The sequence below is a fragment of the Astatotilapia calliptera genome, chromosome 13 (genome assembly GCF_900246225.1).
Source record: "Astatotilapia calliptera chromosome 13, fAstCal1.2, whole genome shotgun sequence".
Taxonomy (NCBI): Eukaryota; Metazoa; Chordata; class Actinopteri; order Cichliformes; family Cichlidae; genus Astatotilapia; species Astatotilapia calliptera.
Window position 1 is genome coordinate 5,124,976 of NC_039314.1, and position 144,179 is coordinate 5,269,154.

The 144,179-nt window shown below is 40.0% G+C and overlaps 2 protein-coding genes across 3 annotated transcripts; both read left to right on the top strand.

The window, feature by feature from the left end:
• Window positions 1–9,613: 9,613 nt before the first annotated feature.
• On the top strand, window positions 9,614–11,156 carry LOC113035267 (uncharacterized). The gene is made up of 4 exons (XM_026190722.1): window positions 9,614–9,666; window positions 9,856–9,963; window positions 10,082–10,289; window positions 10,479–11,156. Exons 1-4 carry the CDS (start codon window positions 9,626–9,628, stop codon window positions 10,941–10,943), a joined length of 822 nt encoding a protein of 273 aa, XP_026046507.1. The 5' UTR covers window positions 9,614–9,625; the 3' UTR covers window positions 10,944–11,156.
• A 28,803-nt stretch (window positions 11,157–39,959) lies between these two features.
• On the top strand, window positions 39,960–113,760 carry LOC113034802 (gamma-aminobutyric acid receptor subunit pi). Of its 2 annotated transcripts, XM_026189856.1 has the most exons (11): window positions 39,960–40,307; window positions 40,908–41,006; window positions 53,405–53,494; window positions 86,344–86,456; window positions 92,563–92,630; window positions 96,440–96,657; window positions 98,722–98,804; window positions 106,413–106,550; window positions 106,683–106,835; window positions 108,245–108,435; window positions 108,647–113,760. In XM_026189856.1, exons 3-11 carry the CDS (start codon window positions 53,442–53,444, stop codon window positions 109,010–109,012), a joined length of 1,383 nt encoding a protein of 460 aa, XP_026045641.1. In that variant the 5' UTR covers window positions 39,960–40,307; window positions 40,908–41,006; window positions 53,405–53,441; the 3' UTR covers window positions 109,013–113,760. The 2 variants fall into 2 exon arrangements, with proteins under 2 accessions (XP_026045641.1, XP_026045640.1); XM_026189855.1 differs by lacking the exon at window positions 40,908–41,006.
• The last annotated feature ends 30,419 nt before the right edge of the window (window positions 113,761–144,179 follow it).

The following is a 144,179-nucleotide window of genomic DNA, read 5'->3' on the forward strand; positions in this document are numbered from 1 at the left end:
AACCGTCTGAGCTCCGGTTGCCTAGGTAAATGTGCTGTAATTTGTCAATCAACTGTATCGTGTGTTCCCACTGGTACAGTGAGGGAAATATTCAATCGCCTGGTGAATTTGTAAGTTTGCTCACTTGGAAATGAGAAAGAAAGAAATGAACTCAAATTTTTATGGTAGTTTCACTTTAATGGAGAGAGACAGCCAGAACACTGAAGGTGCTACCAGCATGATAATGACCTGAAACACACTTCCAAGGCAACAAAGGAGCCCATTAAGGTCATGGAGTGGCCGAGCCAGTCTCCAGACCTCAGTCCCATAGAAAATCTGTGGATGAAGCTTTGAGTTGTTCAGCAGTAGCCAGGAAACCTAAAGGATTTAGAGTTTCTGTCCGTGGAGTGGGCTAAAATCCCTCCTGAGATGTGTGCGAACCTGGTGACCAACTACAGGAAACATCTTACTCCTGTGTTTGCCAGTAAGGGTTTCTCCACCAAGTCTTAAGCCATGTTTTGCTTGGGCAACACATGTTTCACTCAATGACATGCAAATCAATGTATAACTTTTATTTAATGTGTTTTTTTCTGGATTTTTCTGGTTGATATTCTGTCTCTCTCCAAAATAAAACACAATTTCTTTGTAAGTGAGCAAACTTTCAAATTCAGCAGGGGATCAAATAATTATTCCCCCCACTGCAGTTGTTTCGGTGGTTGAGAATGATGATAACTCGGGACTCGGTCACTTTGCGCTACCAGCTGTTATTTCACGTCGTTGCTGAATGCCTTGTACTTTCGAGCCTCTGGTGGCCACGGCGCTGTGAATTCTTTCATGTGTGGACACACCTTAAAGGTGCAAATGTTATTTTAAAGGCCCATTTGGTTTACATTCTGTCTGTAACTACCTATGATTATTAAAATTCAATGTCATGTAGCAGCTGTGCGCACATTAACGTGATTTTTCCTTAACCTAAATATTCAGTAGTTGCTGTGCACAGATACTGCTGAACGAGTTCTCTGAAAAAAAATAAATAAATAAAAAATAGAATATGTGAACATGGGAACATGTTTAGGATCTGGGAAAAAAACGTCGATCAAATACAATATTTCCACTTAGACAACTGACATCCATCCTCAGAAGTGAATGACAGTTGTTTGGGTTGTGCTTCTGTTTCGCCAAAGAGACAGGGCTGTCAAACCTGAACAATATGTGCTCACACAGTGGTGAAGCAAATGTCATTGTGCCCCAGTCATGAATTTATAACTGTGGCGTCTTTTCCAGCTTAATAGTTGCTTTGGTCACTTTTGAGCGAAACTCCAGGTTTTCAGACTCTATATTTATACTCAGTTTCCCAAAAAATCTGTGTTAATAAGATAACTGGCAACAGCAGAGCTAATGTTTACGAGGCGGTGATGTTTATTTGTCACAGGTAAGTGGGCTCTGTTTGGACTGAACACAAACCTCTGACACTGACTAAATCTAACTGTGACTAGCAGACATATGCTTTTCCCCCAAAAAATACTGATCTGTGTCAGTTTGGCTCTACAGTGGTTGTAGGACTCTGAGAACCAGCGAGCAGGTGGCTGTATTTGTACGAACTCTGTGTGTGGGTGATAGGGGAGAGTTATTATTTCTCAGTGTCCGCTGGCATTTTGCCGCCTTTTATTTTTTTCTCCCCTCCTCTGGCTCTGCTGTGTGTTCCTCCTGGTGGTAGGGACTACAGTCCTGCTTGCCAAATGGCCTAGACTGCCTGTGTAATTCTGTAGGCAATCTGCACTTATGGGCATGACACACATTCACATATGTACACCAACTAGGCTGATGGAAAAACTGGGTTTGCAGTGTAGTTTATTGTTCTGATCCAGCAGAGGATCTATTTATCTGACAATTTGTCTTTTTTTCCCTACCACCAATTATATGGGACATGTGCTGGATAGAGCTGGTCCAACTCCATAAAGTTCAGACATTTAAGGTGACAGGGTGGCTGTGGCTACAATGTAGCTTGCCATCACCAGTGTGTGAATGTGTGTGTGAATGGGTGGATGACTGGATATGTAAAGCGCTTTGGGGTCCTTAGGGACTAGTAAAACGCTATATAAATACAGGCCATTTACCATTTAAGGCCTACACTGAGCTGCACCAGGTTGTTTAGGATCAGTAATACAGGCTGTCATGTCTTTTACCGGGCACACAAAAATAAAGGAAAATGAGAAATACGTTGAAGCTTTAGCATTTGCAACAAATTGGAGCTGCAGTGGCTGAAAGAATGGAAAGAGGATAAGAGTTTTCGTTTTATTCCCCTTTGTAGTCATCTGCAATCAGTTTAAACAAAGAGGATGACGATAAACTCTGTGACAAAGGATGATGTTGATCTGTATAGGCTGTGAGACTAGGACATTGTTGTGTCGCCAGCTTTTTCAAAGTCACAGGCAAACATTCATGCTTGTGAGAAAAAAAAAATACAGTGAAAGGCAAATCTTTCTGGAAATTGCCAGATCTCCATATCCTATTTTTCTTTATCAAGTCTATTTTTTTCTGCATCTGTGACAGATTTCTAACTTGCTGGTACAGCAGGGTTGCAAACTGTCACGCTTCTGGCACGTGACACACACTTTCACCTTCAGTCTCACGCGCTCATGCTGCCCAAACAGATCTCCCGCCAAATAAAAGGAGCTTCAAAGCCCTTCCTTTATGAAACAAACAGTTATGCTAAATTATTTGTTTTTCAAACATAGAATTCATTAGAATGATTAGACCTTTCTTTGACTGGTCCATGACAGCTGGGATAGGCTCCAGCCATCCTGATACCCTGACAATAAATATCTCATAAATATCCAAAGGACACAGTTTAGATGCTTAGGGGCCAGAGGTACAGAAACAAGCAAGCACATCTGTCTCTGAGCTTAATATTGAGGATCTCCAACGATAAAGTCACTCTAGGAGTTGAAAATTGTATATAATATCTCTCCAAATCACAAGAAAAATTGCCTCAAGGCACTTTACATGTATGTTGTAAGGTAAAGACCCTACAATAATACAGAGGAAACCCCGACAATTACATGACCCCCATGAGCAAACACTTGGCAACAGTGGGAAGAAAAAACTCCCTTTTAACAGGAAGTAACCTCTGGCAGAACCAGACTCAGGGAAGGGCAGCTTCTACCGCGAATAATTAGAGGTGAGGTAGACAGCACGAGTGAGGCATTCTGGAAGAAAGCCAGAGATTAAGAGACGGTGGTCCAAAATCTAATGATTCTTTTTTGGATTTGTAATTCCATCAATATTGGCAAGAGCCACACACCACAGGCTGAAATGTAGCATCAAACCATGAAAGAGATTCCACTGTGTTTTAGAGCTGTAGACCCTTACTGTTTTACTTTTATGTGCTTTTGTGACAGACCTTTAGCAACAAAGTGCCAATTTGAAACGGATTCTTTCTTAAGTTATCTGTTCTGTGTAAATACAAGGCTGGTTAATGCCTGAAAAAGCAACCAATGGAGAACTATTGCTCAAAATCACATACAATTACAAGAAAGACCGTTTTACTGAAAGCTCAAGCCAGTTTACCCAAATTATTAAACTATCCACTCTCTCAATTAAAAGGAAAGAAAGATTTGACATGAAAATGGGCAGTTCTACTACTTTCAGCAGCTTAAATCCTTGGATTGCCTACATCTCAAACCTATATTCTGTTACATGCCAATTTTTCTAAGAATAGAAAAGTTGGAAATCCAGTCAGAGATGGCAGAGAGTGGATGGTGGAGTAGAGACTTTATGCCTTGTAAACTAGTTTGTTGTGAGGGAGGTGTAAGCTGTCCAAGTTGTTAAGCAGCTTTATCCAATTTCACAGCTCACCTCAACATTTGAAATTCCACTCAGGCCTCTGTTTGTCTCATGTCTTGTTGGGGCTGTGGATAGTAATGGAGGTTTAAACGAACCTCAATGCTTTGCTGCCAAGTGATTCTCTGCTTTTTCGGCAGATTCCCAGTAGCCCCGTGTTATCCTAATGCCTTCCCACAAAGCCTGAGAATGACAGCAGGAGAGGGAGGAATTTAGCTGTTGTGTTTATGGCCCTGTCATGAATGCAACTGTAACTGGCTAGCTGTTTAGTTGCTAAAAAGGTGGAAAACAATATAGTATGTTAGCCACCTTGCTAACTATAGTTTCCTAGTGTTGAAACTGACCAATGGAAGCCCTGTCACCTCACACCACACAAAAGATTGAAATAAAAAAGTAGAAAAGCTTTTGTATCATTATTTTTGGAGTGATAGCTGTAAACACATACTTTGAAAATTAGTAAAAAAAAATGTAACTAGTTTTATGTTATATTAAACATTTTCGGGCCACTTCATACATTGTCCAAAATAAACCCCCCAACATATCATATTGTTTTAAAAGTGCTTTAATCTTTTATTGTGCCACAACAACTAGGTCAGGGGTCGGCAACTTGCGGCTCCGGAGCCGCATGCGGCTCTTTAGTCCTTATAGTGCGGCTCCGCGTGGTTTGGGAAAATAAATTAGAAGTATTTAGCTGAAGTGTATTTTATTTATGTTAGTTCTTTTTTAACTTGTAGTTCTAAATTGTAAGATTATTGTAATATTGAAATATAAAAATAAAATTATATTCTATTATTTTTTCATCACTCAAAATAAGCGTCACTCTCGCGGAAGCCAAAACGCCATGCATTTATCAAGACTTTCAACCCCAGGTAGGCCAATTATGGATCTTCGGATCGACATTATGTCAGCAGCTGTTCTCCACCGTGAACTATGTTAAAAACAAACACCGCTCACGCCTCACAGATGACAGCTTACAGTCCTGCGTAAAGATGAAAGTGACTTTGTACAGCCCCGATTTGCAGACGCTGTGCGCAGAGGTTCAGGAGCAGAAGTCCTATTGTAAACATACCACCGCAGACCCGACGATGTTTGCACGAACATGCTTTTCATCATTTCTTTATCGACCACTTTTCACACATGGCTGTACACATACAGCCAGCTGTAGCTTTTCAGCTCACAGCCCGACAACACAACAGCATAGATCGCACAGACGTTAAGGCGCGAGGCGTGATTGCGGGTCCCGCTCAGGTGCGTCCGCCTTCCCTGCAGCTGCGCTGCAGACCACGCCCCGCCACACACATTAACCAGGTAAAATACATATTTAGGCAGAATTTTGCAAATATCTATTTTTCATCTTTTAGCAGCATAGTGCTTGTTTTCCAATTATTTTTTAAAAGTCAGGTCAAGGCTCCAAAAGCCCAAAGGTGATATAAGGTTGGTGGCTCACAACAGTTTTTGTTTGCTACATGGATCATTTTAGTTCAGCTGGGTGTCTTTCCTTTTGTTATATTTCTTTAAGAGTTCAAAATGTGTTAATTACATAAATAAAATGTAATTTTCTCTGTAGCACTTCATGGATTTCATAAGCAACACACTTTAGTTGTTCACACAAAGAATAAAGGTAAAAAACAATATATACAGTGTTATCTTCGTTTTAGATGTCAAAAAGTATTTGCGGCTCCCAGTGTTTTCTTTTGCGTGGAAACCGGGTCCAAATGGCTCTTTGGGTGTTAAAGGTTGCTGACCCCTGAACTAGGTGTTAGAAAATCATATGTTTTACCCATCCTAACTCCCAGTTTATAGAAGCAGTGCGTCACTGGTATTACACAGAGCCATCGATCACCTAAAAATTGGTGTCTTTTCTTTATTGCAATCGGAATGCTGTTTACAATTGGCACACACACCTTATTGGGTATCACTTTACAATAAGGCTCCCCTTATAGATGCTAATAAATAGTTTATAGCTATATTATTAATTAATCTGTAAATGCTTTATAAACCATTATTAATGGTTTATTATGCATTAGTTAAGGGTGAGAAAGAGGAAAAAAACTGACCGGTTTCTTGCCAAATAGTGAGCCAAATGTGTTCACCTATATATTTCATCTAGAGTTGCTATATTAAACATTTCAGACTAAGTTACTATCCTGTAAGCACAATCAGCATTTGTAAACATATTTTTTATCATATAAAATTGTACTTCAGAAATGCATTATAAATATCCATCGTGGTTCAAGAGTTGGGAGTTCACCTTGTAATCGGAAGGTTGCCTGTTCGAGCCCCGGCTTGGGCAGTCTCGGTCGTTGTGTCCTTGGGCAAGACACTTCACCCGTTGCCTACTGGTGGTGGTCAGAGGGCCCGGTGGCGCCAGTGTTCGGCAGCCTCGCCTCTGTCAGTGCGCCCCAGGGTGGCTGTGGCTACAATGTAGCTTGCCATCACCAGTGTGTGAATGGGTGGATGACTGGATATATAAAGCGCTTTGGGGTCCTTAGGGACTAGTAAAGTGCTATATAAATACAGGCCGTTTACCGTTTACCGTATCCACAACTATCAATCGGAGCTTTGTTGTAAAGTGTAAAGCATAAAACCATTTATTAATGAATAATAAATATTTATAAATGCCAAATGGGAGCCTTATTGTAAAGTGTAAAGCATAAAACCATTTATTAATGAATAATAAATATTTATAAATGCCAAATGGGAGCCTTATTGTAAAGTGTAAAGCATGACACCATTTATTTATGACTAATAAACATTTATAAATGCCAAATGGGAGCCTTATTGTAAAGTGTAAAGCATAACACCATTTATTAATGACTACTAAACATTATAAATGACAAAAGATAGCTTTGTCGTAAAGTTTAAAACATGTCAACATTTATTAAGTACTAATAAACATTTATAAATGCCAAATGGGAGCCTTATTGTAAAGTGTAAAGCATAACACCATTTATTAATCACTAATAAACATTTATAATTGCCAAAAGTGAGTCTTAAATGTATAATGTCACCATTTATAACACTTAGACCTAAATTACAATCAGTGCTTGAAATAACATTTAACTACTGTCAAAAATGGCAATGTATTGTAAGAGTAACACATGTAACATTAAATGTGTTTTTTAAAACACCAAACAGTCACCCACTCCAAAAAAAGTTCATGCCAGACTGGTTCAAACTGGAAATATTTTTTGTATGTCCTTAAATAAGCGTCCCAGTGGTCCATCAGGGTGTCGCGCTCCAGTTTCTGCTTAAGAAAAGTCAGTTTCTCTCGCTCCTTGTTAAGAAGGGCAGTTGCAGTAGGGGCAGGATTAGAAGAAGAATCTAAAGAACAAACAATTATTAAATTACAATACTAAAATAATTTATAATCTAAACTTGGGAAACTCAAATAAAATATTGATTAAAAACAGTTACAACTTGAATTTATAAAAAGCCACTTTGTAAAAATTATGTTATATACACACAGCAAATCCAGCATGTCCAAATTAACACTGTCGGATTTGATTTCAACACTATTAAAGTGTCTATATAGGTCCACACCAGAGAGTGTTAATTTAACTCTTTTTGGAGAGTTGGTACGTTAACTCTGATTTAGTGTTAAACACCAAATCTGTCTGGAGTTGATAATTTAACACTTGGTGTTAAGAGTTTATATATTAACTCTCAAAGAGTATTTTAGTTTAACTACGTAAGAGTTATCTTCTAATTCATTCTAAAAAGCAGGAATTTTACTGTTCTGAACTTCTAGAAATTTCTTTTGGAAATAAACATTTACTAAAAAGATGCAATGGTTTTTGAAAAACATTTATTCTGAACTGTGCACCACAATTTCAAAACATTTTCTGAAAGATGTAACAGTATACATGTTCTCACTTTCATTAGAATTTTGTTTATCAAAAGGTCTGACATGGTAAATGCAAATAACAGCATTCTCATCACTTATTTCTTTAATACAATATGCATGTCCTTCATTCATCCCTTTGTGGAACTTCAACGCACTTCTGCTCTCCCCCATATTCCATCTTCACAAGCATATCCTGTGCGGAGATTGAATAAAAATTAGTTGACACTAATTAATGGCACAAATAATCCAGTAAACAATTGCAGCACAGTAAAAAAAAAAAAAAAAAGGAATCCTCTTTGAGCCATTACTTGTGTAAAGTATTTTCCCAAAAGACAACGACACAGGCAACAGGTAATACTGAACTAAATGTAAAACCTCAACCTTTTTCATTTTTACCTAAACCGTGTGCACAAAACTCTGGAGGGATCTATGCTAACGTAGAATCCAGTCAGGACGTCAGCTACTGCTGTTTGCTCGTTTTTTTTATGGGCAATAATTTTCAGGCTTCAAGTAGCACCATTATACCAACATTTCACATTCTAGACATTGTTTTAGGTGTGTTTGACCAAAAGTTTGACTGAAAATTCACATGCAAGCTTTTTTCAAGGCTGTGGTATTTGCCCGCTAACAATACCTTTCAGCTAGCTAAAACAGAATATTATGCTATCAGCGAGCAACATGGCTAATGCCTTTCACACAGCTTTGTCTCAACTCCAAAGAGCCACAGAAGTAAAAGCTCATAATAATAATTGAAACAATCTTTGAAAAAATGACTTACCAAGCATGGCAAACAATTCAAATATGTAGAGCAAAATGTTCTGAAACGGCTTCACTTCAGCTTCGATTGGAGCCGTGCTGGGGGCGGAGTCTGTGAATTTACTCTATTGGTGTCATAGCCCGTCTAGGAGTTCAGAGTTAAGAGGTCAGGAGTTAATGTTTCCATTGTAACACCTCCAGATTTGACAGAGAAACACTCATTTTTAACACTCGATTTTAACTACTATCATTTTACACCTCAGAGTTACATTAAAAGAATGTGACTCTGCTTAGAGTAAAATTAACTCTACTTTTGCAAGAAGACTATTAACACCAAAACATTTAACACTTTTGAATTTGCTGTGCACATGTGGTGGTTCAGGCATTTCTAAAACAAGGCAAATAATTCTTATGTGTACTGCCTTACCAGGGTGTTTAATATAAATTTAATGATGCACATAAACAAAATTAAAAATATACAACTAAGTGATATCAATCGTTTGGAATAACCAATAGTAATAGAGCTATTCACATGTTATGTGATGTTAGTTAGCCACTGTAGCTAGCAGCCAAATGGCTCGGTAGCTAGCTAGCTAGCATTATACTCACCTTCATGTCTAACTGCTGACGTCGTTGGCTTAGTGCAATCTAGATCATCCAGTCTCTGCTTTTTGTATCTCTTCGAACGTGTGCTAACTGTGTAAGTCGCAGACGCACACAAATTTTTATCTTCTGCTCCATCCATGGCGCAGGAACTTGAACGAGCGCCTTCAGTGTGTCTTTTCGTGCCCCTTTGGCTTGACCTTCCAGAGCGCTCCACTGCCTGTCGCGCTCTGAATCCAGCGTGAATCCAGCGGGTTAGATCTACATAACAAAGTCGGAGATACATTATAACAGGTGAGACAATCCTCTTTTTTGCGTGGGACTATTTTTGATTATAGGGCTTGTTTTATATAGCATGTGAAGTTCTTTAACTCTGAACCGATTTGCACTAGACTCCCATAGAGTATTTTACGGTGTTTCGAGGTGATAATAAAATTAATTACTCATTTTTTTTCCACCAGAATGTCTCTGGGAATGAGATTGCGCACCAGAATAGAAGGAAAACAAACTAAATATAAGGCACTAAGGCACATTAAATGGCTGCAGAAGAAACACCTGCTAAAAAAGAAGCTTAGATGTCCTGTTTGTCACCATAAGATGAGAATGATTTCCGTGGTGAAGAAAGACCAATATATGTGGTATGTATAATGCATGATAATGTAGTGCATGTAGTAAATATAACAAAATATTTCGGTTATCAATGCAAGAGGGAGCATTAACCTCTTTTCATTATTATTTTCTTCATACTTAATGTTGTGATTATCTTTTCAATTAATGCTCTTGTTTAAGGGTCCATTTCTTTACTTAACTCATTGATATGTTCTCAGGTGCTGCAAAAGAGCAAGTCATAGGAAAGTTTCCAGAACAATTAGAACTAGCTCCCTCTTTGAGAAATCAAAAACATCTCTTTTCAGTTGGATGAAGTTCATTTACAGGTATATGTAGATGTAGACATTAATAGCAATGCACCTTTCATAATTGAACACCAATACGAGACTTGTGAAATAAAATTAGGGCCTCAGTAAGTAATAATTGCCTCAATTTCTATCACAGATTTTCACAAGGGCTCAGGCTCAGACAAATAGATATGATCGATGATGAAGTGGCTGGCAGCTCCAGAACACTAAGTAGCATGGCAAGACACATTCGACATGTTTGTATACGTGCAATTAAAAGACACAGAATAAACAATGGACACCGTCTTGGTGGTGACAGAGAATTTGTGGTTATAGATGAAAGCTGTCTCCGTCATCAGCGAAAGGTTGGTAAACTCTCAGACAGGTTTGTTAGAATCAATGCAGATCTGAATGTGTCCTCTAAACATGGAAACCTTTACCATAAGTAAAAAAAATTAGTAGAAGCAACCATCTTTTTGAATGTTTCTTTGTAGATATTTAATTTTATTCTTTTTAATTTTAATTCTGTTTAATTTTATTCTTTTTGTTTTCAGTATGCACGTGGACGCTTTGGAAATGCATGGAAAAGGAAGAAATGGGTATTTGGAATGATGGGAATTAAAGACAAAAGGCGAAGGCTCGTGTTAAAACTTGTTGAAAAACGATCAAGGCGCCACCTTGTTCCTCTGATCAGACAGCATGTTAAGTTGGGTAGTGCCATTATCAGTGATGAGTGGAGAGCCTGCAAGAATGTTTTGACAAACATAGGGTACAGACATTACACTGTAAATCACAGCAGGTGGTTTGTAGATCCTCAATCTGGCAGTCATACACAGCATATGGAAAGGGCTTGGATGGCCATCAAAGGACATGTCCGTAGACTAAGAGGAAATCGCACTGAGAAGTTGCTGGAGGAACACCTGATGGTTCTTGAGTGGTCATCTTGGCTTGGTTCGCGACACCCTGATGGACCACTGGGACGCTTATTTAAGGACATACAAAAAATATTTCCAGTTTGAACCAGTCTGGCATGAACTTTTTTTGGAGTGGGTGACTGTTTGGTGTTTTAAAAAACACATTTAATGTTACATGTGTTACTCTTACAATACATTGCCATTTTTGACAGTAGTTAAATGTTATTTCAAGCACTGATTGTAATTTAGGTCTAAGTGTTATAAATGGTGACATTATACATTTAAGACTCACTTTTGGCAATTATAAATGTTTATTAGTGATTAATAAATGGTGTTATGCTTTACACTTTACAATAAGGCTCCCATTTGGCATTTATAAATGTTTATTAGTCCTTAATAAATGTTGACATGTTTTAAACTTTACGACAAAGCTATCTTTTGTCATTTATAATGTTTAGTAGTCATTAATAAATGGTGTCATGCTTTACACTTTACAATAAGGCTCCCATTTGGCATTTATAAATGTTTATTAGTCCTTAATAAATGTTGACATGTTTTAAACTTTACGACAAAGCTATCGTTTGTCATTTATAATGTTTAGTAGTCATTAATAAATGGTGTCATGCTTTACACTTTACAATAAGGCTCCCATTTGGCATTTATAAATATTTATTATTCATTAATAAATGGTTTTATGCTTTACACTTTACAACAAGGCTCCCATCTGGTATTTATAAATATTTATTATTCATTAATAAATGGTTTTATGCTTTACACTTTACAACAAAGCTCCGATTGATAGTTGTGGATATTTATAATGCATTTCTGAAGTACAATTTTATATGATAAAAAATATGTTTACAAATGCTGATTGTGCTTACAGGATAGTAACTTAGTCTGAAATGTTTAATATAGCAACTCTAGATGAAATATATAGGTGAACACATTTGGCTCACTATTTGGCAAGAAACCGGTCAGTTTTTTTCCTCTTTCTCACCCTTAACTAATGCATAATAAACCATTAATAATGGTTTATAAAGCATTTACAGATTAATTAATAATATAGCTATAAACTATTTATTAGCATCTATAAGGGGAGCCTTATTGTAAAGTGATACCCAATAAGGTGTGTGTGCCAATTGTAAACAGCATTCCGATTGCAATAAAGAAAAGACACCAATTTTTAGGTGATCGATGGCTCTGTGTAATACCAGTGACGCACTGCTTCTATAAACTGGGAGTTAGGATGGGTAAAACATATGATTTTCTAACACCTAGTTCAGGGGTCAGCAACCTTTAACACCCAAAGAGCCATTTGGACCCGGTTTCCACGCAAAAGAAAACACTGGGAGCCGCAAATACTTTTTGACATCTAAAACGAAGATAACACTGTATATATTGTTTTTTACCTTTATTCTTTGTGTGAACAACTAAAGTGTGTTGCTTATGAAATCCATGAAGTGCTACAGAGAAAATTACATTTTATTTATGTAATTAACACATTTTGAACTCTTAAAGAAATATAACAAAAGGAAAGACACCCAGCTGAACTAAAATGATCCATGTAGCAAACAAAAACTGTTGTGAGCCACCAACCTTATATCACCTTTGGGCTTTTGGAGCCTTGACCTGACTTTTAAAAAATAATTGGAAAACAAGCACTATGCTGCTAAAAGATGAAAAATAGATATTTGCAAAATTCTGCCTAAATATGTATTTTACCTGGTTAATGTGTGTGGCGGGGCGTGGTCTGCAGCGCAGCTGCAGGGAAGGCGGACGCACCTGAGCGGGACCCGCAATCACGCCTCGCGCCTTAACGTCTGTGCGATCTATGCTGTTGTGTTGTCGGGCTGTGAGCTGAAAAGCTACAGCTGGCTGTATGTGTACAGCCATGTGTGAAAAGTGGTCGATAAAGAAATGATGAAAAGCATGTTCGTGCAAACATCGTCGGGTCTGCGGTGGTATGTTTACAATAGGACTTCTGCTCCTGAACCTCTGCGCACAGCGTCTGCAAATCGGGGCTGTACAAAGTCACTTTCATCTTTACGCAGGACTGTAAGCTGTCATCTGTGAGGCGTGAGCGGTGTTTGTTTTTAACATAGTTCACGGTGGAGAACAGCTGCTGACATAATGTCGATCCGAAGATCCATAATTGGCCTACCTGGGGTTGAAAGTCTTGATAAATGCATGGCGTTTTGGCTTCCGCGAGAGTGACACTTATTTTGAGTGATGAAAAAATAATAGAATATAATTTTATTTTTATATTTCAATATTACAATAATCTTACAATTTAGAACTACAAGTTAAAAAAGAACTAACATAAATAAAATACACTTCAGCTAAATACTTCTAATTTATTTTCCCAAACCACGCGGAGCCGCACTATAAGGACTAAAGAGCCGCATGCGGCTCCGGAGCCGCAAGTTGCCGACCCCTGACCTAGTTGTTGTGGCACAATAAAAGATTAAAGCACTTTTAAAACAATATGATATGTTGGGGGGTTTATTTTGGACAATGTATGAAGTGGCCCGAAAATGTTTAATATAACATAAAACTAGTTACATTTTTTTTTACTAATTTTCAAAGTATGTGTTTACAGCTATCACTCCAAAAATAATGATACAAAAGCTTTTCTACTTTTTTATTTCAATCTTTTGTGTGGTGTGAGGTGACAGGGCTTCCATTGGTCAGTTTCAACACTAGGAAACTATAGTTAGCAAGGTGGCTAACATACTATATTGTTTTCCACCTTTTTAGCAACTAAACAGCTAGCCAGTTACAGTTGCATTCATGACAGGGCCATAAACACAACATAACATGACAAAAGCATTTCTCTTGAGCATTAAGTAAGAGTTCATACCCAAGCCTAACTCTAATTTAGCTATTGCTTTTGGTCTGCACTCTAAATTCTGTTGGATACCAATAGGTATCTTGAAGCCTCCACTTGCATGAGGCAGATGTAACTGCAACACTCTGAAAGGTGATACCAATACCAAATGCTCTCCACTACCGGATATAATACAAAATGCTATAGAAAACCTAAAAACCTGTTTGGTAGCTCAATTTATGTTCACATCTTATCAAAGACATCCAAATGGCACAACACTGGTAACCCCCAACCCCCCCAAAACACTGCAGAAATCCCATAGGTGAAGTGTTATCCAGTGTTTTACAGGTATGCAAACAAACCAGGGGAAGCAGGTGAAGACAGAACCCAGATTTTTACTAGACAATGAGACAACAAGACAACTGATGCACAGTGAAGTGCGGCTATAAATCCTGAGGGAGTTGATTAGGAAGTGCATGCATTGGAGCAGAGAGGCAGGTCAGGTGATAAACTAGCAGGAAACAGGGCAACTGGGAGCTTTTTTCATGTGGAAAACGAGACAAGAAGTTGAAATGAATGACACGAACAAAAACTGAGACACCAAAGCTGTTGTTTCTCTATCAAAACTCATGCAGGTACAAAGAGATTCAGATGGTTCTTTGTCGTCAGCTGCTGCACCCCTATTAATCAAGTCCAGGCAACTGTTTCGGAGCAGATTGTTCAGGGAGTTGCCAGTTTTTCCGCTATCATGGATGTTCATGATCTGAGAAGTAATCAGTCTTTCTGTTTGACGTGCTCTGTATCCCAATGCCACTTTCAAAGTGAAGTTATCCGATTTCACAGACAAGTTACCATACTTGACAGCGCCAATAAACACTGTATTTTGCAATATTGTAGTTGCTGTACTCTGTGACCTGAAGATATATTTGCAGAGAGATATATAATAAGTTGCCCTGGGTCTACCCCAAATTTTATTAGTGAAGCTCCTCACAGCTCTCAGTGAGTCTTCATTTCAAACATGTTTAGATTTATGCCAACAGCTTCCTGTTTGTCTAAGTAATTCATGTTTAATTGATGCTGACAACCCAAAACATTTATTAATCATCATTCAGAAAAGAAGAACAAATACGATACCTTCTGTGTACAAACAGCCAAACTTTGTTCAGTTATTTTCAGATTTCTCAGATTTCTTGACCTACTTAAAAAAAAAAAGATGCAAGAGGGAGAAATAATATAATTGGCTGCATAAAAGTGGGTCACCGATTGAGCTTTGAAGAGTCATTTTATGGTGTTTTTGAGTCGTGGCGTGCCTTTAACGTGAACTTTCCCGATGTTCTCCTGCTCAATCTTTGGCTTTGATTAGGCCTTGTTTTTAAAAGGAGTAAGCGTTTAGTGCATTTCATGGTGCTGAAGAAAGAAGAAGTGGACTCCCAGCAGGAGGGATGCGTGTTACCAGAGGAACATTGCGAGGATATGGTGTTACTCTCTTCAATGTGGGGAAACTCATTAGTCGCATAATTTGCCAACATGTACAGATGAAAAAATTATGCAGTGCTGCGGTAGTCTAAACTAAATCTGTCCTCTCCTCCCACAGGAAGGATTTGTCTGCTAACAGCTGCACCAGTTAGATGAGGCTGAGAGACATTTGACTCGGCACCATTTGTCGCCTGCTCATGATATTCCCCTTCCCTTCTAATGACTAGTCTTTTGTCATCTCTCTGGTCATGTAAGCTGTTATATATGGTCTTTTGCATTTATAACACCACTGCAGCTAAATCTGACTGTGGTTCTTCTTCTTCTTCTTTTTTGTGGCGTTACAGAAAAAACAGCTGCTGTGTCCTGCGGCAGAGTTTGTACTGAGAGATTATACAGTGCGCCTCTCTGGCACTTGACAGGGCTTTGTAGTCTCCCACACATTTCTGGATAATATGGCAGACTTGCTAATCTGACATGGTGTACACCCCTGTCACCTGATCACTGGCAGAATCCTGATATTAAAAAGACAGCATCCCAATGTGAGCGAGACAGACGGTGAAAGAGAGACACAATGCATTTGAGGAGGGAAGAAAAAAAATGGAATGAATTCCCAGACAGATGGTGCATGCATGATAGATGAGCAATACAAGGCAATACATTTTACACTTGGTGCAGGCTTAAACAGACTTAAATCTGCCCATTGCAATGAACTGATAACGTGAGTAACAAGCTCTTATAAACTTCACATACAGTAAATAACAGACTCCTCAAAATGCAGCAATATTCTACTTATAGGTTCCAGGCTCGAGGAGAATATGTGTGTAGATAGGAGCAGTACGCGACATTTATTTTTGATTTGTTTTGACAAACACTGAAACAGTACAATCTCCTATAGAAGACAATCATATGTCTGATTATGTGCTGAAAATTCACAGTAGAGATGTTTTTTTTCCTCAGACATACTTTTGTGTTACATTCAATACATCTTCAATCTCTTCTCATTCATCGTTAAAAAAAACTAAAGTCTGGGAGGTCGAGACCTACTACAGCCGGGAGGAACACCGCTTTCCCGGCACATCGTGCCTCGACCTCCCGGTCGGCTTCGAGCTGGCGGCTTCCGAAGAATGAGGCTAAAACCTTTGCGAGATCTCGCAAAACTTTTGCGAGATCCCGAGTTTGTTTTGCGAAATCTCACAAAAGTCCGTCTTAATTTTTTTCTTCTCCCATGTCCCCTGCGGGGCTCCGTACTGTTCCACTTGAACAACGTATTGTTGTTGCAGTTAGCAATTAGCCTATAGCCTATCGTTCACTCAAAAGGCGCGATGGGTGCTTTGACTTAAGAAAATTTTCGACTTACAAAAGACCCTCAGGAACGAATTAATTTCGTAAGTCGGGGTTCCACTGTATTTGGAGAAAAAATCCATTCATTCCCCGATATTGTTTTTTTCCTTTCAGACACATGAAACATCAGGAGATTTTCCTTAGTAGTTATGTGACCTTACTAAGAAACTATTACAATGCAGTTTAAAAATAATTTTGTTACATTGTCACAAGTTGTGGATTACTCGTTTACGCTCTGCCACACTCTGTTGTTGTGTTTGAGGTGTTCCAAGTACGTTGCTAACAGGAAAGCTGCAGTGTGTCCTGGGGTGGACAAACTATGGAACATAAACACTCGAATCATTGTTTCTCCCATTTCGTCTTTACTTGCAATAAAAATAAATAAATTTAAGAGCCTTTTTAAATGCTGATAAGATATCTTGGCATATAGCCGATATATCGGGTTTCATTAGCAATTCTTTGGACCTATAGCCAAAGCTACGGTATACTATGTTCTGATTTTGGATTTGGAATTTAATGTATATAAAGGCTAATTCTACTCACTTATACATTATCCTGTTTTGAATGTAGAAAATTGTTTTTTGTTGTAAAATCTAATATTCATGCAACAAAGTATAGTAACTTAGCAGCTAGTGTGAATTTGCTTAGGTAGCAGGTTGTATAAACAGACACTATGGGTTTAGCACAGGTATAAATATCTGCTAATCAGAGTTAACATGAACTGAAATATCATTAAGATAATTTAATGGGTTAACTTAAAGGGTGAATTAATACCTAAATTCGACCTGTCTATAGACCTGTTGATCATACTACAGTGCAAACATGCTTATATCTGCCCTAAATCTGTGCATTTTATTCCTTTAGTCTATAGAGCTGGCTATCTTCTGGAGCCAGTCTTAAGTGGCAATGCATTTCTTTTCAGCTCCAGAAGTTGCTCTCTGTTTCTCTGTCTATACTAACGACTGTGACTATGCTAACTGGCATAATAAGGATGGTGGCTAGGGTTTTAAGGAAGGCCAGAGCAGTCCCTAATGCTATGTCTTAAATGTAACATTGCTATGTCTTGTCTTTATAGTGCCAGAGTTGAGAGGAATACCTTATCTCTAATTCACAACAGCAAAACTATGTTGGTTTACTACACCTGCACATCATTTATAACAATAAAAATATAGGTGTGGTGCTGGTATCCTTAAAAACCAGCACCACAGCCTGAGCTATAATTATCATGGCCATAACTACAGCCGAAATCCCCTCATAATCACTGCTACAGCCACAGCCATTGCTTTCTAACCATACCCACAGCTGTTATAATCGTAGGCAGGGCAACGGCCAGCTGAACACAGAGCAGGAATCTAACTAGTCCCTGCCAGTCATCTTATTCGATTAGCCCTAATGATGCAGACTGAGCTTTATAGCATAGAGAGCCAAAGCAAATGCTATACCCACAGCAGCTGTAGCACCTTCTGGAAATATGGATCAAAGGGAATGCAGAAAGTGTTATCACATAACTCAAAAGTAGTCAGACAAAAAAGCACAATCACCATACACTCTAGTGTTCTGATTCAACTTGCCCCTAATCATGTTCAGAACCCATTCACTGGAACACTATATGCCCTTTTGAATTGAGGTGAAAATGTACAGCATGTCTTTTGAAGCACAAAGTACTGTACTTGATACACTGACACTACATAGCTATAGTAAGCTATTTTGTAAATCTGCCTATGATTACGATTATATGTGTGGTGGGCATTATGCATAATGTGTATAATAATCCATAGGTCAGAGTAAGGGCATGTACTGCTTCATCCTCCTTTAGAATCCAAATAGTTACAGATTTTTTCCCCTTTTGTATGCTCTTTGGTTCATTAAAAACTGTGAAGTGGTGTACTGAATGCAGAATATTTCTACATCTCAGTAAACAGCTGACACCAAGCCATACACTGTGTATGGAAATGCAGTTAGAGAGCTGTTTCAGAATTCGAACTCAGCAACTAGAATTAAATATCTGAGCGACCCAGGATCCCTGAGCAGTTATGAATTATATTATTAGTATTATTATATGTATTTTGGTGTTGCTTCCCTTCTCTGTGCTTGTGTGTGTGTATATATATGTGTGTGTGGCTGAGCACCTGTTTATAGGCGGCGTCAGGCCTGGAGGGTGTGGTCCTGCAAGGGGACTGGCCACACCCGAAGCCACACACCTGCTGCTGATCAGGCCTCGTCGGGGGAGCTACTTAAGAGAGTCTTGGAGCTCCCACCGACGCGGGATCATTCCATGAGACTCCACGTTAGTCTTCCGCTTAGTTAAAGTCTGAGTGTATGCCTACTGGAATTAAGTGTCTTGACGGCTGCCTCTGTCATTTTCCCCTCAGGGGGAGCGTGGAACATCGGAGGGCAGCAGGCACGGGGTGTGTGTGCACACACGAGAGTGGAGAACACGGAGCACGGACTTTTTGGGAAGACACGACACGGGAGTCACGGGAGAGCACGGGGATTTACTGTTATTGTTTCCATCACTGTAAATAAACGCACTGTTTATACACAGAGTACCGCGCCTGGGTCCTCCTTCCCCACTCCTTCCACGGTGTGCCATGCCGCACCGTGACAATAATTATGATTCAGGGTTCTCAAGTAGCCCTCTCATCTTAGCCATGGTAGGAGAATTTCTTTACATACTCTTCTCAACAAGACCTGCAAAAACTTTTATCCATCCAAAATATTAGAAGTTTTAATTAAAGCAAATGTATTAAAACAAACAGTGGTTTGGTTTATGACATAATACACACAAAACCTAATGACTCATAACATCAGCAACATTTTATGTTTTATGCTAATTAGCAAATGCTAGTTTGCTAACACGCTCAACCGAGGTTGTGTATTTTGTTATGGTTGGGACATGTCAGGACAGGATGTGATATTTTGGAATCCTATAAAATAAGCTACCGGCATGGCTATGACTTTGAGTTTGATTAAAGCATAACTTGCAGTTTGTGCCACTCATGGAGTCATGGAAAACTCTGAAAGACTCCAAATATCTTTTCTGTTAAATTGCATACACCTTCATAGAACAGTCTGTTGGAGTAATAAGTTTAAGTGAACTTAAATAAGGTTAATGTCATGATCCTGGGTCCTTTTGACCCAGCGTTTTGTGTTTTCTCTTCGCGATTTTGGTTCTGTTCTCTAATTGGTGTTTATCCTGTTCCCCCCCCCCCCCGTGTGTTCCTGTTTTATTGTGAAGGTCTGCGTCTTATGTGAGTGTTTTCAGTTTGCCTCCCTGGTCTCGTCATGTTAATCACTCCCAGCTGTGTCTCCCACCTGTGTGTAATCTCCCTGTGTTCTCTGAGTGTATTTAAGTTGTATTTTCTGTCTTGGTAATCGCTGGTTCGTCTGTGTTGTTTCCCCTCGCTCTCCCTGTATGTATTTCTCCGGACCTCCCTGCATCCTCATTCTGGTTTGTCCAACCCGTTCTCACTCCCAAAGCATAACATTTTACGCTAGGTGACAAATCGTCACCATATTACGTTTTTGGCTACCCACCACGTTCCTAAATGACGACCTCGGAAAAAGAGGAAATATGAGAACCGTCTGGACTGAACCTACACATGTTCGCTCTTTTTCTTCAAATCGCTTAGAAACACGCTATTTAACATCATTAAAGTCCTGGAATAAGGTTATGGTCAGGGCTAGGGATAAGGTTAGGTTTAGGGCTGGAATACAGGGCTGGAACGTCTATTACCGCGGGAGCGTCATTGCACTGGATTCCAGCCATAACCCGCCTCGTACCATAAGAACGCCGAAGGTCTCCTTTCGCGTTCCTCAGGAACGCCGCGGGACGTGACAAAACGTCGACATGTTACGCCTCGGGAGTGAGAACGCTCTGGTTTGTCTTATTAGTTTACCCAGTTTAGGTTTCCGGTTTCATGTTTTGTCGCCACCGCTGTTTGTACTCACACCCCTGTAAATAAACACTCATCTGCACCAGAGCTGCCGCATTTTGGGTCCTATTTCATATTCCACACGGCTTGCCCCGGCAAACCGTGACAGTACGAACCAGCCACCATGGACCCAGCGGCAGTGAATCCGTCCGAGGAGCTCCAGGACGACTTTGCGTACAATGTGGAGATTCTCCTCGGGCTATGGCTGGAGAACCCTCCAGAGGAGCTTCATCGTGCCGTGGAAAGTCGGCTACAACGGCTCTTTTCTGGCCTGCCATGGCTTCTGCAGTCGCTTCCTCCGACCATGCAGGCTTTTCTCCGGCTCACACCGCACCTTCTCTCAGCCACTCCTGCCTCGCTGCCCGACTCGCCGGATGTGATCTTGCCCGGCCCGTCGGAGCCGTCTGCGGGGAGGAAACGCCGATCGCGCCGCAAGCGCGCCACCCCACAGCCGGACGTTCGGGCTTCTAAATCGCCGGCTGTGGTGAGTGAGGACTCTTTTTCATTTTCGGACTGCATGACTGTTCATTCAGGGGCTGCGTTTTGTGTGGCGGATGTCAACGCGAGCTGCTTATCGCCTGTGCAGCTACCGTCAGCTCGGTTAGCTCCCCCGCAGCCACTCTCAGCTCGGTTAGCTCCCCCGCAGCCACTCTCAGCTCGGTTTGCTCCCCCGCAGCCACTCTCAGCTCGGTTAGCTCCCCCGCAGCCACTCTCAGGTCGGTTAGCTCCCCCGCAGCCAGTGCTCCTCTCAGCTCAGTCTCCAGTGCCTCCTTCAGTTCAGTCTCCAGTGTCCCCTTCAGTTCAGTCTCCAGTGTCCCCTTCAGTTCAGTCTCCAGTGTCCCCTTCAGTTCAGTCTCCAGTGCCACCCTCAGTTCAGTCTCCAGTGCCACCCTCAGTTCAGTCTCCAGTGCCACCCTCAGTTCAGTCTCCAGTGCCGCCTGTAGCGCAGGCCCCAGTAGCTCCAGTGCCGCCTGTAGCGCAGGCCCCAGTAGCTCCAGTATCACCGGTTTCACTCATTCACTCCATGCAGGGAGAAAGTCTAATTTCACCTCAAGGTGCTTTTCATGGTTCAGCCGCCATTGGCACAGTTTGCCGCTCCAGGGCTTCCCCAGAGGCTAGGTCTCAGTCCCCGGCTGATTCTGGACCCCTGAAGTTTATGCAGCCACCTGAGAACTGCACCATGTCAGCGTTGCCTGGGCAGAGCCAGTGCTCAGTGCATCGCCAGTTGCCTTCGTGTTTGCCAGAGGACTCCATGACTGCTGGCTTAGTGGTGACTTCTGCTGGAGGGTCCGTAGGACCGCTCCGGCCTTCGTCTCCTGTCTCCGCTGGAGGGTCCGAGGGACCGCTCCGGCCTTCGTCTCCTGCCTCCGCTGGAGGGTCCGAGGGGCCCGTTCAGCCCGTGCAGCCGCCTGCTGTAGCTCCATCATCATCCTCGCCTGGCCCAGCCTCCGTGTCTTCAGCCTCGCCTGGCCCAGCCTCCGTGTCTTCAGCCTCGCCTGGCCCGGCCTCCGTGTCTTCAGCCTCGCCTGGCCCGGCCTCAGAGCCTTCAGCCTCGCCTGGTCCGGCCTCAGAGCCTTCAGCCTCGCCTGGTCCGGCCTCTGCCTGTGCTTCGCCTGGTCCGGCCTCTGCCTGTGCTTCGCCTGGTCCGGCTTCAGCCTGTGCTTCGGCTAGTCCGGCCTCTGCAGCCTCGCCTGGTCCGGATCGCTATCGCCTGAGTCGCCGCCGTTGCCTTCCGCGCGGTCGGCCCCCTGAACTGCTCCGTCGTCTCCCTCGTCGCCGCCGTTGCCTTCCGCACGGCCGGCCCCCGGACCCTCTTCGCCTGAGTGGCCGCCGTTGCCTTCTGCACGGCCGGCCCCCGGACCCTCTTCGCCTGAGTGGCCGCCGTTGCCTTCCGCACGGCCGGCCCCCGGACCGCCATCGCCTGAGTGGCCGCCGTTGCCTTCCGCACGGCCGGCCCCCGGACCGCCATCGCCTGAGTGGCCGCCGTTGCCTTCCGCACGGCCGGCCCCCGGACCGCCATCGCCTGAGTGGCCGCCGTTGCCTTCCGCACGGCCGGCCCCCCGAACTGTGTCCACGTCGCCGCCGTTGCCGTCCGCACGGTCGGCCCCCTGAACTGTTTTGGACTCAGAATCAGAATCAGAAACTTTATTGTCATTGTCATGAGAACAACGAAATTAAGAATGGTCATCATCCCTAGCAATATCAAAATATAAATAAAACAATAAAATTCAATATGTCAATATGTCTTTTATGATGTTTTGGGCCTTTTTAAAACAGTGGGCGTTGTGTAGAAGTTCCAGTGTGGGGAGAGGGCAGCCAGTGATCTTTTGGGCGGTGTTAATGATCCCTTGGAGTGCTTTCCTCTGAGCCCCTGTGCAGCTAGTGTACCAGATGCATATGCAGTAAGTTAGAACACTCTCAATGGTGGCTCTGTAGAAGGACACCAGCAGTCTCTGTGTGATGTTATTCCTCCTGAGAATTCTCAGGAAGTACAGTCTCTGTTGGGCCTTTTTCAGCAGCTCGGAGGTGTTCACACTCCAGGAAAGGTTCTCCTCTATATTGACTCCCAGGAAGCGGAAGCTTGCCACCCTTTCTACACAGTCCCCATTTATGAATAGTGGTTGGATCTCTGCCTTTTTCCTTCTGAAGTCTATTATGAGTTCTTTGGTTTTTGAAGTGTTGAGGAGGAGGTTATTGGCCTTACACCATGACGTCAGCTGCTCCACCTCGTCTCTGTACGTAGACTCGTCTCCCTTGGAAATGAGCCCCACCACTGTGGTGTCATCTGCAAATTTCACAAAGATGTTGCTGTGGTGGCGAGGAGTGCAGTCATGTGTGTAGAGAGAGTAGAGCAGTGGACTGAGCACACAGCCCTGGGGTGAGCCAGTGCTGAAACTCAGGGCTGAGGATGTGTGATGGCCAACTCTGACTCCTGTGCTGTCGGCCCCCTGAACTCTTCTGTTTTGGACTCTGTTTTTTCCTGTGTTCTGGTGTGCTTCGTTTCTTTTGGTTTTGGACTCGTTTTTTGTTTTTGTCTTTTGGCCTTCTGGTGCTCCGGTTTTGTTTTGCTTCGAGCCCTCCTTCCTGGGCCCCCGCCGCCCGCCCTGGTCGGGTTGTTTTCTGTTTTTTCTGGCTGTTTTGTTTCTTGTTGGGCTGTCTGGGGCCAGCCTTTGTGGGGGGGGGGGGGGGGTAGGTGGGGTAGGTACTGTCATGATCCTGGGTCCTTTTGACCCAGCGTTTTGTGTTTTCTCTTCGCGATTTTGGTTCTGTTCTCTAATTGGTGTTTACCCTGTCCCCCCCCCCCCCGTGTGTTCCTGTTTTATTGTGAAGGTCTGCGTCTTTAAGTGAGTGTTTTCAGTTTGCCTCCCTGGTCTCGTCATGTTAATCACTCCCAGCTGTGTCTCCCACCTGTGTGTAATCTCCCTGTGTTCTCTGAGTGTATTTAAGTTGTATTTTCTGTCTTGGTAATCGCTGGTTCGTCTGTGTTGTTTCCCCTCGCTCTCCCTGTATGTATTTCTCCGGACCTCCCTGCATCCTCATTCTGGTTTGTCTTATTAGTTTACCCAGTTTAGGTTTCCGGTTTCATGTTTTGTCGCCACCGCTGTTTGTACTCACACCCCTGTAAATAAACACTCATCTGCACCAGAGCTGCCGCATTTTGGGTCCTATTTCATATTCCACACGGCTTGCCCCGGCAAACCGTGACAGTTAATGTTAGTTAATTGTAATGTAATCGTATTTTAATTGCATTTGTACTAGGCAAACAACCAATTTAGCTCTTAAAATTGGGCATGAGCTGCATCACCAAAAAACAAAGAGGAAATGAGACTATTAATTGTTAGGAACAGTGATCTACTCAAGCTCACAACTTTGGTCCTTTTCCTTTTTGTATTATAGGAAAATATCCTACAAAGGCAATATCTGGCATATTTGGAACACTTAGAAAAAGAAGATTTTCTGTCCCTCAAAGTTGGTGTAGACATGAAAACTTTTATCTTTATAACAAAGTTAAGTTTCTTTCTTTCTTAAATCTAAATTTAGCTTCGAGAAATTAAACCATGACGGAGTTAAATTTATCATCTTTTTAATTGGATGTGTCATCTCCAACAGGCAGGAAAAGTGGAGGATCCATTAAGTGGGCTGCAATACAAAAGAGTCATTGATTCATTTGTCTTCCTTCATCACTTTGAAGACCCTTTGTTCGTTTACTTGAAAAGGTCAACAGATATTATTTTAATACTGTATTCTAATACAGCTTAGCTAATCACAGTCACTACCTGTAAAATTCTACTGAAATGTTCATGCCTGTCAGTAACCAAGCGCTATTAATTTGAATGGTTTTGTCTCCTTAAATCTCGTGATTAAATAGTGTCTTTCATAGTATGTGAAGCTTTTGGCAGTGCTTGTTATACTTGCTGTATAATTATCAGCAAAGTCACAAAGATGCACTCAACAAAGAGTCTTGTCCCCTCATTCCATAAACATGTGGGGTATTAATCACACTTCACAGACATGTAAACAATTACTTTTTTGAAAGGCTTCCCGACCCTTTTTGGCTTTAAATCTCTACACATACGCAGAGAAGCACACATGCACAGAGACCATGCTACATTATTAAAGCTATAGGCTCTACTATGAGACTTTAATTGTTCACATTTGCTTTGAGCATATTTATACTCTCTCAAACTATTTTGGGCAACTTTGAACATTTTTAGCCACTTTGAAAAGCAGCTTCAAATGCATGGTGCAAAAACTCTTAGACTTTGTCTGGTGTGCTTTGGAGAAGGAATCCATGCTGTGGGTCTCGAGGTTATTAGATATTTATTAGCGGTGCACTATGCAAAGCTCAATGAGCAGGGGCGGACTGAAATAATAACTCAAGCTGGGAATACTCTATCTAAGGCCACCCTATTCGTGCAAACCAACCAGCTCTGAATTCTGTAGGCTAAACCTTTGTGTTGATGTGAAGGGTACAAGAGCTGTTCAGCGATCTGGTGTCTAGTTAAAACAATTCAATTTTATTTATACAGTGGCAAATCACAACAACAGTCGCCTCAAGGCTCTTTATATTGTAAGATTGACCCTACAATAATCCATACAGAGAAAAACCCAACAATCATATGACCCCATATGAGCAAGCGCTTTGGCGACAGTGGGAAAAACTCCCCTTTAACAGGAAGAAACCTCCAGCAGAACCAAGCTCAGGGAGGGGCGGCCATCTGCTTTAAACAGCTGGGGTGAAAGAAGGAAGACAGGATAAAAGACATGCTGTGACATAACACATAACACACAAACATAACACATTAACCTGCTTGAATGATCAATTTAAAAGTTATGCTATGGCTATTGGTGGAATGGCCAAGTGGTACAAGGAATGGGAAAGTGATAAAGACCAAAAAAAGCAGGGAAGACACATAAATAAATTAATTATACACACATAAAGAAAACGAACAGATATTGAGTTATAAAGGGTTAAATTTGTGTTTGTTTTGACTGACATGCATGCATGTTGCAAGGGTGTGTGTTTGTTTTTAAATTCACTGCCCATATTCTCTTTTTTTGTTTTTTTCCTTTTGGACAGGACAGTAGTCTAGACAGGAAAGGGGAGAGGGAGATAGTAATATATGGCCCAGGGCAAACTCAGACCTGGGCATCTGCAGTATCCTGTCAGCATATGGTTTGTCTGCTCAACCAGTGAGCTACAACAATGTCAGCCAAGAGAGTTTCTCTTTTTAATTGTCTCCCTCTCCTCACCACCTTTCCTTCCATTTCATTGGCTGTCTCATCTCTCTGGCTGTCTCATCTCTCTGGCTATCTGCGCCTGTCAATAAGTCTCATTTCACTTATTTTTAAACATGCACATGTACATTCTGAAATGTATTACTGTAGTCGATTTACTATATTTGGCATGCTTGTATCCCAAATGTATGGGATTATCTGCATTGGGAGACTTTTCTATGGTTTTTTGGCTGTCCCTTCCCTCCTTTTCTCTCCCTGATGTGGTTGTGTTGACAGCATAGTGACAGAGACAGAATGATGGATCCTCCCTTATGGTGACACTTTATGCAAAACCGTGTCCTAATTACAGCCATAAAAATGTAGAGCAGAAATTCCCCCAACACAGTTGAAGCAGACTGTGGAGAGGTGTGTAAATAATTCGGGTTTAGCTGCAACATCCATCATCAGCCATCACTCAAGGATTAACCAGTCGTCCATTATGCCCAGATCCTTTCATTCTGTTTGTGCCAATACTATTGCATTCTGTAATTCCCTCAGTGTCTCAGCCATCTATTTATTTCCTTTAGTGGCTTACTGCTATTAAGACTGTCTCACAGCACTCTGGACAGCTCACCTGTCTATCACAGCACCAGTTCAGACAGACGTGCACTCATACTTGTGTCACCTCTCAGCTGTGGGACAAATTTGTTTTTATAACTTTGGAACTCTTGTTATCCAGAATATGTTTATAATGACTACAAGTGACAGTTTGGGAATAATGTGAAGATTTATAAAGTAAGAACACTTTCTTAGTTATTTGCATTTATAGCACTAGATTGGCTACAATGGCCAATTTAAGTCACCAATCATACCAAACAAACTACAAGGAGCTTGAACCTTTTTTATGAGTTCATAAATGGCCAATTTTAGATTGTTGGTCATATTCCAGCACTGACCACAAGGCGCAAAAGAACAATAACCATTTATGGTGCAATTTATAAGATGTAGTGTAAGGCAGAGAATTTATAGAGTCAAATTTTGAATTATGGCTTTTGCTGGATAATTACTGCTTCCTCTGAATAAAGGTGGATGTGGAATTGGCACCAGGGGTGGTGAAATCATGTACTGAATGTCATCTACGTCTGACAGCACTTTTCCAAAAGACTCTCACTGCGAGGCACTCAGGCAAGTGATGTAAAAGCCTCACAAAATTCAAATTGACCATTTAGAATAAGGCCTTGTTTTTAAAAAAAGCACACACGCCTGCACCCGATTTATGATAAAATTTCAAAGTTGCCTCACTCGGAAATGTATAACCATCCATGTGCTTCGAGATGTTCACTGTGTCATAAAAAATATTATCTTGTTTTTAAATATTTTTAAGCAAACTAATGATGTGACTGTTTTTCATTATTTTGGTTGAGAAATTGTTCACAAGATTGATTGATGAGAGGTGTAGGACATGGCCCGCCCTTAATGTATGAGGTGTATTGAGGTGGATGGAGATTCGAGTATATTGAACAGGTGTTAATTACACCTCTACATGACCTTAGGCTGAATATTTCAACAAGCAAGAGTACATTACTCCATAATGCAATTCAAAACAATAACTTTTATTAGTCCTAAAACTTTCTGGGTGGCTGATGTTGACATGGTTGCTTTCTGTTGAGGTTGTGGCTTCTGTTTTTCTACAACATTTAAGCTGCCAAAACAAATCTCAGCACACCAGAGTCCTGTTTTTCTGACCCGATCTGAACTTTTTTCATTTTTCAAAAACACAATGTGCAGCCGAGATGTATGTGTGTTTGTGGCTGACCCTGTAGCTGACCACTGGTTAAACATGTCTCTCGGTGCCCCCTTACTGTTTATCTTACAGAAAACCAGTATGCCTGCAAGAAAATTTCCTGCTGTATGTGCCAGAAACCCATCAGAAAAGTTGTGCCCCCCTCCTCCCCCAGTCCCCTCCTAAGAGAATAGAAATGCACCGAACTTTTCTGTGCCAACTAACTGTGAGGTCTTTGCTTCCATGTATTCAATTCAGCCGCAACGTTCAGTCACTAAGAATAGAGTTATTTACACTTAAGCCCTGGACAGGCTTTGTTAGGCTGAAATATTTATTTTCAGCTGGAGAAATGTTTGACTTCCTTACAGATGCAGAATGAGATGACTGGAGGTTTTTTTTGTTTTTTTTCTTTAATATATTTTTATTGTTTGGCAGCTTATTATTTACTTGCTGGGGCTTTAACTTCAAGTTGAGTAGCTGGAGGCATGTGGTTGACTTGCAGCCTGTCTGAATAATGTATGCACCTGTGAGCCTGTGGTCCTGGAATCTTTGTTTCCTGTAGTCTTTCAATTTTTAAAGAAAAAACTGGCCTAGAGAGAGAAAGTGTGTGCGTGTGTGAGAGAGAGAGAAAGAGAAAAACATGCTAAGTAAATATACAAAGAGGTGGAAAACAGTTCCAGTCTGTCACACAGATGTTACCGAGGTGCGCACTGGCCCCGTGGAGCTGGCGGTGGCTCTTACTGCAGCAATGCTGCGATGCTCTTTGCTAATGGTGTTTGGAGTGTCTGAACAAACTCTGGGCTGTTTAAGATCAGAGCGAGGTTTTAAAGCATCTTCACATCCTCTTTATCGAAATCCCCGTAGACATCAGAATATTCTGAATGTTGCCATGGCAACGAAACATATCCTACATCGACCGACAGTAAATTGTACTTTTGCCTTGGTTTATTATAGTATTTAATTGTCCTGTTTGTCAAGTAAAAGACGCACACTGGCAGTAATATTGTTCCAGTAAACAGTTTGATTTCACCGTGAGCTCATTGTGCTTCATTTATTGGTGTATAAACAGCAGTTTTTTCATGTTTTTGATGTGATATTGAGAAAATTACCAAATTATGTTGTTTTTACTTCTGCTGACAGAAACATTAACCACCAACACAACAGAGTACTTCAGTGGTAAATGTAAAGGTAAATGTATTGGCTCTTGAGATATGAGATTTTCAAATGTGCAAACTATGACTGTGCTTGAACTGTCCACTCATTAATTTCCCTAATCCACAGTAGTGTTTACTCACTAGAGTACACTTACTAGGGCAGCGGTCCCCAACTCCCGGGCCTCGGACCGGTACCGGTCCGTGAGTCGTTTGGTACCGGGCCGCGAGAGTTGAGGCTCAGGTGTGAAATGTCTGGTTTTCAGGGTTTTTATCGGTTTTCAGCGTTATTTTGTTATCGTTGTTATCGTTTACTCGGTTTTCCTGGGTCTTTTCACGTGTGTTATGAATAAATTTTCTTTTTTTCGGTACCGGTACTAGTTTTATTTTGTTGTATTTATCCGCGACACCTTAAAGGTCGATGAAAATATTGTTGGGCATGAACCGGTCCGTGGCGCAAAAAAGGTTGGGGACCGCTGTACTAGGGAATACAGACAGCTATTCATACCACTCAGTCACTCCATGGACGTGCTGCTTCTACCGACTTATCTGTTGGATATTCCTAATTATCTCTGTGAATGTGCATTTGCGCCACATTTCAAGCTGTAGACATCGAACCGCGTCTATTTTTGGGTAAGTGAGATGGATCTGTCCACAACATTTAAATTAAATATTAGAACACAAAGCGTGGTTTACTGTATTTACAACATGAAGTACTGTGTGGAACTCCTGAGCCACTCCTCATTGTTTTTTTATTCTGTCATGAAAGTGGGAAATAGGTGCAGCAGTTTATGTTTATGTTTATGTTTATGTATGTTTTAACATACAAACAGTGTGTAAGGCAAAAACACAGTTTGTACAATTGATGAGCTTTAAAGTCAATATTTGACCATCTTTATTCTTCATGAGCCTGGACTCATATAGGCAAGCTTTCTTGTGATTTCTTGAAGTCATCTTCAGGAATAATTCTCCAGGTCGAAGCTTTTCTTGGGATTTTATCTGCCAGTTGCTCCATTCACTGTCAGGATGATCTCACACTGTTTCAACAATGTTGAGATCCAACTTTGGGGAGGCCAATCAATGACCGATAGTGTTTCACTAGGCAAATATTCATTTACTGTGTTACAGGTGTGTTTGGGATCATTACCAGACTGGAAAATAAAGCCCTTAGCAAAATCTTTAAGGTCTCCAACATCACTAGCTCAAATACCTAAATCATGACAGAGCCTCCACTGTGTTTTGCAAAAGGCTGTAGAAACTTACTGTTATACCTCCTCTGTACATACTGAACATTGATCGATCGCTCTATAAGACCTGCTGCCACTAATTTTAGTCCAGTTATTGTGTCATTTTGTACCAGTTTCCCATCTTTAAGAGTGACAGTCAACCTTCCAGTGAGACCATTTCTGATCAGACTCCAATAAACAGTAAAAGGATCAACTGAAGGGATAAATTTCTCAGGTCCTGTCTCAAGTCTTCACTTCATTTTCCCCCTTTTCTTAAGGTCATGACTTTCCATTACTGTTGATTTGCTATAGATATTTTTTCAGGATTGCATTTTTTTGTCCTCAGCCAGTTTCCTCAATTTTTATAGAGACACACTCCACAACATGTCGGGATATGCCAAGTTTTTGAATCATGGCCCTTTAACAACCACCTTGTTGGTGTAAAATACTTATTTTATTCCTGTCAAGCTTTGTTCTTTGAGATGTTACGTATATTCAACTAGCGGGAACAAATGGCAGGCTGCTCTTAACAACTGTATCTACCTAGAAAAGATCCGCAGTACGCCCCTCTAAGTTCCCCCTTCTGCTCAGTCAGAAGAGGAGATCAGCTCTATGGTGGTGAAACATCTGAGGAGCATCTCACCCGGTAATCTGAGTAGGTAAGAAAATCATATTAGCTCTTTTTTGTCTGACAACAAAAAGACAGGATGTAACGCAGGATGGCTGATGGATCTAATCTTCTGTACATTAATTTATGTTATGTGATGTAGTCCATGATACAGGTGAGATTTTGAATGGTTACAAAACATACTGTTGGTGAATGATTGCACTTTACACAGCACAGTGCATGAACACTGATCGTAGTTCAGTACCTGGGTAAAGATGCAAATTTTCTTTGTTGCCAAGAGTAAGATGAGAAAATTGATATCACTCTTATTTCTGTATGCTAAGTATAGAACTCAAGCCAAGAGGCAGTTGGCCTAGTTTGGCTTGAGGAGACCATCAGCAAGGGGAACACTTCCAAATTTAAAAATACACCCGACCTCTCTAAATCTACCAAGAAACTAAATGTGCAGAAAGGAAAAAATGTAACGCTTAAACCTCTGTGATGAGAAGTGACTGTGAATCCTGCTCTATCAACCTACGTGTCTTTTGGCTGTTGAAAGATATTCTCCTTGTCTTGTGTAGCCCAGCTAGAAAAAAAGAGCAGTGGAAAGTAGTTTTTTTTTCGTGTATAATGTAAACAATTTAGTCATTTCTTTTTTTCTTTTATGTTTAAAGGAAGATGTGGACATATAAGATTTTCTGTTGTCATTTAACTTGGCCAATCAGCAATGAGCTCCCAGTGACCCTTGCTGTTGACCTTGATCACATGATTTCCTGTGTTGCCATTTTGTTCCTGTTCATACAATGGCATGTGCCAGAGAAACTAATGTTCCCGAAGTCGAATCGCTAGGAGTTAAAAGAAAGTTTGCTGCAGTTGTTTTTGGTTGTTCGGAGTTTCACCCTGTCAACGGTCAGGTTTTTTTGTTATCTGGTAAAAGGATGACTCGACAGACGGACCCAGTCTGAAGCAAGCCCCATCGAGGAGCAGTGATTCCCAGTTCCAGTTAACTGGATGGTGAGCCAACCCAAAATTGAATAGGATTTGCCAAGGTTTTATTGAAGCCAAAGTTTCGTTCCCATTGAAGCTTCAGATACCTGCAGGACTACGAACTTTCTTCCTTCATCGGAGTGTGGTAGGACAAACATTAAACAAACTGAACGGGCCCCAACGAGCCATCAGTTACCAGACATTATCCACTCATACAATTGACTCAGAGAAAGCTGTATGCGCGCACTTTTATTTAGTTTGTTATTTTGGGGGAAATATTTTGTATTTTATTTTATTGCTTTCATTACATTGTTGCAGCAGCTGTGTGTCAAATATAACAAATTTGTGAACAGTCTATTGTGGTGTGGTCTCTCCTTATTGGTGTTTATACCTTGGGCTCCTGCCAATCCTAGATCTTCTGATACTGGCTAGTGGGAGTTCGGTCATTCTTAATGATAATTCGTAAGTTTGGTTACACTTGGATATAAGGGGACAAATAAAAAAGAAGGTGACACATTCTGACACTTGGTCAGTACATATGTTTCAGGTAGAGGTTAGTGCTATCTTATCAGCTTAGGCCTTGGGTTTTTCCCTTTTCCCTGAAGATCTAAAGCTTCACTCTGCAGGAGTGAGAGTATCTGGTGGTGATGTTATACAGTGGGGAGCATTCTGATGGCATAATGAATGAAACTGAACCTGATGGGAATGATCTCTTCCAAGGTAACATTATTAACATAATATCAAATGAGGGAGTATATTGGGTTCTGTTTAAGTGCCACAGACAACATTAAAGTGAAAAACAGAGTGTAAAGTGTAATTACTTTAGAAAACAGTAAAAACATATGATGTTGGCCATTTTCATGATGGTTGTCTACAAAGGCAAGATTTATTTATTAATTTTTCAAATAAACCAGACTTGCCTTTTTGAATGGTCTTAGTGTAAAGTCATCCTTGTTTGACCATTGTGGTAATCGTCTTTAGAAGACTGAAACTACTCTTTCCCCCTTCTTTTAAATAATAAAGTATTTTCAAACAGGTGTTTGGGGTGTAGTAGGACAGGTAAAGCTCTTTTAAGTCACATTTCTGGGATGGACCCCTTACCCTCCTCACTGGCTACCGAAGTCTGACCTTGGCCCTCCAAAATCCTGTTCAGAATTTAGAGTGGGTTGTTATTGGATTCAGAGGGTTGATGGTTGGATTCCCAGATTATATATGCCTAAGGAGACTTTGTGTTATGACAAAGTCTCCTTAGGCAAGATAGTAATCCCTAAGAACCCGCTGATGTATGCATGCATGAGCTTTAAAAATGTATCTGTGAATGCAGCTTGCAGTGTATCAAAGTGCTTTAAGTGCAAGGCGAGGATCAAAAAGTGCAGTCTGCAAAATTGCAGTCCATTTACCATAGACTAAGCTAGGAGCGGGTAGACTACAGAAAACATAAATGTAATAAAGTTAGTTACATAAATCAGCCGGCATAACAAATTGAATCTGTGCAAAGATCTGGTTGGAGCGATGGTAAACGTCTCTCTGTGTTAACTTGTTAAAAAATAAGCGGTTAAAAATTGATGACAGGGTGTTCCAGCCTGAGAGAGCACAGAATTCATTAAATTATTTGACTCTCAATGGAGGAATGTTACATTGAATGCTAACATGTCTGAACATAGTTGTATGCATCCAATTGCTATAAAAGGGGGATAGCCAAAAGCATTAAAAATCAGGAGTAAAACCTCTGCAACTGGTCCAGTGGTTAAAATTCTGCAGCGAAACAGTGGTGAAGATGTGAAGATAAAACACTGAAATTTTGAAAATCAAATGGCAAATCTTTTGAAGGAATTTGTTCAGACTGACAAACATGCAAATCCTGGCAGCTGCTGCACTATTTCTCCAGTAGAGATCCAGACATATGGCTTCTCAATCAAAAATAAAGTCATTTTGGTGGCAATGTGGGAGCCAAGTCTTTAACATTTTATCATTAATTTTTCTTTAAATTGTCACCTTTTTTTTATCTCACGTATTCAATCTGTGCAAAAATGATAAAGTTCACCTTAAAGGGGATTTTTTAAAATTATCTCTAGCACTTTAATTACGAACACCACTTTATTAATTTGCACAGAACTTCCTGCACAGTGTCTCCCAGGTTTCCTGGCACTCTTGCTGTGAATGACAAGATTCTGGGAAGTCATTGCAGCGGCTGTTGTTTGCCAAGAAACACTTACAGCAGGTTACTCCCCTGCCTTTAGTATTTATGCTAAGCTATGCTTCATCACCCCCTGGCTCTATCTGTGTTCTAGCACAGACATGAAAGTGCTTCTGATCTCCTCATCTAACTCTTGGCATGGAAGCGACTAAATGTTGAGCTATTTCTTAAATGGAACTCTGCAGAATTTGGCCACGGATCGGATTCCTTTTGGCATCTGAAAGCAAACATTTCAAGAGAACTCGGGTGCTGCTGGTTTGCGGCGAACAGACGGCACAAAACGGCAGCATTGTTAATCGGATTTGATGTGGAGTAGGTCGTAGTTTACTGTAAGCTTAGAAGGCTGATGTGAGAAAAATGAGATGTGGTTAGGACATGGAAGATGTTGTCCATTTATTTTCAATGCCCTCATAACTGGCGTGACCACCAGAGAAGACCATAATCCTCCACTGGAATTACATTTGCTCTGGCATGTCAGCAGTTCCAAAATCTCTTATCCAGAAGGACAAGTCGCCCACTCCACTACTTGCAAGACCTTGTGACTTTTTTTTAAAACTTACTTTGGTAAAGTAGTTCTAGTTTACAACAGTTTGGAGCACAGAAAAACACACTGAAGGTGTGAGTACTCAAAGTGGGATGGTCTCCAGTGGACGAAAATGACTCATGGAGGCACATTTGAGTACAGTAATTCAACATGATAGCACTGTAGGTGTAATGTTCGCCTCTCTCTCTTTTTTTTTGTCTTTTTGTTTACCACAGTCTGCACAGTGTTAAATATTGTTCACATTTTTCTATTATCACACACTGATGGATTTTATAGTTTTGACAGTTTAGGTTTGAAGATAAAATCCAGTCCATCAAATGAACAAACTGTCAGGCTGACAGATGATGCACCCTCGAGGCTATTTTGACAGGAAATTGGATAAAAATGAATGTTACTTTTAAAAGATAAAAGAGAGACTGTTTCTTTTTCCCTTTCCACTCTACATCGATGCATCTATTAGTAGCAAACCCTTACATTTGATTCTTGCCGAGTCTGAATGTGCCTGGATTTGCTTTCTGCCTGATAAGCAATGCCAAGCTTTTCCTGGCTATGTGTGGGCACACGTCTGCAAGTAAAACAAAGGCAGAGGAAGAAATAGAGGGAAAGACAAAGATAGGCAGCGGGTTTGAGCTAGGGATCAAATGGCAAAAATATTTACAGAGAGGAGTGAGCGATAAAGGATGTCACAGGGAAGGGGAAGAAAGTGGGAGAAAGTGTTGTGGGAACCAATTATGGATGGTGTGCTTCTACCTGCTCTAACAACATTTAAATGTGCTGCGTCTTTGAATAACTTTTACAGAAGCATTCTCCTTCTTCACACCCTGTTTAAAGTTCCTTTCTTGAAAGAAATAAAAAAAAAGGAACAAATATAACACTTGGTGCACATAGTTTTAATGACCCAAGATCCCTTCTAGCTATACAAAACAAATGACAGGCAGGCTAATATTACTTAGCCACAAATTGACACAGTTTTTTTTTTCAAAGCCATAATTAATTTCTCTGCTAATGACGCATCATTGCAACAAGCACATTTTGAGTTATTCATTAACCTAGAAATGCTGTTTTATGACAGAACATCACACACGGGGGGTCTTCGCAGAGCCAGCGTCAGGAAACAGGGCACACGAAAACAATTTAATATGAGCACACCAGACGAATGAAAAGGATGGAAACCTCAGGTGGAATGACAAGACCGTCTCGCTCCCTCCGACATCTGTTCCTGTGAAAGGAAAGCAGGGACGCCACTAACACTTTACCCCAGATACCACAGTCCCCCCTGGCAAACAGCATCTGTCTAATGAGGGTGTGCGGTAGCTCCTGTGAAGCCAGACATAACAGCGCTTTGATAGTATGAGCTTTCTTCAAGAACCCGCTGCGTAATGAGTGTAAAAGCTCGTATGATAAAAATGAAAGGCACTGGATGAGGAGCTGTCCAATAATCCCAGTCTACTAATATGCATCAGGATGCATCATGTCTTGTAAAATTTATAGCAGTGTGAGAGAGAACATCTTCACTGCATGCTTCCTGTCAGCATTCCTTGACTCCCACCCATGTGCAAGGCCCCAATGGGCAACCAATGAATGGGATACTGTTAGGGTTTCATTATGTGGTTTACAATATGTGTGTGATTGACAGCTGAAGTCAAAATGTGGTCTTAGTCCTGTAGGAAAAAACCCCAATATTGTACAACTGTAAAATAAGTATATCACAGGGGAAACTCCCGCCCTCTAAAGCGGGCAGAAAAGCCCATGGGCCGACCCAAACGTCACTCTAATCAAATACAAGAGAAGGTAATGCTGCCCAGAAGCATTAGACCCCTTACAGCCGACTTTCTACACAGCACCCAATTTTCAGAGGTTCAAAAGTAACTGGACAAAGTAACATACGTTTGAATAAAGATTTTTAATACTTGGATGAAAATCCACACGGCATTTCCACAGAATCATGTCTCGTGTTTCAAAGCTCTGTAATGAAGAATTTGTTATTGCTACATTTATGTGATTTATGCTTTTGTTCAGTGTAATTCAACACTGTAACCTTTGGAGCTTTAATACCTGTTGTAAAGAAATGTTTATCTTTAAGTTCTTAAGTATTAAGAATATATCAATTTAGAATTACAAATTGCTTTAATGTTAGAGAAATTGTTGCCATATAGATATGTTTCTTCACCTGTCAAAGACAAAGGGTAGGTCTCACGGCTGAATACATGGGACTTGCTCTGCAAAGCCTACACTCCTGAGACTCCTGTGCAATAAATTGTGAATGAGATGTTTCTAAGGTTTTCTACCAAAAAGCATCTCCCTACTGGGAATATCAAGGTCACCTTACAACTGATTGAAACTTTTTTTTTAAATAGATAAAATGTTTAAACATTGAGCTTATACTTAATAAAATGTTGCACAATGCATGCTTAAAACCCAGCGACAAATTACAGTGTTTACTGGTATGGTGGTTGAAAACAACATGAATGCCAAGATAAAGAGACTGCTGTCAACCACCATGCTTTTGGAGGGAAAACAAAACTCATGCATATCAGATGTACAAAGTGCATACAGTATATCAGATGTGCATGTACCATAGCTTGTAATGCACTCATTATGAATAATTACAGAGCTAAACCTTTCAGAGGTCAAGACCACTGGCCAAATACATCATTTGAGGGCGCATAACTAATCTGGTCTTTCCCAGTGACCCAGGTCAACTGATGGAACTCGGCACACATAAATCATGCATAAAGCAGGCACATGGCCATATAACCCTGGGTAAAATTGCTTTGTTGAAAGCAGCAGCAGCAGCAGCAGCAGCAGATGAAAGAGGGCTCAGGTGGACATGGTTAAATACCTGGGCAGGATTCAAATGTGACAGGGAGATATATGATGGGACTCATCACAAGCGAGCCTGTCATTGGAGGAAGAGGTTGTGAGATGCATGGCCTTTAAGTTCTCACGTGTCACCTGCTCTTCACATGAATAAAGAATGCAACAGGGGGAGGGTCCCAGGTGGAACTCCAAGGATGTTCAGAAGATATTAGGGATGTAACACACTGCAAGGACAGTGAGACCTGGTGGGTGGTAATGATTCCTGAACAGTGTGAAAACCAGAGCAGAGAAAGCAAAGAAAAGTGTGAGATTTGTCTCGTTAATTAGTCATGTAATTGTTTTGCAGACTGGTGGGATGAATGGAGGGGTTGATGATCACTACCTGGAGATTTACAGTCAAAGACTAGAGAAATTGATAGAGGATGGCAGGATGGGTGACACATGATAAAGTACTGGGTGAAATCTGAAAAAGACTTCAGAATTAAATAGCATAAGGCACCAAGTTGCACCAATTTAACCTTTATATTTTGTTAAGCTTTGCCCAGCAACATGAAAATAAATAAAAAGTGAAAAAGGCTTGTTAAATTGTTCATTTCTTTTTACATTTTCCCTTCTTGTGGATTTAACTTTTTTAAGATTTAAGATTTAAAATTTTCCTTGTGATTTCTTTTTGAACTGCGCCTCTTTGAAATACCTCAAAATGATGGTTAAGTGGTTTAATAAAAAAAAAAAAAGTCTTCTTTTGGATTGTCTGTGTCGGTTCTCCGTCATCCAGCTCACTGTAGACTTCAGAGCTTGAAATAAAGAAGGCAACTGAACTTCTTTAGGTTAGTGAAGATGTTTCACTTCTCAAAGTTTCTTCATATCTAAAAACAACAGGTGGACAGTCCCAGGTATTTAACACATCAGCCTCCAAAGGGTTATCCCCTTTTTGGAGGTTGTCCTGAGGGTCACTGATCTAATATTAATCATGTAAGTCATCACATGAGCCAAGATGTGAAAAAAGGCGTGGGTCATTTGCATGTTTGGCTCCTCTGCTTTGCTAACTGCAAGCTTATAAAGCCAATAGACAAGTGTATTACACAAATTATTTTTACTTGCCAGCAGTGGTGACTCTACATGCAAAACAAACTAGCAAACCAAAAAACCTATGCTTGTATACACATCTATGAGAAAACAGCTTTCACGATCCTTGCTCTATGACTTTAGCAAATGCTTTGCTGATATTTTTACGGCCTCAGTTGCTTGTTTGAAGTTGTGTTGAATACAACATGAATTTCATATTTGAACGTACGATAATGGAGGTTAACCAGGTGTGTCCCTTTGTTTCACTATCAGATGTGCTCCATGTTCCTGACTTCTGGTTCACAGTGACACTTTCCCATTAACTTCCTGAATAGACTTCCTGTTCTATCTAAGTGGTTAAAAATATAGGGTTTTTTTTTCAGTGCATGCCAATATCGAGTAAATATAGAGCAGAACAAGTCTGCATTGTTTCATGTGTAGGTGCTGTCCATGGTACTGATTCAGTTGTCTCGGTGTTACTGTATTAAGACCTTGGACTGTTTGTGTTTAACAGTGAGGTGAGTGGTGTTAGTGACATCCATTAGAAGAATACACGCTATAAAAAACAACATTTTTTTGTAGTGTTTAAACATAAAAATGTAATTATTCAAAATGAATCCACTGTTGAGTCAAAAGTACCCCCTATACCACTACCAAAACAATTGAATAAATACATGAATGTATCATGTTGTCTAGTTAGAGATCAGTCTCCCTGGAGGTGGAAGCCAACGATACAGCCACAGATGGAAGGGATTCACCGTCCTGCTTTTGCTTCAGCTGAATGGCTGTTTGCCAACAGAGGGGCTTAACCCTCTAACGCTTTGATGGTGGTCTTTTTCCTACTGCTATGGCACGCTGCTCTACCAAACACTGGCCGAAGTTCAACAGTAATGGCGCACATGTGGGCTAAAATCGGATCAGTTGCTGCCTGACTGACCACCCCTCACTCCCCTTGGGGTGTTGTGGATGGAAGTGCTCCTGGGACACCCACGCTAAGCAAAGAGTTGCAGCCTGCGGGGTGGTTTTCCAGCTCCATCCATCAGAGGCCAACACCTTGGGACAACCTCCTCCATCTTCACTTGCAGCCTGCCAGCCTTCCATCCTAAATTCCGACAAGAGCTCATTTCCTTTGCCAGAAGCTGATTAGAAATAGTAACGGCTGCACATGCTGCTGAAGCGCTTAACACACACTGACACTGTTATTGTCGCACGATTTCCTCAAAGTGCCACAACAGAAATAGAACTATATCTGAAATTGTGCATACAGTGTGCCAGTTCCATTTTTGGGCTATGATCTTTTTTCAACGATCTATAAATGCCTGGAGTTAATCTTGTGTCACGTCATAGCAAAAAAGCAAAACAAACAAACAAAAACCCCCACAAAGCATTCAGTGTTTTAGTTGAGCCATACAATATCGCCTCCCCTTCATACACTACATGAAGGGCAACGCACAGCCGACAGCATCACGACAGGTCTTCTGGGATTCATCTTGGGCATCTTTGGAGACTCCAAATCAGCTGCGAGTTCTTGGCGTGCGTCATTGCGCAGCAGCGCGTCCAGCCCATAGTTGGGAATCCGCTGACAGAGCACTACCAGTTGTTTGTGCGGGCATATGTACGCGCGGATCAGCAGGTGTTGTCTTTAAAAAAAAAAAGAAAAGAAAAGAAAGAAATCTGGATGGAAGTCGCTGTTACAGCAACGCCAGTCTGAGGGGAAACTCGACCATTGCGGACCCTTATTCCCAGGATGCGCGGACATGCGTGAAATGCTCGCGGCCATCGGCAGGTGCAGGTAAAGTTCGAGCTGAACAATTTTTGTGTTTCTTTTCCTTAAAATGTTGTGGTTTAAAAAAAAAAATCTTTGTCTCGCCTGCATTTCGGGTGACGTCTCTTGTTTCGTTCCGTGCGTTTTTTCCCCTCACCAGCGCACCTCTGAATGGAGCGCGCCGAATAAAAGGCAGGCTGAGCACCAAAGTATGCTGACGATTTAAACTTTGATGTGCCGAGCGACCTCTTTACGCTCAGATGATATCTTAAACTATAAAGAAATTTCATCGATTCCACGCTTATCTCCAACAATGTTAGTTAACAGCCAAAAATATGGGCTGCCTGTGTATTTGTGTGTGACTGTGTGTGTGCGCGCGTCTATATTCGTGCGCCTCTGGGCGTGTGTGCGTCTCCTTCCTAAATTCTGGCGCTTTAAATTAATTCCGTCTGTATGCGCTCCTGGTGCACCAGTGCGCAAAGGATTCTCTTCCTTGATGTGGATGAGGGTTGAGAGGTTAACAAGTTTTTGTTTAACCACACGAACCTCTTAATCGTTCATTGATTTTTTTTGTTTGTTTATTTACCCCCCTCCCCCCTTTAATTGTGTTCTGTTTTTTATTAATAGAACAAACTGTAATCAAGCTCAACAGCCAAATGAGTTGAAGTTATCACAGTGACAAGAAGGTGAAGGGCCAGAAACATGAATGAATAACAGACACCTCAGGTAATGTAACTGTGTCCTTAAATAAAGAGAGAGATGCTGGTAAATAGAAATGGTAAGAATTTATCAGCCACAGTGTACATCCATATCCCGGACGCACATTAGACACATCTTATCGAAAGGGGTGTCTAATTTGGCCAGTCCTTAGCCAACAGCCTTCTGTTAGACAGAAACACTTAAGCTGTCAAGTCAAAAAAAAAAAAAGAAAAAGAAAAAAGCTTCCAGCAATGATATGATTCCACTGCGATAAAAACTGTAATTAAAATCATGCTAATGCTCCATGAAGCCTTATGGTGAGTTTCCTCGAGTCCGCCTCTTAATTTCTCAAACTATATTTACCACAGTGATAATGCCTGTAATCAGAGGAACAAGCACAGATTGTACGGCACACTTAATTGGTATTTTTATTTATTTATTTTATTTTCTTTGTCTATAAACTGCCAGCTGCCTTTTAGATTCAGCACTCACGTTGAAGGCCGGCCATCACAGCAAGGCAGGGAAGGGAATGAGAGAGGAATGAGATTTACATAAACAGACTTGTGTAGAGATAATGGAAAGGCTCTCTGTTATCAACAAAACTCCAGAGCAGTGAAGTGGTATTTTCATTCCCTCTCAGATGGACAACTTGGATGATTTTTTTTTAAACTGCAGTCTCAAAACAGCAGTTTGAAGTGCTGGAGCTGATGTGCCTTATTGAGCATGCGACAGCAGGGTTTTTGTTTTCAGTTCTCTTTCTCTGTATTGATTTCCCCCGGCCTCTAGTTTTTTCTTTTACCTGATTATTGACTTCTTTCTGTGCTCTAGCAAGCTAAATGAGAGCATTACTGCAACTGGCGTGCTGTGATTCATCTCAATCATTTGGAGTACATCTCTCATACCAGGTGCAGACCCGATGATCCCATTTTTTCTTTTTTCCTCCTTTTTTTGGCACTGAATTCAAAGCAACACTTTAGATTTTCCAGGTTCGTTTGCACCGCAGCTGTGCCACTCTCTGGTTCTCGTCTTATGGGAGTTTGCTTTGTGTCATCGTGTGTCATAAGTAATGTCATTAGTACTACAATAGACTTTCATGGCGTGCGTCACTCTGGTATTCTTGTGCTGTCACATTGTCTCGATGAGTCGTCAGATCAGTTGGTTTCTTTCCTTCAGGGTTTTCTTTGTCTACACTTGATAGAAACAGGAGTAAACACCAGAGGTGGGGTCTGGGTAGAGCAGAAGCTCTCCAGCACGCAGCACGTTTCAGTGGACTGTGACAGAGTCCAGCTCATTATTACTTGTTGGCATATCTTAGATTTAATCCATTGCTCTCTGTGCTCAACGTCAGCCGAAGGTTGTCTGCAGGTACCTGCATTCTGAAATATATTCTTTAAAACAGCTCATCCTTCAAATGAACTTTTAAACACTTATCTCAGGAGCCTGCTGTAAAAGAAGCACAAAAGACACGAGTTGATAGAGGATGTAGAATATACAATTTACTAAACACAACTGAGAGTCTTAAGTCTGATTTTAACTTTGAAGAAAAGATTTTTGTTTTTTAAAAAACAGCTCATACATTCTACCATCAGCATTAGGGATTATATTACCTACAGATGTACTTGATACAGTGTGGACAGTGGCTCTGTTTTAAATTGTGTACTCACATACTTTCAGCTCCTATTATGAGTGCATAAGTGCAGCCGCTCTATCAAGTACGACTACATGAAGTGCCTTAGGAGTACCAGGATGGTGTACTCACAATGGCAAAGAAATGAAGTGTGAAACACGCCCTCAGTGTTTGCTATATTGGTTATGTAGTGGAAAGGGAGGGGCCACCAACCAGTTTTTAGCCAGTGGAAGCAGTACGTGATTACTCGCTAGGTAGCTAATAGCTAGCACTGACATGTTTTTCAGGATTTGCAGACTAAAATCACACGTTCTGGTGTTTTCTATGTGTTAAATTGTCACTTTTTCTATTGATGGATTTACTATGTGCATTAGAGGCACCAGTGTCATCCATCCTCTCTCTGCTGCTTATCTGCTCAGTGCAGAAATCACAGATACTCTGCAGTAAGTGCTCACCTCACCACTATGATTAATCAGGCGGTGAAATTCATATGCAGTGTACTAATGAAAGTATGTACATATATGTATGGTCTTTGTGTACTAGTATATTGTGCTGAAAGTGGATGGTGTTCTTTTGAAAAACATCTTATTTAATTTTGTTTGTTTTAATTTTGTGAATGCAGGCAGAGGCGTTTGAAAGCTCTTCTTCTTTTCATCAGAAGAAAACATTTTGTATTTAATTTTATCTTTAGTTCTGGGAAGGAAGTTTTATGAGTTTTTATAGTTAGATTTCACTATTTCCAAATCAGTTCATATAGGTTTTTTTCATATAGCTTCATTGCTGGTTCTCTTTCCAAAAACACTTTTAGCAATACACACTCACCTCACATTTTATTAGGTACCCCTTGCTAGTGCTGGCTCGGACCCTCGTTAACCTTCAGTCACTAGTTGCTGGAGATTTGTTGGCTGCACATCCATGACATGACTCCCCCATCCCACCATGTCCCAAAGGTGCTCTATTGCATTGCATCTAGCAAATTTGGAGGTGATTTTAGGGCAGCGAACTCACTGTCATGTTCGAGAAACCAGTTTGAGATGATTTGAGCTTTGATATATGTGATACTCAGGTAGGCTGTGTCATATCAACAATGCTCAGCTGGACGTAAGGGCTTTAAAGTGTGCTAAGAAAATATCCCCCACACCATAACACCACCAGTGGCATATCAGAGCAGGCATTAGCAGCATTTTAGCTGTCCTTAGCTGACAGGAGTTGCACCTGGTGTGGTCTTCTGCTGCTTCAAAGTTTGATACAGTATGTTCTGCATTCAGAGAAGCTTTTCTGATTGTTGTTATTAAGTTACTTTTGCCTTCCTATGAACTTAAAGCAATCTGACCATTGTTCTGTGACCTCTGACATCAGCAAGGCTTTTTTGCTCATAAAACTGCCACACACGAGATATTTTCTCTTTTTCAGACCGTTCTCTGTACAACCTGGATCAGCATGTCTACTTGTTAAATGCACTGAGTTGATTCCATGTGATTAGTTGATCAGCTATTTGCATCAGTTGGATGGGTGTACATAATAAAGTAGTTGTTGAACGTATATTGAACAGCACTTTGTATTTTTTGAGTGTATAGCATGTTTTTGGTGAAGACCTCTATCATTAACGGTTGGATATCTCTCCACTTGTTCTGTTTATGGACTAAAGATGGTGTTACTCAGTCACTGGCTGGAAACCAAACTTAGCCTAACTGTTTATGAATACCTAATTGCTTATGCCCATGTATACGATTGGTGTACTAGATTTTGGTTTCGTACTTATTCAAATATTCTTTTTCATTTTTTTTAATGATGATCATACAAGTTTAAACCACACATTATTTATCACGTTTTTGTTCAACATCAACTTCCATTTTTAATGACTTCATCGTCTCTTCCCACTCTTCCTCATCATCCACACCTCTGTCATCACTGCTGTATTTCCAAGCCTGCACATTTCTCTCCATAGTGTGTGTTTAAGCAGCAATGTTGCTAGCTCAGCCTAATAATAATGCAGATTTAAGGACACAAGAGACCTCTACTGTATGATGAGAAGTAGAAGTCAAAACTTCTAAACCTGCAGATGAAAGGGGGGAGGAGAAGCTTCCACCTGGATAAAGTCCAAAGTCCCTAATGTTTCTCTGCGACATTGCCTTTCTGCATTTGAAATAGACAGAGGAGAAAATGAGACTGAGGGAATATCTTTAAGGAGGTCAGAAGTCCCTTTTTATGTAATGAAAGATGTTAGTTAAATTGTGGTAGGCACCTTAAATAACCTACAGTGACAACATCACTAAGACACTTTGATGAGAGATGAAACTGTTCCACCACACAGTGAAATGTTTTATCACTCTGCTCCATCACTCAGACATTAGCGATTCTTTTAGAGCTATTTTTGTTTTAATGTACTTGTGGAATCTGATTTTAAAAAGTGAGGCTCTGAAAAACATGGAGCTGGAGTCTGTGTGAGGACAGCACACTCTTTATTAGACGTTTGTTTCTAGAGTCGTAACGTAAGAGCTTGACGTGCCCAGCACATTGGATTCATGTTGGAGCAGTTTTACATACATTTGACTTTAAATGTTCTCTTTTTTGCACCTAATCTTATGTATCATCTTGAAAGCTGTTGTTGTAGAGATAAAGCAGAAGTCCTTGATCTCTAGGGTACTGCCTATTGGCAACTTAAGGTGCTCTTAAGCTGCCAAATTCATGAAGATTTTTGACCTTTTTGTATTTCTTAGCAAATATATGTATGGTTATTGCAGGTTGAGATGTATATCTGTCTGAACCTGTGATGAACTTTGCAGTTTGGGCATTTTGTCCTGCTTTTTTCAGCAGCAACTCATACTGAAATGAAAAATTTGCCTGGCTATAACCTTCTCTGCAGCTTCTGTGAACTTGTCTTCTAAAAACTTGGTTTGTTTTCTTCTGGTACATTGCTATTCCTGCATGAACCCCAACTTGCTCTGTCATATGAAATTGCAAAGCAGGTGCTGTACCCAGGTGCTTAAGCAGGTCTGAGATTTATAAAACACATGTGCTTAAGCTACAAATGGGATTCTTGGAAAATGCATAAGCATGTATTTTATTTTTAATGTGTCTTAATAAATAGCTAGAGGAGCAAGTGTGATTGTATATTGGAAATTATTACAAATTTCCTACAACCCTGGTTTCAAAAATGTTGGGACACTGTGCAAAATGTATATAAAACATTGACTTTTATTGATTTCTATGTGTAATTAGCATTGACAGGTGTAATGAATTGAGTTATTTGGATACATGTCAACACATAAAACAGCCAGTGACAAAAAAGGAGCATAAACACAGCATGACTTTTTAATTTTATAACCCTGTACGGTACACATACTCTCCATCATTTTTTAGGGGAATGAAATCAAGTTATTTTTTCAGAATTTTTATACTGGTTACTGCACTGTGTAAAATAAAATGGAGAATAAGGAAATATATATCCATGTAACTTAACATAGCCCACGACTTTATTTTTACTGTGTATATTGGTCTTTTTATAGGAAAAGAGTCTGAATCGTCATAGTAAAAAGGTACATGGCTACATTGTTTATTGTCTTTGGACTTAGCAACCCCCTTGATAACCAGTAACCAGTCAAGTTTTATAATAGTTACTTCAAATGCTTAGTGTCTTTGCCCCAGAAACGTTTTTCAAAGCTCATAAAGAGGTCACAATCCTGCTGTTCTTGACCAAAGTTAAACAAGACATTACAGCTTCCCTGTCAACAGCTTGTCCCACCAGAGCACTAAAGAAATACCGTGCTAATTAATGTTGTAGATGCAGTAATGAGTAGAAATGCCTGTCACCACACAGTTAAAGTTGTACATTCATGACCCTGACCTTAACCCTAACCCAGTCCACTGATGCAGTGAACTACCAGTAAAATGTATTTTATTAAATGAATTGTTGGTAAGTTTCCTCAATAATGTGAAGAGCACTGCAAGAATTAAAAAGTGGGATTTCCTATATAGAGCAGTGCGCTATGAAAAGTTTGACATGTGACAGTAAAAATCAGTCGTATCAGTTCTTCTCACTGTCTCCTACTAAAGCACAGAAGTGATTTTAATACGCTTGCTGCTGTGCTTAGCTTTTTGTATAGTTGTCATGCTCACTACATTTCCGAAAGCTTTTAGATCATCAAGTACACTTCAATACATCCTAAATCAACTTATTGAGCTTTCAGTCATTATAGTCCCAACCTAGAAACTGCCGTCTGCTGCGCTGCCTTCCTCTTTTTTGAAGAACTTTCTGTGGGTGTCTTGAAGTGTGATACACATACAATAAACACAATAAACACAAAGCCTGCTCACATCCTAATAATGGCACTGTACCAAAATTGGCTATTCACATAGAGAGTGCTTGCAGAACGGTCCACAGTGAATAAGAGTGAGTAATCAGTTTGCCGTTTAAAGATATCTGATAGGATAGACTACCTTGTTGGCGTAGATTTTTAATTCTCAACCAACACCATCACGTGCTTCACACACTTATAGTTAAGTTTTGGTAGCCAGCTTTCTTGTTTTGATGCACGTGTAGCATTTGCTCCATCCACAGTGAACAAGAAAGTGACGACTAGTTAGTGCAACATTATTTATACCAGTTAGTGACTCTTTTATACTCTTGCAACTTTGATATTTATTGCAATTTAGTGCAACAACGAGGTGAAGCAAAATGTAAAATTAGAAGAAGCAACACTGCCATGATTCACTAAATCACAGCTTTGAAGGATATAAATGTGAATAACTGGAGGAAGAGGAGAATTCGGTATAGACTAACCGCTTGGAGGCCACAAAGGTTGACATGCTATTGACTCATTCACTATGCCTGGAATAAGTACCTTGAAGAGCAACAAAGGAGAGAAAACCCTTGAATTAGATAAAGTGACTCAGTTCTGCCTGACTTATCTTCTTTATTTGCTGCTGCCCTTTTCAAGTCGGCTCAAAATCAAATTGCAAACAGTCGGAGTCAGAGATGAAAGACAGGCATCACTTTGGGAAGCTGTTACCCATCATCCCACGTTAGGGTATCCTTTTTGTAGTGACTGAGTTAAGGCCGATGTCAGACCAGTCTGACGGACAAACAGGCTGAAGAATTGCCATAACTGATTTGAGATGTGGGGCCAGGTCTACCTAACTTAAGACATCAAGAACTCATTGTCTTGTCTCTTAAAATAACAGGTAGGGAGATCTTTAGTACTTAAAGTGGCAGCCCTGTATGTTCACAGTTCCACATCTGTATGTGTTTTGGTACGAGGTTTTGTACTGTGTTGTTGCTGTGAAATAAGACTACAAACAGCCTGTCTGACAGTGTTGTGTCATTTGTTTACATTTGCCCAAAGATAAAAAAGTTATCCCCAGACAGTGACAGATGAGTCCAAATACACCTGCTGAGAAAACCAAAACAAATCATTCTGCAGTCTTATCATTTTCTGTCTGACCCAATACTTCTCCTCACTGAGTAAGTGTGTGTGTAGAGCCACAGACAAAGTAAATCTCAGAAACATTTCATGATACACAAGTATAAACATTTGACATGACTGCTGTTGAAAATCTGACATTCATTTATTGTAATTCTTAAATCTGTTCTGGTAATAGGGAATGATCCTCATATTGTTAGATGATTAGAAATGATGTCATTACATTAAACCACAGTCATTTCTACAGCTAAAAAGCTATTTTGTAACATTTTTAAATCTTTTATATAATAATGTGATTATCCTTTTATTGTAAGCTGAAATATTCAAAACCTCCAAGGCACTCTCTTTTCATATATATTTAAAATGCCTTTATTCTCATGACATAACTATATTTAACCTATAAGTCCAACGTGTTCATCCGAAGCCTTCATCAGGGACAAGACAGGCGTCCATGAACATATTGAATTCTTTTCTATAGGTGTTTCACCAATAGAGGTAAATCCACCTTCAACTTCCACACAGGATGTGAGGGGTTTTTTTTTTGTTTGTTTTTTTACCAGTAAAGGGTCTTTATAAACAGGGGTGCACATAAGTGGTCATTCGCTGTCAAAATAAAAGACGCGTACCAGATAAGAAGTTGCAACGTTTGCGTACATATAGAGTGGGATTTTCACGGCATATTCTGCACCACAACTCTGTGCATTCATCATTTGTTTGAAGCCAGCTCACCTCCTGCAACCTCTTTTCCGAGAATACGCACTTCTTTTGCGGTTCGGACTCCTTCTGACATTTCTTTGAAGGTGGAGGAACACCAAGTAATTGCTTAAAGGAGCTTGCTTCTTCGACACCTTTAAGAGTTCTAAACAAATGTCTGTCCTCCTCCAGAAAAGCTTATGTACGCAAAAGTGTGTTGCAACTTCTTATCTGGTGCGTGTCTTTTATTTTGACAGCAAATGCGCACCTTATGTGCACCCCTGTTTATAAAGGTCATTTCTACTGTAGGCCCTTTACCTTACAAGGTCATCACCTGTTGTTGTTGTTTGGTTATTTAAAGAAATGAAATGTGAATGAATTGAATTAAAACGCCACCAGCAAGAGGACTCGTCCACAAACCTGGACAAATTCAGTCAAAATCAGACAAGAAAATGATTTCATTTACTGACCTATAATTTATAAATCCAAATTTCTTCCCTTTGGCTAAAGCTCTTTTGTATTTCTTTGTAGTCAGGGCTGGACTGGTAATCTGGCATTTTCAAGATGTAACGACGCACTTTGGGGCAATGAGCCGTCTTGAAGGGCTTCTGTACAAGCACTTACAGCGGCCCATTTTAATTACTGACACTGGATTACCCAAATCAGACCTCTTAACTCAACCGCCCGCACCTTTTGGAAAAAGTTTAGTGAGGAAGAAGTGGCTAAAAGGTGGAGCTGAAAAGCTGAGAGAAAACAATAAAAAACAAACTAATAATAGAATCCTCTCAAATTAGCTGACACGTTAACTGTCGGTGCTGCTGCACCAACAGTAGCACCAGCATCCAGAGGTGGGAAGTAAGTACAAATGCTTTGTTACTGTACTTAAGTAGAATTTTCAGCTATCTGTACTTTACTTATTTTTTATGTTTCTTCACGACATAACGTTTCAACAACATTTCTATCATCTCAACAAACATCAGCACACACACAAACCCATCGTGTGTAGTTACAGCTGCTGTGTTACTCAGGCAGAGAAACAAAAGAGAGGTATCTGCACTCAGAGATGGAGAAAGACAGGACAGGAAAGGAAGAAGAGAGGTTAAATTTAAAGGTAATGACTGCTCAGTGATACCTGATAAACTGCAGATTTAAATGTGTGATGTCATAATTTATATAAATACATTTTTGTGTCATATTAATATAGCAGAAGGTCCAGTTACCTGTGCATAAAAATGGATGGTAGAATTGTCCTTCAGGGAGCTACTTTTTACTTTGAGTGCATTTCAGAGCCTGTACTTTTTCACTTTTACTTGAGTAAAGAAATTGATCAACACTTTTACTGGATTTTTTTAAACACACGTATCTGTACTTGTATCCTTTCCAAAGAGTACATCAAATGGAAGCGCTTCTTAAAACAACTTGAAGTGATCCTCTTTTGAAACAGTCCTATTTTTATAGAGTTCACTGCAAACAGGTTTCAAATAGGTATTCCTGGTTGGCTGAATAGCTTTCCAGGGTACAGTAAAGTACTCTAAGGTACAGGCTGAACTGCTGTCAGGTGAGTGGGTATAATTTTGTATTTCAGTCTTCTATTATGTTGAAATTACTCTCCCACTAAGGCCACAAACTCTAATGGGCAGTAACTTAGTTTGATTTGCAGTAATGTATATATTGTTTATTGCTGTGTAACAGTACACTGGTCCAAAACCGAGACACTCATATATCTACGTATTATTTTTCTTTTAGCATAAATAAAAACTGAAATGATTTGACTTTATTATTATTGAATGGTGTTTCATAACTACCACATATAGAAAAAAAATCATTACATTAAAATAATTGGTAAATTAAGATAATGTTTAACCTACTAATATATGGGAGAGAGAGAGAAATAGACCAGAACAGAATGTGATAATTTAGCCCTTAAGCCATGACACATGCATAACATATAACTATAAAATATGAAAACCAGCTCGAGGCAGATGGCTATCCCTCCCTGAGCCCTGTTTTACCAGAGATCTCTTACCTTGAAAAGAAGTTCTTCTTTCCTACCCTCCCTTCATAATGCTTGCTCATAGGGGATCATTAGGTTTTTTCTGTAATATTGTACTGCACTGGTGCTCTGTAAATAAATACAACCAAGACATCAAAAATATATCTGCAGACAGTAACAGACGAATCCAGCTACTCTACACCTGGTGACAAAACAAAAACAAGTGATTCTACTATTTAATCTTTTACTTTATGACCCTATTGTGTATATTTCTGTGTATTTATTGTTCATCTGCGATAGAACTTGGATAAATGGCAGTCTGTCAGAATCAGAAACCAAAAAACATTGAATGCTGAACGGGAATAGTAGGGGATAGGTGTAAAAAGCACCTTTACAGTTCTGGACTGGAAATAGGGGGAAAGTTAACAGAATTTTTCTGTCATTTTTTTGTTCTTTAATAGAAAAAATGTTTTAATCATAAATATACTTTGATTGGTATGCAATTATGTTTTTCAACAAATTGATGCATTCTCATGAACTTCGAGTTAATCCATTAAAAATACACAGGAGCAGCACCGGTTTGTCCCGTCATCTTGAATACAGATGGACTGCCATTCTGTGTGTGTGTGGCTAGAGATAGTCTGCATATGAAGTACACCTCATGTTACACATGAAAATGTGCATAAACATAATTACACACAATATTATTCTATTTTTTTCATATTTATATCCTGTTCATAGCCTGTACATAGCTTGTGCTCACAGCCTGTACATACTTATAGTTATAGCATATTCATAACATACTTCATACCGTGTACATATTACATACCGTAATCGACCCATTTCTGTAATATACTTACATATCTATATTATTGCTAATATATATTGTAATATATCTATATCACTAAAGCACTTCTGGATGGATGCAAACTGCATTTCGTTGCCCTGTACCTGTGACATGTGCAATGACAATAAAGTTGAATTCTATTCTATTCTATGCTATTACTCATTGTCAGCAAATTAGATATGTTTTCACACAGCTGACAATAAGCTGGTTAAACAACAACAGCTGGTTATAAGCTATTATTATGCCAGCTAATGGCTGAGAAGCAGCTTGAATATATTTTCACATCATATGAGACTTTATTCGATAAGAGTTCAACAATACTCGATCCACTTCCAAGAAGGTTTCACGAACAGCAGCTAACAGTTGCTAACAGCAACAAAAACAGCAGCTCTTACCAACAGAAAAGTTCACGGGTATCAGACAGAAGTGAGCTTCACTGACTCGTTGACTCGTATTGAACTTTCACAAAGTTTTACAGCTTCCTCCTGAATAAATAAATGTGAACAGATAAAAACGTTGGACAACGCGCTTTTAGTCATTTTAAAGCAAAAATCGAACTTGTTTTAATCATCACAATGACAATCAAATCTCAGTTTAATATTGCAAGATAGTTTAACTGCGTGCAAAGACAAGAAAGAAGATTTAAGTTCTAAAAATACATGTATGCCCACTTCAGAGCACATGCATTTTTACATCAACAGACCAGACTTATGTATGAGTCATAATGGAAAGAAGTGAGAGAGAATTTTAAACTTCACTGCATTTCTGTCAGCTTCAGTCGTGTCATCGAGAGCAGAGACAGGAAGTCGGCCATACTGTGTCTTCACCATTCTTTCTGCATTTATGACCAAAATGGCTGAATAAGTACACATGTCCTCAGTGTCACTATGTGCGCAGAGAATAGGAGAAACCTAGTCCTCAATAATGTATCTCTGGATTCCCAGTTTCATATATTCATGTAGTATTCCCTTACTGTGTATGCATTATACATGTTTCACTGTAAAGCCTGTTGGGATTGAGGCATTTCTTACCTGCTTTAGAACTGTGTACCCTCTGCTATGCAATCCCTTACCTAAAAATGTAATGTTACCATCAACAGGATTTACTGTAGTTCAAGCTTGGACCAAAGTAAAGACACTTTTAACACCATAGCCACAGAAGTTTGCTTTCAACTTTACATTAAATATTTCCTTAGACCAACTTGCCATCTATGGCACGTTGGGTCTCGGTTTTTTCTGGTCTCTGAAGGGTTTCTGTGCGCTTTTATCTTAAAAGAGAGAGAGAGGGAGTGCAGGAGGATATAAGAAATGAGAGGACATTGGAAATTGCTTTATTACTTTTCACCCAAGCTCAGTGCCAGACTTGGAGGTGAGGTGAAATCATTAACAGGAGGCCATTATGCTGCCAAGAGAATATCCCTAAGGCAGACCAGCACAGTTATTCACTACTGTGTGATTTAGAAATACATCAGGAAAGAGTGTCTTACATTTCAGTGTTTGAGGGAATCTATTAAAGATAACCAAGTGGCACAGAGAAACCACCGTTACCTGGGTGATAAAAATCATGTGAGTAAAGAGAAAATATGTATTTTTGGAACCTCAGACTTTAAACACTTGGAACAGGAAAAAGGGGCCACACATGTGCCCCTCTGTGCTGCCTGCCAGCTGGAAAGCAAAGCTCCAGAAGTCACTGATCCTGCACAAGTCCTGGCCTGCATCCTCGTTGAAATGCATAAAACTGTTTGGTCTTCAAAGCACAGCACAATCTATATTTCCTGACTGCTATCATTACTTGCATCCCATTAAACGGCATGTTATTCTCCATTGTGTGCCCCTTTTCCAGATAAACTCCACTTGGCATCTTCACTCCTCCAGCAGCCATGGCTCTCTCTGTATCTGGAGGAACCGTGTTCACTGTACTCCTCATTAGCAGGTAAGAAAGGACAACCACTGGGATCTAGAGCCGCAAAGTCATCAGCCATGTCAGATTCTAATTTCTAACAACACCAAAGCTTTGTAGTCAATGAGCTCAGGAGGAGATACTTAGTCGCATCATTTTTGTGTAAACCATCAATACTCAATAACAACTCTTCATGCATCAGGCAAAAAGCATTGAAACTCCATGCCTACACTGATGACACTGCTGAGCAGAATCGATGAGGCAGCATCCAGCACCACATGGATGCAATTGGTGTTAAAATCCCTGCAGAGGTCGTATGGTGAGAATGATGGGATGCTTTGGTGCACATTTGTATGCTGTTGGGAACCAAAGCCTCTGCTCTTCTTGCAGTTTATTCTCAAATTATAGAGTGCACTATGCACATTCTAGATAAGACAAACCCTCTGGCTCATACTGAAAACAGCTATAAGATATGCTCTGTATAGTGCAGCACTTCTTTTCACAAAAAGCTATGGGATTTTTGTGTTGTGGCAGGTTCCTGCCACCTAAGGGCCTCATTTATTAAGCACTTCTAAAATATACATTTATATTAAAAATATAAGTCTGCTCAAAAGTCATAAATGGTGCACACAAAAGAAAATAAATCAGCTTTATACTATAAGAACACGAAGGCACTTTTCACTTTAGAAATCCCAGTATACCTGGAAGTGAAGTCCAGCTTTCTACATAACCTATCTAACCATAAAGAGCCAATGACAAGCCTATGTCATAGACTGTATATAAAAGATTTTTTTTTTTTTTTGATTTTGATTTTATTGACTTGACTATGCTGAAATCACTGACTGGATTTGGATTGTTAGCATACTATGTTTATTTATTTGTGTATTTGTAAGAGTAGTCAAAGTGCTAAGTTATAAGCTAATGCTAGTGTAAGCTAATGCTAGCAAACAAACTTCTTTTTAATAAGGTACTATGAGCTCTGCACATGCACATACAGATACCTGCTAATTCATTTCAAGTAACACACTAGAACAATAGTAGAATTTCACTCACCAAAATGATCCAACATCATCAGAACGCAGGTTGAGAGGTCCAGTTCAATAACTCAACAGAAGTGAGGCCTAGCAGACAGCTGCTGGCTACATGTCAGTCTCCACCCTGTTTTTATGAAGAGGGAAATTACCAACTGATACTAAAATAACTCTTCCAGGTTGTAAATATGTCGGTTTAGTGGTGTGCAGATCGGATTCTTCTGCCTGTCATAGTGGTACAAAATACGGCTGTATAAATGGCTCGCTCACTCGTGGAGTCATGTGTGGAGCTATTTCAGCTCCACAAACAGCCAAGACATGGTTTGCAAGGCCACAAATCTTGTGAAAAACAAACAAAAGTCAATTATAACACAGAATTTGGTGATGACTTGAGGAGGAGAGGGACAGGTACTGCTAGGGTGAGATTAGCATACACTATGGTGATGCACACTACTTTTTAGTATGATTTTCCAAACACATTAAGTTTTTCTACAAAGTATCGGTATCGGATCAGTATTGCTGATTCAAAGCTGAAATGTACTTGGTATTGGATGAGAAAAGAAATCAGTGGTATCACACATCACTAGTTTCTTAGTTTAAGTTTGGCCTTTTAAGATGGCATTTCCACAGTGGCTTCATTTTAAGCCTTGGTGGGTGCCGGCTGATATGCGCAGAAATCAGCTTATCAATGGTTCTTATAATCATTACTTTTTCTGGCAGTATCTGCGCATTAATCATGCAGCGTTATGCACAGTTGGCATTGCAACATTTACACATTCACAGCAATGAGGCTGATTGATTCACAATTTGACCGAATGATCTCTATAGTTAATGGTAGCCTGCTGGAATCTGCAAGTAAAAGTCTTGAGAGACTCTCAGAATAAGAATAAGCCCGTTCGGTTTACATGAAAAGGAGGAACCTATATTCATCTATACACTTCGATATTGATACAGTCGATGTCAAAGAAAGAGTTTCTTGAATCTACTTCGCTCATCCTGCATTTCAACAGCTGGACTGTGGACCCCCTCTACTCTCCTCTCTGGGGGTTGTGAATGGGATGGTGAGACACCACTGGAAACTGGAAACTGTGCTACTGTTGGCTTAAGACAAAAAGAATAGGAAAGAGTGAAGACGTGTTAGGAGGCAGCGGGAGAAAAGGAAAAGCAGATGTGGAAATGAGAGTAGTGATTTTTAATGTAGTATAGTAGTAATATAACTGGTAAACGGAGAGAGGAGGCTGGTATTATGGCAAAAAGGAAAGTAGAAATAATGTGTGCAGGGGATGTGGAAAAGGAAGCAAGGCCAGGAGCACTCGAGGTGGATCGAAGCTGTTCTACCATGGTGTAGATAAAAAGAGAAATGGAGTAGGAGGGATCTTGCAGAAAGAGTATATAAACAGTGTTGTGGAGGTGGAGAGTGTCAGACAGGATCACGAGTTTGAAGCTGGAAATCGAAGGGGTGATGTTAAATGCTGGCAGTATGTATGCCCAACAGGTTGGATGTCAGTTAGAAGAGAAAGAGGAATTTTGGAGGAAATTAGGTGAAGTGTAGAGAGTGTCCCCAGGGGGGAAAGAGTGGCAATTGGAGGTGATTTCAATGGACATGTAGGTGAAAGGAACAGAGGTGACGATGACTGAGCGGCAGTATGGCTTCATGCCAGAGAAAGAGCGCTACAGATGTGATCTTTTTTTTGAAAATGTTGATGGAGAAGTACAGGGGAGGTCAGGAGGAGCTTCAATGTATATGATAGGGTGCCAAAAGAGGATATGTGATCATGTATATATGAGTCAGGAGTGGCTGAGAAGTATATGAGGTTGGCGTAGGACATGTATGATGACAGTGGTGAGGTGTGCAGTACCAGTGACAGATGGGTTTAAGGTGGGGCTGGGATTACATCAGGGATCAGCTTTGAGCATCTTCTTGTTTGCAGTGGTGATGGACAGGCTGGCAGATGAGGTCTGGCAGGAGTCTCTAAGGACTAAGGTGTAAGCAGATGATGTGATCTGTAATGCAAGTAGGGAGCAGGTGGGAGAAAGCCTGGAGAGGTGGAGGTATGCAGTGGAAAGAATAATGAAAATCAGAATGCATGCGAGGCAGGTGCAAAAGGAAACGTAGAAGCAGAAATATTGAAGGTTAATGAGTTTAAATAACTGGGGTTAACCATCCAGAGCAATGTTGTTGGACATGAGAGGTGAAGAAAAGTGTGCAGGGTGGAGCGGGTGGAAACAAGTGTCAGGGGTGATTTGTGACAGAAGGATAGTGGCAAGAGTGAAATGGATTTAGATGAAGGATGGTAGTAAGTCCTGCTATGATGGTTTGTAGATAGTGGCACTGACAAAAACACAGGAGGCAGAACTGAAGGTGGCAGAGGTGAAGGGAGGAAGAAAGTGACAAGATGTTTTACCAGGAGTGACTAAAATGGACAGGATTAGAAATGAGTATATCAGAGGGGCAGCTCAGGTTGAGCAGCTTGGAGACAAAGTTGGAACCCTGAGATGGTTTGGACATGTGCAGAGGAGGGATAGTGCATATATTGGACACAGGATGCTGAAGAGGAAGGCCTCAGAGATGATTCACTGATGTAAAGAGGATGCTAGGGGTAAGGTGAGATGGAGCAACCCTAAGTACAGTTGCAGTGGCTCAGTGTGGGGAAAAGAATCCCAACTCCAAAATTCCTAGCGTGAGCTCCAGTAGACTTTATAGTGTACAGGCTGTGATCAGCTGACCTGCTGCTCTTTGTGGATTTACAAAACTTAATGAACAACATGTCAACAATTTCACAAGCTGTCTTGGCTGGCTTCCATTTCCTACACTAGTAGTATACTGTATATTGTCTCATACTAGACCTACAGCTGGTATAAAAGTTGAATTCAGTGAATTAATCTATCCGTAAGTACTAAAGCCACTATGCACCAGTCCGACGCAGTGCTTTATTATATATTCGTCACAGTACAGCAATCTAATCTCTTTATTCCATCCAACTACTGTATATTTTCTTGCAACATTTAAATAACACAATTATTAAATAATTATTAAATAATATTAAATAACACACTGGAAATACAGCAGCTGGATCTTAGACTAACAACACACTGTGCGACAAACTGCACTCAAACAGTCTGTGTGTTTGTGTTTGCTGATAGAAACGCTACATTTGAAATTACCTGATGGTTAAAAAAACTTCCTTTATGCTCACACCTCTTCTGTAGTGCTAACAAAATGCTAAATGGCCTGTATTTGTATAGCGCTTTACTTAGTCCCTAAGGACCCCAAAGCGCTTTACATATTCAGTCATCCACACATTCACACACTGGTGATGGCAAGCTACATTGTAGCCACAGCCACCTTGGGGCACACTGACAGAGGCGAGGCTGCTGGACACTGGTGCCACCGGACCCTCTGACCACCACCAGTAGGCAACGGGTTAAGTGTCTTGCCCAAGGACACAACGACCAAGACTGTCGGCAACCTTACGATTACAAGATGAACTGCCAACTCTTGAGCCACGATCGCCAAGTACTGAAGCAACAACTTACAGACACCTGCACTCGTTCCTGCTTACTTTAACCGCTGAGTACTATAAATGATACAGATGAGTCAGAAGTAATAAGCCTGTATTAAAAATGTGAGGGGTAGAAAGTGCAGATATTTATGGAGTAATATATGGAGTAAAAGTAAAAAGTTGTCAGAAAAATAAATACTCAAGTAAAGTCCAGATACCTGAAAATTCTACTTTAGTACAGTAACAAAGTGTTTTTACTCACTTTCAGATCAGGTTTTAGTTATTTTTTACGTTAACATAGCTAAACAAAGACAGTGACCATGTAAAATTAATGTGGTATCATGGCCACTGTGAACATGTAAACATGTGAACCAAAGTACAGTCTCAACTTGGCTAACACTGAGTATACCAGAAGAAGGCAGCTGCTGTAGCCTGACCTCTAGTGCAGAGCTTTGATGTTGAAACACACTATAAAAAGAGTCAGCCATCACTGACACCCATCCGAAACAATGAGAACGAGCTTAGCAAGCAGCTTTGTCCTGCTTTGGCTTGTGTTTGTTTTTGCAGAGGTGTTTCAGTGGAACAATGTGCATCCCAAAATGAAACGATGGGCTGAAATTTCAGGCGTTTGATTTGTGTTTTGCAGCATTGTGTTAGCAAGGCATATATGTAGGCCAGTCGGCTCAGAGCACCAAAATGACGAACGATTCTTGTGTGTTAGTGTGGCTCTTGCTTTTAGAGGGAAAGTGCTGTGGGTCTGTTAGGTTGTTGCAGTTCCATCTCTTCTTTTTGATCATTTGGCAGACCTTTGCATTACTCGAGTGACAAATCCAACCTCTTTTTTTGTTTTTAACTGCATTCATCTTGTGCTTCAGAGGCAAAGTTGTGTGAGTAATTTAACGATGAATAAAATTAATTTTGTTAAGAAAAGTACAAAATAAATACATCAGATAATATAAATTTACTTGATTATTATTTATTATTAAAACAATCAAAGATGTTCGCATGTCAGCTTATCTGCTAGCAATGGGTGCTTATGGGTGGGATGGTATGCCGATCAACTGATTGTCTCGTTGTCGCAAAAACCTGATCCAACTTTCAGGATCTAAACAAGATCCAGTCCAAATTTTAGATTGATGTTTTCCTAGTATGGACAACATGGAAGCTCAGCGTCCCATCAGCAAATCCTTTTAGTGCTCAGCTCTCACGCTTTAATAGACAAAGCAAAACCTCTTAAGACCCACAACTGACGGCAAACCTTTATTACAGGTAACAAGCTGAAGCAGTTTGAGTCATGTAGGTCACACCGTCAGTTGGAATGATCTGTTTAGAGTCTGGAACATTTGGTGTTTTGCTTGTTGTTGAGGATGTGGTACACCACCAATGTAGCTGAGCCATAAGAGACATGCTTATTAATGCTTTACTGTCAGTCATGCCTCCTTTCATGTCCGTGTGGCACTTGGTGAAAATCCCGGCAGCACTGGAGCATCATTTTTCTCCTGAAGTAAAAAGAACAAAAGGAGGAATTGAAGAGGAGAGACTGAAGATCACAGCTGATCACAGCTGAGTAGAAATAAATACAGTCATCTGTAGCTTTGTTTGGCAAATTTACTGACTGTTAGTTAACTGTTGCAATGCTGCAGACAGCATATACATATGTAGAAGATGATCAGCATGCTACGTATAACATAGCCACCCCAGTTGAGAACAATTGTTTTCTTTTAAATTGCAGTTATTAGAGGGCTTAAGTTAAGTTAAGCACAAGAAACAAAACATTATCTTTTTAAGTTAAGCTTCTGAAGTGGTTTACCCAACAGAATGCCAAGCTCTTTAACTGAAACGAGTTTTTAAATGCAGAAATCTAGATTTTGTTGTTATCAACAAATTTTTAAATTACCTGTTTTAAAAAACACCCTAGGAAAAACTGTAAAGCTAATCATGATGTTTTGATTAAGATGTCAAATTACAGTGATAGTTTTAGTGGTTGAGGTTGATTCATTTTTGTCTTCTCAGGCAAACCTGAGAGCTTAAAATGGTATGAGCACAATGGTATAAAACAAGTGTTCATTTCGTTATATAATGAATGAAAAAACGATAATTCTTAGTTTTAAACAGATTTTAAGACAGATTTCTGACTTCTTGTTTTGTTTATAAGTAAAATACATAAAATTGTTAACCACTGTAAATAACAATGGGCGAAGCGTGACGTGCATAGAATAGTCAGGTCAGCTATGACTGAGCAGTTGCTATTCATGTGGAAGGGTTTAGTCTAATAAGGACTGCAATCCACGGTAAAGCCAGTCCTTTATTCGATGAAGCAGCTTTAGATTAAAGGTTATATTTTTGATTTTGTAACCAGACGTAAATGTATTCCTCTGCAAGTCATTCAGCAACCCACATGTGCAAACACGAGCTCCAGCATCAAAGCGGCCAGGCTTGATTTCTCATTTAATCTGTTTCAATAGAGGCTTAATAATTTAAAGTAGCACCATAATACTGCATATAGGCACCAATGGTTTCTGTGCAATGGTTACAGAAAGGATGGCTAGAATTTTACTGAAACCTATTACAAGCAGATTAAAGGCTTACACTATGCTTTTCTTGATTTAACTGGAGAGACATGACTTACTCCTGTATAGAAATCCATTCTATGTCAGCTTTATTGATTATTACTTGAGAGATTAGTGTGTCCCTATGCTTGGATAATTACAGCACTGGACTGTCTCAAGGAAGACGTCACAAAAAGATACAGTGGTGAAGAAGTAATTGGCTTAAAGGAACATTGTATCATATATTTTGTTTTTCATTCACTGGAGAAACAAAGTATCATCCATTGAAAGGACTATATCATGTCTACTGTAAGAGGAGCTTTTGAGGTTGTGGATTAGAAGAAAAGAGAATTGCAAAGGTAGGACTTGAGATTATCTCAGATCCAGGGACTGGACCTCAACAAGTGGGAAGAGTGATCTGTAGCTGTGCTGCCTCTGACAAGTTGATGCTCGAGGCTGCTCACTGATGTCACTTCATTGATGTCAAGAGTTACCAAAATATAACACCACTGATGTTTCAGAGCTGATGCCACGGCCGATTAGAGCTTGACTGAAAGACAACAAACACCTATGGGCAGAACTTAGCTTTTATACCAAGTGTCTTAAAATTACAAGCAGAATGCTTAAACCTGAGCTGTTTCCTTGTTTTGTAATCAAAGAATTGGTAAAAGCAATTAGTGCAAACATTTCTTGTCCACAAATAAAAGGTGGCAGGTTTTCAAATAATAGGCTCATTTGTTAAATGGTGAGATTGCATGGCTTTGAAATATGCTAACTGATGTGAATTCTTTGCTCTATTTCAACTCAGCTATGTAAATAAGGGTGTACTCACACTAGGTAATCTGCACCACGCCTGAGCACATTTGACCCCCAAGGGCCATTCGCTCTTACTAGTGCGATCTCAGCGTACCGTATGTGGGCACAGTTAGGAAAAGCTTGTCTACTTGGACAGGCCAGCCCAGGCGTGGTGGTTCAGTTGTACTCGAGCGTAGTACACAGTGTGTGACAGATAACCATGCCCAAGCAAGGAGCGCATGCACTTCCTCGACAGCTGCCTACAAGAAAATCACTGTGTTAAGTAATTAACAAATCTATAAAGCATGTGAGAGGACAGCATGTTGCCGTTTCCAAAAGTGGCCCTATTTAAGCAACAAAATTCATAAAATGAACCCCATCGTGCCCTCCAGAGAGCTTTTCAGAAGTAAGTGTGTGTGTGTGTGTGTGTGTGTGTGTGTGTGTGTGTGTGTGTGTGTGTGTGTGTGTGTGTGTGTGTGTGCGTGACAGTGAGAGAGAGGAGTTGAAACCCTGAGACAAACTGAAGCATATTCAGGACTGGATCGTTAAGCACAGCGTTAGTGCAGGTCAGCGGGGAAGTGGAGAGGAGGGACAGTCATGGCAACTATTATTTTTGTGTGTGTGCATGTATGTGTGTGTGTGTGTGTATGTGTGTGTGTGTTTGAGAGGGAGACAAAGAGGGGGAGAAACAGATTAACAAAGAAGGCGCTAACAGAGAATATACAGGGAATATTAAAAAAAACTCAGCTTCCTCTGAGTTAACTAATGAGGCTATTGAGTTCCACAAATATCACAAAATCCACTTTTCCTTTTCTTTTTTTAATAACAACAGCTGTTAGTAATTGTCTTGCCATGCAGAAGATGTTCTTTGAAATCCGTCATTTATCATTTTCTGCAGAAAAGCTGAACTTTAAACCAGTCTCTAAGTTTAACTATAGGTCCTCTATCTTAAACAAGATATTCTCTCTGTGCCATTTCCATTTTCAGAGTGCTTTGTCATAAGCTGTTTTCATATACTCACTACAACCCTTAACTCAGATATTAGCAGAGTGGCTGCATATGAGAATGCAACTATGTCAGGTGTTTCAGTCACACCTGACACTAAACTGACTTTAACCTACCTAGTACAAAGGGCTGATGTCCGTTTGGGCTCATGTGAGACCTGAGCAGGTAACTTTGTGGATGATTCACGTATCCTTCTTCATGCTATATACCTCTCGCCTAAACCAGAGTATTTCCAGGGATGAGAACAGGACAGTTTCCTGTGCTACGTGTGACAAAGGGCAGCTTTAAAAACAACACCTGATCTTTATTGTTCCAACATTATTCCAGAGCTAATATGCGAAACGGCAGACACCATCAGTACTGTTTTCTACTTCCTTTCATACATTTTGCTAATTTTTGCTTTTTAAAAAAAAAAAAAAAAATTATCACTTCAGGCTCAAGAATACTGTTTAAACCCCTCAGCAGCACATATGTACTTGCCTGCACTGTAGCAGACATCGGGGAGTGATGTACAAAAATTAATGAAACCACCTCTACTATGACTAAGGATATGAAAAGCTGCTTTGTGCTTTTGGTTGTTTCTACCACTGGTGCTTTCTCCAAGAAACAAAAATGTTTTGATGAGCGATTTCAACTCTGCTCAGAATATTAATGCTACGCTGTGTGTTTTATTTTAGTTAATATATCCTCCTGGTAAAGCTCCAGATTCATTTAAAAGATGCAGTATGATGAAGTTTAATAAAATTGCTGTGGTGGTTCTCTCGTGCATATAGAAAATCCAAATCGCCAGAGAGGCTTTTAACTGTAAATCATTAAACTCCATACATTTAGTTAGATCACTTATACCTGCCAGAAGCAACGATCTCTTTGCACAAATGACCCCTATACAATGTTTAGTGGACATAATTGGTGGCAACGCACAACCACAACAATTTAAAACATTAAAATGTCAAAATAGATATACACTGAATAGCCAATGGCCACCAGGCACATCTGTTTAGCTACTCATTAAGCTAAATATCTGATGAGCCAGGTACATGGCAGCAGCTCGGTGTATTTATGTGTGTGGACATGGTCAAGGTGACCTGCTGAAGTTCAACCTTAGCATTAAAATGGGGGAGATATGATTTAAGTGACTTTGAACATGGTATGGTTGTTGGTCCCAAACAGTCTGGTCTGAGTATTTCAGAAACTGCTGATCTGCTTAGATTTTCCTGCATAACCCTCTCCAGGCTTCATGGACAATGGCTCAAAAGTGAGAAAATATCCAGTGAGCTGCAACTTTCTGGGTGAAAATGATGCCACAGATCAGAGAACAATGGTCAGACTGCTTCATGCTAATAGAAAGGCTACAGTTAGAACAGGTTCACCAAAATTGGACATGAGAAGACTGGAAAAAAAACTTTACCTGGTCTGATTTCTGCTGCAACACTGGATGATCAGAATTTAGCATAAAGAACACAAAAGCATGGATCCAAACTGCCCTGTATCAGTGGCTCAGGTTTTTGATGGTTCATTTGTTTTGGCATATTTTGGGTTCCTTTGTACCAACTGAACATATTTGAAACACTGCAGATGCCTGAGTATTGTTGGTGACTATAACCATTCCCTTTTGGCCATCTTGTGACGACTGCTTCTAACGGGATAAAATATTGCATGTGTCTATAGGGAAAATAACATATTATCTAAAGTTTCTAAAAGTTGAAAAGTTACTGCATTTTCCAAGAGTCTATCGCATAAAATGTAAAATTCAGCATCCCATATTTTAGTGCACGTTATATCAACCCACCAACTTATGGCTTAAAACCTTTAAGCTACCATTCCAGCTACCATTTTTTGTCTATTTCTTGTGAATTCAGATAAGTGATTCAATTTCTAAGCAGGGAATTTAAAGAAGTATCTTTGCCTAAGCGCCTCTAAAGGTCTTCTAGGGTCCATCTTACATTACAGACTACTACAAAGCTGGCGCTACAGATAACATGCTTATTACCATGACAATGTTCTGCAGTCAGATTTGCAGTCATTCGTTTTAATCATCACAGATCTCATTTTTGCCTTCCTTTGAGCACTTAAAATCTTAGCAGTTGGTAAAAGACGATTTAACAAAGAAGCATATTCCCTGCCTTGAGAGGGATAGTACTCTAGCTGATAGCTTATCCCATCCCACAACAGCTCGAAACTGAAGATCACAGAGGTTTTCTTTGGATCTCCCTCACCAACAAAATTTCTCCTCCTTTTTAAAAGCCTTTTGAAAATTGAATGCTTTTGTGGGTGTCTCATACAAAATAGGTTTATAGGTCTTATTTTCTGATGATCCTAGGATAACATTGAGAAGTAGCAGTGTAATTGAATCATTTGAGGGCTCAGAAGGTTCAAGACGAGGAGCTTCAAAATATTTTTCTGGGTTTTTACAAGCTGGCAGAAGAACACATTACTCATAAAATATAACAAAATAATCAATTATTCACCAGCAACACTAAAAAAAATCAAATAAATATTGAGTAAATATTAATGTAATAAATACTTTAAAAACCACCCTTTAAACTAGTGTTGCATATTTTGTGAAAGCTAAAATGCAGACACAGAGTACACTCAGTATTTACCACAGTGTTGCTGCCTCCATGTGAATTAGGAAGGCAAGAGATCGCCTGATGGTCAGATATAGTTGATTAACTGATCATCAGCAAATGTGAACACCAGTGAGAAAAACTGAACAAGTATGGCTTGTTTGGAATGGCCTCTTCTCTCTAAAAAGAACATGGCAGCACCACTTAGGTTTGGCCAGTTGCATCTGCACAAACTCTAAGACATCTGGAACAATTTCCTTTGGACAGATGAGACTGCAGTGGAGATGTTTGGCCATAATGCATAGCACCACATCTAACCATATAGAGCATAGCATTACAAACACCTAATACCAATTGTCAAACACGGTGGTGGAAGGGTGATGATTTCGGCTTGTTTTGCAGCAACAGGGCCTGGTCACTTTGCTGAGTCGACGATCAACTCCTTTGTATCCCAAAGTATTTTAGAGTTAAATGTGAGGCCATCTCTCCAACAGCTTGGGACAAAACTGGGTGATGCAGCAGGACAGTGATCCTAAGCACAGCAGCAAATCTACAACAGAACCACTTAAAATGAAAAATGACCCATACGAAGTTCAAACTTCAGTGCACTTGAAATGTTGGGGGCCCTAGAAGAGCTGTGCATAACAAATGCCAGCCAATATCAGTGAATGAATGAGTGGGCCAAAATTCCTGTGAGAGACTGATAATCATACAGAAAATAATTACTCTGATCTACTTCAAAGTTATTGTTGATTAAAGTGGGTCTACATGATACCGGTTGGGATTCACGTGCTGCTTTTGCATTCTGCCTTAGATTTTGTTAAGTAAATAATGACACAGGGCAATATGTCTTTAACGACTGTGAGAAAACACCCAGGAACTGTCAGCTATAGATAGGGACTTTACTTTTTTGGTTTTATGCTCCTGAGAAAGCAGTCCAAAATGAACAATAAAAAAAAAAAGAAAAAGATTTGAATGTGATGTTTAAAAATGAATTATAAAGTCAGTCTGCAGCTTCCACTGAATTTTTGCAGTATTAGTGGGGACTTTCTAGTTTTTCAGCATATTCTTATATCCTAATTTCACAAACAATTTTCATTAGCCGAAATATCTAAAACAAACTGTGTAATAACTGCCTAGCACTAATCACCGAACACACAAAGTTAGCATCGAACTACTGTACATAATAGAGCATTTAGCTGCTTAAGAGCCAGATATTTCCCTTGGGTGTTGGCAGAGGACGATATTAAAGCGAAAACAATCCTTTTGCCTTCAAAAAGTCTTTAGAAATGTGACCGCAAATGAATGCCACTCTTTGTTATTCACTGTAATTATTATTATTTAGCTTTGAAACAAATTGCAATTGGTTTATGCTCACAACAAAAATCAATTATAAATAAATCTTAAAATAATTTAGTGAGAGAAATACAGCGGCTATATTTTCTGAACTGCAGAAGGTGAGCTGCCCTTGATGGAAAAGAAACTGCTCCAGCGTGCGGTGGAATAGCCAGCACAGGGTTGAATATTCATTTTTTTCTGGGTGTTTTAATGAATGATCTGCAGGGTCTTTGAGTGCATTTAGAATCCTTAATATTGTTGCTGCTCTCTAGAAACTAACATAAATGGTATTGTTCAGTTTTTTATCAAAATTTGTTGAGCTTCTTTTTGTTTATTTGTTTATTTGTTTGTTTGTTTTTTACCAGCGTAGAGATCTTGACAGGGTCACTGTGATATTGATTTCTAGGATGCCTTTGCCTCCCTTCTTCCCCTAATAATTATATTGTTAGTGTTAATACTGTTAACATTTAGCATACAATGTATGTTTGAAGTCTGGCTCAACAGTGGTGCTATGGCTCTCTGCCCCATCCTGCATGAATCCTCAGCAAATCCCATACTAATTCATTTTATGGTTATAGTAAGTTGGAAATAAGTTGGTTCTCAGGCCAGGCAACAGACGCAATCTCTCCTCCCCAATAGGACATGCATGGAGCAACTTTCCCAGGAGGCACCTTGGAGGAATCGTATGTCCAAGCCATCTCAACTGGCCCCTTTCAATGTGGAAGAGTAAACTCATTTCTGCCGATTTTAACTGCACTTTCATTATTCAATCATTACCCAGAGTTTATGACCATAGCTGAGGTGGGTACAGACTGATCCGTAAACTGGCAGCTTTGCTTTTCACCACAGCAAGTTAGTACAGAATCTGCAGCATTGCTGACGCTGAGGTTGACTGAAAGTTTTGCTCCATGGCCTCCCCAAACTCCTCCTACACCCTACTTTTTTGCTGCAGCAACTACCAGAGCAACACTCCTGGCCTGGCAGTATCTGGTCATCTCTGGAGTCCTACAGGCTAACCAAGCCCAGTATAACTGTTCAGCACGATGGATCCCTTTACCTCGGATGTCCACTCAGTGTTTTGGGAATCATCACCATGACAGGCACCAACCACCTTGGAGCCACAGCTTGGTTCAGCTGCCTCAAGGATGGAGATGTGGAACATTGTCCATTCGAATTTGATGTCACCAGCCTCTATTGTATTCTTTCGAAGTTCTGCATGTTCTCACAGACGTTCAATTCAATTCAATTTTATTTATATAGCGCCAAATCACGACAAAAGTCACCTCAAGGTGCTTTATATTGTACAGTAGATACAGAGAAAAACCCAACAATCACATGACCCCCTATGAGCAAGCACTTTGGTAACAGTGGGAAGGAAAAACTCCCTTTTAACAGGAAGAAACCTCCAGAAGAACCAGGCTCAGGGAGGGGCGGGGCCACCTGCTGCGACCGGTTGGGGTGAGAGAAGGAAGACAGGATAAAGACATGCTGTGGAAGAGAGACAGAGATTAATAACAAGTGTGATTCAATGGAGAGAGGTCTATTAAAACATAGTGAGTGAGAAAGGTGACTGGAAAGGAGAATCCCCGGCAGCCTACATCTATTGCAGCATAACTAAGGGAGAATTCAGGGTCACCTGGTCCAGCCCTAACTATATGCTTTAGCAAAAAGGAAAGTTTTAAGCCTAATCTTGAAAGTAGAGATAGCGTCTGTCTCCCGAATCCAAACTGGAAGCTGGTTCCACAGAAGAGGGGCCTGAAAACTGAAGGCTCTCCCTCTCTTTCTACTTTTAAATACCCTAGGAACAACAAGTAGTTCTGCAGAGCGAGAGCGAAGTGCTCTAATAGGGTGATATGGTACAAGGTCATTAAGATAAGATGGGGCCTGATTATTTAAGACCTTGTATGTGAGGAGCAGGATTTTGAATTCAATTCTGGACTTAACAGGACGCCAATGAAGGGAAGCCAAAACAGGAGAAATATGCTCTCTCTTTCTAGTCCCTGTCAGGACTCTTGCTGCAGCATTTTGGATTAACTGAAGGCTTTTCAGCAAGTTTTTTGGACATCCTGATAATAATGAATTGCAGTAGTCCAATCTGGAAGTAATAAATGCATGAACTAGTTTGGCCTCTGCCACACTTCCGGTGAGCCCTCACCATATGCTTGGGTGCAAAAAGCCTGTCCAGCATCCCCTGCCATACTTACACAACCCCTGTTCGCAGCTTGACTTTTAAGCAGCTTTTAATTTGAGAGTTAGCCATTGTGATGGGGGAGATTTAAATAGCTATGTGTGATAGAGCTTCAATTATTTTTCTTTTTGTCTTGATATGAGTAACGTTTTGCTCTGAAATACAATCAAAAACTTAATATACTAAATATACTTTTACTTGTGGTTTATTCTTTCATAGTTTTGATGCCCTACACACAAACAGAAACTCCTATCAGAGAATGATTGATTGATTGATCTGAACATACATTCTTACATTAGATTAATTATTTGCCCTTCTATGAGACTGGATAAAAATATGAACTAGACTTCTCTATCCCTAGTTTGTGCATTGTTAACTGTACAGTGATGTTACTGTTTTACTGCAAAACCACTAATAATATCTTATAAATTTGCATGACTCCCCCTGACTTATATAAGCTGACACTTTTGGTAGGAATTCATTAGCATGCTTATTACTCTCTTTCATCTGGTGTTAAAAAGAAAACACAACTAATTATACTGGTGATAGGATTTTTCAGGATGGTGTAATTTCCCACCTTTTTTCTTTTTTCTTTTTTAAACTCAGTAATGGCGTAACTCTGAAATGTCCAAGAAAATTTTCAGAGAATAATTAAAGACTACCCATGGAGGGAGAAAATGTATCTGTGATTAGTTCCCATAATGAAAATCCAACTCGCTGAATGCAGTCTTGGCAGGATGGTGCCTAAAATTTCTGTCAGCAACACATTTCAGTCCATTTGATCCAATTTAATTTAGCCTCTTAGCAGCAGCAAAGATTTCACATCATTACATTTCACATTCTGCTCGCAGTTCAGCCTTTTGGAAGAATGTCATTTGTCTTCATGGCTAGTAGTTTTAAAAACACCTTTATGAAATTGCGTTTAGTTCAATTCAAAGTTAGTTCAGCTGGCTTTTAAAACTTATAACAGTACATTGTGATGCAAAAAGTACTCTATTTGCACGTACTTTATGTTTCTTGATGTTGTTACCTGCTGATTTCTTAGAGAAACCTATTAATCTTTTTCTCAGTAGGGAAACTAAAAAATATGTAGAAGCATATGAAACTCTTCCCTTCAACAGATTGTTAATAGATGAAATCAAAAAGACAAGACTGCATATTTGGTTTTCTAATGTAAGTTCAAAACAGACTTTAAAGTGCCTTCTCCCATCTAGTTGACATTTCAAACAGTATGTTCACAGAATGCTCTTCCAAATCGGTAAATACAGAAATCAGAAAGACTTGATGCATCATATTTAATTTCGAACCTGCAATCATTTGACTCATCCTCAAGTCATAAGCATACCAAGTAAACACTAATCCTCTGTGTGCATATGCTGCACAATGGCTTCTTCCTGCCTACTATGAAGGGATAATAAAAGCACAGGTAAAGATGTTCCAGGTTTACTTTCTTTCATAGTAAACCTATCAAAACTATGTTCACATACATAAATATTTGCTAAGCTGTTGTGCAGAACTGGAAAGTATTTCCCTTGCTCTTTTTCCTTGCATACGTCAAGCAAGGCACCTGTCATTCAGAAGGTAGAGCAGGTTGTCAACTAACTGGAAGGTTCTTGGTCTGTATTGAGCAAGATGGTGAACCCTGAGTTGCTCTTGATACAGTGTAAGATAGAAAGCACTTAGATATACACAAATGTGCTTGTGTGAATGGGTGAAAAAGGCTTTTAGTATAAAGTTCTTTGAAAAGTGCTTTAGAACAACTAGTTCATTAACCAAGTTGTGAAAAACAGGAAGCTCAGCTTGGTTTCAGTCTGTTGTGCTGTCTCTTGGTTAGAAATCCAGAAATTTATATTCTTGTATTCTAACACAGTGACAATCCAAGAGGGAAAGAAAATGGTGTCAATCCCACAGTTTCATTGAGCAGACAAAGCACTTCTGGTGAGTCACTATGTTGCTAGTATGGTTCTGACCAATCAGAACATGAACACAGGACCTCTGAAGTTGTCTGTGTAGGTTCTTAATCATCCAAGTCATGGTAGTCTAAGGAGCTTGGAAAGAAAGCATCAGGACTTCTTTAAGTTTCTTGAAGAAATTTTATCACTCATCTGAGAAGCTTCTTCAATTCTAAAACCAAATGGTGGAGAGTCACTCTAGTTGGTGAGTGGATGTTAAATACCTGAGACTCCACCATTTCCTTTTGTCTTTTATGTTCTTCAAGCTGGTCTGCAGTAGGGCTGCCACGATTAGTCAACTAGTCCCAATTTCGTCAACTATCGAAATTATCGATGGCTAATTTAATAGTCGACGCGTTGTTTGAAGCTTTGTAAGATCCTGAAAGATGCAGCAATAAGTAGGATTTCGAATAGGATTTGAGAGTGTAATAACGGAGTGAAACAGAAGATGGCAGCAATGCATCTACAAGGACGCCAGCTGCCGTTAGACGCCAAAGAAAAAAAAGGAAGCAGTTTTCGGTATCGTAGCTGTGTCCAAATTCAGGGGGCGCATCTTTCAGAGGCCGCATTTATAGTCCGATTACCTGACAGTGACACGATGAAGGTTGTCCCAATTTGAAGACTGCTCCAAATGCATCCTTCATTTCCCAGAATTTGAAGAATTCAAATGGGTCAGGTGTATCCTTCGTGGCCCAACCTGTCCCAAAATTCGACGTCAATTCCAGTTTCCCACAATCACGGCAGCTACTTAGTTTCAATATCACTCTTATTACTCTTTCTGGATAACGAAATAAACTTTTAAGATATTTTTAGGTGAGAATATAGCTCTGTAAACTTCAAATATCTGCTTGGTTTATGAAGACATCACATATTTGCAAAAGTGCTCTGGTGTTTTCGGAGAGATAAATGGCCTGTATTTGTATAGTGCTTTACTAGTCCCTAAGGACTCCAAAGCGCTTTACACATCCAGTCATCCACCCATCCACCCATTCACACACACATTCACACACTGGTGATGGCAAGCTACATTGTAGTCACAGCCGCCCTGGGGCGCACTGACAGAGGCGAGGCTGCCGGACACTGGCGCCACCGGGCCCTCTGACCACCACCAGTAGGCAGCAGGTGAAGTGTCTTGCCCAAGGACACAATGACCGAGACTGTCCAAGCCGGGGCTCTAACCGGAAACCTTCCAATCACAGGGCAAACTCCCAACTCTTGAGCCACGATCGCCCACGTTTTCGGAGAGATCTTTTACCCACCAGCCTGATAGCTAACCGGGAGGTTGAGGCTCACTAGAACCGGCGAGAACAGCAAACTCCCGGCACATAGTTTTACTCAGGTTAAACATGATATATAATCAGAATCAGAATACTTTATTGATCCCTAGGGGAAATTATGTAAGTCACTTAGATAACTTAAAAAAGTTATTGTTTGTCTTTTTTCAGTGTTTTATTTGTTCCTGAGTTCCTGGTTTGCCTGAGATTAAAGTTATACTTTTCACACAGCTGAATAAACGTGTGTGATGGTAGATAATTTACTCCAATGTTGTGTTATACATTAGCAAGTGAGGAGCAGACGGCTGAGTTTATTAAACTCCATCGAGACAGCTGGAGACGCAAATCTGAAGGTTAGACTGTCCAGTTTCACAGCCTCGCACTTCCAGCCTTCTCAGTCTTTGAAGGACCCAGTCCACCTAGACAGCTAAGGCCTACGTAGGCCAAAGGATGCGGCCTATGAATTGGGACATAGTAGAAGACTCCTCCAAATGCTTCCTTCTTTTCCCCAGATTTGAAGGATGGGCCGGGTGTATCCTTCCTGGCCCAACCTATCCCAGAATTCATAACAGAAAACTGATTAAACAGAAATTGGAATGTATGTGCTCAGTCTGCAATAACATTTGGGTAGGCGGTAGAGTGATCTATTGAATGCCGGGGCCTAAGGACTTCTTAAAGATAGTGACATTCTATAGCTTCATCTTAGAAGACAGTGTTAGTATTTGCATCAATCAGTATAAATACCACTATCTTGGATCGCCCCCACTGACATGACTGCTGTGGCTACCACATCCAATTCCACCAGTCAAACCTCCGACGGGCCCACTCCTGCTAAACAGGTGAAAATAGACTTAAGAGCGACAGGACTTGAATGTTGCATATAACTTACATGCATAACATATAAAACAATTTTTAAGAAGATACTTTTTCATTTGATTCAATTTCATATGATGGATTATGCAGAAAAATAGAATTGGGCTGAAAGGTCTATTGCTTTATAATGTATTCAGCTATGGTGTATCATGTTTTTAAAAAGTAACTAGGTAATAAAGTAACTAATTAATACTGAAAGTAAGTAATCAGCAAAGTAATTGGATTACGTTCTTGGAGAAGTAATCAGTAATTAGTAACTAATTACTATTTTCAAGTAACTTGACCAAAACTGGTTATTTCGCTATGCAGAAAATGTTCAGGTTGGACTTATGAACATGAGACTAACAGCAAAGCATCAGCGTTCCCTAAAGCTTGGTAGATTTGAGTCACATCAGGCTGTTTAATTACTCAAAAAATTCAAATGAAGACTGAAGTCCACTTCATTCAAATTTTTTAGTTTACTATTTAAATAGCCATGCAGGTAATTACCCCTTTAGGGAAAAACTTTGCTATCGGTAATAAAATATGGGTGATACATTCCTTCTAGGCCACAGCTTGTACGTTAGAAGTAGGAAAAAAAATCCACTGATTAAATACTGGATCATTTTTGACAGTGGTGGTGCTGTAAGCAATTAAATTCTGAATTTAAATATGTCAGAGGGCATTCAAAGGTGATATGGAAAAGTCTGACATGACACGTCTATTGTTGAAAATAAGAGCTTCTTCATATATATATATATATATATATATTTTAAATCCTGACTTTGAACATGTTAAAAAATGTTAGGACAGGACTATGTTTGCCACTGTGTTGCATCAGTATTTCTTTTAACAGCACTCTCATGAATATAGGAATTGAGGAGACCTTTAGCTGCAGTTTTGAAAGCATCTTTGCTTCAGAATTTTAGCTGTTTAATAGTTCAGGGTCTACCTTATCATCTCTTGGTTTTATGATGTGCCAATTAGTGATTAATGACAAATTGGATTATACGCTTGCATGTTTAGTACAGGAATGAGTTTGTTACATTGAAAGCAGAAATATTCAAAAATATTTAGCTAATATAATAATTAATAAATAATAAAAATAATAAATAATAAAATAATTAGCTAAATATTTAGCTTTTTCTCCAGTTGCAATTTTTTTTGTGGTGTTCGAGAATCCACAGTCTATGAGAGATAGCTGTCAGATTTTCAGGCTGCAGTGTGAAGCAAATTTCTTCAGGTAAAATTTGAAATATTGACTGGTTAGAACACAGAACAGTTTTTCTACATCCTCTTAATTTAAGTTTTCATAACAGCTCAGCTGATCACTGTGCCAGACTATATCAGCATCATTTGACAAATCTTATATAGGGTGCTGCAATTTACCCAGCCCACAGCTGCACATCTGCAAGCTGCTTTCCAACCCACCTGCACCCAGACTCCTCTTTTTCCTTTTATTTTTGAGGTAATTACTGCTAAATCTGTTTTCACTAATGCCGGCTTTGTTCTGCCTGAGGTCTCTCTGCTCTGTGCCTTATGCTTTCACATATGTGTGTTGACGTCCCAGAACAGGCAGATGCTGCAAAGCATAAATGACAACAGATGGAATTTTTTGATGATCTTATTTAAATTATATTATGTACCAAAGATAATGCAGTCACCAAATTATTCAAATTAACACGTTAAAATATAAAATAAACAAATAAATTGAATTTCTTTTTTTTATTTTATATTTTGATGTAGTTCTTAAATTGTTCAATGAAACAGAGTGATAAAGTGATTTACAAGTCATTACATTGTTTTTTGTTGTCTTTTTTTGACAACTTATACAGCACCCCAGGTTTTCAAAAACCTGATTAATATAATTGAATGAGCAAAGGAATTATCTTTTGGAATTAAAAATGTGCTACACGTTGGATCCAAATGCTAGACACAAAGAAAGGATTGTTAAGAGGGGTTAAAATGGGATTTTGTAGGTGGTGGAACGTAGCAGTGCAGCAAAGGGCTGCAAAAAAATTACTTAGAGCTCTAGATGTCTGTGATTCATAATCTAACTTAACAGTGAGCCTGGAAACCATGCTCTGCACCAGTGCAGCACCATGCATTACTGTAAACTTAACAACAAAGATGCAAAGTAATCATTCTAACTAGACTGTTTTGGAATAGTTTTGGAAAACTATTTCTCTCCCTTCTCTTTTTCCATCTACGTGAGTTATTGCACAGTAACGTTTTTTTTCGACCAGAAAATCCAGCTAGCTAGTTGCTGAAGTACCACAACTATATTGATTCCGCATGCAGAATCAAAAGAAAAATAAAAGGATACTTCAAGGGTAAAATTGGGAATGTGGGATGACAGCACCTGGAAGCAATACCAAGAAAAATTAACTTGCTTGATTTTTTTTTAATAGCAATCAGATTTAATTAATGCTGGAAGACAGTTTTGTATCGTTCTGGCACACCCTGGTCTTTAGTCATTGCAATTCATGATTAGGGGAGAGGCTGAAGGCAAAGTTGGAGAATCCAGTAGTAACAGAAATAAGGAGGGTTATAGAGGCTGGAGCTGGTGTGGGTGAGGAGTGAGGTAAAAAAAAAAACCCCACTTCAGGCTGTGGAAGCTTAAAGTGGTTTGCAGGTGGGCATGGAAACACCACAGAGGCAGGTGAGGATCCTGGAGCATGAGAGAGAGGTTAGAAATAACTAACACTAGGACTGGAAAATCAATAGAAGCAATATATGCCTTGAGTTTGTTACCACTGTGGTTTAAGCTAAAATCTGGCAGAGAGTAGATGGAGGATCTGGGCACATATACCCCTCGCAGATGAGTGGGTAAGCTGAGCAGCTCAGTGGGCTTATTATGGTGTACAAGATGGGCAGAGCTAGGACAAGACTAACGGGACCATAATCACACTGGGAAGAAGAAAACACAAGGATATACTAGGGCGTCTTCCAGGACAGGCTGTGGGATAAGGTCACATGATGACATGATGATGAGCAGATAGCAGAGCTGTGAAGAATATAAAGCCAAAAAACTGACCAAATGTATCATAGAAATGTTGTTTTTTCTTCCAGTAGTTAATACGAAACTTGTAAACTAGATTGTTTCATAGGTTTCCTGTTTTTAAGGTTTGAGGCTACAAAACTATTTAAGGCAGTAAAAAGAGTATACATACATAAGTCATGCACTTAAATAAAGTCACGTGTTTCTGATGTCACATTTTTTTCTGAGATTCATATGACTTCAGTAGGCTTATGAAGACAGTAAGTGTTCTGCATTCGGCACCAGGGAGTTCTTCTATGCTCCCATGTGGAGAGGCTTAGGGAGCTGCCTAGGATAGCATGAAAGACAGAAACAGCTGCTTTTATCCACACAAGGCTGCGACATGAACTCAGGAGGGCTTTTTTTTCTTCTTCGTGCCTCATTGCCTGCCTCTGCATCTCCAAGTCTGTAGTGGCTGAAGGGTCTGAGGAGGCCCAGAAAGTCCCTGATGAGCGAGGGAATAATCTCTGTATATGAAAGCAGCAGCTACTTTCCTCAAATCCCATTTCACAGTGCAAAAAAATGAATATTCTCTGCAAAAGAAGAAAAGACACTTAATGCAGCTCGACAGGCGTAGCATCCAGCGTGAGTCTAACATTGCGAGCACACCTTGAGGATTCGGATAATGCCACATGTTTTACCTGTTTCCCCCAGCAGCATGTCAGAAGACAATGGATGCCTCTTTTCACTCAGAGCCTACTGTCAGCTCTTTATGTAGAGAATTTGAACCAGTTTTTATGGTTTTCCGATTTAGTCTGGTGCTATGAATTAAGGCGCAAATGCCATTAGCTGTCATTTGAATATGAATATGTTTAATTCTCTGACCCTGAAGGTCAGTTGAGGACCTGCTTTTTCTATGTGCCGAAAGATTTGAAGCAATCCATCAGTGGCGACATTCTGCCATGTTTTTTCATGCTTTTAATCACCAAGTGTGATGAAATGCTTTGTAGTATTGGCTTGATTAATAGTACGAGAAAAGAAACTACGTAGTAACATGACATTGAGTCTGTGGTACTGAATGACAAATGGATAAAGTCGTCCCATGAAAATGTATTAAAGAAATCATTTCAATGGAGCTGCATCCTCGCCTCGTCAAATCCCACTTAGCGCAGCCGATTTGTAGATAAATGAGGAATGAAGAATCCAATTGCTCCCTCTGCAAGTACAGAACACACATGTTGTTCTTCTTTGTGAGGCCTGAGCGATGTGGCACACCGATGGCCTTAGGGATTTCGGCAGCGGAGACGATGCCAACTGAGGGAGTCTGGGGAACAAGGAAGGGCATGAATCAATGAAATAAGAGTGAGACGCGTGTTTTTGAGTTTAGCATACTGCGGAGTGGGTGGGAGGATGGGGAAAAAAAGAATGAGAGGGGGGTCCACAGTGTATGTTACTCAGCTCTCTGCAGGGGTTATGTTCAACTGAATTAATCTGTTGTGAAATGTGCAAGTACTGCCTGGACTGATGCCTTGTGTGCCACAGAGATGGGGAAGAAGAGAAAGAGGATAGGTGGGGAGAACTGTGGGGAGGCTCACTCATGAAACAGGATCTGAAAAGATGAAATCACCCACAGGGTGGAAGAGGCCCTCATTCCAAACCACCCTGCTATCCATGCATTACTGAATCCATACCACTGGCACACATTAATAAGAAAATATGTCATGGTGGTGGCAACAGGAACAAATCAGGAACCTACTAAAAATGAATTAACCAGCTATCTTGAGGACATTTTGGGTGGTATAGTATTAACACTAAGCAAGTCCAACGTTTACTGTAACGACTGCAAGTGGATAGGTAGGCGGGGTGGGCGTTCCCTGAAATGAATTGCCAATGCCAAGCTGCAGCAATCTGTAAGATACAGTAGTGGCTCTGTCATGATTTAGGGTAACATTTTAGCCACTGGTGTTGGTTATCTTGTAAAAATTGATGGAATTATGAACGCATAGAAGTAGTGTCACATTTTTAACCACGATACAATACTATCTGGACAATATGTGGTTGGAGGCAGGTGACGATATTCTGAAACACACTGACAGCGCAGTAAAAGCGTACCTGGACAGAAAAAAACACACACACACACACTATCAGTCATGGATTGGCCTCCCCAGAGCCCGGGCCTCAACATTGTTGAGGTAGTGTGGGATCATCTTGACAGAGAGCAGATCAAAAGGAAGCCAACATTCAAAGAAGAGCATTGAATGTCCTTCAAGGAACTTTCAAAACTAAGAACTGAGGGTCTATGAGCTACAGATACAGGGAGGGTGAGGATTGTCAGTGCCACAATCCACGATGAAACATGAAGCATCCGTGAATACATCAGGAAGAGGCCCTCTGAGATAAGCTGCTCCAAGAATGCCTCAGGCGATGAAGATAGATGAGTGATGAGGAGCAGGAGACACTATTATGGACAACCAAGCCGGCATGGGATGTATCATTGACAAATAGAGGAATTGGCTGACACCAAGCAATCCTACTGGTAGGAAAGACCATTTTAAAGGACAGTAAAGAGGCTCTGAACATAACAGTGCAAAAACAGGCCCTATAAGCACCGGATCCATAAAGGCAGAAATCTACCACAGCTAACAGGACCGGAGACACATTGTAGCTGGATGTAACATGCAAGCTGGGAGCATGAACACTAATTTGTGCCCCATATGAACAACATGTCCCCAAGTTCTGATAGAAGACGCCCCCAAAGGTGGTTGAGAACAACAGGGCTAAAGGTTAGGTCTGAGTTCCAGACAGATAAGGAGCTGCTGGCCAACCAACCAGACATAGTGGTTGCAAAGAGCAGAAGACAGTAGTTGTGATAGATGTAATCTATGCAATCTATACAATCTCAGTGGATAGTAACATCAGGAAGAAGGTGCATGAGATAATAGAGAAGTATTAGGGACTGGAGCAGATGTGGAAGGTAAAGTCCAAAGTGGACTCAGTGGTAGTAGGAGCATTAGGAGCCATAACCCTGAAACTGGAATTGTGACTCCAGCAGACATAAAGCACAACAATCGGAGGTCTCTGCCCAGAAGAAACTCGCTGGCCTCTGGTGATGCACTGACTTGCTTAAGTCATAAAGATACAGTTAGGTCCATAAACATTGGGACAGCGACAGCTTTTTTCTAATTTTGTTCTCTACATTACCACAATTAATTTTAAATGACACAACTCACATGCAGATGAAGTGCAGACTTTCAACTTAATTCAGGGGGTTGAACAAAATAATTGCATAAAACTAAGGAACTAAAGCATTTTTAAACACAATGTCTTCATTTAAGGGGCTCAAAAGTAAGTGGATAAATTAAATAACGGAAATTAAAAGGTTCATTTCTAATACTTGGTTGAAAACCCTTTTGCTGCTAATGACAGCCTGTTTTGAACTCATGGATATCACCAGATGCTGGGTTTCCTCCTTTTTAATGCTCTGCCAGGCCTTTGCTGCTTCTGTCCAAAGTTTAGTCTTCGGCAGCTGAAATGCTCAATTGGGTTAAGATCAGGTGTCTGGCTTGGCCGTTCAAAGATATTCTACTTCTTTGCTTTAGTAAACTCCTGGGTTGCTTTGGCTGTATGTTTTGGGCCATTGTGCATCTGTATTTTGAAACACCACCAGTATGTCTTTGAACACCTCAGAATTCATTCGGCTCCTTCTGTCCTGTGTCGCATCATTCGGCTAGAGGTTGAGCTTGGTTTCGTCTGTCCAAAGAATGTTGTTCAAGAGCTTTGCAGGCTTGTTTTTGATGTTTTTTAGTGAAGTCCAATCTAGCCTTTCTGTTCTTGAGGCTTATGGGTGGCTTGGACCTTGCAGTCAACACTCTATATTTACTGTCATTATGTCTTCTTGTAGACTTGGATATCGATACGCCCATCCTACTGGAGAGGGTTGTTTACTTGGTTACATGTTGTGAAGGGGTTTCTCTTCACCATGAAAACGATTCTGTGATTAATCCAACACTGTTGTCTTCCGTGGACGTCCAGGTCTTTGTGCATTGCTCAGTTCACCAGTGCTTTCTTTTTTCTTTGTCAGGATGTACCAAACTGTAGATTTTGCCACTCCTATTGGCAGTATTGTAGTAATTTCTCAAATGGTTTTTCACTGAATAATAATGTCACAATAATATCACTGAATAATCATAAAAACCCTTTTAATACTATATAAGCACAGTTTCCAGTTTTTGCTTTTTCCCACAGAAATGCCATGAAAATGTCATGCTCACTTTGTCGTTACTTTCACTTGATATCTGACCAGCAGTTAGTTTAAGGAGGCGACACATTTTGAAAGCAATTTTCTGTTTGGAACTTGATTTTTTTTTTTTTTTTTTGAAACATTAGAAGGTCATATTGTGGTTGCAATATGTAGGTTAATTGTGTTCTTCATGGTGTGACTCAGTCAGATTTCTTAATGCTGTGAGAGGGAGATAGGCAGAGAGATGAGGAGGGGAATAAAGAAATACGACTGAGAGAATAAGCAAACCAAAGCTGCTCCCATTACTGAGAACAGCAGCAGATTTTGATCATGACAAACAAGGACGGACTGAACATTGCTTCCTCCTCTCGCTTTCCTTTCCACCAACTTCACAGAGGCAAGACATGATCATTTGTGACTGGCCAATTAGCACATTAGAAGGTGTTGTTTAGATTCATAGTGTCATGTGTCGGTGCTGATAATGTCGTCGCTAGGTGTGTCATGACAGATAAAGCCCTCAGAAATCAGCTGCTCACATGCAGTATTGATACTCATGTTGACATCCCTGAGTGAGCAGCTGAAGCGGTAACCTGCTTTTAGATACCACTGTCAGTGTCCATTACTTTTCCATAAAGCACTTCTCCGTCGAACAGTGTTCTTTGAAATTCTCCATTCTTTTCTTGCTCTAACATTTATTCACTATGCTGAGTAATTTAATACCTTTTTATGAAGGAGTTTGTATCAACTTTGAAATAGCACATTTCGACTAGTCGGGATTCAGTTTATCATGATATTGATAGGGCCAGATAGCACAAGAAAATTACTTTGAATCTGTGCATATTAGAAACCATGAGGTGTGTGGTGCTTACCCCCGCATACCCTGGACAATACAGAGATGATTACGCCAGGACATTGTAAGCCACTTACTTTCTTCTAATGTAGGACATAGCCAGAAAAAGGTTACATTGGATGTCCAAGCAATGGAGGTGCCTAAGTGAAGGCAGGATACAGGCCACTTGCTAGCTACACTTTTACTGATAGCAACTGAATATTGCTATTTTTACAGTGATGCAGCTCAGCTCAACTGGACATCACCTGGCCTTTGAAGTGGAGCAGTAGCAAGTTTAAGCTCACACTGCCTTAGATATTTACCCTCTTACATGCACCTCTACCAGTTAATGTCCTGAAAAGTGGGAAGAGCTGCGATACACATGTGGCTCCTAAAACTCAACCAACAAAACAAATGTAACCGCCCAAAAAAACAACAACTTGTGTGTGTGTTTTTTTTTCCAAAATGGCCAAAAGGGCCACCATAGAAAATGGCTATAGACAGAAAAACAGATCCACACGTGCAGCCACCTCAAATAAAACCTGAAAGTGTTTAGCTTGATGGAAGAAGCTCTGCTGGTACGTTCACCGTGACATATTAAGTGTTGGTGCTTCTGGGCTAACGTAGCAGCTCTACTTTTTTTTTTACTTTGCCAGATCACCAAAGATGGGCTAATGGATGCACAACACTTATATGCAAAATATGTTGTTTTAAATTTATATCGCTGTATATACATATATATTAAAGCAAAGCTTAAAATTACTACTTAGTATGGCAGACCCTCCTCTTCTTAGTTCTGGGTATTCAACATGTCATCCTGTTATTCTTGATAGACAGCCCGGTCGGCAGGTGTGTTTGGTCTGTCAGCATGCGTTCTGGGAAAATGTGCATTCCACACACTGTGCTTTCATCTTGGGAGAGAGAAACCCTACAGTACATAATGATGAGCGATGTTTGCTTGTTTGTTGGTGTGCGCACACATGCATCTGTGTGTGTGGTTGGTACTGCAACACACAGGCTCCTGTTTATATGATAATGCTGCCTTGTACATAAAAACACAAAGATTATTTGTAACCATTACTGGCCTTGGTCATTCCTGAAGCATTCTAAAGATCTACCTTTGTTTTTTTTCCACTGTCAGGGCTCAGTGGATAGCGACTGTTTGGCAGGCTGGAGACCTCAGGTCTCATCCCCGCCTGCAGATGAAGGTTTTAGACAGCCAAAAGTTAGAGTCTGGGGATTTATAGAGATGGATGGAGTGAAAGGAGCTGAGAGCTCTTAGCACACGTTCTGGTCAAAGAAGCTGCGTTTCATTCTTAGACTGTAAAACCCTGACGAACATCAAAGCTGGATAGCTCTGTCACTATCAGTAAGTGCAGTGCTATGGGACTCAGTATAATATATAATATAAAGGACTAGAAGTCTTATATTTTTTGTGTTTGGTGCATTTTTTAAACAATACAATTTTCTTTAACAAACACACACAGACACACTTGAGTAGATGAAAAGCCATTTGTAAAGATAACGAGGGACACAGTGGGTGATACAGACTGATAATGCTGCATGCCAAAGGCAGAGTGCTGTCTCTACTGTCAGTGACGTGGCTTTCTCATGCAAGGATGTTTTAAGATGAAACAACAGGGTACACGTCACAAGAGTGAGACATTATGCAGCATAGCAACAGTGTGCTGGGAGCGAGTTACCTCGCTGTCTAAGCTGATTTGACACAGTCAGGTGAAGCAAGTTCTAAGTTTTCTGGGGAAGACTTTTTCTTGGCTATACAACAGTTGTAGCAAACCATCTTGCTCTTAAGCCATAAGGTGGACTCTAGTAAAAAAACAAAAACAAAAACAAACTATTCTCTCAAAGGGGAAAAGGGTGATGACAAACAGTTTCTTTAGAAAAGGATCTGGACACAGAGACAGGACACACTGTCACAAAATAGTAAGTTACTCTATCTTTGTGAGACAGTGATGAGCTGTGCTGTTGGTCTACGACATTGGTCCAGATTAAATTATTCCTACAAACAATGAATGGATTAGACATATGTACGAAGGAGGATTAGGGCCACTGAAAAAAAAAACGTGGGCACGTCTTTTTTTTTTCTTCTTTTCCAGAATTCTGAGAAAAAAGTCAGAATTCTGACTTTTTCAACAGAATTATTTTTTCTCAGAATTCTGACTTTAATCTCAGAATTTTGAGAAAAAAGTCAGAATTCTGACTTTAATTTCAGAATTCTGATTTTTTTCATCAGAATAATTTTTTCTTAGATTTCTGAGATTAATTTCATCAGAATTATATTTTCTCAGAATTCTGACATTTTTCTCAGAATTCTGGAAAAGAAGAAGAAGAAAAAAAAAGACGTGCCCACGTTTTTTTCCCCCAGTGGCCCTAATCCTCTTCCGTACATATGATTACACCCTGACTTTTATTTTTATATTTATTTGCAATTTGTGTAGTGGAATTCTTTGAGGTCAAGCAAGGCAAGCACTGATCGTTCCAGTGAAATCTAAAAATAAATGTCAATTTAAACCCAAGTGAAGCAATCTCTCCTTGTACACATCAATTAGCATTCTGTCCCATAATCTTCTTGCATTGCCTGTTTGAGCCTTCCTTTAAATTACTGCCATCTTGTCGCCATAGCCGGCTTTTGTCTATGGAAGCAGGCTTGATTCTGCTTGGCTACCATGTGGTGGCCACATGGTTGCCACCACATGCTATTGTATTTGTACATAGATACGGTCCTGCTAAAAATATTTCTTAATATTTTAATATTTTAATAATTCTTGCATTGAATAACTCAAAGTCAAGATTTGGATGATTTGCAGTTCAAAGTAACCCTTATTTATCTTATACTAGGTCTTGAGGAAGCACTTTAATTCAGCTTCTGTCTGAAACAAGCTATTTTAGCCTCTTTCACCCTTCCTTAAGTTAATATTCTCCTGATTGGTTGCCCCTTGCAAACAGAAGATCTTCCGCTCTCACAGCCAGAGCTGTGTGTCTGAGATAACCACATTAGGGCTATCAGCCCTCAATAATGTCAAAGACAGCCAAGAGGAGAAATAACAGATAGAAATTGAGTGGTTTCGAGCAGTCTGAGTCTGAGCTTTTGCCTCACTGGAATTACTTGTACATAGACTGATTTTTTTTTTTTTTTTTTTACCATTTTAGTGGTTCACAGTATATACAACAGGGAAAACACAATTAACCTAAAGCTACCACTTATTGCATTTCTCATTCATTCACATAAAATATACCATATTACCTCAGATTCTGTCCTTCACTTAACATCAGCTACCAAAGGTAGCCGACTTGTTATAATTTCCTCCCTGTAATTAATTGTACCCTGTTAAAGATACTGGATTATGCTGTTTATACAGCGTGGGGTGGCTGTAGCTCAGGTGGCAGAGCAGGTCAGCCACTAATCAGAAGGTCGGTGGTTCGATCCCAGGCTGCATCCTGGCTGCATGCCAAATATCCTTGGGCAAGATACTAACCCCGTGTTTGCCTACTGGTGGTGGTCAGAGGGCCCGGTGGCGCCTGTGTCCGGCAGCCTTGCCTCTGTCAGTGCGCCCCAGGGCAGCTGTGGCTACAATGTAGCTTGCCATCGCCAGTGTGTGAATGTGTGTGTGAATGGGTGAATGACTGAATGTAGTGTAAAGCGCTTTGGGGTCCTATGGACTAGAAAAGCGCTATACAAATGCAGGCCATTTACCATACAAACTCAACCTCTTGCATTTCTCATAAATTAAAACCTTCAAGTTTTTTTCGTGGATACAAACCCTGCTTAATGCAACTTTTAGATGAAACATTGACCATATTTGTTGTGGAAAACAACAAACACGGTAAATGTTTTAAATGGCTGTTTTATTATTTGAACAATTGTTAAAGAGGTGGATTTGAGGCAGAAAAGAGATAACAGTTAATCACATTATTACTTGCACCTGGTTAATGTATGTAAACACATCATTTTAGCAGCAGGGGCTAATAACTTTAGAGACGAGGCACTACTGAACAGCCCTTCAGTTGTGGTTTTATGTAAAAGTTTTAACAAATATTTAATGGTTTTCCAGAAATTGGATACAGATAATTAAGCCCACAAGAGGATTAATCTCTCCACTGCCTCCATGACTTTTCATCATTATGGTTCAGAGTGTATGGAAGTATTGGATGAATTGCTTAAGGTCTGCATATTCCCCACAGGCTTTCATCTGGCCAAAATACCATTTTCAATTTAGCCTGACTGAATACATGCAAAAATGACACTGACATCAACTGCGGCTGGACTTTTGTGTTGAATGCAGATTTGGTGTGCTAGCATGAGCCGTGTTAAATTGCCCTTTGATAACAAGTTAAAACGATAATAAAGGCTTTTAACTCATGGTGCTGTCTCACAGACATCTCATTCTTTTATCGCATGAAATACAATGATTAAGTCTCCTTACACCTTACTTACAAGTAAACTAAGCTATAGTAGGTTTCATGTAGCGCTGCACTGCAATCAAGTTACACACATCTTGAGATGTTTTGATGATTTATATTCAAACCCTTTCACAAACCTTATCAGAGGAGGGCTACAAGGTGGTGTACAGTACACCTGGTGCTGGGAGTGTAGTGTCAAGATGGGCATCTGGTGTGAAATGTTTGTCAAATATGTCTAAGAATGAAATGTCCACACTGGATCAGCGGGAGCTGGGCTACTTTTGAAAGGTTCATGGATGCAGTAAAAGAAGATATGCGGAGCACTGACAGAAGAGATGCAAGGGACAGGGCAGATGATCCGCTGTGGCCACCTCTAAAGTGAGCAACCAAAAGAAGATTAAACAAAGATTTAAACAAAGACACCACATAAACTGTGCCCAAAAGGGTTAGATATTGCTGGAAAAGCACACTTCTTTTTAGGGGTCTGAATAGTATGGGACCAGTTTCACTGCAAACACAGATCATTTTGATCCTAGTTCACTAAATTGTTTAGAGTAAGAATACCAAGGTATAAGGATTTATTTACACTGTATTTTTAATACAGTGCCTCATGAATGTGCTGATAGTGTAAGAAATGGAGCTCATTTTGCTTCACTATTGTATCGCTTCTTGTCACACGTTTGACTACCGCAGCGCACAAGTGACAGAGGGAACTCTGAAATGCTGCCAGGGCATGGAGATGAACGTTTTCTGCCTCTGCACATGGTCTGATCTGTCTTGCTTCAGTCCCTCTTACATCATTGCACGTGCCCTGGGGCTTTCTCTCTACAGAGCAGGCGTTCTGTATTTAGAGCCTGATTTATACACAAACACACATACCACTAGGGAAAGCGCAATGAGTGCCCCCCGCATCCCCCATCCCTGCTGCCACAATTGCCAGCAATATAATCATCTTCCCACACTTCACTGTGCGTTTAAGGATAGCATAAAAAAAGAAAGGGAAAAAAACAACAACCTATGAAAGCAAATAGTAATTTCAAATTCGTAGGTGGATGGAAAAGCAGATATGGCTGGTTTAACATTTTCTTGACCCATTCAATTTAAAGAATTTTTTGTTTGTTTATTCATTTCTTGCATTTTTTTTAAACTTCCAACTCTCCATTTAAATCTTCTTTCTTTTACTCCCTCCCTGCATGGCTGGTAAGACTTGCTGTGGAACTCAATCGATACCCTGCAGACTCTGTGAACGCCAAAGAAGAATCCATCTGGTAAATGCACAACGGGAAGAGAAACGAAAAATAACTCTTATTTCTGCTTTTTTTTCCCCCTCCCCCCCTCTGTCTGTCTTTGTTCTCAGGTTGTTAGAGAGCTCGTTGCTCAACGCAGAAGTGAAGGAAGGAGAGATTCTGCCTCCTACCATCCAGAGGCTGATGAAAGGATACAACAAGTACCTCAGGCCTTTCTTTGACAGTAAGGGAACTGCAGACACAGGCAGCCATGGAAATGACAGAACACCCAGGGGAAATCTGCGTTTGACAGAGAACGAGATGGGTTCATAATGCAATTTTGTGCTTGCGTGTCCCATCTCAGATAATATATGCTGACATACATACATTAAAATTTACGCCAGTTTAATTTAGCTTTGAAATTGGTGTACTCCATTACTTTCTGCGTACAGGCATGGAGGTTTAACCATGTTATGAAGCCCTGAACGCGCATACACAAGACTTACTTTAACACATACAATACATGGTCTTATTTAGATTCCAGTTTCCACCAGGTGACCAATTTGTTTGCAATAGAGGAACAAAGTCTGCCACAATGTGTGCTTTCAGAAGAAGAACAATGTTATGTCATTCCCCGCAAATCCCTCGCTACAGTTATTGTTCTGAGCTCCGGGAATCCATCACAATGTGATTATGGTTTGTTTACTCGCTGTTTGATCTGTAATAACACCTTGGACTTTACCAAGGCGAATGCTATTCAGCGTAATCACCAGTCCTCCCGCCTGGAAGCACAAGCTTGGCACACGGTAATGGTAAAAGCGCTAGCAAAGAGACATATTCACACACCCACACGCGCATATGCCTTTGCATTTTCAGGCACTGCTGGAACCTCCATTAATTTTATTCATTCTTTTACATTTGCCACAAAAACAGTTAAATTTGGTTAAACTTTGCAATGATTCACTTCTCATCTGGGCCAGATAACCTCAAGCACAGCCAGCAGGTCTGCACAATGCCGTCTGAGCGCTCATTTTTGGCGTTTGAAGTGGATTGCCTCCTTACTCAAAAACTAATAATCATCATTTCTAGCACATAAACACCCTTAAAGGAATAACTGAGCATTTTGGATAATCACTTTCTTGCCTGGATTTAAAGGAGAGCCACACTCTCACACTCTGTTCCTACTAAACTCCACAAGAAACACTTTTATACAGTAGATTTACATGCATCTCATTGGCACATACAGTATCTGCAGTATGACACCAGACTCATTTGTGTGTCTCTGAGGAAAAAAAATGACTGATAAGTAAAAGGGAAGGAGAATAGAAAGATGAAACACGGGAGAGCAGCAAAGTTACCCTGTCTTTGATGGTGAATCAGGAAGAATTAATTCCCTCAAGGAGGTTCACACTCGACAGACTGCAGCTGGTGGATAGAAGTGGGGGTCTTTAGCATTTTTAAATATGCTGTCCTCCAATAACCTTACATTATATAACACAATGTTTTATTATGCAACACTATATATATGCCTGTGTCCTCAAAATACCCTTTTATGTCATCACACTCAGACACAATCTAGAAAAAGGTCAGAGAGAGAAATTTTTTAGCCCCACTTTTGCGTTCCACAACAGTTCAATATAAAGCAGAGAGGGTGTGACACGTTACTTATTTTTGAAGGCAGCTCTCAAGCAGTAGCAAGCTGCCGGTTCTGAGCGCAGCTGCTCCCGCCTTGCCTGGCTATGACGGATGAAGCTGTGGTCGATTATTTAGTTATCGTTTCAAGTTCAGCTGCTGTTGTCGTATGATAGCTACTGCTTGAAGTTAGGGTGCTTCCAAGACAGATGTGCTGCTAGTACAGCATAAAAATTAAGGAATACAGACCATTTTAATACAATTCTTAGTCAGCACCAATACACACACAATAACTTACAATTGCAGAAAAAAGTTCATGATTTTATATATTTATCTATAACCCTAATCAGTTAAATGGTTTCAAGGGAAAAAAAGCTATCCAAAACATATGCGCATATGTATACAGGGAGTGCAGAATTATTAGGCAAGTTGTATTTTTGAGGAATAATTTTATTATTGAACAACAACTATGTTCTCAATGAACCCAAAAAACTCATTAATATCAAAGCTGAATCTTTTTGGAAGTAGTTTTTAGTTCGTTTTTAGTTTTAGCTATTTTAGCTATTACTGTGCATAATTATTAGGCAACTTAACAAAAAACAAATATATACCCATTTCAATTATTTATTTTTACCAGTGACACCAATATAACATCTCCACATTCACAAATATACATTTCTGACATTCAAAAACAAAACAAAAACAAATCAGCGACCAATATAGCCACCTTTCTTTGCAAGGACACTCAAAAGCCTGCCATCCATGGATTCTGTCGGTGTTTTGATCTGTTCACCATCAACATTGCGTGCAGCAGCAACCACAGCCTCCCAGACACTGTTCAGAGAGGTGTACTGTTTTCCCTCCTTGTAAATCTCACATTTGATGATGGACCACAGGTTCTCAATGGGGTTCAGATCAGGTGAACAAGGAGGCCATGTCATTAGTTTTTCTTCTTTTATACCCTTTCTTGCCAGCCACGCTGTGGAGTACTTGGACACGTGTGATGGAGCATTGTCCTGCATGAAAATCATGTTTTTCTTGAAGGATGCAGACTTCTTCCTGTACCACTGCTTGAAGGAGGTGTCTTCCAGAAACTGGCAGTAGGACTGGGAGTTGAGCTTGACTCCATCCTCAACCCGAAAAGGCCCCACAAGCTCATCTTTGATGATACCAGCCCAAACCAGTACTCCACCTCCACCTTGCTGGTGTCTGAGTCGGACGGGAGCTCTCTGCCCTTTACCAATCCAGCCACGGGCCCATCCATCTGGCCCATCAAGACTCACTCTCATTTCATCAGTCCATAAAACCTTAGAAAAACCAGTCTTGAGATATTTCTTGGCCCAGTCTTGACGTTTCAGCTTGTGTGTCTTGTTCAGTGGTGGTCGTCTTTCAGCCTTTCTTACCTTGGCCATGTCTCTGAGTATTGCACACCTTGTGCTTTTGGGCACTCCAGTGATGTTGCAGCTCTGAAATATGGCCAAACTGGTGGCAAGTGGCATCTTGGCAGCTGCACGCTTGACTTTTCTCAGTTCATGGGCAGTTATTTTGCGCCTTGGTTTTTCCACACGCTTCTTGCGACTCTGTTGACTATGTTGAATGAAACGCTTGATTGTTCGATGATCACGCTTCAGACGCTTTGCAATTTTGAGACTGCTGCATCCCTCTGCAAGATATCTCACTATTTTTGACTTTTCTGAGCCTGTCAAGTCCTTCTTTTGACCCATTTTGCCAAAGGAAAGGACGTTGCCTAATAATTATGCACACCTGATATAGGGTGTTGATGTCATTAGACCACACCCCTTCTCATCACAGAGATGCACATCACCTAATATGCTTAATTGGTAGTAGTAAGACAACATGCATGAAGAAGATGATGTGGACAAAATACTCATTTGCCTAATAATTCTGCACTCCCTGTATATATATACATATACACACAGCCACTGCCACTTCGAATACACTTTGTTTTTGCTTTGCAGATCATTGTATTTGAAATTTTGAATGTTTTCCCTTTCCTGTGTTTGTTTTGTTGATATTTTAATAGTTTTAAATTAAAGAAAGGTTATAAGAAAAAATAACTGGCCGTAAGTTAAAAAGTGATTATTCCCCCCCCGAGGACACTTTCACTAGCCAAACCCAGGTGTGATTACCTGTTGAATCAAGAAAACACTTAAATAGCACCTGTCTGACAAAGTGAAGCAGGCTAAAGGATCTGAACAAAACATGACAGAAACACAGCATGGCACGGTCTTAAGAAACTCAAGGACTGATGAGAAACAGTCCCTCACATCTATCAGTCTGGAAAGGATTACAAAGCCATTTCTAAAGCTTTGGGACTGGCTTTGGGAATTACGTTGAAAGCCATTCTCCACAAAAGGAGAAGACTTGGAACAGGTGAGAATCTTCGCTGGAGTGTGGGCCTCCAAAAAAATGACTCCAGGAATCATTCAGATCTCATAAAAGAACCCTGGGTAGCATTTACAGAACTGCAGGCCTTACTTGTTTCAGTTATGGTAAGTGTTCATCATTCAGAAAAAAGAAAGTGACTCTGCAAAAATGACATCCATGGGAGAGTTCGAAGGCAAAAACCACTGCTGACCAAAAATATCCCAACGGATTGGTTGGTCAAGATGTTTTTGGCAAATGTGGCAAAAACATCTCGACCACTCTCAAGACTTTTGGCAAAATATTCTCTTGACTGATGAGACAAAAGATGAACTTGTTAGAAAGCTTGAATCCTGTTACAGCTGTCGTAAAAGTAACTGTAAATGATAGAAACATCAATTCTGCTCTCTACCATAAAATCCCGACAGTAAATGTCCAGCCATCAGTCATGGCCTGAAGGTCAAGCCCATTTGGGCAGGATAATGATTTGAAACACACTAGCAAGTCTATCGTGAATGGCTCAAAAACTTCCAAAACAAAGTTTTTAGAGTGTCCTAGTCAGAGTCTAGCCTTAAATCCATGCTCAAAACCTCTCAAATGTGGTTAAAATTAAATAAGTCTGTGAAGAAGAGTGGGCCAAAATTCCTCTACAGTGACATGAAAGACTCATTGCCAGTTGATAGCAAATGCTTGGTTGCAGACTTGCTGCCAATAGTGGCACAAGCAGTTACCAGGTTTAGGGGGCATTTAGTTTCTCACATAGGGCCAGATAGGCATGAATAGCATTATTCCCTTATTAAATGAAATCATCTTTTGAAATCTGCGTTTTGTATTTATTTTCGTCGTCTTTGTCAAATGTCTTAGGCTAAAAGTAAAAAAACATCATCAAATCAAATTCGACCTGATAAAATGTGAGCCTTTGATTTTATCTCACAAATAAACATTTCTGGTTAATATTGATCAGGCCTCTAACACATCACCTTAGAATAATTTTAAAGCAATACATTCAAGTTTGGGTTTCCTCACATGACTGGTTTGCGTCAGGCCTCTTGTCCAACTCCTGTTGGATTTAAGTGATTCTGGAGCTTCGAATCTTTGGTCTTCTTTAGCTGTATTTTGGTAGAACATCTTGTGTTCTGTGCACTGTTTTCTTGTCGCATTACCCACACTCTCTTAAAACTGAGATCATTTGTTTCCTGACATAATTTGATCTGATTCAAAATGCTTTGCTTCATCAGTGATGGTAGCCTTCTTGCCCTTGAGGCAGCCAAACAGCCCTGAAAAAATTATCCTCCCATCCCCGTGTTTTAGAGATGAGATGCTGTAAGGGTTTGATGATTTAATACAGTGAAATCCATTACAACAAACAGTTGTAGAATGGTCTGCCCAAAAGCTGGCTGGATGTCTGCATGATGACAGCAAACTGCATACAGGTATCACTGGTCTTTTCGGAGATGGTTAGAGATGGTTTTCTAATATTTACAGTTTTTTTTTGTTTGCAACAGTATCCACAATTCTTTTTCTGAAGACCTGAGAAATCTATTTTGTTAATGCCATGATCACTACCTTAAAACTTGATAACCTTGCAAGCTTTTGCCACACTACTGTACCTTTGTATGATAAAGTGTTGCTAAACTGCCTTGGTCATATAAAACAGGTGCCGTGGGACCCTCCTCCACCTGGATTCTGTGTGCCGTGTGCGTGAAAATTACAACTGGCACCAAAAACTCTACTTAACATTCTGCTGCAGTGAGGCTCCAGCATTGCCTTTAGATTTGCATCTCTTATGCCATGTTGCTGCTGTAACCCTTTAACATAAAACATAAGAACTTTTTAAATTGTCACATGAAAATAAGATAAGCAGCGTGGCCTTAAATGTGAATGTTTCACAGCCAAAATTGTGAGAACTAAAGCCCAACTGTGGCTACAGCCACACTCCCAGTGGCAGCTGTGTCATCCCAAGGCTGCACTCATAATGAGATCTTCAGTCTGTTTTGGCAGCGGTCAGTGGGAGAGGTGCTAAACTCGGTCCTCTGGTTTTCTTTCTAAATTACTTGTGTCTGTGTAGACACAGCTGAGTGGGCAGTGACACTCACAGCACTCATAACCAGCTGAGGTCAACCTTAATATATAATAATGTGTCATGATACAGCTCAGCCTTTCTCCATGTGCCACAGAAAAAGTTATTTTCAAGCAAAACATAGACTTTAGTTTGTCTGTCAGTCTGCCAGATAGACTATTAACAAAGATTAATGTAGACTAAAAGTGAAGGGAGTAAGCAGTGTGTGAACATAGAGCAGTATGTTTTTGAATGGTTTCTTCTTTTTTTCTAGATGGTCCGGTAACAGTGGGTATGAGTTTGGACATTGCCAGCATTGACACCATTTCAGAGATCAACATGGTAAGAGTATCACACTACTTTCTGAAATTAAACAATGAAAACATGCACTACCAATCAAAGTTTCTTAATTAATGGTCTTTCCTTTAGTTTCACTTCTTTCTACAATGTAGATAAATACTGAAGACATTAAATATATAGAGCAACATATATGGAATTATGTAGCAAAGAAAAAATTGAAAGAAAAGTCTAAATATGTCTTATATTTTAGATTCCTCAAAGTAGCCACCCTTTGCTTTGCTGGCAGCGCTGCAAACCCTTGGCCTTCTCTCAGTAAGCTTCATGATGTAGTCACCTGAAATGGTTTTCACTTCACAGGTGTGTCTTGTCAGGGTTCATTTGTGGAGTTTCTTGCCTTCTTAATGGGCAAGTCAGGTTGGCACAACTAACAGCCCTATTTGACAACTGAATTCTTCTTATGGCAAGAACCAATCAGCTAAGTAAAGAGAAACCACAGTCCATCATTGCTTTAAGAACTAAAGGTCAGTCAGTCCAGAAATTTGCTAAAACTTTGAACGTGTCCCCAAGTGACATATTCAGTCAAAGTCAAAACATCAAGCACTACAACAAAACTGGCTGACACGAAGACTGCCCCAGGAAAGGAAGACCAAGAGTGCTGGAAAATGGACTGGTTCTTATATAGCGCTTTTCTACTCTTCTGAGCACTCAAAGTGCTTTACACAACTTGTGCATTCACACAAGCACATTTTTCCTAGGTGCTTTCTAACTGACATTCACACTCCGATGGATGCATCAGAGAGCAATTTGGGGTTAATATCTTGCCCAAGGATATTTGGCATGCAGACTAGGGGAAGCCAGGAATCGAACCACCAACCTTCCAATCAGTAGATGACCTCCTCTACCACCTGAGCTACAGCCACCCCCAAGTCACCTCTGCTTCTGAGGATAAATTCATCCAAGTCACCAGCCTCAGAAATTGCATCTCAGATTAGAGCCATGCAGAGCTCCAGTAGCAGACACATCAACTGTTCAGAGGAGAATCAGGCCTTTATGGTCAAATAACTGCTAAGACACTACGACTAAGGAAAAGCAACAAGCAGAAGAGATTTGTTTGGGCCAAGCAGTACTAGGAATGGATCAGACAAGTGAAAATCTGTGCTTTGGTCTGATGAGTCCAGGTTTTAGATCTTTGGTTCCACCCACAGAAAAGATGATTGGATGGTCTCTACAAGCATGATTTTTTTTTTTTTTTTTTTTTTGGCCTGTCCCGTTTGGCTCTTTTGCCATCAGAATTGTTGTCTAAAGGCAAAGAAAGATGCCCAACGGATTTACTTTACCAAACTGACCATCCCAGCCTTGCCGTAATGGTCCATTTGATTCACCTTTTATTGTTTATTTTATTTTCACTTACTGAATACGGGACAGACTCTACAAGCATGATTACCACTGTGAAGCATGCAGGAGGAGGTGTGATGGTGTGGGGTGTTGACACTGTTGGGGATTTATTCAAAACTGAAGGCACAATGAACCAGCATGTCTACCACAGCATCCTGCAGCGACATGCCATCCCATCCTGTTTGCGTTTAGTTGGACCATCATTAATTTTACAACAGGGCAATGACCCCAAACACATCTCCAGGCTGTGTAAGGGCTCTTTGACCACGAAGGAGAGTGATGGTGTGCTGCACCAGATGGCCTGGCCTCCACAGTCACCTGACCTAAACTCAGTCGAGATGGTTTGGGATGAGATGGATTGCAGGGTGAAGGCAAAAGGGTCAACAAGTGCTCAGCATCTCTGGGAACTCCTTCAAGACTGTTGGAAAACCATTTCAGGTGACGACCTCATGAAGCTTATCACAAGAATACCAAGAATGTGCAAAACAGTAATGAAAGCGAAGGGTGGCTATTTTGAAGAATCTAAAATCTAAAATATGTTTTCAGTTTCACACTTTTTTGTTTACTACATAATTCCATATGTGTTCATTTATAGTTTTATAGTTGCCTTCAGTGAGAATCTACAATGTAAATAGTCATGAAAATAAAGAAAAACCATTACCAAACTTTTGACTGGTAGTATCGATACATTTCATGGGTCCCTAACTAATAAACCACAAAGGTTAAAACTGATTAAATGCAACAAGAAACTGTGCAATGCAGGTCAGAACACATCATTATTCCGAGTTTATTGATCAGTCTGTCTGTATTGTGAAATGTTTGAAAAAGCATCATACCTGTTAGCAGTTATGAAAAGTTTGCCTTTTTCCTCACTTCTTTTAACCTGATGTGTACACGTTTTTTTGGTATGACCACCTTTATTCTTCAAAGCTGTCTGAACTTTCAAGCTTTCTCAAAATTTCTACAAGTAGTCTTCTCCAATAGTTATCCAAGCTTCCTGAACTACATTCAAAGCTTTTCTTTGGATGTCAGCTGCCTTTTATTCTGTTCGTTGTTAAGATGATCCCACACCGCTTCAATAATGTTGAGGTCCAGGATCTCTGGAGGCCAGTCCATGACTGATAGCTTTCCACTGTGTATTTTCTATACAAATATACTGTGCTGCATTGGCCTTGAGTTTGGGATCATCGCACCGCTGAAAAATTAAGCTGTTGCCAATCAGATGCTTTCCAGATGGTATTACATGGTGGATCAAAATCTGATGGTATTTTTCTGCATTTACAATTCCAATAATTTGAAAAGATAGGGTTAAGTAGAGACCCACTCTTGTATCCCTCTTCTAAACTCCTCCATACATATTGATGAAACTTTGAATTTGTATTCATCACTCTATTAGACCTGTTGTCACTTATTTTCAGCTCAGTTCTTGTATAATTGGCATACCTCAGCTTTGTCTCTCATGTTATCCTCCCTAAGAATTGCTTCTTGATGCCACTATTCTGTTAAGATAATTTATTTCGCTTCAGCAAATAGTGTGGTGGAATAACTCTGAGGCCCTGTGTCAGGGCATTGCTGGACCTTTTTTTTACTGCTTCTTAAGGACACGGCTTTCAGTAAATGAAAAAAGAAGCCAAAACCCAGAAAACAACTTTGAAATACCTTTAGGAAGCCTAGTAAACTATTGCTTAAGACCACTTTAAAAAATTACCAGAAAGTCTAGCTCCTTGGAAGAAAAACTTAAAGAATTTTATGCACTTTATATTTTTGGATTGCATTTTGGAACTTACATATCTGAGGACATGTAAGGTCAACAGACATAGATAATCATCCCCATGCTGGACCTTCAATGAAGCAACTTAAAATTAAAAGTAGGGAAGACAGAATTTAAAACATATTTTCAAGAGTTAATCCATGTTTAAAAGAAAAATCTTTATCAAAAAACTAAGCTACAAAAGTTTCAGTATACTGGAAGTGCATACTCGTTTTGCTCATATGAGATTGGACTTTCTTGACTAAGAGTGGTCGACCAGCCTTAATTAAATAGTGAGTGCAACAATGACTTTCCTTTGGGAATGGTTCATTCCTGCAATGCTTGCTTTGTGAGAAAATTCTGCTTACAGCTAGCATGCAACACATGAAAATGGTTACATTGTCTCACATGATGCAACAGTAAGACTTTGAAAAATAATGTCATGAAGAAAAAAATAAGTTCAGTGTGCTAAAAGAACAGAACAAACTTGAACAGAACTTGCTGATTTGAAGCAATGTTTTGAATTACTGCTGTTTGAGGCACATAAGGGCTTTGGGCTATGTAAAAATTGCAAAAATTGTAAAAATACAACAACACTGAGCTTGGTTTGCAAAAACATGACTTGTCTGTCAGCACATTACTGACATGCTTTGTAAAAACAGTGTATCAGCTCTGCTAATGACCTGTTCGGGCCTCATTACTGCAGGACTACACGGCTACCATATTCCTCCGCCAGCGATGGACTGATGAGCGCTTGGTGTTTGAAGGCAACAAGAGCCTGAGCCTTGACGGGCGGCTAGTTGAGCTCCTCTGGGTCCCAGACACGTTTATTGTTGACTCCAAGAAATCCTTCCTCCATGACATCACTGTGGAGAACAGGCTGATCCGCATCTTCCCCAACGGGACTGTCCTTTACGCACTAAGGTGGGGTAACAAATAAAGATTGTGCGTTGATGGGCTTGTTCTGTTTATTGTTTTCTGCTTTGACAGACAATGAAAAGTAGTCCGGGGAATGGATAGGAACATTGGCTGAGGGAAGAAGTGTGGGTTGAATATGAGATAATGTGATTGCGAAGCAGGGAGTTTTGTCAATTCTATTACTTGTGTATTTGATTGTATGAGTATAGGACCATGTGATTTGGCAATACAAAGAGCTGTGGGCTATCAATGCAACATAAGTCCTGTTAGGATCTGGGAAACAGATATTGTACTGTGTGCAAGGCTTAAGATCTGATGGGATCTTGGCAGGCTTCTCAAATTTTTATTACCTTTGCACTCATAGATACTGAGTCAAGCAGGCAGCTTTTTTAAAACTGTGGTGAGAGGGATTTAAACAGCCTACTGTGTTACTGTCACATGCTGTAACCTCAACTCATCAACAGATTGAGGAGCTGTCCATGATCTGGATTTGACTTCATTGACTCAATTCTTTTGTTTTTTTTAAATTATTCTTCGATATACAGTTTGTGCGGAAAGTATTCAGTGCTTAACTCCTTCCAGATTTGGTCATTTTACAGCCTTATTCCAAAATGGATTGAATGTATTTTTCACCTCACAATTCTACACACAATGCCCCATAATGTCAAAGTGGAAATAAATTCCTTCAAACTCATGCAAATTTATTAAAATAAATAAATAAAACATGTACATAAATATTCACAGCCTTTGCTCAGTACTCTGTTGACCTCTGACAACAATAGCCTCAAGTCTTTTTTCAGTATGACACTACAAGCTTTGAACACTTACTTTTAGGCAGATTCATTCTTCTTTGCAGAACCTTGCAAACAGTGGATGGGGAGTTGGGGAGGTTGTTCAACAGGCGTTCAATTCTAGGCTCTGGCTGGGGCATTCGACAAGATTCACAGAGTGGTCCAGAAGCCATTCCTTTGTTATCTTGGCTGTGTGCTTACGGTCATTGTCCTGTTGGAAGATAAACCCTCATCCCAGTCCGAGGTCCGGAGTGCTCTAAAGCAAGTTGCCATCGAGGATATCTCCGTACATTGCTGCATTCATCTTTCCCTCAACCCTGACTAGTCTCTCAGTTCCTGATGCTGAAAAACATTTCTGCAGCATGATGCTTCCACCATCGTGCTTAAGTGTAGGGATGGTATTGGCTAGGTGATGATCGCTGCCTGGTTTCCTCCAGAAATGATGTTTGGCATTCAGGCCAAAGAGTTCAGTATTGGTTTCAGCAGACCAGAGCATTTTGTTTCTCATGGTCTGAGAGTCCTTCAGGTACCTTTTGCAGACTCCAGGCTGGATTGTGCTCTGAAATGCACTGTCAACCATAGGACCTTATATGGACAGGTGTGTGCCTTTCCAAATCATGTGCAATCAACTAAATCGACCACTGGTGGGGTATGTGGGTGTTATGTTATAGTAACCTGAGTTAGGTAGTCTCTCTTCACAGTCCATCCGTATATAGTACAGTATTTTAAATGTGAACATGAGTTGTGTTTCTTTTTAAAAAAAAAAAAACACGTGTCATCCTTAAGTACAGCGAAATTCAATTTCTTGACTTATTGTTGGGAATAAATAAGAGTTTCTCCAGTCTTCATGGACCTTTGCTTTCGATACAAAGAAGTGCTTACCGTCTACGCTTCAGTGTGGCAGAAAAATGTGGAGGAGGATGGTGCTTCACAGTCAGAGAACACGACTAGTGAGAGTAAAACAAGCCAGAAAAGATAGTCAGGAGAGAAATGACCACCTTGGGGAATTGGAGCTGTGAAAAATGACAGAGTGAAGTGAGAAATATGAGGTGCTGGAGGAAAGGGACAGCTGTGGTAAATGTTTCAGTGCTGTGCCTGGAGGGAATACATGAGAAAGCACTGAGATGATTGTAGCCAAAGGTTAAGCAATTAAAGGAAAAGCTAATTTGAAAAGGATACTGTATGCCACTTTCATGCTTTCAAAGTCTCCAGGAATAACAAATATCATTTGCCGTTGGTAACCTTTTTCATGGACTTAAATAACATTTCTGTTGTCTAGGATTACCACCACTGTGGCTTGCAACATGGACCTGACCAAGTATCCCATGGACAAGCAGACCTGCACGCTACAACTGGAGAGCTGTAAGGCCACTTTATATTTAAAGAAAATCTGATCTTTGCTACCTGAAGCTGTGGCAGAGTTGTTGGTGGGTGGGCATAATTTCAAGTAAATCCGATCAAAACAAAGGATGAAATGGATCACTTTCATGTTCTGCATTGGTTGTGTGTGTGTGTTTGTAAAATTGCACGAATGTCACACATCATACATAAACTGGATTTACTTCAGTCTTGATGAAATGTTTCATAAAGGACATAACTGCTGCTGTGGAAAAAAAAGAAAAATACAGCTAGTGCCTCGGGTTACAACTGAACCACCTATAAAAACACTGCACAATGAAAGTCAAGAAAATGAAAATTTTAAAAAAATGCAACGAGAGGAAAAACAGCCAGTGGTTGAGGTAGGGAGGATGCTATGGTCTGCAACAATGATTGCCTGAAGGTGCTTTTTATTTGTACGGTAAAAACTCTGCAATATTAGAGCGAAAACCATAACAATGAGATTATCCCTTATGAGCAAGCACTTGTTGAAAGTAGGGAGAAGAAACTCCCTATTAACAAGAAGAAACCCCCAAAGGGTTAGAGCAGTGGTTCTTAACCTTGTTGGAGGTACCGAACCCCACCAGTTTCATATGTGCAGTCACTGAATCCCTCTTTAGTGAAAAATAAAATGTGATTTTTTTTTCTTTATGCTTTATCCACCATCAGGCCGGGGTCTTTCTGTGTGGAGTTTGCATGTTCTCCCCGTGTCTGCGTGGGTTCCCTCTGGGTACTCCGGCTTCCTCCCACCGTCCAAAGACATGCAGTTTGTGGGGATAGGTTAATTGGATAATCCAAATTGCCACTAGGTGTGAATGTGAGTATGAATGGTTGTCTGTCCTTGTGTGTTAGCCCTGCGACAGACTGGCGACCTGTCCATGGTGTACCCCGCCTCTCGCCCTATGACAGCTGGGATTGGCTCCAGCACCCCCCGCGACCCTGAAAAGGATAAGCGGTAGCGAATGGATGGATGGATGGATTTTTTTTTCCAAATTCAAGACATAGATATGTTTTTTACTGGTGCACAAAATGAGCCGCGCATGTCAAGGCGGAGGCTCTGCCGAACCCCTGAGACTGACTCACCGAACCCCTAGGGTTCGATCGAACCCAGGTTAAGAACCACTGGGTTAGAGGATTAGAACTGTCCAAACTAGTCTTATTGTTACGATGTCAGATACAGTGCTCCCGTAAATGCGGCTGCTTTTTTCATGGTGCTCTTTCGTAAAGATACACCAAAATAAATTACTAAGTTTTTGTGCAAATTCAACACGGAAGATCTGTAATCACTCATTTTGCTGCTTTCTTGGATATTCGGCTGCTAATCTGTTCTTTACATCACTACCACTCAAAACACTCAAACTCAAAACTGACATCATTACACTAGTCCAGTTTCTTTGAGCCAGTCAGCCTCTACTCCATGTGGTTTAAATTTCACTGCTTTACCATCATTCTCCCTTTCAGACTCGTTCATGCACCTCAGGTCCATCTAAGCCTTCATCTTCATCTTGACCATCACCAATGTCTAGACCCTGAGGGATACAACCTTAAATTTTGTCACTGCTGGGATCCCATTCTGGCATGATGGCATCGTCGGAGTCTAATCATGTTTTGCTTTAGGCACCTAAGTGCTTGGTTATATTAGGAAAAGGCTTGTGGCTTGGGTTGATATACAGCCATATTTCAACAACATCAGTTGCACTTTGTGGGCTAGGGTTTGGTCAAATGTACCATAAGAGAATGGTAAGAAAAATAGTAATAATAGGTGACATGAAAATAAAAATAACCCTCACCCAGCTGTTGTTTAAGACCTACTTTTGGCTACTCATTGGCAGATTTGTACACCAGATGCCTTTCCTTATTGGTATAGTGACTTAGACAAGTAAAACCTTTCTGGTTCAACCCAGAGAGGAGAGGCATACAGTATAATCCAAGCCAGTGGTAACATTGCTGTAAGTGCATGAAGTCTATTACAGCTAACAACATTACAAATACTTTACTTGTGGTTGAAACATACTAAAGTTAGCAGAAGCATTGTAATGAGCAAAAATGGCAGACTGGGGCAGCTGTGCATTCTTTGTTTGAAAAGATAGCAATGGAAAAATATTTTCCATGGTGACATCAGTAATGTAAGAAAAGCCTGGACAGCTAAGACAGTATTTCATAGAGGAGCACTGTTTTAATAGGGGTCCATGTCCACATAAAGCACTTTTTGCACTGGAAATGCCTGTCACCTCATTTTTATAGCACTTCTCTTAAGCTCTCATTGTTGCTAGGTTACAAAATCCTTCTTTCTAAAAGTTTTCTTTTTCCACCATGAATTACTCTGTTGATATTGTAATTCGTGCCCTCCTTTTCAGCACTGTCAACGCTCAGCTTGATATGATTTGTATAGAAAATCTATGCCATCTTTGCACACAGACCCTAACGTACTTTGGCAAAAAAAAAGAGCTAAAAGAAAGCAAAAATTACAAAAACATGGCATGACAACAGTTTGGTAGACAGATCCACATACTATCAGGGTTTCTCATTTAATTCATTTTTTGCACATTGTATTGTGCTATGAACTAAATGTTAAATGGAAAAATCATTTTCTGCAGTTGTCTACCCTTAATAATGAAAAAGTAAAAACATCCCATTTCTTTACAGCATTTCCAATTCAGAATCTCAGGGCGGGGCTGGATACAGTCCCAACTATGGTTAGCTCTTAATCAGTGTTCCCTCTAATTTTTCATGTGTCTGAGCAAACACACAAACTCCCTGAGCAGTCCCTTGGACCACTGTGAGCAACAGCAGACGTGTGCACTGTGGTCACGCTAGCATCGACTCCATCCAAGTCACATGGCTTATTAAAATAATCAAATTAAAGCATTTACATTTATGTTAGACTACTTTTAATTAAGTGCTTTAGCCCACTTACAATGAAAATTAATAAATAAATCTTGTTCATGACCTGTGTGGTATGTTAACACTATTGGAAGTAAAAACAACTTGAACTCCAATTTTGAAAACACAACTTTCTTTCTTTTCTTTTTTTTTAAATAAAGCTCTGACTTGTATTATGAGTATGAGTCTGTGGTCTGGGAGAGAGTCTGTAACTCTCTGTCTGCAAAATACAGTATATGATGACCAATGTTGGGCAATTAATTATATAGTTACTTCTTCAAAAAAAGTTTTTTGCAGCTGTTTACCTAAAAATGCTGCCAAGGCGGTTTTTTAATAAACATTTCAAACTATTTACAGAACAATCAGCTGTTCTGCATCAAATCTGATGCCACACAAATTATTTGTGCCACTCCAAAACATAATTTCTGTCCACTATGAGATAAAGGAGAACAACAGCCTGCAGGCCTGACAACAGGAGATGTATCACTCCTGTAACATTCAGCAGTCGCCTCATTGTTCTGACACACACAACCAAACTATTGACTACACTACACACTAACTACACAAGATTTGAGCTAAACATCTCTTGCATCTCAAAACACTGCAGTCACTCCTAAAACTCCCCCCCCTTCCTAAACAATAAATGCCATGTTGGCATATCATTTTTTGATTGGTCGACATGGTACATTTTTCGACCAATAGGAAAGGGTGGAGGTTTTTGTGTTGTCATTGCTCACAGGCTTTCGAGCGTTTTCCTTATAAAACACAGTTTTTACCGTTTCTTCCCGCAGTAAATATAAACAACGACAGTATTCAGGAAGAAAACCAAACGTTGCATATATTTTTTATCATAACTCTGGTTTTACTTGGCCTATGAACACAATTTAAAAACTGGTATAAAGTCCACACTTTTTCCCTCAATTGTTCCGTCTGTCCTGCTCACATCTCCAATGGTTGTACACGTTGTCACTAACATGGCTTCACTCCACATCAGCCACGCCGCTTTGCTAACTAAAACACCGGTAAGAACGCTGCCATAGCCTGTCAACGATGTTGATTAGCGGCGTATATACGAATGTGAATCGCATCATTGGCTGGAGCACCCAGTCACCGGTCACTTACTGACTCACAATGCAGAATGAATTGTTAACGTATTTATTTTAATTGCAATTCAGGTTAGGTTAGATTTTTTGTGCGCAGACACCGTGCCTGCAGTGCGCGATTGCGCGCGCCCGCAGCTTAGTGGCAGGGTACACCTGCCCTTTATCACAGTCTATCACAGAGCTAAAACGCACAGACAATCATTCACACATATCATCAATTCAGAATCACCAGTTACTGGGGATTTTTTTCCCAGACAACATTTAAAATATAAAACATAAAAATAAAAACAGGTGATGGTGCTGAAGATGTTAAATTATATCACTGGGAGTGACCAGAATAGACGAGATAAGAAATAATATATATGAGGGACAGTCCAGGCTGAGTGGTTTGGGAACAAAATTAGAGAGGCAAGACTGAGATAGTTTGTAAATGTGCAAAGGAGGAATAGTGGATATATTTGAGAAAGGATGTTGAAGATGGAGCTGTCAGGCAGGACTAAAATAGGAAGACCACAGAGAGATTCATGGATGCAGTGAAGGAGGACACACAGAGGGTTGATGTGACAGAGGTACCTAAATCATCAGCTCTCCTCCACCGTGCTCCACAGCTGGTATCAGGTGTTTGTGCTGATATATTGCATTTGGAAAGACAATACCAAAGTGAAGGCGCTTGATCGTAATGCACACCGACACATTTGTAGAAAACTAAAGGATATGGTTGTGATGTTGATGTGATGTTGCAAAGCATGCGCTGTCAAGTTCTTTTTATCGAGAAGACGCTTTCTGCTGCCAACCCTTCCTAACAAGCCAGACTTGTTCGGTCTTTTTCTAATTATGCTGTCATGAACTTTAACATTTAACATGCCCATTGAGGCTTGTTAGTCTGGGCTATATTTGCTGATATGTCCGCTCCTGGGAAGATTGAAAGCTGTCCTGAATGTTTTCCACATGTGGATACATTTTCCCAGTGTAGAATGATGGACTTTAATTTTTTTGGAAATGGCCTTGTGGCCATTCCCAGACTGATGGGCAGCATGAATTGCTTTTTAAGATCACTGCAGATATCGTTCCTCCTTGGCATTGCATAACCCACAACTGACTGCTTCAGACCAGTGAACTGACAAAACTTTTACTATTATAGATGTGGTGTTACTTGCTGAAGATCAGTTTGATCATGAACACCTGGCTGCTACTTTCCCTCTTAATTCTTGTGGAAACAGTACAGCTGTACTTAATTTTTCATGCCCTGCTTCTGCACTTGAACTTAGCTTTTGTTAAATCATGACTCGGTGTAATATGTCGGGCTTTGTACTTCGTCTGAGGTTGCTAAGGACCAGATTTGTATTTATTATGGCCTGATACATAAAAAGCTGACAGGGGGTATACTTTCTTTTTCACCACGATCGCATGTCCATTCAGGAGAATTATTAAAGCAAACAGAATGAATCTAACAATAGCTGGCGTGCCACAGCAAAATTCATATAAATTCAAAGGGGCTTTTAATGCACAGTTTCAAGTTTATTCCTAAAATGTCAAACTATTCAGTTAGACTTTGAATAATCTTAAAGCCACAGTCATTATACTGCAGGGTCAGTTAGGGTCCCTCGAACCAAAACCATCTAATCCTACAAATCCTTTAAATGTACCCTAATAACTGTGGAATGAAAACCTCTGCCACAACACTGCAAAAATTCCTCGCTTTTTAAAAAGTGTACATTTTTCGTGACACGTTGCTGAAAATGGGAGACCATTTTTCCTAATTATGACACATTTTCATTGCCTTGTGCAGTAAATGGTTGGAAGAAAAAGCCTTCCTCACACCTCTCCACTATTTCCACCTGCTCATCTACTGTCTTTGCTTCCCAGCTTGCTTTTGCTCCATGCTATTAAATGACGGCAGCTGGGCTAAGCTAAGTCAGATCCCTGCCAGAAGCCCACCAGGACCTCAGTGCCAAATAAAACATTTAGCTGGAGCTCCAGTGCCACTTGACAGCAGGCATAAAGGCATCTGGAGGTTAACGTTAGGTAACTGAGAGGATGATGGATCCTTCCTTCACCGCTTTAATAATTCCAGGCTAAATATCTGCATCTGTTTCCTTCTGTCTCTCTCTGTGTCTGTATGCCCCCCCCCCCCCCCCCCTTTGCCATTTCGCTCTCATCGTGCTTCTCTATCTCTGCTGCTTTCTCTCCATCTCTCTCGCTCTCTCTCTCCCCTCCTGTCCTCCTCTCCTTCAATCTCTATTTCCCGCTTGCTTGGTCTCTGTGTCTCTTTATGAAGATGTATATTCAAGGATTTATTTCTTTTAATGCTGTGCCAAAAGTGGATCCTCTGCACAGGAGGAGGCTTTAAAGAGAGCGTCGTCGTGGGAGGGTGAGGGGCATTTAAATTAAGATTGCGGTAAATATTTTCCGCATTCTGACAGCAAAAAGAGTCAAAAGAAAGTGACGGCCTTTTGTAATCATGGCTGTAAGTCAAATTTTTGTGGGGACGCTTTCAAAAAAATACAACACTCTTGGCTGCTTGCTACAGGGCACTGAATGTAACTCTTTCCATGCTATTGCACAGCTTGCCACTGACCATCTGTGTCTCTTAATTTGTACAGTAACGATAGGGCTTTAGGTCAGAAGAATAATGAATTCCTCTACCAAGAGAATTACAATGAAATATAAAAAGGTGAATTTATTGGACCTTTCAGGTTCAAAGTCACCACTGCCCTTCATTAGGAAAGCTATGCTTCTAGTATTGTGGCTCTGGTCAATAATACATGACTCCATATGGGTTTAAACAGAGAGAATTAATGAGCGTTTCATGCAAGGCAGATTACTGAGGTGCACACCAGCTTCTGCCAACAGCGTGTCTTCACGCTTTTGTTATTCTCTTGCTCCCTCTGCAGATAAATGAGAAAAATACACCTAAGAAGTTAAGCCTTATTAATCACACTTTATCCTTATTTTTTTATTTTTACACGAGAAACACTAGTTATTACTAACTGATACGATTACACATTGTTACATTGCTCTGTCAAAGGCGCAACCACACTTAACCGTGGCATCTTTGATCATATTAATTTTGCATGTCTTCTCTTTCCAAGCTTTATTTGGGTTATCTAGGCTCTCTAGGGCCCAGTGCAATATGCATGATTAGTCTGTTATGGTAAGAGGCAAGAGTTAAGCTCTTCAGCAGGACCCTCCCCTCCACACACACACACACACACACACACACACACACACACACACACACACACACACACACACACACACACACACACACACTCATTTCAGCATAAGTGGCATCAGAGCTCATCAACCAGTTATTGCACAAATCATTAAACCGCTAACTGTTCCAGAGAAAAAAATTGTTTGTGTGTGTTTTTTACAACACTGATATTTAAAAAATTAAATTTCAATTCTGCCTAATTTATTATGATAATATCATAATAAATTGTGTAGCTGTTCTTGTTATATGCTTTTTGCTTGCAGACTCTCCCACTGCTTCCATGCACACAATCATTAAAGTTACAGATAAATTTCACTGATCAAATTAATTATTTTATCCTGTATAGTAATTAGAGCAGCTTTCTTCATTGTCATCTTTTCTTCTCTTTAGGGGGTTACAACATAAATGATGTTATGTTCTACTGGACCAGAGGAAATGAGTCTGTCAGTGGTTTAGACAGTCTCCAGCTGGCTCAGTATACAGTAGAAGACCACTACACATCTGTCTCAGAGGCCATCTATGAAACTGGTAACAATGATAACCAAAACCATTGTTTAATTCTTTAAAAAGCAGTGTTTTGTTACTAAAGACTATTGTGCATTACATCAATACATGTAAATGTACTAAATTTTAGTGTATTTATTGTCTTTCTTCTTACAGGCAATTATCCCAGGCTTGTCTTCCACTTTGAGCTGAAGAGGAGCATTCTGTACTTCATCCTGGAGACCTATGTCCCCTCTAGCCTGCTGGTGGTCCTCTCATGGGTTTCATTTTGGATTTCCTTGTCTTCTGTTCCAGCACGTATTTGCATAGGTATGGGATAATCCATTTTTCTGTTCATTCAATCATCAGAATCAGATTTAGAACATTTCTTTTTGAGCAAATGTCATATATTTTTGCTCTGCAACTTAAGCGTTATTATTGCTGCTGTGTCCTGCTCTCTGTCAGTCATCATAGTGAACCTAAAGTGACTGAGATGCAATCAAAGTGTAGACTTTCATCTTTAGTTAAGAAGTTAAATGCACCATCTGCAATTTCTGATGGGCTCAGATGTAACCGGACAAATTAAAATGCTTATTTTTAACACTGTGTTGAGTATTGTTTTGTAATGGTTGCCAACTGATGGACCTCACCAGAGGATTCACAAAGGGATTTCTCCTTTGTGATAGTTTTGACTTTTGGAATTTTCAGCTTTTACTCAGTGAAGCTGAGATCAGGGACTTACTGGTAGGTAGTGTTGATTTTCAGTTTGTGATTTTAGATGATCATTTCTTGAAGTTGTATCTAGTGGAAACATCTAAGCATGTAAATTTTCACAGTAAGTGAACCTGGACTGGTTTAGTCTCACCCGGACCTTACTCCCCCCCCCCAAGCCTTGCCTCCACCTGTAAAATGACTCTGTGAGCGTAGCTCCGTAATCCTCCACCTTAGGGTGCCTGCTCTGGAACCTGGTGTCGGGTTCCCTGGCTGCTCCCCCATCTGGCTAAAGAGACTTTTTCCTTTTGGACTCTGCTGCCGCACTCGTAGTGTGACTCTTGTTTTATGTTTTCATGTCTTGTGACTATTGCTGAGATAGTTCTAGCCTAGTTAGTGCTTCGTAGTTCTGCTTTTGTTCATAGTGTCCAAATATTCTAGTATTGTATCTAGTAACACTGAAGTTTTTGCCTGCCATAGAGTGAGTTCATTCAGTTTCTTAGCCCCCTGAGTTTGTACCTCCGAGCCTCCATGTGGTGTCTGAGTCCTCTTCCCTGTATTGGCCGCCCAGTCGTGACAATCATTTGCTGTTACATTCATTGCACACTAAGGTCAGCAGTGAGATTACAAGGTGCAACTCAGTGCAGGGTTCGACTTGGATAATACTTATGGATTGTGTTGTCCATTCAAATATCCCGCCTCGTTTCATTTTCTTTACAAAGTATGTCAGCATATTGCCAGGAAACACGAAAACCATCACCTGAGTTTCCATTGGTAAAACTGGTGCTATGAAGAGCAAAAGCTGGATTATTTTTGTATTTTTATTTTTTTGTTGAAATGCATTGGGTTATCAACATTTAGCTTTATATTGGCATTTCTGCATTTACAACCAATAACTCCCGTTCAAAGCTGACCTTGGCCTGAGGCTAAGTTAAAAAAAACCAAAAAAAAAAACCGTGGTTTTCTTTTTAGGTCTTTAGTGGTTCATCAAAGAATCCTACTTGACCACTGTCTGTGTTCTGTGCCAGGAGTGACCACAGTACTGACCATGACAACTCTGATGATGGGAGCCCGGACATCACTACCCAATGCCAACTGCTTCATCAAGGCCATCGATGTGTATTTGGGGATCTGCTTCAGCTTTATCTTCGGAGCACTTATTGAGTACGCTGTGGCCCACTTCTGCACCCTCACTCACGCTGATGCACACATGCTCATGGTGAGATACTCCTGGATGTACTTACATTAACTGTTGATTGTTGTGGTCATTACTGTTGTCACAGTCATTGTGTTCATCATGGTGGTCGCTGTCATTGTCATCGTCATCATCATGTCACCATGAGCATTTTGGGGTAAGTTGGATTTCTCGGATGTAAACGCATTGTGTTTTTGTTTTAATTCAAACCTAATCTTTCTTCTCTATCTTGCAGTACGGCCACCGAATGTACGACTTTGATGATGAAATGAACGGCATCGTCACCACCATCTCCACTCACTCCAACAGGGCCAAGAGGCGCAAGGAGCCCGCTGCAACTTCTCCTTCAGTTCCCGCCTCAACAGAACTCGCTGTCAGGCCCTCTAGCCCCTCAGGCAGTGAGCCCAAGCCTGAGGCGGCACCTCCAGAGCACACCAACTGGTGCCTCACTGTTCTGGCCACCCTCCGCAAGATTCTGCGCGCCATACACTGTTGTCATGTGGAGAACCCCCACCATATAGACAACTACTCCAGAGTCACCTTTCCACTGTCTTTTGTCATTGTTAACCTACTCTACTGGACATATTATCTGTACTTTTAGCATTTGTTTAAGTGCTGCATATGTCCAGGAGAGTTTAAGATGGAGAGTGTTAGTAGACAATAAGTGTACCTTACTGTACATACGTACAGTAAGTGTAATTCAGGTGTGTTTTGGGTTGAATGTGTAAAACTTCTACATTTGGACTCATGAGCGAGGTCGCATTGTCATATGGGATTGTTCTGGTGGAAAAAGGGAATGCTCATAATTGCAGCTCCATTTTAAATATTAATAAGTACTCAAACTATGACATTGCTTAAAATTTGATGGAATTGGTTTTGATAAAAATTGGCCTACCTGACTATGACATGGTGATATTTTATAAATTCTGTCACGCTTTAATATTTATTTTAGGATGGAGCTGTAATTGAAGGCTTTATGACAGAATTCGCCTGTGCTATTGAGTGTGAACAAATTCACATTCCACTTTGAGTCTCTTTTATGATGGATTGATCATTGATATTTTACAACTCCTGTTTCTGCCTGCAGGCACAACATTTAGAGTGAAATAGCAAAAGTAACAGATGGCAGAAGAGGGCTGAAAACGACAGGCAAGGGAGGTGGAAAAATCACTACAATGGAGCATGTGTTGAGAAATATAAACCTCCAAAGGACGAGCTTTCTACTCATTGTTGAAAGCTCTCATTCTTCTGTGTCCTTGTGTGAGTTATTTTTAATTCACTGCAGTACTGTTTCTCCCAGCCTGCATATGACCCTTTTTTCATTTCTATAAATGTAGTGGCCTTGGATACCTTCAGTTGTATTCTGGAAATCTGGCTATCGTGAACAGTTTAATGGCACTTGTCACGGTATGAATCTGTTCTGCTATTTCATAAAGGGAAGCACACCTGCACACTCCAAGATATGGAAGTCCAAAGGGATCCATGTTAAATAAATAAATATCAAATTACAAATGAAAATTCATGTTAATAAATAGAGTGAGATTTTATATATATATGTGCTCGGCCTTTAGATGTAGAAATACTCTTTACTTTTGTTAAATCCCAGCCTAGAGTATGCTAGCCAGCCAACCAGCTAGATTAGCTTCTCAGTCTTCTCAGTCCAGATTGTTATTTTCTTTTTCATCAAATTGCTAGATTTTAGAGCGCTGACTAATCTTGTGAGTTCAAAAATAAAATAGGCTTTTAAACATATAACTGCCAGCTAGCAAGACTGTTGTAGGAACATAATTTCTATAGTCATGTGAAAAAAAGAAAAAAAAGAAACGTTCACAGGAGTCTTTACACAAAAGTGTTCTAGAGATAAATTCAAGGCCACCTGGAAGCTAAAGCTTGGCTGGAATTGGGTCATTGAACAGGACAATGATCACAAGATCACCAGCAAGTCTCCAGCAGAATGGCTGGAAAAGAAAAGAACCAAGGTGTTTTGACTGCACAACATTCAAACTTGACTGAAATGCAGTAGTGGCACCTTAAGAGAGCTGTAATGGAACTAAATCAATATTGTACAGAAGAGTGGGTCAAAATTTCTCTGTAAGAGGCTGAAAAAAGTTCATACTGAAAATTATTATTTAATTTTTCACATGAATAATATGTTGTCTTCTTCCACAGCAGTTTTAGTAAGAAAAAGTATTAATATCTAATGAAAAACTTAACATGAAATAAAGCGTCATTGAAAATGGCATCCTGTAAATCACGTTGTAGAACAAAACATTTCTTATAAATTATAGTAGCTTAATTTTAATAGTGTCTGAAATAATCTCATTAGATCATCTGTATACTTCAGTTTATTTGTATTATTATTTATTTATATTGGAGCTTTTGGGTTTCCATACTAACTGGCAGGCATAATGGAAAACACAGGTGTAAATATAAAGGACAGCAGACATATACCAATACAGACAGGTACTATGTTACAGTGATAAATATATGCAGTATTTCTCTCTCTATGGGTTGGCTGGTAGTGTTTTCACTGTGGTTTTTCAATGGATCGGACAGTTAAAGTGTTAAAATTTTTAAGATGGATTTAAATATGAAATGGATAAAATATTTAAATAGGATGTTGTCATCTGAAAGTTATCTAAATGGAAAATACATAGAAATGTTTGAGGTACTGTTGGGTCAGAAGTTTATATACACTCAACGTTGGCATGGATGTCAAGGTAAGTTTGGGGTTTTAATCATTTGTTTGAACTGCTCTTTTTCCAGGGTGGAATGATTGTGTATATGATACATCTTTAATAACTTTAAAAAGCAAGACTTTTGTGCAGTAGCGTAAACCACAAATTTTCAATGGGGCTGAGATCAGAGTTTTTGGGAAGCTCATTCCAGATGTTCAGTGTTAGCCTGCTTTGTCCCATCCAAAACCTGTTTTGATGTGTGTTTGGGATCATTGTATTTCTGTTGTACATCCAGTTGTATCCAAGTTATAATCATCTCCTCCTTTCTTTTTTGTTCTATCCACTTTATGGAATGTATTAAGACCCTTGGCAGCACAACAGCCCAAGAGCATGATGCTAGCACCACCGTGCTTGGCTAGTAGTATAATAGTGTTCTTAGCTTTAAAAGTCTCACATTTTTTTATTGTGGCTAAATAGCTCATTTTTTGTCTCACTAGACCATAAAACCTTTCTCTAGAAAGCATTTGTATGTGGGCAGCTGGAAAATTGGATGTGAGCTTTTGAGGCAGAGGCGTTTTTTTTTTTTTCAGATAGCACCCTCTTAGTCCGTGGTGATATCAAACTCACTTTACTGTCGATAGTAACGCTGGTGTCCCAGCGTTTCCAGTTCATTGCAAGCTTCTTTCTTAGTGGTTTATTAGTTGTTCCTAAACATCCTAACTAATTTACTCTCATTTAAAGGTGAAACTTTGGGCCTTCTTTCTGACCTTGGCAAATTAGTGAAACATTTGAACCTCCACTGATATAAAGTTGATTGACCTGACAATCTTGGAATCTGCAGTTTATAGAAATGGTGCCAAGAGACCTTCTTGACCAACTTGTGTGAATCTACAATTCTCTTTCTCAGATCTTCTCTGAGTTTCTTGGACTTCCCCATTTTCATGAGTACTGGTCAATTGAATGAGGGCTGTCAAAAAAAAAAACTTTTTGTCAATGATGATCACGAACGAGAAGTTAATAGGCCTTGGCCATGTCAAGTTAAAAGACATCGGAGAACCTTGAGCGGCACTTTGAATATTTGAATGCATGCTTTATATTTGAGCCTTTATGTATAGGTTTGAGGCTGTGCAGATTTGCAAATATCTAAAGAAATTCAAACACCCAATTCTTGTTTTTTTTTTTCTTTACAATCATTAAAGATGTTGTACAATCATCCCACCTTGGAAAAGACAAGTTTAAAGAAAACCTTAAAAACACAAAATGACCCTCATGAACATTATGAGTGCATGTAAACGACTGTACTCAACTGTGGAACTCTTCAGTTTTGTAAACTGTTAACTCTCAACTGTTTCAGTTGAGATGATACAGCACATTCTCTGTCAGCGTTGTGAACCAAAGAACCAAAGACTTCAATTTAATTCAACCATTCCTCTTCGTTTCCCTTTAGTTCCCAAGAGATTTTTCAAGTTATGTCATGTTTGTTATTCATTGAAGAACTCTGAAATAGCATGAAGTTCATATTTCAGATAGAAAACAGGATTCAGTTGAATATCAGAGGTGCATGTTTATTTATTGCTCAGTACTCAGTATTGCTATGACATAATCTCACTCATTTAATATGAAAACTGGTACAAGTTTCACCATGATACAAGTCTCAGAGGTTCCATTTCTAAGAACTACTTCTCAGTGTGCAGTGACGAGCTAAATTGTTCATATTTGAATGTGCTTCATTTTAGCTTCTACTTCTCCTTTTAACCATTTTTGAATATACCATCAACTACCAAACATTTTGATTGATCTTTGTCTGATTATAATACAAAAGTAGGATATTTTTTTGTTTATGCTCTTCCTGCATGATTGTCAATCGTATCTTTTGTTTTTTGTTGGGGTTTTTCCGTTGCTTGATTTGTTTTGGTTCAACATGATAGAAAGGAATCATCACTAAAGAGTAAGAAAAGACTGTTTCATGAACAAGATGTATATTTTCATTTGATTTGGGCTCTCATCTGAGTTTAAAGTAAGAATCTGCTCAAACTTCTGTTTTCTTTTTCACTTTTTTTCAAAACTTTGAAAGAAATGAATGATCTGTGACTGTGTTCTCTGGACACACTGATCTGGGGGAAAGGTTAACGTGATAAAAAATAGACTGCCGGGTTTTATATAATATGGCACCACAGTCATAGTTCTGATAGTAATCTTCTCAGTGAAAAGTACAAGAAATGAATGCCAATATGGAGCCAAAGAACCACAAAAGCAACCACTGAAGCATCTTGTCAGTGTGGACGCACAGAGTCGTAAGGTTGTCCTAAGGTATGGCTCCACAGTTGCAACTACAATGTAAATGCCTGTTTGCTCTAAATGGACAGCATTGTTGACGGTGAAGGTGCAAACAAGATCGTTTGGACATGTTTGGAGCAACAGTTGGACTGCCCCCCCCCCCCCCCCCCCCTTTCTGTCCTTTTGTGGGACCTGTCAATCTTCCAGGAGACACTGGCTATTATAACAGCCTCACAGTTCTTGGGACATCTTCATGTACAATCTATTTATACACTATAGTACCATGTTAATATAGACTTCAGTTTCCTTATTGTAAATAAATAGTAACACTATGCATGTTTAGTCTGTGTATGAATATGAATGATAGCAATAAAAAAAAGAGGTTTAACGTGTTCATTGTTGACACTCTTTATACAGCTATAGTATAGTAACTATAGTAACTATAGTGTTGTGTATGACTATGGCATCATCAACCAACACAGCAGTCTGAAAGTCGCATCATTTTCCAGAATCAAAATTACAAATGCAGAATCAGAGACCAGCTAGCCTTCAGACATGCAAATGTGTTTGTGTTGCAGATGTTTGGAATGTCCTCCAGCTCCCTTAGCTCTGACTCAGCAGAATACCGAGTGAGGTCGTCTCTCTCTCTCTCACACACACACAAACACACATTTCTTTAAAGGGGCGAATTCAGTAGGTTGCTTTTCTTTAAAGACATACCAAGCCACTTTGCTGTTTGGTGCTTCCAATTGGAAATTAACTGAATTTTTAAAACATTTTCATCATCTAGAGTAGAGAATTTGGGCAAACTATTAAATAAGTCTTCAACCAACTTTTTAAAAAAAAGTCCAGATGCTTTTCTTTCCAAGCTCCTTATACTATTAAATAAATTATTTTTTATTAAAAGGGTGAAGAAAAAAAGTATTTCTGCAGCAGAGTCCAGCTTTGGAGGACTGAGTGTATATGTTTGTGTTCTTTGTAAATCTAAAGACTTTTTCATACATGCATTACGCTGCACTGCTTGTACCACAACAAATCTATTAGAAGTTAGAACTACAGTTGATGTAGATGTACACAGTTACTCACAAAAAATAAACATAAATGAGATCTAAACAGGGTCGAACCGGGCAAAAGTCTTTCATATACTGTTACAGTAATATTAAAATGAAAATTGGTGGATATTTTAAATATTTAACTTTATTTTCCTCAGGGCATGAATGATAGGATTGAATGTCTGACCTCAATTTTTTATCTCTGTGCTGGCAGGTGTAAAATGCTCTAATGTTTCCAATATAAGTGTTCATAATCCTCACACTGTAAATCCTGATCCTCTACTGGATCAATCTCCCAGAATCTAGAAATCCCTTTAAAAGAGATCATGATGTGACGCGTATCAAAGGTGCAGATTTGGGCCTCTCCGTGGCAGATGTTTTATGTTCTCTGATCGGGAATGACCTGCTCAGTGATGAGAGGGAGCTTGAATGCCTTGATGATACCCTCTAAGCAAAATTTTGTGTCGTAGCCCTGTGGTGCTCACATGGTTGCTAAATGAAGCTGATAATATCCTTGATATTGTTTACACCATGTAAATAATGCAGTCTTCTTAAATAACCATGAACAATGCAGACTTGAGGCAGCTTGCATGTCCCCGTGTAGCATTCATCATGAATAGCATCGCTTGCAGAGATAAAACTGATTGGATTTGACCTATCTGTGGCCCTGAAGATGAAAATCTGATCCAATCAAAGCTGACATGGCTTTGCAGTTGCACTTCAGCACTCAAGACTCATGGTTGCCAGCTTGACTCTGTTAGGCATTTTCTGCAGCTTCAGGTTCTCCTCCACCATTTATATATCATGGGTTTCCACAGTGACACAGACTACATATCTTCAGCAGGAAGTTCTCTAGAACATTTACAAGAAAAAAAGTCACGTCTTGGCTTTGACATATCCAGCAAAACATTATCACAACCTTTTAGCATGTACTGAGAATACTGAAAGATGTCAGAACAAGTGTGCTCCAAGCAGCATTCAGTCAACTAGCACCAACTAACAACACGAAGCATGCGGTCATATAACTACATGCAGCACCATAATGCATTCACAAGAGCTGGTAAACAGCATGTTATAGTGAAGATGTGGAAACAGTAACTGGCTCTTATGATCCACTGTTTGATTCTCAGGAGACTGAGATGTTGTTTGAGCGTGAGCTAGCTAAAATAGTACAAGTCTATCAGTTTAATTGCATTTATGTAGTGACTAATCACAACAGCAGTCACCTCATGGTCTACAGAGAAACCCCAACAATCAAACAACCACCTTTGAGCAAGCACTTGGAGACAGTGGGAAGGACAAACTCCCTTTAAACAGGAAGAATCCTCCAGCAGAACCAGGGTTGAGCAGCCTAACCAACCAATTAGGTTGATGACAGCAACATAAAAAACAAACAAACAGAGCACACAAAGAAATACTAGAAACAAGGATTTTACAACCCTTACTCATCAAAGGGTTTTTCTATATTGCTCCTTTTATAGGCAAAAAGAAGCGCATAGTGGTCGATCAAAAATAATGTTTAAATTAAAGATTTTCTGATGAGAGTTCAGTTCCAGGTATTTGTTTTAATGCATCATACAAAAGGTAAAATTAAGTTCATTTTATAAGTTAAGATCCATATCAGAGCTGAATAAGGATGCAAAGCGGGGGCTTATTTTGTGATCAACAAGTTATCAAAGTTATGTTAAAGTGAAGTGATCCACCCACTGTTACATCCAATTTCAAAACAGCGTTGGGTGTAACAGTTCCATAGTAAAGTATTTTTGTCATCACATTATATTTTTCACTTTTCTACAGTAGATTGTATTTTAATACTGTGGATGAAGTAATTACATTACAGTTACAATTATGTTGTTACTTGTGTTAAACCAGTTTCTCAACTGGACAACAATCTCTGTAAAAATAACATCTTTCCTTACAGTCAGTGCATCATTTTTTTAGGGTGGCTGTATGCCTCTCGGAACTATCGCTTATATCAGTGTAAAAACTGATAAGATGAGTCATAGTGTGAAGCCTGTTACCCTCCCCACAGGACTTGGAGCCTGAATCTGGACTGAATGAGGCTGAGAAGTGGAAGGTTATCACAACATCAAAACACATCTCAGGGTGGTAGATTCGAGGATGTAGCAGCCTGAGTGAGAGCAATACAGCATTTGTCTCGACAGAAAACTCCCACGGGAATATAAAATAATGTGTGCAATTGTTTTTCCTCACAGTCTGTGGAATATCAATAGTGGTCCAATCAGATGGAGTGTAGCAGGAGATAGAGGCTGCGAGTAATTGCAATCTAGCTGAGCAGATAAATGTCGTTTGGGTTTACTGACAGACAATTGAGCATGCATTTTAGAAGAATGCAGCGAATTGATGTGAACATTTTTGATGCAACAAGAATTCCTGCTTTGTCTTTAAGTCCAGCCACACTGGCCACTTTGTGTCTCTGCATCCAAAACCCTTTAAAGATCCTTGAACGAGAAAGGTGTGACATGTCCGTCATTAACTAATTCTGTAAACAGTCACACTCTTTAACCTCCTCAAACCATGGCGTGTTCCTTTCTCCTGCCACCAGGGCGTGGTGCTCAATGTCGCCACGAGATGGCGGTATAGAACCACGATTAACCATCACTCACATCCACTGCAGTGCGAGAAGAGCTGCACTGTGCAGCAAACCATAAAAAGATTGACTCGCATGTTGGTGCACTGAGAAATCGCTATTATAAAAATGTACTGACCCGCTCCCCTCTAATATTTTAAGCCAATTACATGTGTGGAACTTTGTTGTTTTGCTGTTGTGCAGGTTTAGTGTTTGTGTCTTCAGGGAGCCGCAGGTTACAGTGACAAGAGAAGACATGATGCTCATTAAAATGGGGTTCAGCTTGTGTGACGGAATGGTTTAAGCAAATTATGAAGCTGAAAATATGACTGCAGCGTTAATAAGAATCTTAATGAATTGACAAGATTGATTGGTTTGAAGTTGCTCGTTTATATTTTTTGATGTATAAAACTGAAATGAATCCTTCATAGAAAGAAAAGAACTGTCAAAATGCTGCTCCTGCTGCTGCAGTATTTACCCTTTATAAGAATTTCTTACTATGTTTATGAAATGAATAAGCTTGCATCCAGTTAATGAACTGATCACCATAATAAGCATCCTCATTGGTGTGATTGCTGATTGCTATGCAGTCGCAATTACGCTCATGTTGTCTTTTTGATTTTTTTTTTTTTTGCTAACCTGCAGCTCAAAATTTTTCATTTTATTGATATGCATGCAATTTGATGCTGTTTGCTTCGTTTTCATGCATAAAATGTGCATAAATCTGCATTTTTCATGAGATATCCTGAAAATCACGAAGGCACTTTGCTGCTAATTCATATGCTAAACTGTGCACAGTCCTTTGCACGGTTCTGTTATCTATTTTTCTTTTTTCAAATGATTTAATTAAATTCCCTGACACTCATGCATTAGTCACTGTATACTGCATGACTAATTTTAATAGTATCGCATACTGATTTGTACCTGGGCTTTCTATGATAACATATACAGTTTATTTAGAGTTAGATAATGCATTAAGGTCTTTGGAGGATCATTCAGTCTACTTAAAACACAAAAGACAAGTTTGAACCTTTGACGTCTATAGTGAAGGAATCTGAACCCATTATGGTTTTTGCTGAGATTGTTTACGACTGTTTCCCTTAGAGGGAAAGGTCACTGCAAATCATCACACACTTGTTTTGAGTGATCACTTTTATCCTGTGATGAAACATTTGTATCCTGTTGTGTGTGCTGGCTATAGATCAACATGTTAAACCCTTCTCTCTCCATCAACATTATCAAAACAACAAATGACTGAATATATTTTAGAAAAATGGTCTTTCATCCCTTCAAGAGAATTACAGCGACTTGAAGACTGGCCAACACTTCACTAAGACATGTTCAAGGGGAACAGTAACCCTTCGTCACCCATATTATTATCTTTTTAAATGCCCATAACTGGAACAAAATTATGCAAAGTTCCACTGACCACAATTGTAACTCACCACTGGCATTCAGTAAAAATCCAGTCTGAACCTGCTTATTACTGCACAGTGACGAGGTCTGGATGAGCTAATTATTAAGACGTATGGGTTATTATTATCATTATGTCTATAATATGCTGTCTAAGGTTCACTTTCTAAGGTGGCCCCATCATTCTCACTGTACTGTACAAGAATATAGGCTACCACACACCAGTGGAATTTTTAAATGATCACCACTCCACACTCATTGAAGTATTTGATGATACAACCGTGTGTAAAATAAAGTTTTCACAGGACTCTCTGCAGTCTCATAAAAAACACACAGCTTATGATTCATCAGCTTGTAGAACAACCTTTAGCAGTAATAACTTGAAGTTCTTTATGACTTTAACCGTCTCCTACATCATTATTTACAACATTGATTTAGTTCATGGAGGTTTTGAAAAATTAGTTGACATCTGGGCTTTGACTGGATCATTGCAGGACCTTGATTGTTCTCTTTTTCAACCATTCTGTTGAAGATTTGATGTTATGATTGGGATCACTGTCCTTGTTGCATCACCCAATGCGGGCCAAGCTGAATCTTTTGAACAGTTGGCCTCAAATTGGTTTTTGGTTCATGGTCAACTCAGTGACTGCAAGGCACCCAAATCACCTCATGGGGACCCCTGCTTTTCAGAAAGAAGAGGTTTTCTCCTAGTAATCCTTCCAAGCATAACATTTACTTACTTAAGGCCTGTATAGTCTGAGATGTAGCTGAGATGTTGATGCTTTATCTTTTTAAAAATATATCTATAAACATTTCTTAAGAATTCCTGAGCGTGCCAAGAGTGTAGCATTGTGTTAACATACACCTGAATGCTTCAGCAAAACGCTGCTTTTACAGGGGCAGTCACACATGCCGATGATCACTTAATTCAAGTGCATTAATTTGATTACTGCTACATATCCTTCTTAATTCATATAGAAGCAGTGAGGATATAGCCTGCTTAGTTTTTTAGAGTAAAGTATATACATGTTTTCTTGTGTGCTTTTACTGTAATGCATTGCAATCTATTGTAGAAATCAACTTCAGCTGCATCTGCAACTCAGTCAGTACCAAAAATCAGGTAAAGCATTATATAAAAAATAAATAAATCATAAATCAGCTTCTCAGTAAATACCTCATTAGACGCAGTTTACCTGAAACGATTAAAAAATGCAAAACCAGAATCAATAATTCTTGCTGAGCAATCAATCAGTGAAAACTGCAATTTAAATATTACTGACTATATACAACCAAGTGCCTGACAATTAAGCTGAATTATAACGATAAGGAAATTATACAAGAATATAAGGATTTTGACAGCGAGAGGGGGGAAAACCAGCACGTTAGAATATAAATATAATTATTCACACAGTGATTAAACGAGACAGTAAAACAGAAATGAATTCCAAACTAGAACAGCTCAGGCACAAGTACCTGCTAACTGCTCTGTGCCGCAGCACTTGAACTAAAAATAACTTTCCTCACTTCTTGTGGTCCATTCCGTGTCAATCAGATTACCTTGCAATTTGCAAATTTGGACCATTGGGGCCATTACCCTGCAAATTGAATTTCAATCAAACCTTTTAAGCGTTAGCTCACTATGTGTAACACACTCCCCTGTTGTTCATGGACTAAGCTCTCTGAATGGGGGAGTCTGAGGATCTCCACAGGCTACTTGGAGGACTTATAAAAGGTATTTATATGGAAGGTATGTAATTATTAAAGCCTGAGTTGATGGACATCCGTGTACAGGCTTGTTACCATAGCAAATAGGAAACTTGAAAAATCAGTTGTCATCCATAGGACTGGGAGACTTTTCATCTTTTGTGCACTGTGTCCCAAACAGTACACTTTAAACATGGTGAAGGTTTCTCACATGAATCACAGATACCAGGAAAACAAACCAGATGACAACCACGTGGAGACAGTTTTTCAATTTTTCTTGTGATTTTCATACTATTATAGCAAATATTACTAATCAGATTATTCATGTCTCTGTTCTTTGCAATAAACCCTGGCCGTTTCATTCTAGCATATTATTACAGTCTGTATTGAGTCTGTCATGACTTTGTCATTTAAAGTCACTTATGTAATCATGCTGTCAGCTCTGTGAGTGGCGACTAAAGTGTGTTTACGTCCAGACTTCTGGTATTATGCAAGCTCATGGTAGGTGGCAGTACATTCACACAGCTCTACCTTGAGAGACAAAGCATTCATTTAGCCACCTTTCATTCGTGCAAATAAAGGACACGCAGAGTGGCTCCCTCTGGAAACAAACAAATGAATACTTTTAAATTAAACACTCTAAAAGATTTGTTAACTCAATGGATTCTTTTTCTCACCTCAAATCTAATATAAACCCCCCCCCCCCCAGGGGAAAACTTACAATGTGTAATTTGAAACAGACAGTGGGTGAATGTTCTTCACATGCACATGCAGGCCAGAGTGTTGCAAGTGCACCTGTCAATGCAAACAGTCCATATCCAAAAACAGAGCGGTCATAGAATGAGAAGATGAAGAAGATGGATGGATGTATGGAGGAACTGAAATGATGCTCTGATCCTCAAAAGGGCAAACAGAATGGAACCATGCCTTCTTATATGCACGAAGGAAAGCATAGACATCATGGATGATGTGAACATGTGACATGAACAATCACAGTGAGAAAAGTTGTACAGTATCTGCAGGAGCTAAACAGAATACAGATGCCATTCACTGTATTATTTACACTGTGATTTCCCTACTCTGGCAGGTCAAAGTGAGGAAAAAGCACAGCTGAACTGCACCTTTGCGGTTCCTCAACCGACTCAGTAATGCTATTTTGCTGTTATTATAATTTTTTTCCACTAGATGAAAGATGAAAATGAAGCAGCGTTGCCACTTAAATACAAAGCCAAGAGCAGCCTGTCTTTATGTCGGACACATGAGCATTTCAAATTAGTCTGGAACCTCGTACTTGCGTTTTTAATCAACAAACTCAGACCAAAATCCGTCAATGCAACTGGACTGAGTTGGCCTACAACCAGTCAGAGCAACAAAGAGCTGCAAACCGGACACGTGTAAACTGATTACAGCAGACAGAGATGTCAGTCTTTGCACCCACATTAGATAAAGGGGTGTAACTAGCATGGGCAATGCTGAGTGGAATCCGTCTGAATGGGAGACACTCTCTGGTAGAGCAAATGAAACAGAGCTCAGCCCCTATCACTTTGTATTTCTTGTCTTATCTGCAGCCAACACCAAGACTCCCTGTGCAACACATTGGACTTGTCATAGCGCGAAATGTATTGGTGTAATTAACAAAATTAATGACCACTTTCTCATATTCAGGTGACTCAGGGAGTCTTACTGCTGAACCCGGGTGCACAATTTGTACAGCTGTTGTGAATGTTATTAGCAATATGGGTGCTATGATGCAAAAATGTTAAAATGTCTCCTCAAAAAAAAAAAAAAATTCAATCAAATCAATTAAAGACATAGAAATAAGAGAAATCATTCATTGTGATTTAACAACTAAATTGAAATACAGTGTCTCTCTTGTACTGCAAACTCCCTCACATAAGCATATGAAATGATCAAAGTGATCGTATTCATGCAGCAATTACTAACACTTATATGATTTTAAAACATATTACAATATAACAATTCAAGCTCAAACTGGAACTTACTCTTCAGGTAAAATGACTTTCTGAGACTACTGAATACCATCAACCTGAAATCATCCTAAAAGAGTTACATTTCATACGTAACAATGAAAAGCTATACAGACTTAAAGGGAAAAATACAGAATACACAGTCAGACTGTGAGGAAGCCCTGCCAGGAACCCTAGTTGCTTAAAACAACTTGGTTTGTGGGGTTTGTTAAAAGTGCAGAATTTAAAAGTAGCTACCACCATGTTTTTGCCAGGGTAGGAGGACAGACTAACTGATGAAAGGCAAGCAGTACAACAACACACTAACACTGCAGTTTTTGCTCTTAATGTGTACTATAGAGCATGTTTTTAATGGAAGGCATTTGAACATGCCTTGTTGTTTGCACAAATTCATTCTTCTGTCATTTGGATGAGTGATGAAATGTTTCTCCCGGTGAAAAACATCGTGTCCAGCTTGAACTAAATAAACTTTTTGGGGGGATTTCCTTATGTAACACAGTAACAAGACTTCCTAAATGAATTATACTAATGGACCAATTGGTTTGATTATAGGAGCACAGTGGTGTGTTTAAATGAGACAGAGACAGAAATGTGAATTTAAAGAATAAGCCAGCTTTAGTGAACCGAACCATAAGTTTGGCCGCCACAGTTTAACGGTACTTACAATTATAAAAAAGAAAAATCACTAAAAACTAAAAAAATACATAAAACTACCAGGATAAAGACTTGGCCAAGTGTTAGTTCTCAGTTCTTAATATTGGGTGTAACCAGGTAAACTGACATCTGAACCTTTCTAGAAAAAAACAGATTACTCAAATTCAATTTCCATTCAAATAAAAATCTCAAACAATTCACTTTTTGTAAATTGCAAAATAAAGACTGTTCCAAACATGCATCTGTTTACTCACTGCAACTACTTTTAGCTCAGAAAACTGCTGAAAGTAGCTGAACTTATCCACAGTAGGGTTTGTTGCAAGCTTATATCCAGTGCGTTTTCATCTCAAAACTTCAGTCTCTTATAACTCTCCTCCTCATGTCAGCAGGTAACTACACACACAACAACGCAGCAGACACAAGCAGGTGGGCGGGACACACACACTCTCTTTCCTGACCTCTATCATTTCTTACAGAGGTACCCTCATTTTATCTGGGTTATATCCTCCCCTCCTGCCCGTCCCTAGGCATCTGCAGTGTGGCACTGAGTCACATGACTTTAACATCTCCAACATAATTTCTATTTGGTTTCTCAAACTCATTTAAAAGAGCTAATCAATGCCACACTAAGGCCTTGAAAAAGAGAATTTATCATCGTTATCAGAGGATTGGCAAATTTTACATAACGCAATATCTCAGCTAGCTTTGCTTTGAGAGCGATGAAGCGATGAAGGGATAGTTCAGTAATTTGAAATTCACTAACCTGGATCTTCACGAGTTCAGGCTGTTCAGCCACAGTTCTCTTTACATCACTCAATCCTTCATCACATGCTGCATCAGAGCTCATCTCATCATCTAGAGGAATTTCCTCAAACCACCACAAATCTGAACTCTGAATTCTTTGGCAAGTCCAGTCCAGGCAAGATGCCTGCTTCAGATGACATGTCAAGTTCAGGTGAGCTGTCACATTCAAGTGAGTTGTCATCATAACATACACCCTGAATCACTTCCTCACCTTCCACTACTATAAGGGACTCAGTTGTAGGAGGATCAGGTGGAAGGGAAACTGTTGACACTCTTTCTTGTTTGGGTGAGTTTTGACTATGTCAGGTTCTGCAGCTGCTGATAGAAATCCACACAGGTCCATCTGTACTGTCAGGTTTGACTGTCTCCAGCTTGCTTAAGGACTATGTAAACATCCTCTTCCCACGCAGCGTCAATGCAGCTTCACATTTTTTAGGAGGACTCTGTCTCCAGTTTGCAATGTTGAGTCAACCACTTGCCCACAGATCTGGCTTTGTTGGAAGTTGCATTGTTTTATGCATTACTGGTGGCAACCTGGGACTCTTCCTAATCTTCAGAAGAGAAGACCCTTTGTACACTTATAAGCATGTACCAAAACTTGACCAAGACTTTCCAGTGGAGTTTATCTGACCAATTGAGTGTTCCCCAAGCATCTGGAGAAGAGCACGATTGAATCTCTCAAGGGGATTTCCTCTGGGATGGTAAGAGGTTGTATGTACTTTCTTCATGCCAGTAAGTTCACAGATACACTTTGGTCTTTGCTTGTTGGTTTGGAATTGGTACCCCTGAGGCATATGATCAGTTATCACAAATACATTTAAGTTAAAATATTAAACAAAAATAAGAATGCTTGCTTTTGTAACAGAATAAATACACAAAATTAGGCAATGATAAGGCTTCTCATGAAACACTAAATGCAAGAGGGTTTATCAACAAACAAAGCATTCATATTTGCCAAGTAAGGTTAAAATATGATGCTACAGATGATAAGAAATTTTGGGAGCCAAAAGAGCCAGCTTTTCTTTGGGAGCTGTACCACAAGAGCTGGCTCTCTGAAAAGACCTGAACTTCCCATCACTAGTGGACGAAAAAGGCGGTACCTGTTCTTGATGTAGTGGACTACAATAAGAACATGGGTGGTGTCTGACGCTCTGATTGGATATTACAGTGCTCGCCACAAAATAATGAAGTGGTGATGACTTCTTGGACATTGCCGTTATGGAGAGTTTTATTTTGCTTAAGGAGTCAGGAGCAGGAGTCAGGAACACAAAAAAGGCTCCAGGAGCAGCTTGCTGAAGAAATGTGGGGTGTTGGTGTTGGTGTTGCCTCAGTACGCCCACACTCACCTGCATTCCACGTTATTATGGCAGCAATGCTACACTTTACAGGAGGTACTGCAGGAGGTGCCAGGATATAGTCATCCAGCAGATGAAAATGCCAGTCTGTTGTAAGGCTTGCAATGTCCCTCTGTGCCTCTTATCCCCCCAGAATATCTGCTTTTAACAGTGGCATGATGAGTAGCAATAAATGCTATAATTGTAAATATATAAATAAAAAACTGAAGGTTTGGGTATTTCCATATTTGCTTTCTTTCTTGCATGTTAGAACTGTGAGTAAAGTGGCATGATGACCAGAAATAAATGGTAAAAGTGTGAATATGTAGTGTAGGGTTGGAATTTTAATAAGTGGTCTCCGTTGGGAGTCAAACACAATCCTTTATTATAGTGTTATTTGAATAATAAAAAATATATTTTTTTAGGCACCCTAAAGTTAGATACTTTCTGTTATTCAGTAATTGAGATATTTCAACTTTCACAGATGGTGCCAAATTGAAAAACGCATAAATACATCTTTACTAAAACCTCTGTAACCTTGCTGTATTTCACTTCATTAGCATCAATCTTTGTACAGGTAATGTCCATATGTTTATTCATGATATTCCAGAGTTTCTCTAGCATATTTTCATGCTATAAAAACAAAAATATATTTAGACAAGGGGAAAAGAAATCAGGTTTTTGTCTGTTTGTGTGAGTAACATCTGCTGTAATATTTACACCTCTGATGAAATTAGTTTCATTTTGAGATCAAGATTGTTTTCACATAGTTTGTTATTGCAGAGAAATACTCAATTCATGTTGGGCATATCATTTTCGAGCAGGAACCTCAGAAATACCCTTGGGAATTGAGAGGTTAATCATCTCAGAAGCAGGAGGAAGGAGACGGTCCAGTATGTCATGTGTGCAGTACAAGTCAGACACGGAAGGGTCTTTAATAAGGATTTCACACTGGCACGCCATGTATTGTAATCTGCCTCATGGCTGGGACGTGGACCCTTGCCTGAAAAACCTCCGAGTCTATGATGTGAAGCAAACTGGGGTGAGCTCTCATTGCTCAACACTACGACTGCTGGTGGATTGACATCAATTACGGGTTTAGTACTGGATCCAGATGAGACTGGAAGAGTCTGTGAGGAGCTGAGCTCAATCGGGTTCTCAATGAAAACGGGAGAAGTAAGAGGCTTACTTGCATTATTTGTCACTGTCAAAATCATGGAGTCTAGAGGTGCCACTGGTTGTCTTCAGAAAATTCAATAATCATGTGCTTATGGTAATCTGAATCAGGATCGTGGAAACAGCGTTGATGGAGCCATATTTCTGGAGAAAGGCGGAGACTTCCTCATCAGTTTCTAATCCTGTTAAACTAGCAACTACAGAACGGGGAATTCTGACTGATTCCTGTTGTATGACATCCATTTTTTTCCAGACTTCATGATTCAGATTTGGCACTTATGAAAACACGACAGAGACAGGAATGGGAATTTAAAGAATAAGCTGGCTTTAGTGAACAGAACCATAGATTTGACCACCACAGTTTTATGGTTCTCAGACACAATTATGAAAAAGAAAAAAAAAATCACAAAAATCTCTCTCTCACTCTCCAAGTCCAGACGGGAAGGCTTGTCATCTAAATGAGTGAAGAAATCGCCCACAGAAACAATCCAGGATACAAAGAAAAATATAACATGTCATCACACAGGGTCAGAGGAATGATACCAGTATTAATTACACTGTTCTAGATATTATCCACAACTTAGCTTTTTGTATACATCATATTTGACATCATTTTGTAATTAACATAGTAGGTGGGCGGGACACACAGCAGCAGTCTGTATTCCCATTGGTCAAAACAAACAGGAGGCTGTGTATTCTGACTGGTTGGACAGGCTGTTGCTCTTTCCTAAGCTTTATCTTTTTTTTACAGAAGTACCCTCATTTTATATTGGTTACACTTACCTGGTTTATTACACGTGCATCATGAAATTATTATCTGTAGAGCTTTTGCAGTCAGCATTTCCTTTGCTTTATTTCCAGGTTTACCAAGTAGCAGCTTTTAAAAGCAAACAGCAAATAGGTTATTTAGCCTGGTGTTTTGCTTTGGTAGTTTAAGACAAAAATGGAGCTAAACAGTAACCTAATTTTAGACTGTGGTGAAAAGAAATCCTAGTACAGGTGTAATTGTCTGTCCTTTAGTGTCTGATGATTGTTTAATTATCTTGTAGTCTAGCCTGTAGAAGAGTGTGTCCCTCCATGGATATGAATGTGCGTCCCCACAATCAACTGGGCTCCACAGTGCTGGGCAGTGAGCACAGGAGGGCCTGACTTGAGGATGTCAGGCCCTCAGGCTGCCCTCAAGAAGTCTGTTTCTTATTCTTTGGTTAGAGACACTGACACCAGTGTCCTGCTGGAAGTCATTCTGAATTAGGAAACATTAGGAGGTAAAGTAGAGAATGCAGAGTCAACTATGACTGAGGCAGTCTTTCCAACATGAAGTTCAAGTTGCTGATTTCCTGTGTGGGTGCCTGGTGGAAAAAATATGTCTCAAAGTGTTGTCAAAGCTGTACCATCCAACATAAACCTGGTATATTGTCATCCACAAACAAAAATACACGCACAGAAATCTTTTTAAAATGTAAACATCAAAAAAACTCTCAGCAGGGATTCAACTTCACTTTATGACGTCTGGGAAACTTATTTCCACATCATTTACTGAATGCATCACAGCATTCAGAGCCTTGATGGTCACAGACTATGCAGAGCATACACTGAAAATGAATACATTTCCTTAGGCTTCTGCAGGAAAATCACATCCCAGCTTACGTCACTGCTGAAGATATGATCACTCCTGCACTGAGGGAGAGCAAAAACACAGTCGGAGAACAGTGAATTACTCAGACACGTAGAGAGCATCCACCTCACACCTGAAAGTCTGTTTGTAATGAAGAATAAATGCCGAGATAAAACCTTTGTTTTGGCTCTATTTGAAGGCTTTGGCAGTTTGAATTGGAGGATTTTAATGAAAATGAAGCCTAAGACTAGAAAACTGACAAAAATTGCAGTAATTTGTAGAATTCTTGTCTTATGTTCATTATGTTCAACTGTGCTTTTTATGTGTTTTTGTTTCAGATGTATGCAGCAAACATCACTAATAAAATAACGGACGGTGAGTTCCAACCCTACAATTATTAACAGTTAAACTACAGTGTTTCAATATTTCCGCACAGAATTAAGGTAACAATGAGGATGAAGTAAATTTAATAAATACACTTTCTGTTCAAAGCACAAAACCTAGAGAGAACAAATGTATATGGGAGTCTTCTCCTTGAAACCACAGGTGGTTCCTATTGATATAAGCTAATGCATTTAAACCACAGTACGCCTCTCTCTCTCTGTTCATATACTGTCAGTAAACATAGCTCACCCAACAGCCTGTTCACTGCATTTCTCTCACTCTCTTACATCAATCTGATAGTAATCCTTCAAATAAGGCCACATTTGTTTAATTACACTTTGGATCTAAGTGTTTCAGGGATTATAATCCACAGCAAAAATAATAATGATAGATTAGTTGCTGTTTTTTTTTTAAGTAGGCATGTGTGAGTATCTGCTTATAATAAATATAAGTATTAGAGAAATTAACTTCTGTAAATACAAGACTAAGCCTGAGTACCTTTAGTACATGTAGCACTACAACGGCCCCTCCCAGAGCCTGGTTCTGCTGGAGGCTTCATCCTTTTAAAAAGGTGGTTTTCCTTCCCACTGCCACTGTTGTTAAATTTCTTTAGCGAGGCTAAACGTCCTGTTAATGTTTATATATCAACAATAGTAACTGAGATGGGGAACTAACATAAATGGCATACACATCTGCTTCACACCCACTACAGCGGAAAATGCTATGCTACTTTGTTAGAGTGAAGATATCTGTTCGCAGGACCTCAGTGCTTGTGTGTATTATTTTTTGAAAGAATATCAATAAAAGGAACATCTACCTTTAAAATACAACAACAATGCTTTTTCCAGTTTATAAAAAATAATAAAAAAACATGTTGCTTGTTCTAATGAAACAGCGTCAGGCAGCTTTCATATACAGTTAAACAGTCAGATAGATCAGTAGACTATTAGACTGTCACATGTGATGTCTCTAACTGTTATGTCTGATAAAATAAGAGGAACATGAAGAAAAAAATGGTTATTATAATGTGTCATATAATTGCTCATATTATAAGCCTAATTTAACCTTGTGCTTTTAGATGTTCTGCTATTACACCTACGAAACCACAGTACTGTAATTATAGTTCAAGCTTCATAAAAAATAAGTTTGAGCACTGATTTAAACTTTCACAAGTATAAATATAATTACCAATACAACTGATCATTTTTGACCATTTTTACATTGTGCCTTGATGATGTAATACCATTACACAATAGGTCAGTTAAGCTGACCTATTGTTCACTGGATAAAATTTTCTGGATATGGGTGTAAGAAACCGAAGAATTCCATCTTATACTTACACAAAAATGAAGAAAAATAATGCAATGTTAAGCTTGATGCTCCAAGCAAAACTCACTCAATCGCAAAATATTTGTCGACGTTTTTTGGTGGAAAAATATCCATTATTGAATTCTGATCAAAATGTCTCAAATGCAACATTTGCAGGCTACAGGAGGCAGGAATGGAGGCAGAGAGCAGATCAGCAGGGGTCTCACCTCCTCAGGCTGGGTTATTTATTTGTTTTACTTTACCGGATCACAGCCAGCTCAAAGCATAAGCAAACTAAGCAGTTCCCACAACAGCAGGGGTGCAAGGACCCGACCTCTGCCCACATGTATACAGTTAGGAAGTATTTTGTACATTATCGACACAGCGCTGAATTCATCATTCTATCATACAATTTTAAAACAATGTCAAACTGTTTTTTATTTTCCCAAATCTCCTCACAGGAGGTAAATAGGACTATTATGGAACAGTACAGTGAATATAGGGAGCTCTCTTACCAACAGAATAGTTTTTATTACGAACATGCAAATATAACTCAAATAACAAGAGAAAAGAAAAACTTAAAAACATCATGTTTTCATAAATATCTCTATGTCTACACAATGTTTATTACACGGCTTCTATTTTTAAGATACAGTTGACCTCATTGTTTGAATAAGAGTCCACCACAGATGATTCACAGTCAAATAAGCAAGATGTGATTGATGTGCAGACTTTTACTTTTAGGCCTTTAATGCAGCAGTAACCTTCAGGTGCTGCTTGTTTGGGGGTCTTGCTACCTTCAGTTTTGTCTTCAGTAACTAAAAAGCATGCTTATTGGCTTAGTGGATGGAGATGAGGTGACTGGCTTGGCCATTGAAGAATATCCCATTTCTTTCCCTTAAGAAACTCTTGGGTTGCTTTTGTATTACACTTGGGGTTATTATCCAATAGCATTGTAAAGCTCTGTGCAATCAGTTTTGCAGCATTTGACTGAATCTGAGCAGAGAGTATAGTCCTGCATTCATCCTGCTGCTTCTATCAGGAGTCTCGTGATAGACTGGACTCCTGATAGACATCAAGTGCTCTAATGCAATGGTGAAAATAAAGTGTCCCCACTTTTTCTACAAATTGCTGATGAGACCCTTTGTGATACTGTTACAAGAACTCCGAATATGGCAGTCATCCGAGTTCGCTGCATGCATGCAAACAAAGGAAGGGTTATCACAGACACTGCTGTGGTCGTCATGCCACCTTCACCCATTCAGTTCTACACAATCACCATCAGCAGTCTTATCAGATGGCGCTATTAGCACGAAATCTTCCCAAAAAGTGCTTTTCCGCTCCTTGTCATGTGCAGCTGTAACACAAGAATGAACGCCCTCGTATTCACCATCTCTCTCACCTTCTCACACAAAGACACACATGCATCTACCTCTGTCAGCCTCTCACTTTGCCCATCTGTGAGATCACTGCAGAATGGCAGTGTTTAGCCTGTATTGAGAGCCCCCGTGCAGGGTGTGCAGGAGTGAGCCCTTATCTGCCCTGAGATCTGTGCTTCTCCCTATGGCCTGCAAACACCATGTAATTGGGCTCCAATTGGAAGCAGGCTCTGAGCTTGTTTATGTAACAAGCGTTTTGTGTGATAACGCCACTGTGCTGTCTGTCGCTCTGCCTGGCTCTCTGCAGACTTCCATCCACGCCTTTCAGGAGGCAGTGCACACTGAACACAATATCAGTGCAGTCCAAAAAAGAGGGGCCACACTATCAAACAGATGCATAGCAACTTATGGAACGCTTGTATTATCAGGTAACTTTGAATCCACAGCTGGTTAATTTCAAGCTTGATGCATTTCTCTTTTCTGTCGTTCTGCATGTTCTGTTGTTAAAATGCACATTCTTTTAAAAGCATAGTTAAACTGATCGTGCATAACATTATGAACATCTCCTTAATATTGTTTGTGTCCACCTTTTACATGATTCATCTGACCATGCCACCTTCTTCCACTGCTCAGATTGGGCACCCTGACTGGTCTGCGGCTAGTCTATGTGATATCCTTGCATCTGTGTTGTTCCTGGATCAACATAATAATGTTTGTCCAGGATTAACATTGCACCTGATTAATCACATTGTTATGATGCCATTGATGTGTGACTTGGAAAAACACCTGCTGTTGTCCACTCAGGAAAAAATCCAAAAAAGGGAGTGGTAATGGTTGGGGTTAGTGTTGGGGGTTAGGATGTGATTGCAGTTTGGGTTACAGGGCTATAGGGAGGATTTAGGGTTAAGGTTTGGTGTGTGGTGTGACGGTGTTTCCGTGTCACAAAGCCATGACATCACTACAGTGTGATTAAACACTTGCAGTGTTGAACCAGAACCAACTTTACTATAACACAAACACAACGAAGTCACATCTAGGGTTGCAGCTATTCAGCCCCATATGCAACAAACTGTGATGCATCGTGTATTCTGTACGGAGCCCCGCAAGGGACGTGGGAGAAAAAAAAATTAAGATGAAGTTTTGCAAGATCTTGCAAAAGTAACTTGGGATCTTGCAAAACTTTTGCGATATCTTGCAAAATTGACTGCATCCTTCACAGGTCGCATTTGAAGGCCAAGTCGGTGTATCCTTCGTGACCCAACCTATCCCAGAATTCAAAGCGCAGCCCAGCCAATTCGTTTCCAACAATGGTGGCAGCTACTTAGTTTTAATATTATTCGTTCTGAGTCACAAAATTAACTTTTAAGATATTTTTCAGGCATGAATGTAGCTGTGTAAACTTCAAATATCTGCTCGGTTTATCAAGACATCACATATTTGCAAAAGTGCTCCGATGTTTTCAGAGACGTCTGTTACCCACCATCTCGAAGCTAACGTGAGGTCAAGGCCCACTACAGCCTAAGGGGACACTGCAATTTCAATTTCAATTTCAATTTTATTTCTATAGCACATTTAAAAGTCACAAGTACAACAAAGTGCTTCACAAACGAACCATACTTGCAATTTACAACAGGAGAAAACAGTTATCAAAGAATAAAATTATAAAATAATAATATAAGAACAGACATGAATCAGGGAAAATTAAGCTAAGTAGTTTGAAAAGCGAGCTTAAACAGATGGGTTTTTAACCGAGATTTAAAAGATTGGATAGTTTCCGACACACGGACATCAACCGGTAGGCTGTTCCAGAGTTTTGGTGCAGCGAAAGCAAAGGCCCGATCCCCCTTCGTCTTTAATCGAGACATTGGTTGCATTAGAAGCCCCTGATTAGAGGATCTGAGTGCCCTTGTAGGGATATATAGATTAAGAAGGTCAATCAAATAACTGGGTGCCAAGTTATTTAAGATTTTAAAAGTATATAAAAGAATTTTAAAAACAATACGGTATTTGACAGGAAGCCAGTGGAGGTCAGCTAGAATGGGAGTAATATGATCCTGTCTTCTAGCGCCGCTTAAAAGGCGTGCTGCGGCATTCTGGACTAATTGTAGGCGTTGAATAAGAGAGAGTTGGAGGCCTAAGTAAAGAGAATTACAGTAGTCCAGTCTAGAGGTTATAAAAGCATGAATGAGCCTTTCAAGGTCTTTATGTCGTAGGTAAGGCATTGCCTTCGAAATTTGGCGTAGTTGGTAGAAGCTGGTTTTTACCACTGCAGCCACTTGCTTATCTAATTTGAGGGAGCTGTCCAGCATTACTCCGAGATTTCTGACAGTGGGTGATAAGTGGCTGGCATAGGAACCTAAAGTCTCCGAAAGCTGTTTCAACGGCATGTGGCTACCAAAGACGATAATTTCTGTTTTGTTTTCATTGAGGGTGAGCGAATTATGCAGTAGCCAGTCTCTGACGTCACACAGGCAATTCAGCAACGGCAATAGCGGGGATTGAAGATCCAAATCCAAAGGGAAATAGATTTGGATATCATCCGCATAGCAGTGAAAAGAGATATTGTGATTTCTAAAGATTTTTCCCAGGGGTAACAGATAGAGAGAGAACAACGTGGGACTTAACACAGACCCCTGGGGAACACCGCAACGAAGGGGTGCGGGGGAAGAGGAGTGATTTCCCATAGAGACAGAGAAAAACCGCTCGGATAGGTATGATTTAAACCATGAGAGTACTTTGCCTTTAAGGCCAACTACATGTTCAAGTCTTGAAAGGAGAATATCATGGTCAACCGTATCAAAAGCAGAGGACAAGTCTAAAAGAACTAAAACCACAGGGCGCCCTGTATCAACAGTTACGAGGAGATCGTTAAAAACTCTCAGTAAAGCTGTCTCAGTACTGTGGTGAGGTTTAAAACCAGATTGGAATTTTTCATTGATTCCATTTGCCTCTAAGAAAGATTGCAATTGCTTGAGAACAATTTTCTCTAAGACTTTAGCCATAAAAGGGAGTTTCGATACCGGCCTATAGTTTGAGAGGACATTAGGATCAAGATTACTTTTCTTGATTACAGGTTGGATAACTGCATGTTTGAACACGGCAGGGACGCAGCCTGATAGTAGTGATGAATTCATTATAAGTAAAATCCAGGGTCCTACAATATTCAGGGCGTTTTTGATAATGCGAGAAGGGAGCACATCATGACGGGAATTGGAATTTTTCGTTTGAGCTATTATTTCCTTAAGGGTCGGAAAGGAAACAAATTCAAACTGTTCTAGTACCGACGAGGGTTCGGATGTTAAAGATGTGTCCTCAATGGGTAGATGTGTGGATCTTAGTGCTATAGTTTTATCTGAAAAATAGTTTAGGAATTTTTCACATAAAGCTTGGGAGGTCTCGGTCTGAGTGGAGAGTGGATTTATTAACGAATTAAAAATGCCAAAAAGGACCTGCGGCTTATGACTATTAGTCGCAATGATCTCCGAAAGGAAGGAGGCTTTTGCAGCTTTAACAGCCTTCTGATATTTCTTCAGACAATTGTGGAGAATGTCAAAGGAGATCTGGAGTTTGTCTTTCTTCCATCTCCTCTCCGCTTGGCGGCATTCACGTCGGAGGGTACGAGTATAGTCATTCATCCACGGTTGACGGAATGGTTTAAGGCGTTTGGTCTTTAAGGGAGCTACAGTGTCTAAAATAGAAGTACAGGTGGCGATGAAGGAGTTAGCGAGATCATTAACCGGTGTAGCTGTATCCCAGTTAATTTCGCAGAAGGCAGTGTTGGTCAGAGCCATAGAAAACTGAGCAATAGTCTCTGAGTTAATCATGCGTATATTTTGCACAGGACCCTCACGTTTCAGCTCCATATTGCACACATTGACATTAAACAAAACCGGGAAATGGTCCGATATCCCAGGATTATAAATGTCCGTAATGCAAATGTCCAAACCGTAGGAGTTTGGACATTTGCCTCGTGCCTCGACCTCCCGGTTGGCTTTGAGCTGGCGGCCTCCATAGGATGCGGCCAAAACATTTCATCTTTATTTTTTTTCTCTCCCATGTCCTTTGTGGGACTCCATAATTTTGACACCTTTTTTTTTATCAGAACCCGCAATAAATTTTTTAGTAGTTTAAGCTATAGTAGCTTGTTTCTTGGACCAGATCACACTGATCTACTCCCCATGCAGATCAGTGAGCCTTGGCCACCCATGATCCTTTCACTGGTTCACCACTGTTCCTTTTGATAGATACTGACCACTGCAGACTAGAAATACCCCACAAGAACTGCAGTTTTGGAGACGCTCTGACCCAGTTCTCTAGCCATCATAATTTGGCCCTTGTTAGATCTGCTCAAATCCTTACACTTGCCTGTTTTTCCTGCTTTATCAAATCAAATTATAAGACAAAATACTCACTTGCTTTCTCACATATCCCACCGTCAATGTGATGAAGACATAATCAGTGTTATTCACTTCACCTGTCAGTGGTCATAAAATACTCTGTGTATAATGCGGTGTATTTTAGTGGAACGGTTAATACCTGGCAGTGGATTTCAAGCCAGTGTCCAAGCGTTTGTTAAGCCCATGCCTCTCTGTATGTCTCTGAGCCGCTCTCTCTGCCTGTATTCTTTTGTGTCTGACCTCAGAGATCTCACTGAGAGCCCATGATGAGTCATAGCTCAGTCTGGAGCCTCTGCATCACAGTAGGGAGTCGGGAATACAGAGCAGCTCTGGTGTTTCAACACACACAGATACACCCTCACTCAGGCACACACATTTGCAGATGCATAAAGGTGGGCAAACAAACAGGGGAGCAGAAAACTCACAGGGAACGGTGCTGCACAAGTAACATGACCATGCATCTATGTGTGTATAAATATTCATGGAGAATGTGTCAGAGAAATGTGTATGTGGGAATCAATCAGGTACTAACGTGAACACCTTTGAGAACCTTATGATCCATACCTTCAAATTAACAAAAAACATTCCCGGACATGCACATGCACGCGCTCACTCACACACAGACATTGTCATTCATAATAATACCTCCCTCATCCCAGGCAGCAGATTATCTGATTGTCTAGCCCTGATCCTGTAATATGCAGCACTGTGACGTTCCTGTGATCTTTTTCACTTTTGCGGGAATCGTCAAGAGCCCTCCACGTCCCTGATTAATTTCACTCTGCGCCGTGATTGAAATTCACGCTACCACCTAACGCACCGCTACATTCAGGCACTTTGCGCCGCTGTATTCCTTGCCATCTCTCGCCGCTCAGTGTTTGAGTTTCATCTCTCTGTGACTAAAGAGTGTGTTTTCCATTCTCCCACCCCTGCACCCCCTGAGACTGCAGCGGGATCTCATAAGAACAGCATTCTGTGATGTATATTTCAGCTACTTTCTTCAGAAAAACTCCCCTTTTTTCTTTTCTCCATCTTCCATCATGTCTTGCAGAGGCGGTTATGCAGTCATGACATCGACACCTGAAAATGTTTAGCTGGGAAGCTCCTGGATCCTTTTTTTCACCCTCTTTTTTAACAAGTTTTCAGCATTTCCCTGATCAGTGACTTGGGTTTGAGCTATGTGATATCAAACATCAGATGGGAATAAAGGATTGCACGGAGAAGATCACTCTCCAACTTAGCCAGGTGAGTCACACATGAGTTTAAATATCTCTGACCTCTAGTGGGTAAAACTGCAGAGATGAGTTATGGCTGAGACCTATTTTTTTTTTTAAAAGCCACAAGTCCTGCAAAAACAATGTTATGCATGAGTAATGCCAGTTAGTCAGTTCCCATTTACAAAATAGGTCTAGTGCATTTAGACATTCTGAACCTCTGTTGTTACCATGAAACGCAGCAAGGGGAGTGTTCAGAGAGGGGGAAGTTTGGTTTAAACTTTCTCTTTGGCTTCCAGTGTGTCCTTATTGTTTGCACATAAACACATGCAGACTGAGTTACGGACTTGTTTTGGATTTGCACTTTTATAAATGTGTTTGACTTGGAGAGTTTTAAAATCATGGTCAGAATTGAGGCAACAGGCCACACACTCCAACAATTAAACTCATCTAATCAAATCATGCCCCTCATTCTTCAACAGTCCTGATGAGTAAATGTTTCTTCTTTTTTAACTCCTTGATACCAGTTTGTAACAAAAATGTCTGACTTCTGGTTAAGCTATAGTCCATATCAACCTGTGCTTCACCTTCCAAGCAACGCACCGTAGCAGCACATGTACAGTGTATTAATCAGCTAACTGTGTTTGAATATTTTAATCTTTGAACACAGGCAGACCAACTGTTTCCTTCTGCCTACACTCTTTTTATTATCTAAGCAGTGACAGAAGGCACTGTTCACGTTTATATTACCAATTTATATTTACCAATATGACCATGGATCTTAACTTGTTTTGCATACCAATGTTATAGTCACGTTGGCATACCTAATGCAGAAATATATATTTATTTGTTTATTTAGAGTTTTTTCCATAAACAGAAACAGTCCTGAAGAAGGTCAATGTAAATTTTTGTTTGTCTTTAGATCACAAATAATTTTGGGCCGGTCCAGATAGCTGTTTGGATGGTTAGCAACATGGCTAATGCTAACAGCATTACAACATTACTACTGTACAAAGCAAGACAAGATCTTAAGAATGTCTGTCTAGCGCCAATGACACATTTTGGTAGTATATTAAGTTTACAAGAAAATACTAAACTGTACAAATGTCAGGCAGGTTTTGCTACTTACTGATCTGTAGATATAATGCCAGGTAACTCTGTATTGAAGCCCTTTAAATCTTGATCGTGTCTCTATCGTACAAATGCTTGTCACTGTCTAACTCTTGCTTGCTTTGTCCCGTTTTCTGTTGCTCTCTCCTTTCCCTCCTTGTTGTTTTTCCTTTCAGTGATTGCATTTTCAAAGGTGTCTGTGTATTTGCCATGCCAGCTAAAAAAAAGATATCCACCGGTACCTCTGAAAAGTTTTTAGCACCTGTGTCTAACGGCTAGCGGTTAGATCAGTGTTTCTGAAGGACTGTGCCGTGGCACATAGGTGTGCCGGGAAAAATGATCAGGTGTGCCGTGGAAGATTATCTGGTTCCACCTGATTAGTACTCTAAGCGATTGGCATGAGTAACGGACAGAACAACTACATTCTCTTCCACTAGAGGGCAGTACAACTACCTGCACTAATTAAATGGGTTGCCAACTACCAGTAAAACAGAAGAAAACAAAGAAGAAATTACACAATAGTCATGCTGCGAGTGAGACAACACAGCGCATAATAGCAATAGATAAGTATTTGAAAAGAAAAAGCAGTCAATCTGACCTGGGTCCTGGAGAAAATTCCGACCCAGATGAAGGCCCTAGTATGAGTAGTGGTCAGAAGAAAGCAATAAAGGTGTACTGGGGACAAACCAAGCCAATTCCACTATATCTGGTGCGCAGGGAAAAATGATCAATATGCTTTTTGTGGCATTTTTGTTTGGTGGTGTTCTGTGTGATTTTTCTAATGTGAAAAATGTGCTGTGGCTCCAAAAGGTTGGGAAACACTGAGCTAGATGACCACCCCTAACTTCGGCCATATCAGATAATAAAAAGGCTAGTAACGGAAGCGGTGCTTGCCAGAAAACTGCTGCGGTATTGACTTCTGAAAATAGTTTACACCATTAGCGTAGTGAGCTAACTGCTAATTTGCTGTAAACGGTAAACTGCTTCCAGATTTGCTTGTGCAATTTTCTTTAGAAATCTGATTTGGTGCAACAAAATCTGATTTCAAGTGCCTGGTGGTAGGCTAGTGAGAGCACTGAGATAAAAAACATTTTTAGGAAGCTGAAAATGCTGATTTTTTCAATAGCTATTACACGTAATGATAGGCTTCATAATACAAAATTAAAGACAAAATGTTATTTAATTTAGTGCTGTATGAATTTGTGTGTGTGAATCAGTGAATGTCGGTTTTAGTAAAAAGTACTCTATAACAGGAATGCAGAAATCCTTCCAGATCTAACTGCTGGCGAGATATCAGACTTACCATCCAGAACTACTGCTATGATGACGCACAAGCTCAGGATTCTCACAGCAGGACTTGTGAAAAACCTGTAACCTGCTTTGGCTGCCTTCACTGTGATTTGATGCTGTGTGTCCAGCATTAATAACACTGAATGTGGGCCAAAGGATTCGGGTAGTGCTAACCAGCCAAAGAAAATAAATGCTGATATTCAAAATTGTTTAGGATGTGCGTATTGATGCAACAGTTTAATGGATTAAAAGCCAGTCCTCTCTTTTTGCTCATTAAATGTCAGATAACTTTAACAGCCAATGAACTCACCCCCCATCACCACTGTTAAAAAAGGAAAATAAAATTTCAGTACAACAGTAATTTTAGAGCTAGTTCAGTATAAAATACATGAGTGTTGCTATTTTGAATCAAAGTTGTGTGCTTTTTGGTAAGTGCGTGGTAGGAGAAACAAAAATAGAGCAACTGGTGTTACTGTTTGTTTTATGTAACACAGAATGACTCATTAATGTGCAGTATGAGAATGACACAATGGAGCAAAGAGGGATTCAGATATAGGTTAGACAAGTTTCCAGCTGGCAGCGCTCCAGAACAGGTTGTGTTCTCCATTCAGAGTGACCAAGTCACAGCTATAAGCTCTTGGCCACTGCTGAACTGTTTCCACATGCAAGTTTTCTGAGCTCATTTGTTTCTCCTGAAAATGAACAAGTTTGTGTTATTCCTCCCAGGTTTGGGAGATGATTTAACTTTAATTTCCTTAAGTTTAATAATTCAATATTGTCCTTAAGACAAGCCTTTAACAGTGGCAAACCAAGTGAAAATGGCTTTGTTATATATGCAAGTGCATGTATGAAATTTGCATAAATCCACTATTAAATTATCATGAATGTAAAGTAGATAACTAAACTGCAGTGACTCACTCAACCTAACTGAAAACCGTCAAAGGTCGGAAGTCAAAAGACTATTCTGCAGTTTATCAAAGCAGCAAATGTTAGCTCGGAAACAGAGGAATAAAGAGACCAGTGAAAAAGTAGACAACACATCAGCAACTAAAGCAGGATTTACACAGGTATTTGCAACAGTCTGGCTTTTCTGGGGCTTTATTCAGTCCTGTAGCAGCAGCATAACTTCCAAACTGAAATCTGTATGTCTGAGATGCAGCTTGACTGCCTGCTGGATGTATATTGTTCAACTATGCTGGGATGTCCTTGCTGGATTTTCTACCAAAATAAAGTTTCTGTTCAAGAAGCACTTTTATTTGCAACGGGTCACCACAGTGCATAGATCTGCATACACAATTCTGCACAGGTTGCTGATGCAACCTTCGCAGGGATTAGTGTCTCCTCCTGGTGTTATATGGAAGCTCTCTCGCGTGTTAGGTGAATGTGACCACTCAAATCATTTTATATGATCTTTTTATCGTATATAGTGACATTAGGAACAGATGGTTATGGTGATGGTTATGACCAGTGTTGGGGTCATTACACAAAGTAATGTATTACACATTACTCTTTAATTTTATTAAAATAATGTAATTAATTAATAATTAATTACTCACCTGAGAGAGTAATTTGTTGCACTACTCTTTGCATTAGTTTCTTCTTATACTGTAAAATAACCTGAAATGCATTGTCACCTAATTACCAGTTAAACCTTAGGCAAGAGCAACATAAATCCTGAACCTAATCAGGACTCACACAGGATCTTTCTTTTGTATTTACATATGAACACATAGCCGACAACACAAAGAAAACTTTAAAATGAGCCCAAACTCCAAAGAGATAATGAACAGATAGAAACGGGGGCAGCAAGCCAGACTGCTTATCCTCACTGTATTTGTAACCTGTTGAAGATCAGGCTCTGGCTGCTTGACTGGGGTCGTCATGCAATCAGCTTTAACATCAGTTTGGGTTCTTACCATGCTGTCTGTGCAGATGCTTTCAAATAGCTGAAGTTCTGTTATTGCCATAATGTGGCCGTTTCTGTCGTGGATGCAGTTTAAACTTTGCTGTCATGGCACAGTGGCCTGTGAAAATGGGATGGACTCAAGCGCAGATTCAAAACCGGAGGCTTGAAGTGCGGTGTAACAAAAAATCTTTATTCACAACGTCTGTAGTGGTAAGGAAACTAAAAACTCAAACTAAATTTAGTGCGGAACATAAACTAGACGTCTGAGGCAGGAGAGACTAAAACAATAACTAAACTATGACAGATCACTGTGACGATGGGATGCAGGGACTGGGCGGAGGGAGCTATGGCAGACCAGGGCACTGAAACTGAGGAGAGAACTGTCAGAGTTCTCTCCAAAGAAAAGTTGCGTGTTAATCAAAGAATTATAGCATTGTGCCGCCTGATGTGCTTGCAGGCGGAGACTGTTTGGAGGGGAAGGCATGAGGCGGACGCACCTGAGCGCCACCCGCAATCATGCCTCGCCGCCTTAACGTCTGTGCTATCTATGCCGTTGTGTTGGTATGTGTTGGGCTGTGAGCTTTAACACCGGCTGTATGCATACAGCAACCGTGTGTGAAAAGTGGTCAATAAAGAGATGCTGAAAAGCATGTTCATGGAAACATTGTCGGGTCTGCCGTGATATGTTTACAATGGGACTTCTGCTCCTGAACCTCTGCGCACAGCGTCTGCAGATCGGGGCTGTACGAAGTCACTTTCATCTTTACGCAGGACTGTAAGCTGTCATCTGTGAGGCGCGAGCGGTGTTTGTTTTTAACATAGTTCACGGTGGAGAATAGTTGCTGACTTTGCCTACCTGGGGTTGAAAGTCTCGATAAATGCATGGCGTTTCGGCGGGTATACCGGCTTCCGCAAGTGTGACGCTTATTTTGAGCGATCAAAAAATAATAGAATATAATTTTGTATTTATATTTCAATATCACAATAATCTTCCAATTTAGAACTACAAGTTAAAAAAAACTAACACAAATAAAATACACTTCAGCTAATTACTTAAAACAATTTTTTTTTCCCAAACCACGCGGAGCCGCACTAAAAGGACTAAAGAGCCGCATGCGGCTCCGGAGCCGCCGGTTGCCGACCCCTGACCTAGGAATAATGATCAGACCTTGAAGTCACTATCTGTATGTTTTTGAGGGCTGGGAAGGTACACATGTGCACCATTTGTCCCGGAGTTTCAGATTAAAGAACTGTCAGCAGATGTTCAAAACCAGCCTCTGTTATGTACAAGGGTACCAAAAAAGTGCTCCCTGTCAAAGGATCAACAGTTGTACAGAGCAAATCGCCCCTGTCACGAGCCTTTGTACTTCCTGAGGTCCAAAAAGCTACTGTATCTCTTGAAAGTGTACTTCCCATAAAATAAGCATTCATTGTTTTCTGACTTTAAGTGGTGTTCCCATGAATCACGAGACACAAACTAAGGAGGGAAAAAAAGTCAAACCACTGAACCAAGCTCCACCAGAGGACTAGCTTTCAATCTAGCAGTCAAGTGTTTACTGCACAGAACCTCGTCTGTTTGATCCCATTGAATCATCAAGTGCTTGATTATGTTTAACTAAGAAGATATTTTTAAGGAATAAGGCACACATTTCAAAAGATACTCAGAATGGTTGGGCGGTTTTTGATCAACTGAGTTTGGGGTTTCTTTTTTAAACCGAGTACCCTTTCAAAGATAGCATTTTTCTGCTTTTTCTCCCATAAATGGAAAGTGTAATACCGAAATATGCCAAGGTGAAGATCAAGGTAACTCAGCTCAATAGAAGGTTTTTCACAGAATTTTGAATTCTCCAGATGTTATGCTCATACTCTTCAAATATTTAAGGGTAGCGAGGGCGAGCAACAGTATCCTTCACGCCTGTGTAGTTTTTAATTTATATAAAAACTACAAATATAACGTTTCAAAATGGCTTCTTATAAGAGGCAGGCATAGAAAGGTGTGAAATGTCAAAGGGTTAAAAGAAAAAAAACACAGAGAAAGCAATTCTACACCACCTGAAATTCATATGCTGCCTTTGTTCCTGCAGAGAAGCTGTTACAATTGCCAGCGAAAGCAGGACGAAAGGGAGCAAGGACAAGGAGTGGCAACAGCAGCAGCAAAAGAGAGAGAGAGAGAAAAAGCTATGTTATTGAAATCTCTGATATCGCGTTTCATCTGAAGTAGCTGGTCCTTGTGTTGGGTTGAAGAAACTGGGGAAAGTGGGTTTTTATGGCATACCCCTGTAGTGTAATCAGGAGCGCTGGCTAAGCAGAAGTGACAGCAGCGGTTTGGGATTAGGGTCAGTAGCAGCACACGGCTTGCAGCTGAGAGAGAAAAAGGAAAAGGAGGGGGAGGCATTGTGTTTGCCAGTGGGTAGGGGCCAGCTGGTCGAGGGACCGCCTTGAGGTTTGAAAAAAAAAAAGAAAAGATCCTAAAGTTTCAATGCTATCAGAAATAACACATCTGCAGCCAAGGCTGATTAACCACCTAGCCACCCAGAAAAACAAGGTTTCCTTTTTTTTTTTTTGACTCTCATGTAGGTCAATTAGCAGGTGTCAGAGGACTTCTTATAAAGTGAAAATTACAACAGGACCCTATTTCACCCTGGACTCTGCGCGACCTTGTGCTCATTAATGGTGCGCTGCAATCAAATGTTAGTGCCCCTCTGAGATTTGGGATAGTGTTCTACCCATAATAATGGCGCCATGTAATGCAGCTGTAAACGCAAATGTTTGGCTCTCAGTGACACTTGTGATGGGTCTGAATCCATTTGCGGTCAGTTTATTTTGGTCCGGAAAAGCGCACAAATAGCATATAAGAGCAAGCGGACCACTTTAGCTTTGATTGCTTGCTGCCCCCTACACTGCTTTACTTACCCAGTAATGTCTTTTAGTGTTTATTCTTGGTATTTTGACTTTTTGTTAAGAATGTGACCACTCCATAAACCCTCTTCAGGACTAGTCAGGCCTGACCTTATCTCTGCTGCTACAGGGCAAGAAATGCTAGTTTGTTGCAGGGTTAACTCACACAGACAACCATTTACACTCGCATTCACACCTATGGGCAATTTAGAATTACCAAATAAGCTAACCCCACTATCTGCATGTCTTGACCAAATCTTAGATTTGAATCTGTGAAACAACAATGCTAACAACCACGCCACTGTGTTTAAAGACGTAACCAAAGAAGATTTAACATTCTGGAAGACTCTGAATGCATTCCCCTATTAGATCCTGAACAAGTACGTGAAATTCAGTGTGTGAAGTCTTTTTTTCAGTACAGAGGAATTAGACTTTATTTGCAGTCAGTAGACCTGCAAATGGTTGGTGTTTGTGTGTTACCAAAGGAGAGTGGTGGAAAAAGTTTTCACATTATTTATGTTACTGAAATTGGGTGCGCCATGCTATACATCTTTTATATCAAGCACAGTCAGAGAGTCAGAGATGTCAGAGCATATG

Excerpts from the sequence above, each read along its gene's own strand:
- LOC113035267 (XM_026190722.1), top strand. The coding sequence starts at position 9,626 with ATGAGAATGATTTCCGTGGTGAAGAAAGACCAATATATGTG. Across the intron at positions 9,964-10,081 it reads TGGATGAAGTTCATTTACAG|ATTTTCACAAGGGCTCAGGC; the intron begins GTATATGTAGAT and ends TTTCTATCACAG. Across the intron at positions 10,290-10,478 it reads GTCTCCGTCATCAGCGAAAG|TATGCACGTGGACGCTTTGG; the intron begins GTTGGTAAACTC and ends TTTTGTTTTCAG.
- LOC113034802 (XM_026189856.1), top strand. The coding sequence starts at position 53,442 with ATGGCTCTCTCTGTATCTGGAGGAACCGTGTTCACTGTACTCCTCATT. Across the intron at positions 53,495-86,343 it reads ACTGTACTCCTCATTAGCAG|GTTGTTAGAGAGCTCGTTGC; the intron begins GTAAGAAAGGAC and ends CTTTGTTCTCAG. Across the intron at positions 108,436-108,646 it reads CTGATGCACACATGCTCATG|TACGGCCACCGAATGTACGA; the intron begins GTGAGATACTCC and ends TCTATCTTGCAG.